At 35.9% G+C, this 101,455-nt stretch overlaps 6 protein-coding genes across 15 annotated transcripts; 2 read left to right on the top strand and 4 right to left on the bottom strand.

Moving 5' to 3' along the window:
- The first annotated feature begins 15,023 nt into the window (after positions 1 to 15,023).
- LOC122307191 (developmentally-regulated G-protein 3) lies at positions 15,024 to 69,367 on the top strand. 2 transcript variants are annotated; one of them, XM_043119881.1, is made up of 11 exons: positions 15,024 to 15,235; positions 17,366 to 17,419; positions 22,212 to 22,385; positions 25,044 to 25,115; positions 25,750 to 25,809; positions 35,319 to 35,428; positions 36,334 to 36,633; positions 37,117 to 37,308; positions 40,773 to 40,824; positions 68,449 to 68,561; positions 69,008 to 69,367. In XM_043119881.1, the coding sequence occupies exons 1-11, from the start codon at positions 15,194 to 15,196 to the stop codon at positions 69,048 to 69,050; spliced, it is 1,212 nt and encodes a 403-aa protein (XP_042975815.1). In that variant the 5' UTR covers positions 15,024 to 15,193; the 3' UTR covers positions 69,051 to 69,367. The 2 variants fall into 2 exon arrangements, with proteins under 2 accessions (XP_042975815.1, XP_042975816.1); XM_043119882.1 differs by lacking the exons at positions 68,449 to 68,561; positions 69,008 to 69,367 and adding an exon at positions 40,932 to 41,351 and having other exon boundaries at positions 15,027 to 15,235.
- On the top strand, positions 64,553 to 69,367 carry LOC122307189 (pentatricopeptide repeat-containing protein At4g39530). 2 transcript variants are annotated; one of them, XM_043119879.1, is made up of 3 exons: positions 64,553 to 67,812; positions 68,256 to 68,364; positions 68,449 to 69,367. In XM_043119879.1, exon 1 carries the CDS (start codon positions 64,813 to 64,815, stop codon positions 67,351 to 67,353), a length of 2,541 nt encoding a protein of 846 aa, XP_042975813.1. In that variant the 5' UTR covers positions 64,553 to 64,812; the 3' UTR covers positions 67,354 to 67,812; positions 68,256 to 68,364; positions 68,449 to 69,367. The 2 variants fall into 2 exon arrangements, with proteins under 2 accessions (XP_042975813.1, XP_042975814.1); XM_043119880.1 differs by lacking the exon at positions 68,256 to 68,364 and having other exon boundaries at positions 69,008 to 69,367.
- Positions 69,070 to 71,972, bottom strand: LOC122307193. Of its 2 annotated transcripts, none has more exons than XM_043119888.1 (3): positions 71,763 to 71,972; positions 70,120 to 70,359; positions 69,070 to 69,285 (listed from the first exon to the last, which is right to left on the bottom strand). In XM_043119888.1, the coding sequence occupies exons 1-3, from the start codon at positions 71,778 to 71,780 to the stop codon at positions 69,238 to 69,240; spliced, it is 306 nt and encodes a 101-aa protein (XP_042975822.1). In that variant the 5' UTR covers positions 71,781 to 71,972; the 3' UTR covers positions 69,070 to 69,237. The 2 variants fall into 2 exon arrangements, with proteins under 2 accessions (XP_042975822.1, XP_042975821.1); XM_043119887.1 differs by having other exon boundaries at positions 70,120 to 70,362; positions 71,763 to 71,970.
- Positions 71,973 to 74,167: 2,195 nt separating this feature from the next.
- On the bottom strand, positions 74,168 to 78,984 carry LOC122307192 (programmed cell death protein 2-like). 3 transcript variants are annotated; one of them, XM_043119886.1, is made up of 8 exons: positions 78,430 to 78,984; positions 77,546 to 77,647; positions 77,372 to 77,455; positions 77,189 to 77,286; positions 76,791 to 77,095; positions 75,678 to 75,912; positions 75,120 to 75,324; positions 74,168 to 74,471 (listed from the first exon to the last, which is right to left on the bottom strand). In XM_043119886.1, the coding sequence occupies exons 2-8, from the start codon at positions 77,636 to 77,638 to the stop codon at positions 74,346 to 74,348; spliced, it is 1,146 nt and encodes a 381-aa protein (XP_042975820.1). In that variant the 5' UTR covers positions 77,639 to 77,647; positions 78,430 to 78,984; the 3' UTR covers positions 74,168 to 74,345. The 3 variants fall into 3 exon arrangements, with proteins under 3 accessions (XP_042975820.1, XP_042975819.1, XP_042975817.1); XM_043119885.1 differs by having other exon boundaries at positions 78,485 to 78,984; XM_043119883.1 differs by having other exon boundaries at positions 78,563 to 78,983.
- A 1,824-nt stretch (positions 78,985 to 80,808) lies between these two features.
- On the bottom strand, positions 80,809 to 88,208 carry LOC122307336 (DNA-directed RNA polymerase II subunit 4). 4 transcript variants are annotated; one of them, XM_043120162.1, is made up of 8 exons: positions 88,049 to 88,180; positions 87,888 to 87,937; positions 87,643 to 87,740; positions 87,073 to 87,181; positions 83,074 to 83,151; positions 82,410 to 82,443; positions 82,242 to 82,310; positions 80,809 to 81,138 (listed from the first exon to the last, which is right to left on the bottom strand). In XM_043120162.1, the coding sequence occupies exons 3-8, from the start codon at positions 87,689 to 87,691 to the stop codon at positions 81,061 to 81,063; spliced, it is 417 nt and encodes a 138-aa protein (XP_042976096.1). In that variant the 5' UTR covers positions 87,692 to 87,740; positions 87,888 to 87,937; positions 88,049 to 88,180; the 3' UTR covers positions 80,809 to 81,060. The 4 variants fall into 4 exon arrangements, with proteins under 4 accessions (XP_042976096.1, XP_042976094.1, XP_042976095.1 ...); XM_043120160.1 differs by lacking the exon at positions 87,888 to 87,937 and having other exon boundaries at positions 88,049 to 88,208; XM_043120161.1 differs by lacking the exon at positions 87,888 to 87,937 and having other exon boundaries at positions 87,643 to 87,700; positions 88,049 to 88,205.
- A 5,963-nt stretch (positions 88,209 to 94,171) lies between these two features.
- Positions 94,172 to 95,735, bottom strand: LOC122306607 (uncharacterized protein At5g64816). 2 transcript variants are annotated; one of them, XM_043119036.1, is made up of 2 exons: positions 95,497 to 95,635; positions 94,172 to 94,888 (listed from the first exon to the last, which is right to left on the bottom strand). In XM_043119036.1, exon 2 carries the CDS (start codon positions 94,845 to 94,847, stop codon positions 94,467 to 94,469), a length of 381 nt encoding a protein of 126 aa, XP_042974970.1. In that variant the 5' UTR covers positions 94,848 to 94,888; positions 95,497 to 95,635; the 3' UTR covers positions 94,172 to 94,466. The 2 variants fall into 2 exon arrangements, with proteins under 2 accessions (XP_042974970.1, XP_042974969.1); XM_043119035.1 differs by having other exon boundaries at positions 94,241 to 94,888; positions 95,614 to 95,735.
- Between the last annotated feature and the right edge of the window lie 5,720 nt (positions 95,736 to 101,455).

Raw genomic sequence — 101,455 nt, 5'->3', positions numbered from 1 at the left:
AAGTGAGAGAATGTAAGAGTTTTATTTTAACTCTTTGTCCCACACACCTATCTTAATAGAGTTTATAATAGTTCAAAATTTATCAGTTAATGAATGAGTTATAATTGGATAAGAGAAACTCTTAAGAGATAAAATTAAAATTCTATATGTCTAATTATAGTTAGATACAAAGTCTTGGATTTCTTGATGGTCAGAAATCTATAAATAAGACTGAGGGGTTCAAGGGTTCACACCTACAACATCAGAGTGCCTTTAGCCATCGTGAGACATTTAAGAGGCAAAACTATTAGAGTGATCCTTCCCTCATAACCAGATCTAATTCTTCATCGAACTGATGAAGAAATGTACGTGTTCATTTATTATGGTTTTAGTATTGTGGATCATAGAAAATCAAAAATTCAATTATTAAAGTTCATGTTAAAATATTTAACAGTTTCCTATCAAGCTACAGTACAGAGACAACGAGGGATAAAAATTCTTATTTGTGTTGTGTATAATAATGATCGTTTGGTAATATCTTATCTGAGAATGAAACTGGAATAAAAATGTTGTGTTTTATCTTTGGTGCCAAACCCAACCTTAGATATCTTTGGTACTAAAATATCTTGCATTTGTTGGACTTCTTGCATAAATTCTTAGATAACAGACTTAATTTTCTTATTATCCAGTTTGGTTTATTCGACTGGATAATGTAGAAAAATTTGTATCTAAAACTTTTGATAATTATTACATGTCAGTTGGGATTAATGTTGAATGTCATGCTGCCCATACACATACTCAGAATAGTTTAGCTAATCACTTATTAAATGTTTGCAATTAAATTCTCGACCATTACTTTCAAAATTAAAACTAAATGTCCATACTTAGGAACATTCAGCTTGCATGCTGCATTATTAGATCGAATAATACTACCAATTGTCTACAATAAATATATTCTCATTGCAACTTACATTTGGCCAAGTATCTAAAACTTTTGATAATTATTACATGTCAGTTGGGATTAATGTTGAATGTCATGCTGCCCACACACATACTCAGAATAGTTTAGCTAATCACTTATTAAATGTTTGCAATTAAATTCTCGACCATTACTTTCGAAATTAAAACTAAATGTCCATACTTAGGAACATTCAGCTTGCATGCTACATTATTAAATCGAATAATACCAATTGTCTATAATAAATATATTCTCATTGCAACTTACATTTGGCCAAGTATCAAATTTTTTTTTTATCTTCGTACTTTTTGTTGTATTGTTTATGTTCCAATTGTACCTCCATAACACACTAAGATGAATCCTCAGGGTTCACTTGGAGTTTATGTTGAGATTGATTCTTGCTCCATCATTAAATACCTTAACTTTTAACTGGGGATATTTTTAAGGCATGTTTTGAAGATAGTCATTTTGATGAAACAATCTTCCCACCATTAGGGGTAGAAAAGTTTTTTGGAAGTATAAATACTAATAGCATGAAATACTTTGAAGTTATCTTATATTGAGCCTTATACAATTTACTATGAACTAGAAGTTTAGAGGACCATTCATTTGCAAACTATTGCAACTTAATTATCGAATATCTTTATTGATAATAAGAAAATACTGAAGTCTCATATTTGGACTGTTAATACTTCAGCAAAAATCAATACACCTATTATACAATTGAATAATACTATAGCTAATGAATTTAATACACGCCTTAAGTGTAAAAGACCTATTGGTGTAGAGGATAAGAATTTCCAAAAGAGAAAAGTACAAATAAAATAAATTGGTGCTATGATGAGGCAATACCCACAAAACATGCAACAGTAGGACTTATCTCTTGAAGAGGAAATAATACTTGAAAATAATGAGATCTTGAAAGATTATGTAAGTACAAGATAATTATTTGATAGAAATAAAATTTTTGTTGATAAGATATTTTCATTTAAGGTTGCTCTAGCTATCACAATAAGTGATAAGGAAGATAAATATAAAGTTGTCGAAAAATGTCAATGTAGAAATAACTGACTAAAAGGAAAATAAGCAATTCTAGTAAAATTAATGTCACTAGCAAAATGTGAAGTATTTGAACTTATAATTCAAACACATGAATGTTTTATGCCTGTTGGATATAAGTTAATATTTATATATAAATGTCATGAAAAAAGTGAAATTGCGAGATATATGGCACGACTTATTGCATAAGGTTTCTTACAAAAGCCTGTGATTGATTGTAAAGAAACATATTCTTTTGTAATTGATGCAATTACATTCAGATTTTTAATTAAATTGATAGTAACATAAAGTTAAATTTGGATATGCGTTTAATAGATGTTGTTATAGCATATTTATATGCATCACTAGATACTGAAATATATATATATATATATATATATATGAAAATTCCTGAAAAATATAAAATGACTAAATATATAATCTAAAATCACAAAGTACTTATTCTATTAACTTACAAAAATCTTTATATGGGTTAAAGTAATACAGATGCATGTGGTATAATCATCTCACTAAATATATAATAAAACAAGAAAGATTTGAAAATAATCTAATTTGTTTATATGTTGTTATTAAAAAAATTAGATCCTGGATTCACTATTGTTACGGTATATGTAGATGACTTAAATCTTATTATGATTTCATGAGCTCTTCTGAAATTATAAAATAATAAAGAAGATGGTAAATAAATTTTTAGTTCTGAAATACCATATTTAAGTGCAATTGGTTCCTTAATGTATCTTACAAACTGCACACGATCAAATATTGCATTTTCAGTTAACTTACTAACAAGATATAATTATACACCAATTTGAAGGTATTGGAATGAGGTCAAACATATTCTAGACTACCTTCATAGAACAAATGACGTGAGATTATTTTATCCAAAAGGGGTTGAATCCTCAATTAATTGGTTATGCAAACTCGGACTACCTTTACAATCTACATAAAGGAAGATAACAAACAAAATACCTATTCACTTATGGCGGTATGCTATTTCATAAAGATCTGTCAAACAAATATTAGTTTTTACTTCTTCTAGTTGTTCAAAGATTATTACATTTCACGAAGTCAGTCGGGAATGCATTTTATTAAGATTAGTAATTCAATATATTCGAAAATTATGGTTTATTTTCAATCAAAGATAACCCAATAACATTATATAAAGATAATGCTACTTATATTACACAAATTAAGAGAGGTTATATCAAAAGTGATAAAATCAAGCATCTTTCACCAAAATACTTTTATGCACATGAGTAAAGCAAATACAATTATGTGATAATATGATTAATCTATTCATCAAAGTATTACCAACTGCAATATTTAAGAACTTGGTACACAACATTGAAATGCATCAACTCAAGAATATTTCATAATAAAAGATTAAATCTTTACATACTTTTGAGGGGAAGAAAATAATCATACGAAGTGTACTTTTTTCATTAGCTATGGTTTTTTTCTTTTTTTTTTCCACATGATTTTTCTTTACAAAGTTTTAACGAGACAATCCTACAACATTCTAAAGTACACAAGAATACTGGATTATTTTTTCTTTCGCCAATGATTTTTTTCCATTGGGCTCTTCTTTGACAATATTTTAGTGGGGCATGTTCTTTGTATATGGTAATCCAAGTTGGAATGTTAAAAGTGTATATATGAACTTGGAAGATGAACATTTAGATTCCATATCTTAGAATTCTAACTCATTCATGTATCAAGCCTTAAAATTTCTAAATTTATTTATGTATCTTATCACTTCATGTATCACCTTTTCATATTTCTCATCCTCTAAAGTATTTTAAAAGGTTCATTGAGAATCATTTGCACAATACAAGAAATTTGAAGTGAATGATATGGAACCCCAAGAGAGCTAAGATTATATTGCAATATTTTAATTTTCTTGCTACTTGGTTATAGTTTTAGAACACATTACTTATTTTAATGGTAACTACAAGTGTGTACCTATAATTTTATAAGTGTATGTTATTATTGATAAAAGTGTTTTGAAAGTAGAGGAATCATATATAGAGGAATATTGTTGGGTTAACATGAATTGTTCTAAGGGTGGTTGAGTTTGATTTGATGTTCAATTTTGTTTTAGTATTGTTGCATGTACGTTAATTATGCTTTAACGATAGATAAAAGAAAACTTGTGATTTATATATGGATGTTTGTAAATTATTTTATTGTTTCAGCGGAGATAATGAGACAATCTTCTTCTAACTGTGAGAAATTAAATAAATATCATTTGTGAAATGATGTGCATAAAGATTTTTTTTTTTGTTTTTTAAATTTGAACTATATGCGAACAAAATATATACATTGAGAAGGCATTGAACTTAAGGAAAGCTAGTAGTATAAACACCCATAAGCTTGTGTCCTTTGTAGCCAAACTCAATATCGTTCTCGAACATCAATGAAAAAGATATAGATAGAGAGAAAATAAGAGAGGCATGCGCTCAAGAATATTTCTATATTATTTGGTTTTTTGTCTATTGCATTAAAAAGGAATGGTTAGTCACAAAGAAAGCTGCAGACTATATAGGGTTATTTTGAGTAATTAAGAGGTCATAAGAGACATATATTTATGTTTTTTGACATAAAATAAAATAAAAATAAAATATAAGTAGGAAAAACTGAGTGAGGAAAGTTTGAGAGACATATTGAGTGAGGGGACGTTTGTGTGACGGGAGTGATTAGTGGACGACTTTATGGCAATAAAAATGACTTATTAACATGTCCAAAGGTTCCATTTAATTGTTAGACCATTGATTTTAAGGATAAAAATAGTGAGAAGAAATTTGATAGATAAATGTATAGAAACTCGCTTAGAGTTCAAGTAACATTGAGATGTGTGATAGTTTTAATTTAATGTGCAACAGTTTGTGATAAACATAAAGAAAAACATCACTCTAACCAGATTATTGCAAATTTTTTAATTATTATTATTAATTCCTGCCATGAAGATCATAAAAAATATTACCATTGCTTATTTTAGTAGTAACTACAAGCGTATACTTATAAGTACATACTATTTATTGATAAAATTAATTTGAGAGTTGAGGATAAATATTGAGAGGTGGTGTCTGAGAGGGTTGGAAAGGGAAGGTAGGAGAAAGCATGGTTGAGCAGGTTGATGAGGATATGTTGATATCAGCAGAGGCTGTTGCACAGCCCTGCCGACCCCAATGATTTTCCTCAGTTGGAACTCCCATGGGCTTGGGAACCAACGTGGAGTTCGAGCTCTCTCTGATCTAGTCAGGGAGGAAGGTCCCAAGGTCTTGTTTTTACAAGAGACCAGGTTACAAGTTAAGGAAATGGAGAAAATTAAATACAAGCTGGGGTATGATAATTGTTTGGCAGTAAGTAGTGAGGGCAGGAGTGGTGGCCTTGCTTTATTATAGAGGAATGATGTAAGTTTGGACATTAAGCATTACTCTAAGAATGATATCCATGCTAGCATTCAGGACTCTATAACTAACTATTCTCCTTGGTATTTTACTGGGTTTATGGCCAGCCTGAGGCTAGCAGGAGACATGAGACGTGGAATCTACTTAGATCCATCAAAATTCCCAGTGATCAAGGATGGATTTTGATGGGAGACTTCAATGAAGTGCTAAGTGTTAATGAAAAGGTTGGTGGTCGAGCAAGAACTGATAGACAGATACAGGAGTTTTGTGACTTGCTTGATGATTGTGGTTTAATGGATCTGGGGTATATTGGTAATCCATTTACATGATGCAATAAAAGGGAACCTCAACACAGTATAAGTGAAAGACTAGATCGAGGACTTGCTAATCTTACATGGAAGAATTTTTATCCTATGGCAAATGTCAGTCATGGAAGTGTGGCATACTCTGATCATGTGCCAATCAAGCTGCAGTTGCACAATGATAGAGCTCAGAGTAGAGGACAAAAGTTATTTCGCTTTGAGGCCATGTGGGTGGAGGATAAAGGCTGCAAACCACTTATTGAGAAGGCTTGGATTAATACTACTGGGGATAGAACTATGGTGGGAGTCCTAAAATAGATCCAGAAATGTGGTGAACATCTTGCAAAGTGGAACAAAGATAGCTTTGGTAATGTGCAGAAAAAGCTAAGACAGACAAAGGTAGATTTAAAAAGACTTGAGGCCTGTGATCCTAAGGGTCATAGAACAAATGATTTAAAGAAAGCTCGATTGGATGTTCATAATTGGTTGGAAAGGCAGGAAATTATATAGAGACAAAGGTCAAGGGCACTATGGTTGACTGAGGGTGATAAAAATACAAGTTTTTTCCACCATAAAGCCTCACAGAGAAAAACAAAGAATATGATAAAAGGTATGAAGGATGACATGGGTATTTGGAAAGTGGATGAAGATAGGGATGAAGTTATACTGAACTATTTCAAGAAGCTTTCTACATCCTCAACACAAAGAGGCAGTATGTAGTTTTTAGAGGCTCTAAAGGGTCGAGTTACAGAAGAAATGAAGTAACAACTGGAAATGGAGTTTGTGGCAGCTGAAGTTGAAGTAGCTTTGAAGGAAATGAATCCAACAAAAGCACCTGGTCCTGATGGTATGGCACCGATATTTTACCAAAAATATCGACCTATTGTGGGTAGGGATGTTACTCAAGTTGTTTTAGATGTGTTGAATACTGGCAGTTTTCCTTTACTGTTAAACCATACTTATGTGACACTGATTCCAATGAAGAAAAAGGCTGAGTTGGTCTCTGATTTTAGGCCAATCAACCTTTGTAATGTTATCTATAAGTTTGTGTCAAAGGTTCTTGCAAACAGGTTGAAGACAATCCTTCCTTAGTTGATTTCTGGTTCACAATGTGCTTTTGTTCCTGGAAGATTAATCTCAGATAATGTGTTAATTGCCTATGAGTTAGTGCATTTTCTTCGAAGGAAAAGGCAAGGAAGGAAAGGTTACATGTCTCTAAAGTTTGACATGAGTAAGGCCTATGATCGAATAGAATGGGATTTCTTGGAAACAGTTATGGAAACAACGGGTTTTGGTGCTAAATGGACTAATTTACTGATGCTTTGTGTAAAATCTGTTTCATTCTTTATTTTGGTGAATGGAGAACCTAAAGGCCCAATCTATCCTTCAAGAGCGTTAAGGCAAGGGGATCCCTTATCCCCTTACCTCTTCATTCTCTGCACTGAAGGTCTTATCTCCCTTCTTCAGAAAGTAGATGTCAAAGATGTAGTGGAAGGGATCTGTGTTTGCAGAGGTGCTCCAAAGATTAATCATCTCATGTTTGCAGATGACAGTGTTTTATTTTGCAGGGCCACAGCACAAACAAATAGAAACATTCTTCATTTATTGGAGGTTTATGAAAAGGCTTTGAGTCAAATGGTGAACAAAGACAAAACTTCTATGGTTTTTAACAAGAATGTATCATCTACTACTAAAGCTGAGATTATGCAGTTCTGGGGTGTTCAATAGCAGCAAAATTATAATAAGTATTTAGGGTTGCCTCCTATGGTGGATAGAGGAAAACATCAAGCTTTCTCTGGGCTACAAAATAAGGTGTGAACTAAATTACAAGGGTGAAAGGAAAAACTGTTATCTCAAGGGGTTAAAGAGGTACTCATAAAGACAGTAGCCATCTCAATTCCAACTTATACTATGAGTTGCTTTAAATTGCCTGCCTCTTTGTGTTCTAAGTTGGAAAGTTTGATAGCTAGATTTTGGTGGGGGCAAAGAAAAGAGGAAAACAAAATTAGCTGGGTTAGTTGGAGGAAGATGTGTAAGTCTAAGTTGCATGGAGGGATGTGTTTAAAGGATTTAAGGACCTTTAATTTGGCCCTTCTTGCAAAGCAGAGTTGGCGTATCCTTAAAGAAGAGAGTCTGCTGCTACATCAATTATATAAAGCTAGATATTTTCATTCAACAAGTTTCAAAGAGGCCAAGCTAGGAGCAAACCGTTATTTTGTGTGGAGGGGTATATGGGAAGCTAAGCATTATCTTCTGAAAGGATGTAAGTGGAGGGTTGGAGATGGTAAGGCCATTAATATATGGTCTGATTTTTGGTTACCAAACCATAAACTGGTGCCAGTCTCGAATTCTATTACTCAATCTCAATTAAATTGCAAAGTTTCTGAGTTGATAGATGACAGAACTAGAAGTTGGGATATGGAAAAGGTTAGAAGATGTTTACCTCCAAGGAAAGCTGAAGAAGTGTTGCATATGGTGTTAACCTCTAATAGTAGGCCTGATGAGTTGGTATGGGAACATGAGAAGAGTGGTAAGTTTAGTGTCAAGAGTGCTTATAGATTGTTCCTGACTGCTGCTGAAAGTAATCAAGAAGGTGAGGTATTATTTCGAGAAGACCAAACAACAATGTGGAGGAAAATATGGAAAATGCAGATTTCTACTCGAGTGAAAATATTTGTGTGGAGGATGTGTAAAGAGGGTTTACCTTCATTGAAGAATTTGCTATTTAAAAAGGTGGTGACAGATACTAGGTGTCCATGGTGCAAACAGGAAGAAGAAGATACAAATCATGCTTTGCTTAATTGTGTGACCTTTAAGGATGCATTGTTGAATCAGCTAAGTTTCCTGCAGAATGTTCAAGGTTTATTAGATTTTGTCTAGATTATGCTTCAGCTGGCATTAAGGAACAAGGAAAGGGAGATGGAAAAAATGGCTTTATGCACATGGGGGTTATGGCACAGAAGGAATAAACTACTATTTGAGCTGCAAAGATTGTCTCCTCAGCAAGTTATGGATCATGCCTTTTCACTTCAGCAAGAACAGTAATCAGCCATAGCATAGCAGAGAAAGGGATTAAAGCCTTTGTGCAATTGGACTCCTCCACAAGCAGGGGCCTTGAAACTTAACACTGATGGTGCTATTTTTCAGGACCAGTGTAGCTCGGGGGTAGGAATGGTTTTAAGAGATGAGGGTGGTCAGGTGATCTTCACAGCAAGAAAACCAGAACATGAAGTAACAGATCCGATGGAGATTGAATTTTTGGCTGTGTTAAGAGGCCTTCAAATTTGCTTGCCTTTGGGAATTGCTGAGCTCGAGGTGGAACTAGATTCACTTTTGGTGGTACAAGAACTTACTACAGATCAGGAATCTATGTCTATATGGGGGAATTTGGTCTTGGAGATTAGGAGGCTATTGCAAAAGTTTCCTAAAGTTTCTATTAAGCATAGGGGTCGGATGGCCAATGCTGTGGCTCATTGTTTGGCTAGACATTCATGGCATATAGATGATCTTGTGATTTGGTGGCATTCTTTTCCAGAGTTTGTTTCTCAAGTTATTAGGTATGATGCTTTGATGTAATTGATGTTTTTGATGAATAAAACTATGTTACTTTGGTGATCCAAAAAAAAAGATAGAATAAAGAAGATGCATGGCTTATATATAGATGTTTGTAAATTTTTTAATTATTTTGGTGGGGACAATGAGGCAAAGCCTTCTTCTGATTGCTAGAAAAAAAAAAATATCATTTTTGAAATGGTGTGGCTGAAGTTTTTGTTTTATTTCATTTGAGCATTATAATTTGATGATTTCAAGTTAAAGAGGGCTTGCATCTCAATGTGTGTTATCTAAGGGACATAAGCAACCCACATAATAAATATTCCGATAGCATTAAGCATGTCATCCAGCTTCTTATCTTCTATATACAACATGAAAAATACTTCCAAAAGATCCTATATTATACTCGGATAAGTGTTATGTAACTAATATTAAATGAATCAATTATAACCATATATGAAACATCATTATTTTCTAGAGAAATTAGAGCACTAGTAATGGGTTCAACAAAGTTAAATTTTAACAAAAAAATAACCAAAGTCTAAAATAAAGTGCTACAATAGGCTCAACAAATGTACAGAAAATTTAACCATAAACTATATGGCTGGCCAAATTTATTGAGTGGAAGAGTCTAGTCAAATATTATTTTTAGCTAAAAAATTCACTTCCCGCTACTGCTTCTCTCCCACGCAAGAAGAAAAACTGAAGAGGTTTCCCACAATGTTCTCTGCCTTTTCTCACCCTCACTGAAGAAAAAGTTGAAGAAAAACCCACGGAAGAAAAAGCTGAACAAAACCCACGCACCAAACTCCAACTCCATCGTCTCCCACCATCGCACCAAACAACAATGCTGTTGACTTCGGCCATCGCCACCGTAAGCCATCGACTCTCCTTTCTCTATATTTTCTCTACTATTTCAGTATTCTTTGAATATTTTCTCTTCTGTATTTTTTTCTCTCTCTCTCTACTTCTTCATCCTTTGAATTCTCTCTTTCCTCCTTGCAAATCAGAAGGGCAGCTTTGTTAGATATTCTTTGAGTATTTTTTGGCTTCTCTACAGAGAAAATTCTGTTATGCCCAAACTCTATTATTTATTAGCTGCAAGTGAATTACGAGATAGTTGGTGGAATGTTAATATGATATTCAGATCATTAAGCGACATTTTTTTTGGTAGCAAATTAAATGGTTGGTGGAATGTTACGGGAATTAAATGCTAACTTCATCTACCTCTATGCCCCGAGAAGACACAATATATCCTAAAACTATACCTTGTTGTACCATGAAGTGACATTTTTTTCAATTTAACAACAATTATTTTTCTTGACATCTTTTTAAGATAACTTGTAAATTAGACAAACATGCATCATATGTTTTCCTAAAGATTGAAAAATCATCTATAAAAACCTCTAAATGTTCTCATTTAAGTTGCTGAAAATGCTTAACATGCATACTTGAAAAGTGGCCAGGACATTGTATAGCCCAAATGGCATTCTCTTGAAGGTAAAAGTCCCAAAAGGACAAGTGAATGTAGTTTTCTCTTGGTCTTCAAGGGATATCTCTATTTGATAAGAGCCAGAGAAGCCATCTAAAAAACAATAATATTCATGCCTGTCGCATTTTCTAAAATTTGGTCAAGAAAAGGCAAGGAAAAATGGTCATTCCTAGAGTCGGCATTTAATTTCCTATAGTCTACGTACATCCTCCTGCCTGTGGTTTCTCTAGTAGGCACCAATTCTCCCTTGTTATTTGCCATTACAGTTATATCAGGTTTTTTTGGAATAATTTGGATTGGCTTAACCCGCTTGCTATCAGCAATGAGATAGATAATGCTTATGTCTAATAATTTCAAAACTTTATTTTTTACCACTTCTTTCAATGTGGGGTTCAGTCTCCTTTACATCTCTCTTGTGGGTTTTGAATCCTCTTCCATATATATCCTATGTGTGCAAATAAGAGGACTTATACATTTGATGCCAGCAATAGACCAGCCAATGGCTGATCTGTATTGTGCCAAAATTTCCATCAACTTACTCTCTTGTTTAGGGGTTAAGAGTCCAGAAATCACTACTAGAAATGATTTTTCTAGCCCAAGGTAGGCATATTTCAGCTCTAAGGGCAGTGGATTTAATTCAAGCACTGAGGTCTTTTTATTGGAGGGTTGTGTCGAGACTTGTAGTACTGGAAGTGGCTCAAATTTGAGCTTCTATTGCATCTCATTTGAATTTTCAGTAGAATAAAGAGAAGAGAAATGATTAGTGAACTTAATTAAATCAAGGGAGTCTTCTAAATCCACCAAATGTTTATCACAATTGTAATTTAAAAAAGAGTTTTCAGCAAGTAAGGATTCTAATGCATTGGCTTTTTCAACGTCTTCAAGTTTTTGAGGTTGCCTGAACAAATTAAAGATATTCAGTTCTAAAGTCATATTCCCAAAATTCAACTTTAAAACTCCACTCTTCTAATTAATTATGGCATTAGAAGTTGTTATGATTGGTCTTCCTAAAATCATAGGTGGTGAAGAATTTGAGTGGGATGACAACTTCATAGTCCAATACCACAAAATCTATAAGGTAATAAAATTTATCTATTTGGACCAAACCATCCTCAACAATACGCTTAGGAATTTTTATGGATCTATCGGCAAGCTGCAAAATGATCGAAGTGGCTTTTAATTCCCCTAGCCCCAATTGTTCATATACACTATAAGGTAACCAATTAACCCTCGAACCTAAGTCTAGCAAGGCTTGACCAATCTTATAATTTTCGATGACACGTGACATAGTAGGTGATCTAGGGTCCTATACTTAGGTGGTGTGTGATTTTGAATAATGGTACTAACTTGCTCAGTGAGAAAAGTCTTTTTTTGCACATGTAATTTGCGTTTCACAGTGCATAAATCTTTTAAAAATTTAACATAAGTAGGAATTTATTTAATAGTATCAAGAAGTGGAATGTTAATCTTAACTTGCTTAAAAATTTCTAAAATTTCAGCATTGTGTTTTTTTTTTTATACAAAGAAATCAAACGATGTGGAAGATGTGTAGGTATCGACATGCATCATTATTTGAATCTAAATTGTTTGACTCACCACTAATTAAAGGAGGGTTAGCATTTTTACTTGAATTTCCTGCACTATGGGTAGGGATATCCACAACCTTACATTTTCTCAAAGTTGTAATGGCTTTCAAGGATTTGATATTGGCCCCTTCACCATTATTCTGAGATGATTGCCCTTATCCTTATGGATTGAGTTGGGTTTGAGCTGGGAATACGTCATTCCCTTGCTTACTTAGAATAGTGGTTACTCTAATGATTGTTCCTTTGATGTTGTTGATGGCTTAGGAGTTTTGGTTGTTCATCGTGGTCTAACTTTGCATAAATTATTGTAGGCTAACAGTTAGCTGCTGGATGGAGTCTTCCACTCCCTTTTTCTACATTGGAGGGGGCTGATTTGCAAAATAAGAGGGTCCCGAGTGTTGGCTAGCTGCTACATAGGGGGTATTGACTTTGTCCTTGTACAGATGGCCCACATTGCTCATTTTTCTAGCTGAAATTTGGATGACTCCTCTAACCTATATTGTAAGTTTTAGAATAAGGTTCAGAAAATTTTTTAAAAATCATATGTACTGGGTTGAATTGATCAAGCAAAACTTCCTTAAAAGTAAGAATTGTTGGGCATGCATTAGTTACATACCCTGGATATGCACATATGCTGCATTTTTCAGAAATTGATGGTAAAACATGCATTTCACTGACTTTCTTAAGCTCTAGAGAATCTAACCTTTTCGACAATATTAATGCAAGTCTAGCATGTAAATCATCATTTTCTTTCAAATGATATTTACCACCCCTACTAACATATTTCTGATTTTCAGATTTATTATACAAGTCGAAAACATCTTAAGATTGTACATTTTCAGCTTAATAATCAAAATAATCAAAGGCTTCATTGGGCTCTTTGTTGAAAAATTCATCATTGCACATGATTTCTACAAATTGCCTCATTTTTTGTTCAATCCCTCATAGAAAAAACTAATGACCTCAAATTATCATATCCATGGTGAGGACATTCATTTAAAAGGTCTTTGAATAGTTTCCAATAATGATAATATGTTTTCACATCCTTTTGGCAAAAATTTATTATTTGTCTTTTCAAGCATTTGTTTTATGTATGGAAAAAAATTTCTTTAAAAATTCAGTTTGCATTTTTTGCCAAGTCCCAATAGATTTTGGTCTTAAAAAATTTAACAATGTCTTAGCCTTGTTTTTTAAGGAAAATTGAAACAATTTTAATCTTATTACCTCCTCAATGCATGTTCTATCTATAGATGTGAAACACACTTCTTCAAACTCTTTGATATGCAAATAAGGATTTTCAAATTCCATGCCATGAAAATGAGATAGCAATGGAATCATCCCAGGTTTAAAGTTAAAATTATTTGCCTTCAAAGGCTGAATAATGTAAGATGATAGGCTGGTCCTAACAGGCTGCAAGTATTTTCTAAAGGTTCTGTTTTAGTTTACCATCTCTCTATCATGATGTTAATTCTTAGTTATGTTGCTATGAGTGTCAAATGATAATTCAAACAAAATGGATTCACTCAATGATGAGGTTAATGATTTTGTCCTTATAAGTCTAAATATGTTATCTCTAGTCAAACTAGACATACAAACTCAGCAAAATAAAAGAAAACAAAACAGATTGCAAACAAATAATAATAATAATAATAATAATAATAATAATAATAAAAAAAGATAAAAGCAAACAAGTTAAATGAGAGGAAATAGGTATCACTCAGGTTATGAAGAGGTTCACAACTCTATAAATACCCTCTCAGCGTTTAGAAAAAATACTCTGATGATATCAATTGTTTCCGACAACGGCGTCAAAATATTTGTGAATGTTTATTGTAAAAATATGATAATCTAAAGTAACATTTTTAAGATTAATTTAGTTGCACTTTTGCGTAACATTTTTTTTTTTAAATTAATTGAATTCTCTGCCATTAATTACTTCTGTATTCTTGCTTATGGCTATCAAACTATAGCATCTTTCATTTTCTTAGAATTTTGAATTTTTTTAATTGAGGTTATTTGTGTAAATTGTTATCAAGGTTATCTTTTTTTGTATTATTGGAATAAATTATTAAAATTAAAATTTTGATGGCATTACAAATTACACAGCAGTTTGAGAAAAGTTTGGCTGCCTATAACATATAGTTGAAAAAATAACTAACACCAAATTTGTTTAAAACCAAAAGACAAAAAAGAGATTATTCTTAAATATTTAAGAAAATTGGAAACTAATAGTCTTAGAAATATATTATATTTAAATATAACGAAACAGATTTATTTATGCAATTTTTATATTTTATTTTTTTAGGAGCCAAAGGCAGAGTGTTTTTTTTTTTTTTTTTTTTAAATTCTATATATCATATTAACATCTAATTTTCATTTTATTATATAAAATATGACATATTTATTATTATTAAATAATATTTTATTATTTAATAATAATAAATATACTATATTTTATAAAATAAAATAAAAATAAGATGAGATTATAGAATAAAGTATTACTCAAAATCTCATTAACCAAATGACACAGTTGGAACATTTGAGCACAACCTCGTCCTAGATGCATAAGCTGACAGGCTAGAGGTTTGGACCTTGCGGCCCAAGATTTATTGGGTCTGGGCCTGACACGTAGTACACAAGGATCCAATCTCATTACGCAAAAGAAGCCCGAATTCATTATTCTAGTACCTTCTTCTTCTTCTTCTTCTCCTTCTCCTTCTCCTTCTCCTCCAGCATAGGGAACCATTTCACGACCGTCGCAGCTCTATCGCAGCCGTCGTACATCTTGATCCGGGACACACTCATATAGATTCTCTCTATCTTTCTCTCTCTATATAAGATTCTCTGCTTCAGAAATGTCGACGGTTATGCAGAAAATCAAGGACATCGAAGATGAGGTAATTGTTTTCTTCTGAGCTCTCAGTAAGCGAGAAAAGTTACAAGATTGGTTCTAGGGTTTTAAAAAAATGTAACATGTTCTACCTGTTCCGATTTCAAGTAAGCGTACAAGTGTTGAGTTAAAAATTTAACTCCGTGTTTAGAATCTATTTGGTTGCTAAAGAACCAGAGGACTGTGAGGGGAAGCAAAAGCATAATTTCCAGCGTTTTTGTGTCCTTCAGTTTCGGTTTTCGTATATTAAAGAATCATGCAATTAGGTAGCCTGATTTTTTTTTTTTTTTTTTTTTCCTTTTTAAGCTTTTCTGGTTTTCGTCCTCTGAAGTCCCAAATAACGACAATGTACAAAATGCTGTCCTAATTTTCCCTCTATCTTTCATCTTAATGAGAAAATGGAAAAGACAAAGAATAGGAATTAAGTTTCGTATCCTGTTACTTGTGTCACCGTGATGCGAACTTTCAATTGTCATTTCCATAATCTGAGTTGAATTGTGGTTTTGATATGACCCATATAACTAGCGATCTTGAGAATTAAAGTGTGTGTGTGTGTACGTATGAAGCTCATTTCTGATTCCTTTACGTACTTTTTCTGCAAATATAGAAGAAGAGTTATGGCTCGCCAGTTTGTTGTCATAAAATATGAATTTGTCTTGTAGAAGAGTATGTATGTAGTTATGTGAAGTATAAAGCAAAATAATGAACACACTAAACTCTTTTTTTTAAAAGAAATTAACACCTTAAACTTAAAACATGATGAATAAGACTTGAAAGAAATAAAACATGATTAACACCTTACTTATAAACAAAATGACGAATAAAACTTCTTGATTACCTATAAAAAAAGGAAAAAAGAAAAGAAAAGAAAAAACCCATGATGAGAATAAAAAAAGAGAAATAAAGATGTTAGGAAGCTCTTGTTTAATCTAAAAGTGAATTAAAGATCATCGACTTTAGCTTCTTTAAGAAAGCTCAACCTCCTCCAAACTTTGATAATGTCTCATTCACCAAATACACCAAAAGAAGCAAAGTGAATTAAATTACATTGTAAAATTCCTTGCAATTAGGGCTGTAATCGAGCCGAACCGAGCCGAGTTTTGGCTTGGCGAGCTCGGCTCGACTCAAAATACTCTAGCTCGAGCTTGAGCCCGAGCTCGAGATTTTTTTTTTTAATTTCTGGTTCGAACTCGACTCGATAAGCTAAAATCTTAACTTGAGTTTGAGCTCGAGCTCGTCCCACAAACGAGTTCGAGTCGAGCCGACCTCGAGTTCGAGCTCGATTTTTTTTTTGAATAAAATTTAATAATTAATAAAATAAATAAATAAATAAATAAATAAGAACTAATATTAAATTTATACAACTAACAAGTAGAATCTCTATTAAATTATAAAATTTTAAAAAATTTATAAATAATTAATATCTAACTAGTTGATATTTATTCAAAATAACAATATATTATATGCCCATATATTATTAATACATACACTTAATATAATAGAATATATCTATTTCATATATGGTTCCCACATATTAGTATATGAAATTATTAAATTTTATCAGTTAATTATTATACAAATTATAAAATATACCTATGAAGTATATTTACTATATAGACATAAGTAATTAGAATACATATTATATATTTAATTATAAAAGTGGTATGCTTATATTATTAGCTAATACATATATACATGCATAGGTGTGTGTATATATTTATCAATATATGAATGAGTTTTAATCGAGTTGAGCTAACGAGTCGACTCGATCGTAAACGAGCCTTAGTCGAGTCAAGTTGAGTTCTGTCGAGTATGTGTCATTTACAAATCGAGCGAGTATCTGCTTTAACGAACGAGGCTTTTTTTTTCACGAGTCGAGTTCGATTCGAGTTTAACCGAGCGAGTACCGAGCGAGCTATTGAACAGACTGGTTCATTTACAGCCCTACTTGCAATGAATCAACAAAGCAGTAACTGGTTGTTTTGCTGCTAAACAAGTTTGTAATCATATTTTTCATCTTAATAAGATTCTGGACCACATGTCAAACAGGTAGATGATCTTGTATACTGGTCAGGAGATAGATGTGAAACTTGTTTAATTAATTAAAATGTGAATATGGCTTTCTTGTTTTTTGCAGATGGCAAGGACTCAAAAGAACAAGGCTACTGCACATCACCTGGGTTTGCTTAAGGTAGATATTAATGCCCCTCTACATTTTCAATGGGAGGATGTTAAGAATATTTATATTCATTTATCACTTATTTCTTGTACCTTAGAGCCTGTTTGGATACTTACTTATATATAAAAAAAGAATATATCAGAATATCTATAATAGAAGTGAAATAGTTTGTGAATAAAAGTGAAATAGTAGTGAAAAAGTAGCGAATAGTTTGTGAATAGTAGTGAAATAATTTGAGAATATCTGAGAATGGTTGTGTTCCCAAACAAGCCCTTAATATATATATATATATATGTTCTTTTCTTTATGTGGAAAACTTTGTAGAGTGGCCTGTTTAGGAGCATTTAGAAATTTTGCACTTGATGAAGCTATCATTAGCGTCTTAGGAAAATATATGCTCATTAAAGTCACCTATCCAGGCTCGATGGAGGTGTTGGTACTTGGAAACCATTTCAGCAGAAATGACCAACTCACTAATCCTAACATTTTTGTATGTAAACCAGATCCGACTAGTTTGAATATCTCAGTCAGAGGCAGTCTCTAGTCCTGTTTGGTCATCATGTTTTGAATGTCGGTTTAAGATGGTATGATTGGGCTGCTTGTTAACCTATATTAGACTGTGTTTGTTTCGACATAAACTAAGGAAAATGAGAAAATGTACTCAAGTGAAAATGTTTTCTAGAAGAATTGTTGATTTTCTGAAGTTTGGTTGGCACCTTGAAAATGATGCATAAAAGAATTTCTGATGTTTGGTTGCATTGAAAATCATGATTGTAATTATTTGACTTCATAAATAATTTACCGATCAAAAAAAAAAAAAAATTATAAGACTTCATATGTTATAATTTGATTCGTACCTATAAGAAAATATTATAATTTGATTCATACATATTAATATATTTTAGATAACATAAAATCTAATAGTTTTTAAGATTATTTGCACTTGGAACATTTACTCAGTAAACAATTCGCTGTAACAACCCCTTGTGGTATGATTTTATTAGAAATCGCATCATCCGTTAATTTTTTTTCTATTACCGCGAACGTAAAACATGTACTCAATCACAGACCGCCATGTCTCAATTTAATTTTTCTGAAAATAATTTAATGGAATATATGTTTTTTTAAAAAGGAATATGTTTATAACAAAAAATTAAAATCGACATGTGGACCTATGATTGGGCCATGTGTTTTATTTGAGTGGAGAATGACTTCTATCTTTTAGGAAAATGACTTACAACATTGGAGAGGGATAAGTCATTTTCCACCTCAAACACATGATTTTCCTATTGACTCACTAGTAATTTTCCGTTGACCCCTCTTTTTTGCCCTTTCCAAACAAGCCAAGAGAATATTTTCAGTTGAAACAAAAAACCGCGTTAGTCTTTTTTGGTTAGGGAAAAAAAGCAGTTGAAAGAGATTGTGAAAATGAAAAATGTCCTGGAGGCTCCTGGTATTCATGACCATGTGGATTTCTTTGAATAGCTGCTTATAGAACGAGAGGGGTGGAGGCCAAAGCTTGATGGACTCGATTTTGACTCTATTGAGCCACATGCAGCGTCTTGGTTGGAGAGACTTTTTGAGGAAGCAAAGATCTACGATGTAGTAAGAAGAATGGTTAAAGACAAAGCACCAACTCCAAATGGCTTTTCAATAGGTTTTTTCCAAACATGCTGGAAGGTAGTGAAAGAGGAAATAATGAATGTGTTTCAGGAATTGTTCTCGGCTGCGAAGTTCGAGAAAAGCCTAAATGCTACTTTTATTGCGTTGATCTTGAAGAAGTTTGGAGTATCGGAGGTGAAGGATTATAGGCCCTTTAGCCTCGTTAATGGGGTGTACAAAATTATTTCCAAGGTGCTCGCAAACAGATGAGGGGAGGCCTTGGGTAAGATAATTATGAAGCCACAAAATGCATTTGTAAAATCCTGGATTCAGTGCTTATAGCCAATGAATGCCTGGATAGCAGATTAAAGTCTGGTATTGTAGGGATTATATGTAAGTTAGATGTGGAGAAGGCATATGATCATGTAAACTGGGAGTTCCTTTTATATTTGCTGGGGAGATGTAGTTTGGGGAGAGATTGTATGTGGATCATATGGTGCATCTCAACTGCAAGGTTCTCGGTTTTGATTAATGGCAGTCCAGTTGGTTTCTTCAGCAATTCTCATAGCCTAAGATAAGGAGATCCATTGTCCCTGCTTCTCTTTGTTATCATCATGGAGGCCCTTAGTAGGATGCTATCGGCCATGGTTATGAATAGTTTTGTGGCTGGATTTTTGCTTGGTAACCACAATTGGGGCCTTATGACTATATCTCATTTATCATTTGTAGATGACACACTAATATTCTGTGAGACAGATCAGAACCAGCTAAAGGCATTGAAGGCACTCTTAACTATACTTCGAAGCAGCATCAAGCTTGAAAGTGAACTTCGATAAATCAGAGTTAGTGCCAGTTGGGAATGTTAGCAACACTCAACAATTGGCTAGCACACTTGGGTGGAAGGAAGCCTCTCTTCCCATGAAATATTTGGGATTGCCATTGGGGATTGCCTCATGGGCTTTATCAATTTGGGATGCAGTTATCAAGAATATATAATGAAGATTGACAAGGTGGAAGAAATTGTACTTGTCAAAAGGTGGCCGGATGACTCTAATTAAGAGTACTCTTTCTAACTTACCAACATATTTTGAGTCTTTTTTTCCACTTCCAGCTAGTGGCATGAAACGGATTGAAAAACTCCACCGTGATTTCTTATGGAGTGGGGTGGGAGATGAATTCAAATTCCATCTAGTTAGTTGGGACAAGGCGTGCAAGCCAATCTCTTCAAGTGGGTTGGGTATAAAAAAATGAGAACTTTCAATTAGGCCCTACTTGGGAAATGGCTATGGAGATATAAGATGGAACCAGAAGCCTTATGGAAATTGGTGGTTGATTGCAAATATGGAAACTTTTGGGGTGGTTGGTGTACTAGAGAGGTGAATAGGGCCTATGGAGTGAAGGTTTGGAAGCACATTAGACGAGGGTGGGGGTGTTTGCTCGCCATACTAAATTAGTGGTGGGTGCGGGTTCTCAGAAGAAATTTTGGAGGGACATATGGTGCGGAGATGAGGCTCTAAAGGATTATTTTCCATCCGTTTTCTAGGTGGTGTGATCAAGAAGCTTTAGTGGTGAACCTCATGGTTTGATCGGGGGACCAAGTCCAGTGCAACATCACTTTTAGTACATCGGCTTAAGATTGGGAAGTAGACAATTTTGAGGCTTTCTTCAGCCTATTGTATTCCGTGAAGCCAAATGGACAACGAGCGATACGCTATGGTGGACATCTGCAGGTAAGGGTGCATTCTTGGTTCGATCCTTCTATAAGTCCCTCACACAATTACCGAATATTCATTTCCCATGGAGAAGAATTTGGAGAAATAAGGTGCCTCCAAAGCGGTCTTCTTCACTTGGACAGCTGCCTGGGGCAAGATTTTGACAACCGATAATTTGAGGAAGCACTGGGTCATTATTCTAGATTGGTGTTGTATGTGTAAGAAATCCGGCGAGACAGTGGATCATCTCTTGTTACATTGCAAGACAGCTACAGCCTTGTGTATTGAAGTGTTCAGCTGAGTAGAGTTAACTTGGTTAATGCCTGCCACAATGGTTGAGTTATTGGCCAGCTGGACACTTCCGAGAGGTGTTCCACAAATCAAAGCAGTGTGTAAGATGGTCCCTATCTTCACTATGTGGTGCATATGGCAAGAGTGTAACGATCAGACATTCGAAGATAAGGAGCAGACACTAGAGGAACTTAGATCTTTATTTTTCCATACTTTATTTCTATGGGCCATAGTTGTAGACTTTAATGGCCTAAATTTTCATGATTTTCTTCTTTCCCCTACTGCGGCCTAGATAGGTCTTATTCTTGTATACCATCTTGAGTACTTGGGTTATGCCTATCTTTATCAATAATATCGTTTACTTATAAAAAAATATCCTATCATTTATATTCATTTAATGCATCATGTGGCCATTTTATTGGACGGGGTTAACTTTAATGATTTTTTATGCTTCTGTTTCTAGCTCATAGGTTGTAATTCTCTTGTATATTGCATGTGTAATTGGGCTTTGCCTAATTATGAGGATCAATAAACTTTCTTACTTATAAGGGAAAAAAAAAAAATTTATGGGATATAACTGTCCAGAAGGGCACTGATAAAAGTGTAAGGTCCCTTGTATTGTTTGCCTTTGCCATTTACTGCATTATATGAGTATTTTTGTATAAAATCACATGGGTCCCTGGGTACTTGTAAGAGCGACTACTCTCACACATTTGTTTATGATGTAATTATGTAAAACAATCAAAGTTATATTGTGTTGAAATTCATGATATTTTCTGGATATTTTAATTTCCTTGCTCTAAGATGGTATTTGTTTAGCTGGAAATATGGTGTTTACTTGTCGATTATAAGTTATAGATGTGGGTTTATATGCTGATTCCATGGTGCTTTAATATCTTATCGTTAAGGCCCCGTTTGGTTATCCAAAATATCTCATCTCATTTTATCTCATCACATCATTACAACTTTTACAAATTTTCACACAAAATATAATAAAAAATTCAACTTTTTCAAATCCCAAAACAAAACTAACATTAAAAAATTATATTATAATAATATTTTATTTAACTTTTAAAAAAACATCTCATCTCATTTCATCTCATCAGTGTAACTAAATGGGGCCTAAGTTTCTCAATTTATTTTTTCATCCACTATTGTTTGGTAGAATTGATCTATATGTCAATGATCATCTGTTGCAGGCTAAACTTGCAAAGCTACGGAGGGAACTCTTGGAACCTTCCTCGAAAGGAGGTGGCGGTGCTGGTGAAGGATTTGATGTTACTAAAAGTGGAGATGCAAGAGTTGGTCTAGTGGGATTCCCTTCCGTTGGGAAATCTACACTGTTAAACAAGTTAACAGGGACATTTTCAGAGGTATGTGTGTTGTTTATCAACTCAGATTTTATGCTTTCATCATTGAGCTTTGTTAAGGCTAATATCACCAATTGGCTTTCTTGTTTGTATGGAACAGATTACTTAGTGTTATACTTTGTTGAGGTTTGCATTCTAATGGCTTGTGAATATTTATCATCTTACTTGAGGAATGAGATAGAAGTTGTTGGCTGCTCACCAATTCTTCAGATAACTTTGTGTAAGGATTCAGATAATGGGCACATGGTGGGAAAAATTGCTTTGGAAAATTTAGGCCGCTCTCAAATTTAGTTTATTGTGGTTTCCAATGACTGGTGCTGTTTTTCAGGTTTAGTTTGTAATTAGGTGTTTTCTATTATATGTTTCCCGTGTACTTGGGCTATGCCTAATTATGTGGTTTTTAATAAATTTCTTACGTATAAAAAAAATTTAGTTTATTGTGATAGTTGGTAGCAATAGCGTCATCATTACTAATAAAAAAAAATTTGGTGGCAATGTTATCATTATTACGATTATACAATTGATGAAAAATATTTTAATACACAGTTGGATTTCTTAGATGTTTTGAGTGTAGTTCCTGCAGTTGTTTTGTGAATTACTCTCTTTTTATAAGTAAAAATATTATATATTAACAATAGGAGTAACCAAGTACAACGGGTGTATACAAGAAAACACCTAGCCCATTACTAGAGAGCCCGTGAAAAACTACCCAAAATACACCAAGCCTGAATTGGAATGGAACACACATCTCCAACCCCAACCCTTTGTTTCCCATAAAACTACTATGCTACCCGAAACTTCCTCAACGGGAACCTCTTCACAATGCCCTCCCTTTAGTCTTCTCTCGACTTGAGCTGCCACCCTTAGCGTCGCAGTTGATTGCCCAAGAAAGGCGTTTTAATTCCATGCTTTTCTTGAAACTTGATTTTGTTTCAAACGCGTGGCTTGCCTCAATCGTAGTGAGTAGTGTTTTAAATTGGTCTTCACATCCTCCATGTGAAATCTCCACGATATGCTGAATTTTGTTAACTTTATCAAGAAGCCAATCCCCATGATATTCTGTGAATTACTTATCGAATTAATGAAAAGATTGTGTAACACCCCATTGAAGGCCCTAACCACATTTGCGCCTATACTCTAAAAGGATTAGTCAAGAGTTCCATTGGAAGTATTATGAAGAGCAAAAACTTCTCCCTTCCAAGCAATGTGGGATCTCATATACCACATATACTCATTAGTCAGTATGGGGTATTACAATCTCACCCCCATAAATTCCTGACATTCTCGTCGAGATAGTTATTTATCAGTGGCACGGCTCAAGTTTCACATTTATAGTTGGGATAGTCTTTGATACCATTTGTAACGTCTCATGGGAGCTCTTAGCCACATTGGGTCCATATTCTAAAAGGCCTAGTCAATGATACAAGTGGAGTCCCATGGTAACCATTACAAAGAGCAAGAAGTTCTTCCTCTTTGGCAATGTGGGATGCGATACACCATGTACACTCATTCGTTAGTATGGGGGGTATCATAGATTGTAGGTGCAGTGTATTTTAGATGTAACTTTATGCTTTTATCTAAAGTTTTGAATACTGTTTCGGTTACCATTTCAGTTAAGGCACTGAAATGAAATATTTCGGTGTACCGTTTTGGCATTAATTATATATTATATATAAATATTTATATGTATATATGAACTAACAATTAATAAAATAAATACATATATATGTAAGTGTGTATCATGTATATGTGTATATATATAGAAGAATTGAATATTTATAAAATGAATATATGTTGAAAAAAATCACAAACTTGAGTTAAGACAAAAATAAAGAAACAAAATAAAAGAATAGATAAATTATTAAAAATAATGATATTTAAAAAAAGTAGAGAATGATGGGACATAAAGTTATAAAAAAAATTAAAATTATATAAATATATTTATATTTTAGAATTAATTAAATACGGTTTGGATTTAAACTTTACAAAAATGCTATTAAATTATAAAAACTGTCCGAAATGGAATGGGTACCAAAACGTTCAATTCCGGCTGAAATGGCTGGAATTTGACCGGAATGGCCGAAACGTGACTGGAATTTGAAGCAAAACGGAATGGGTTGATAGATTGTACTGGACATTACACCGGAACAGCAAATTCTGGTCATTCCGGCTGGAACGAAATGGAATTCAAAACCTTGCTTCTATCTATTGCATAACACTATGGATTATATTCCTGCTTTGAGTTAAAAGAAAAAATCCAGAAAGTATATTAAGGTTAGGGGTTGACATTTTCAAGATTAGACGATTTGAATGGATAAAGAGATATTGGAAATTGGAAGTTTAATAAGCACCTCAAGCAACAGGTGAAATATCCTCGTTTGAAAATGTGCAAGTAGTAGTATCACTGTGTACAATATCTCATGCAAGCGAGCAGCTCATAGGCTCTAGAGTGTCTGTCTGTGTGGATATCTAGGCTTGTTTATTATGTACACATGCCTTTCTAATGTTGAACATGTTTATTCTTGTCATTGTTTCCTTTTGCTTCTGTTGGAATGAAGGAAAGGGGATAATGGTGAAACCTTTTTATCACAAAATCATCTTGTAGGTTATTTCCATGGTTCTTTTGAAGGCCATATTGTTTTTTACCCGTGTGGTTTGCAGGTTGCTTCCTATGAATTTACTACCTTAACTTGCATCCCAGGTGTGATCACGTATCGAGGAGCTAAAATTCAGGTAATATCATCCAAAACAGCTTGTTTCATGTGTGTATTATTTTCCGGAAGATTTGATCTGTTTTGAAAATCAGCTATCTGATATTACCAAGGGGAGACTGGGTTTTGATCCCCCCCTGCTTTTTTCCCCTTTGAATAGTTGTAAATTCTCAACTACAACTAATGAATCAGACTTCACTCAAAAGTAAGATTCAAATTTACACCTCTCATATTCTCATGGGATGATTTTGTAAGGTTTAGATGATTATACTATTTTTCCCTGCATTCCATGCTGTTGATCATCTGTTCTATTTTTTTAGTTTTTCCCAAGATAGTCTATTTTGGAACGTTAATGGACAGGGATTTAAAAAAAACTTCAAACTCATTTTCCCCAACTTTACACCTAATTTTTCAAGTATGATACCTTATTCCGTTTTAATGTCGCTAGCTTTAAATTTCCATGGTTATAGTGTCTACTCAGATTTGTCACAGATAGCATATGAGTTGTGCAATTGTATAAATGAAATCCCTTGATGAGTAAACTCTAACTAGGTTTTTCCCCTTCATGCTTGCATTTTGGATGCTTGCTTGTTGAGATAACTTCTCTCTCTCTCTCTCTCTCTCTCTCTCTCTCATATTTTAATTTTGATTGGTAGTTGTTGGATCTCCCTGGAATTATTGAGGGTGCTAAGGATGGAAAAGGTAGAGGAAGGCAGGTAAAACCTTTCCACCCAACTTGGATGTCCGTTATTATTTGTTGGATCTTTTTTTTAATTTTTAGCAAAATGGTGATTTTGTTTCAATAGGCTAGTCTTGAGGTTGCAATGTGTCAGTTTTGGTTAGGGGTGAAAACCAAAGGTATTGGTGTGGTTTTAGTTCAAAACCGAAACCGCACCGATATCTTGAAAATGTGTAAATCTTGACCGAAACTGGCAGATGTAAGGGGAGAAAATCTATCAACGTTGGTCTTGGCATAAATCTGATCGGTTCGACAGTGTCTTTGGTGGTGCGATGAGATAGAGAATGGAGAGAAGTGAACATCGTCATCAACGATTGTGCCACTGCTGCATCCACGTCGCAATGAGAGAGGAAGGTGTGATGAGTAGATGACGCCGCAATGAGAGTGAGAGAGAGAGAGAGAGGGGGGGCGGGGGGTGATGGAGTTTGAGAGGAATTGAGGAAGTCGAAGGAGAGAAGAAGAAGGAAGGGGGGTGTAAGCCCTAGGTAGAAACGAACAGCACTGTTTCATTTTTTTTTTAAACTAATGGTTGAAAACAACGCCGTTTGACTCACTTAGGTGAAACAGCGTTGTTTTATATGTGTATAGTTTTTTTTTTTGATAAGTAAAGGTAATTATATTATCAAAAAGGAGGCAAAAGCCTTATACAAAGATTAGTGACCAGTTCTATGTTTGATCCATGGCTATAAGGAATTCATGTAATCCCAAACCATTGAAATCAACCGCTATGGTCCATGTACAAAGAGTTCTAAAGAAAAAGACTATCAAATCCTCCATCGATCTCTCTTTGTCCTCGAAAGTCCTGTCATTGCGCTCTCGCCATAAACACCACATGATGCATATAGGGATCATCTTCCACACCTCTTTTATTTGTTGATTTCCTCTCAAATTATTCCAACTGGCCAGAACCCCGACCACCGTCTCCGGCATCACCCAAACTAAGTCCAATCTGCCAAAGACCTCATTCCATAACCTTCTTGCTACCTCACAGTGTATTAAGAGATGGTTCACCGATTCACCTCCCTTCTTACACATGCAGCACCAATCTGCGATGATCACCCTACGCTTCCTCAAGTTATCAGTTGTGAGAATTTTACCCAATGCTGCAGTCCACACAAAGAAAGCTGCTTTGGGTGGCGCCTTATGTCTCCATATCTTTCGCCATGGAAACTGACCAGGTGTCTCTTGAGAAAGAGACTTATAGAATGAGCGTACCGAAAAAGTACCTTTAGCTGTAGGTATCCACCAAAGACTGTCCTGTGAATTACCCGGTTTAATAGAATACAAAAGGCTGTAAAATGCTTCAATACTGCTCATCTCCCAATCTTGTGCCGCCCTACTGAAGTGGATGTTCCATTGAATTTGCTCCCCTGATCTTTCCAGTACATCAGCCACTGAAGCATCAATATCTCTTGCAATTCTGAATAAAGAAGGAAATGATTCCTTTAGAGCCACATGATCACACCAAGTGTCGTACCAAAACTTAATACGGGTTCCTCCTCCTAACCGGATTCGAGTATATCGATTGAAGACCTCCCACCCTTTTCTTATATGTATCCACAAGCCCACTCCATATGCTCCTCTCACTTCTTTTGTACACCAACCCCCCCATAGGTCCCCATATTTGCTCTCTATTACCGTCCTCCACAAGGTATCAGGATCCTTATGGTATCTCCACAGCCATTTACCTAGTAATGCCCGATTGAAGGTTCTCATATCTCTAATGCCCAAACCCCCATTCGAGATGGGGCTACATACCTTTTCCCACTTAACAAGGTGAAATTTTTGTTCCGCTCCCAGTCCCCCCCACAAGAAATCCCTTTGAAGTTTCTCCAGCCGAAGAGCAACACTTGCTGGAATAGGAAACAGAGACAAAAAATATGTGGGTAGATTAGACAAAGTACTCTTGATTAGAGTAATCCGTCCACCTTTAGACAAGTATAATCTCTTCCATCCGGCAAGCCGACGTTCCACTTTCTCAATTACTGACTCCCATAATGACACCGCTCTCGACGCCGCCCCTAGTGGAAGTCCCAGATAAGTCATGGGTAAAGATGCAGTCGTGCATCCCAATATGCTAGCCAACTGTCTAAAATGTGGAACACTTCCAATAGGCACCATCTCAGATTTTTCCAAATTGACTTTCAATCCGGAAGTTACTTCAAAGCACAGGAGAAGGGCCTTCAAAATTCGGAGCTGGTTAGGATCTGCTTCACAAAAGAAAATAGTATCATCTGCGAACAACAAGTGAGAGACATTAACAAGTCCCCTATTCGGGGAGCCGATCTTAAAACCAGTTAGAAAACCACTCGTAACCAAGGCTGATGACATCCTGCTCAGTGCCTCCATCACAATAACAAAGAGTAAAGGGGATAACGGATCTCTTTGTCTCAAGCCTCGTGTACTACGAAAGAACCCAGTTGGGCTTCCGTTTATCAAGACGGAGAATTTCGCCGTTGATATGCACCACCTAATCCAAGAACACCATCTCTCTCCAAACCCGCATTTCCCCAAAAGATCCAGAAGGAATTCCCAATTGACATGATCATATGCCTTCTCCAAATCCAGCTTGCATATAATCCCTGCCTCGCCTGTTTTCAACCGACTGTCTAGGCATTCATTCGCAATAAGAACTGCATCTAAGATTTGTCTATCCTTAACAAAAGCATTCTGAGGTTTCGAAATAAGCTTTCCCACTACCTCACTCAGACGATTCGCTAGTACCTTAGAGACAATCTTGTAGACCCCACTTACTAGGCTAATAGGTCGGAACTCCTTAATCTCTTCTGCCCCTACCTTCTTTGGAATAAGTGCAAGAAAAGTAGCATTAAGGCTTTTTTCAAACTTTCCGGCAGAGTAAAACTCGTGGAAAACCTTCATGAGGTCATCTTTTAATACAGCCCAGCAAGATTGGAAAAAACCCATCGAGAAACCGTCAGGGCCCGGCGCCTTATCTTTTACCATTTTCCTTACAACTTCAAAAACCTCCAACTCCTCAAAAGGCCTCTCCAATCGGTCTACCTCATTATGTTCGATGGAATCAAAAGCAAGCCCTTCTAATTTAGGTCGCCAACCCACCTGTTCAGAAAGTAAATGCTCAAAGAAGTCTACTACATGGTGATTTATCACTGACTCATCCCGGCACTCCACTCCATCAATTTTCAGCATTTCAATGTTGTTGTATCTTCTATGTGAGTTAGCTATTCGGTGAAAAAACTTGGTACTTCGGTCTCCTTTCTTCAACCATAACGCTCTTGACTTCTGACGCCATGATGTCTCTTCAAGAACTACTATTCTTTCCAGATCTGCTTCCAACCCCTTTTTTACAGCTATTTCTTCTTGTGTTAAGGGCCGATTTTCTTGTATTCTTTCCAAATCTTGGATCTCCAACTCCTTGCTTTTTTTACGCTCCCCTATATCTCCAAAAGACTGTTTGTTCCACTGCTTTAGGTCTTCTTTTAAAGCTTTCAATTTACCTGCAAAAATGAAACTAGGGGTTCCTTGTATCTGATAAGAAGACCACCATTGTCTGACCTTTTCCTCAAAACCCTCTGCCTTCAACCACATATTTTCGAATTTGAAGGACCTACGCCTCCTATGAACCCCTCCACAATCCAACAAAATAGGCCAATGATCCGAACTCAAACGCGACAATCTCTTTTGCCACACATCTGGAAAGTGGCATTCCCACTCTGGTGAGATAAGAAATCTGTCTAGTCTAGACCATGTATGATTATTGGACCAGGTACAAGCTCCCCCCACTAGTGTTAAATCCACTAGATTCAAATCAAAAATACACTCCGAAAAATCAGTCATAGCTGGCCTCATTCTTCGATTCCCAAAACACTCTGTTGGGAATCTAGTTACATTGAAATCTCCACCTATACACCAAGGAAGGTCCCACCAACTATGTACTCCAGCCAATTCTTCCCACAACAATCTTCTCTCATGGTCTAGGTTAGGACCATATACACCTGCAAAAGCCCACTTAAAGTCGTCTTCCACGCTTCTAAAAGAGCAAGCCACCGAGTAAACTCCCACAAACTCTTCTATTTTCTCCACCACTCTTCTATCCCACATCACTAAAATGCCACCCGATGCCCCTTTAGCTGCCAAGTATACCCAATCTACATATGTGCAGCTCCATATACTTCGCACCATATTTCTACTAATTAGTTTCAGCTTTGTCTCCTGTAAACACACTATATCCGCCTTCCACTCACGTAGTAAGTGTCTTATTTGTAGACGCTTACTAACCTCGTTTAAACCGCGGACGTTCCAAGATACAATTTTTGGTTTCACTTGGAATATGTCACCCCCTTCCCTTTGGTCCTTTCCTTACTAGCACTTCCTTCCGAATTCATGGACCAATTTAACCTCTTCAACTCTCTCTGTTTTTTTGACTCTGCTTTTCTATGTTGATGATGGCCTGATTCAATAACTGTAAGAAGAGCCATGAATTGTTCTTCGTACCCTTCACACCTCAATCCCACCAAATGCTGAATTTCCTTTACCGTATTAAAAACCCAATCTGAAATCCTAGGTTGTTCTGGACTCAAGGAGTTTAGGGGTATTGGCTCACTCTCTTCATCTTGTGTTGCCCCTGCTACCACAGCTATCTGTAAAGGAACCATACTGTTCAGAACTGCATCCATGTCTTGAACTCCCTGCCTATGGAAAGTGTCTTCAACCAACGAAGCTTCTTCCACCCCTATGATATTTAAACAGCCTTGAGAATGCCTTAAGAGCATTTCATCATCAGAACACCCCAACTCCTCACTGACAGAGCCCACCGAGAGACCATTTTCTGTTGCCGGCATCCCACCAGCCTCCAAACACAAGAAGGCGTCGTTATCCTGCACATCCACCGTCGGAAGGGTCACCAAGCCTCCCATCGGCGAGTTCTGTTCCATTTCCGGCGAAAGAAAAGAGGCCATCTGCCTCGGAAGGTGATTTGAGGATTCTGTCACGGTTTTCCGGCCACTCCACTCAGGCGTACCGTTGTCGGAGAGCTCCACCGTCAGCATCGGCAGATTCTGGCTCACCTTCGACGAGTTGCCCTGCACCGGCGACCGTCGCGCCTGCTCCGACGAAGGAGCACAAGGCTCGGTTCTCTCCTGAGCTGTGATCTCTGGGCTGAAGACCGGCACATGGGCCGTGACTTGGGTGCCCGGTATCTTTTCGGGTTGACCCTGGGCTGACTCAGGCTTATGAGTCGTGGCCTGGCCCAGGCTTTTGCCTTGATTCAGACCAACGGGCCACGGGCTGGGGCTAGGTTGTTGTGAGCCTGAGCCCTTTTCGGAAATGCCAATAGGCTGGGCCTTGGGCTGAGGCCCTATCTTCAGCCCAGGTTTTTGTCTCCACTTAAACCCATACTCCAAAATCTCCTTCCCCTTTCCCTTACCCGTGGGCCTCAGAACTTGGCCCGGCCCCTTCCATCCCCTCTCACTTATATCCCCTGCCTTATATTGCCCGACCACCTTTCTCATTTCAGTCACCTCCCACTGCAGTTGCCATACCTGTCTCTGCAGCTCCTCAATTTTCCTTCCCACGTCTCTGTCACCTACACTGTTTCCTTTTGAATAATGTACACCATGAGTGCCTCGAGGCCATCTCCTGTCAGAGTTTACCACGCCACCTCCCATACCATCATGGACCAATGCCTCCTTATACGACCTCATAGTTGTCTTCCATGGCTGAGCACCTCCATGCATGCCGGCAGCCCTTCCTTGTCCTTCCATCACAGCTTCCTCCAGCACATCTCTCATTCTCTTCCATCCACTTCCCCCTTCCTCTTCCGGAATGAAAATGGAACTTTTCTTTCCATCCTCCCTGTACACAGACACCACAATGAATCTTCCCCTACCATTGAGACATCTCTGAGCAAGCAAACGTCGATGCCCTTCCCTGATGGTGCTATAGACTTCCTTTTGCTCACCACTTAAGCATACTTCCAAGGTCTTACTCAGCCACTGAACAGAGTTTTCTTCTAACCAAAGCTCTTGTTCATTCTTCCATTTTCGCTCAATAATACGAAGATGTTTGCCTACCTTAGTAAGAATAAATAATTTTGACTCTATCACAAGTTCTCTCAACAAACCCATTACAACAGCACCTAAAAACCACCTTAACTCCTCATGGGAGTTGCTGTGTTGGTGTTTACGCTAAGAAAATTTCTCTCAGAATGTATGGAGAGAAAGTTGGATCTGTATAGTCTTATTATTAGAAGTATACAAGTTTTATATGTGTATAGTTAAAAAAATATATAATTATATGATCGGTCAGTTTAGCGGTCCGGCCTCAAATCGGCCGATGGTGGTTTTGACATAATTCCACCGCTGGCCGACCAGTTCTACACTGATTTTGGCCACTTCCGTGCTTCGGCGGCCAGTCTGAGGCGGTTACAATTGGTTTAGCCAGTTTTTGTACAGCCCTAGTTTTGGTACTTTGGGTGCAAAGTGTAAAACCCCTTGTAGTTTCATGGTGTCAGAGTAATTCTTCATGAATTAACTTATACTTGTGAGATATTTGTCTCAGGATGTTTTCATTATTCGTTGTGACCTCATTCTAATTTCATGTTTATTTAAAATAAGTAGTGCTTTAACACCAGGTCCTCAAAGAACAGTAGTGGGAAATGTTAAGCGTCTTAGATGTATTATTATGTGGTTGGATCCGAGCATTGGCAATGGTCTAGCCAAAGCCAAAGCCAAAATTTGCCTAAAGCCTTTGCCATTTGAGATATAATCTCACATTGGATTATCCATATATTAGCCAAAATAATAATATAATATTATTTTTTAATAATAATATTTTATTATTAATTTTTTTTTTCATATTTTGCAACTACACTAACCATATGTTAATTAGTAATTTAATTTTTACTTAAATTATTGTTTCCCAACTTTTTTTTTTCTCAACCTAATTATCCAACAAACACGGTTATTTGTACTACTTCTATTATTTAAGATTTCCCTTTTTATTGTTAAAATGGACATTGATTTATCTTATTTATAAGCTATTGAAAAACTTTCATTGTCTTCTAACAATCCTGTCCAATACATTCACAAAACTGTCCAATCCTGTCCAACAGATTTTCTGAACTAATTATTGTGTGGTCTGCAGTTTTTTGAAAAAATCTGAACGTTCCAAGCCATGCACATTTGGAGTTAATCTGTTACTGTAAAAGAAAAGGGCCAAAAATTGAACCAGAGATGCCTTTCAACATTAGAATGCCAAAAAGCAGAAGTCTGGTACATGCACAACTTGATCATACACAAGTTCAAGTTTGGAAATTAAATCCAAACCATACACAAACCAGCCCACAATCCAAATACAAACATCTTGGAAATTAAATCCAACCCACCAGACCTGCCCACAAAAGAGTAACATCCATTTCCACAATTCCAAAAATTAACAACCCCAGCTGCCAAAGTTGATCTAGTGCTACTCCTGCATGCATGCTGTAAAGACATGAACATGGTGGGGGTGGGGGAATAATATTACAATTTCTGTTTTTCACATGCAAACCACATTAATTTCTGTTGTGAGGAATTTTAGTGATAACTTTGCTTGTGCAATGACTATATCTGCTCTTACACATCGAACTAATTATCTTATTTACACTGGAGCATCCAAGAAGAACTTAGAATGTTTATTGTTTATACTGGAGTTGTCAAGTTATCTTGTTTACACAAATATCCACATGCTAATTCATGTCTAATTTTTGTATGACAAGATTGAAGCCTACACAGAAAGAAATTGAACCAAGCCTACACAGACCAGAAACTAAGTACCAGACTACAACGAATTTAACAATTACTTACCAGACTACAACAATTGTGCATGCTAAAAAACACAGCAATCAATACCCTTTTAGAAAACAGGTTAAAATTTGAGCATGGTGATTGTTAGAACCACTGTCCCAGCACAGACCAGCTGCCACAATGTTATGAACAACAGATCGGTAAAGCAGCAAAACCCAAAGCAAGAACACTTTAACAAAACCTAAAATAAAAAATCCATCCAATAAACGTACGGCACAATCACTGGTGAAAAGCAAGCGTTTTAACTAGTTCCGTGTAGGGAAACTTTCGAGGGTGTGGTGCATGGGACCGGGGTTTACTCTGCAAGGGTGGGTCCAAAGGGCCCTGCCTTGGAGAGGTTCCCTGACATCTACGGCACAATCACTGGACAACCATTAAAATCAGCAAAATCACAACCAACAAGAGCAAAGATCAGCAAAAAATGAAGTAAGATCAAAGAGAAATTCTAGAAATTGTTACCCTTGGATATATCAAAACCGAAATAGAGGCTCTAGGAGAGGTAGTCTAGTGCAAAATTCAAAGATCCTCACAAGGTGCCGTAGCACAGGCCGTTTGGTTCTAGCTGCCGATTGTCGGTGTAGATCGATTGTCCTAGTTGCTGTTTGGTTCTTCACCCAGGCCGAGATAGATCATATTGCACAATGGACAACGAAATGGAAAAGGGGACAGAAAAAGGGAGAGAAAGGAAGTGCCGAGCGAAGCTCTATGAGAGAAAGAGAGAGAGGGACTTTCAGGCTCGAGAGAAATGGAGAGAAACTGAGAGAAAGGGAGTGTTGGGCTCGAGAGGAAGGGAGAGAAAGGAGACTGCAGGAGTAGAAAGCGTGGGAAAATTGGCCCAGCCATTGGAGATTATTTTTCAATAGAATATGCTTTTGGTTGGTGAACAGTGACTTGCCAAGTATGACTTTTGCTTTTCATTTACTGTAGCTCATAGTCTCACTTGAAGGGCTTTAGCTAGTCCAATGCAGCTGATTTAATAAAAAGTGAGCCATATTTTTGGCTTCACTGGCATATGGCTAGTCCAATGCCAGTGCTCTAAGACTTGGGGCTTACATGGATCTGACAGATACACGCACCAACCTCCAGCACCATACATTTAAGGGGACTTCTCTCAGTAAACATGACTCATTTTTTCTTCTTACGCTTTGATTGCTGGTTCCTTTCAAGTACATATAGTATGGAGCCATACAACCAGACCTACATAGTGGAATGGATTCAGAATGTCCCAAAATGGTTATGAAAGGTTACATATGTTGTTTCTAGAAGGATACTGTATGTTGGCTATATTCAGCACACTATCAGAAATTTTGATCTTGGTGGTTCATGAGTCATTTATGACGATTTTGTCAAGATCAATTTCAATTAGAATTTTAGAGACAGCGAACATATCTTTCACATATTGCGTGCTTAATCATAGTAGTTTTTTTTACCCTATCTCTGTAAGACCATGGGGGCATCTAGGGTGTGAAATGGTTGTGTTATTGAAAAAATCATATTAGTTGAGGTTTAAGTCCGGTGGACAATCTATTTAGGGAAAATAAAATCTGATGGACAAATCTGTTTGGCACACAAAGTTTACATGGTACAGATGCCTATTCTGCAAGTGTATTCTTGATATGCCTGTCTATTTAGATTTTCTATTTAACTGTTATTGCAAATGCAGGTTATCAGCACTGCTAGGACATGCAATTGCATTTTAATTGTTCTTGATGCAATAAAGCCAATAACTCACAAACGCCTGATAGAGAAAGAGCTTGAGGGATTTGGCATAAGGTAATAAATGCATAGTCAAAGTTCTTTCTTTTTACGTGTACTTATGCATCATGTATACTAATATGGGTCTTCTTTTGGAAATGAGTTTTCATATATGGTTAAAGTATCCTATTTTTTTCGTCGTTCATTTTTCATGCTGCAATCTAGGGCTTGGCTTGGGCGAGTCGTAGTCTTTAAAAAATATGGGATACGAAGCAACCCTTGGTATTCTTCCCAAAAGCCACCTGAAGAGCACAAGCCGCTTTATAAGATGAGTGAAAGGCTAAATATCTTTGGTAAATTACCAGAAAAGATGTTAGTAACTTCTTTTAAAAGCTGGAGGGCCCCTGAAAAAGCGACCAAACAGGGCCTAAATTTGATTTCTCACCCATACGATTCATATAATACAACCCTCAGATCTCTATTTGCTCTTTCCATTATAAAAATTCTCAAAAGTTGGGCCTCAGGCAGTTTTTTAGAACTGTTAACAGCAGCAGCACATAGCTGTTTCCTCAGCTATGGTCATTTATTTTGCAACCCTACCAGACCTCTCTCATCACATCCTATACAGATGCTTATCCACAATATTTTTCTGAAACTCCAACTCTAGCATTCCCATTAACCATGGGTGATAGCCAGTCAGTAGCATTAGATTATGCTTCTGATTTTTTTAGGGTGGAAGGGATCCCTAGTGGCAATATATTGAATTAGCATGTAGATAGACCAATTTTGGTGGGTGGTTGGAGGTTTTCAGATTCATGTTCCAATAATCTGTGGACATGTGCAAATCTTGATCTCAACCACTTTCAAATTTGCTTCAATTTTGCTTTGCTCCTCTCTCTCTCTCTCTCTCCTTTTTTCTTCTTCTTTTTCAAATTTTTCTTTATTAACTATTTGAATTTTTTATTTTTATTTTCTGGGTACAGGTTGAACAAGGAACCACCTAATCTGACTTTCAGGAAGAAAGATAAGGGTGGAATTAATTTTACCTCAACGGTTACCAGCACACTTCTAGACCTTGAAACTGTCAAAGCAATATGTAGTGAATACAGAATTCACAATGCCGATATTACTCTTCGTTATGATGCAACTGCAGATGACCTCATAGATGTCATTGAGGGCAGTAGGATATATATGCCTTGCATCTATGCCGTGAACAAGATTGATCAAATTACCCTGGAGGAGCTGGAGATTTTGGATAAACTTCCTCACTACTGCCCCGTCAGGTATGTTTTTTTCCCTGTACTGAAACTGTCCGTATTTTGGACCTCCCTTCTTTTTTATAATGCCATTACGAGTAGTACATAAGATAATTGTTGCAATAAATTGGAAATCTTTTTAATAATTCCATCACGAGTAGTACATAAGACAATTGTTGCAATAAATTGGAAATGTCGGTCATTATTTGTAATGGGGACAGCTTTCATAATTTGCTTGTATCCATCATTTGTGCAAGTGGTAATTAGGTGAATTCTGTGTATACTTCCTGTGTATTTGGGCTATGCTTTTTTCTATTAATAAAATTTTACTTTTACTCATTAAAAAAAAAATTATGGAGATGTCCTTTTGATATGTAGATACAACTTTTAACTTATCCAAAAAAAAAAAAAAAATGTAGATACAACGTTTGCTTCCACACAGTCTCTTCCTCAATAATTTGGCATTCTTCCACACATTTCTTTTGGTTGATTTTTCATAATTGTCTGCAGTGCTCATCTGGAATGGAATCTGGATGGTCTGTTGGAGAAGATATGGGAGTATCTTAATTTGACTCGCATATACACAAAGCCTAAAGGGATGAATCCTGACTACGAAGATCCTGTAATCCTGTCATCAAGGAGGAGGACAGTTGAGGACTTCTGCAACCGAATCCACAAGGATATGCTTAAACAATTCAAATAGTAAGTTTTTCTCTCCAAACGTTCGTTCTGCCAACGGTTTTAACTTGCAAAATGTGGAGAATAAAATGTGAAGAACATGCTTAAACAATTCAAGTAGTAATCTCTAAACTTTTTATGCTATCAAAGGTTTTAACTTACAGATGTGGAGAATAGAATGCTCCCCTTGCTGTCGTTTACTTTCTTAGTTTTGTAAAGGTTAAGGAAGTTCACGACTGGGATAAGCATGAGTTCCTTCTTTCAATGGATCTTTTCCAACAGCACAGGAAAGAAATTTTAGGCACTTGTCCACACCCTTGATTAATTAGATACTTTGAAGCCTTTTGTTTTCCTAATAATTTTATTTAGCTTTATCAATTAAGGCTTCCATTTCACTATTTCTATTGAAACAAGTGATAGGTGGCTAGCTCACCTTCTGCAAAGTTACACCCAATATTTCCTATTTTTGTGGCTTCTTTTCTAAAATTCCGTTCCTTTTTGTAGTCATCTATTCTGCTTCAGGAACTTGAAAACTCAATTTCCCAAGTTATAGAACCATTTGATGTTATAGCTGATTTTGTCCAAATGCCGTCTTCTGCTTTTCTTCTATTTTTAAATTTGGATTTTCTTGGTATATTTATTTATTTTTATAAGTAAGAAACTTTATTGAAACGAATGAAACTAGGCGTAACCCATGTACACAGCAAGTATACAAAATGAGACACCTAATTACATTCTAGAAAGCTGAAAAGAAAACAAAAACTCATGAACATTCCCTTCCTTTTGTACAATAGCAGAAGACCACTGAAAGAGAGAAGACGCAAAGAAATTCCATATATCCCCCACTACTCTCTCCTTGTTGTTAAAGTACCTGTCATTCCTTTCCGCCCACAAACACCACATTAAGCACAAAGGTATCATCCTCCATGCCACGTCTAGTTGAGAGCTATTGTGATGCCTGTTCCAGCATGCTAAAAAATTCAGCACCCTCTTAGGCATAACCCACCTCAGCCCAGCACTATGTAGAATACCAACCCATAACTCCCTAGCCACCTCACAATGTAGAAGAAGATGATCAATCGATTCCCCATTCTTCTTACACATGAAGCACCACTCCATAACAATCATACCACGTTTCCTTAGATTATCAATCGTCAAAATCTTTCCAAGTGCAGCTGTCTATGATAAAAAAGCAACTTTAGACTGCACAAAAACCCTCCAAATGCTCTTCCATGGGAAAGAAGCATGCTGATGGACAGTCAACACCTTGCAAAGTGATTTAACAGAAAGCTTTTTACTCCCCGAGTGTTTTCACAGCATACTATCTCTCCCATTTCCTCCTAACTTTACTGAATACAAAAATCTGAAAAAGCCTGCAATCTCATGAAGTTCCCAATCCTGGGCATTTCTAGTGAAAATAACATTCCAATGTACTAACCCATTAGCATGACACAGCACCTCTGAAACAGCAACCTGCTGGTTTCCAACGAAGCTGAATACAACTGGAAAAACATAATTAAGAGAAAACCAGATTTTTTAACCATCTCCAACCTCAAACTTAAGATGTTTTTCAAAAATGTTCCACCCCTTTATAATATATTTCCAAAGGCATACACCATAAGACACCCTACCCTCCTTAGAACACCATCTTACCCACTCACATCCATACTTCCGATCAATCACCCCTCTCCACAATGAATCCCCTTCCTTTTGGTACCTCTACAACCATTTCCCTAATAATGTCTTAATAAAAATAGTCAAATCTTGAACTCCCAAACCACCATTCACAACCGGGCAAATCACCCTTTGCCAATTCACAAGATGAAATTTATTTCCCTCCCCCATACCGCCCCACAAAAAAGCTCTGAACAATTTTTCAGTCCGGTTAGCCACTACCACCGGTAATGGAAATAAAGAAAGAGAGTATGTGGGAAGATTGGAAAGAGTGCTTTTGATAAGGGTTAACCTCCCCCCTTTAGATAGATATAGCCGCTTCCAACCCGACAATCTTTTCTCTACCTTCTCTACAACACCGTCCCAAATACACTTTGCTTTAAAATACGCCCCCAAGGGGAGCCCAAGATATTTCATAGGAAGAGAAGCAACTTTGCATCCCAACAAACCCGTAAGGAATTTAATATTCCTCACATCTCCCATTGGTACTAATTCCAACTTTCCCAAATTCACCTTGAGGCCTGAGACAGCTTCAAAGCACAACAGAACAGCCCTTAAAGCTTGAATCTGACTACTTTCAGCATCACAAAAAATAAGAGTATCATCCGTAAAAAGTAATTGAGAAATTGAAATAACACCATTACTATTATTTCCCACCAAAAAACCAAAACACAACACAAAAACAGCAGCCTCCACCATACGACTCAAAGCCTCCATAACAATGACAAAAATAAAAGGGGATAACGGATCCCTTTGCCTCAAACCCCTTGAAGTCTGAAAAAATCCACAGAAGATACCATTAACTAAAACAGAAAACCGGGCGGTTGAAACACAATGTTTAACCCATCTACACCACTTATCCCCAAGGCCACATCTTCTAAGCATATAGAAAAGAAAATCCCAGCATACATGGTTGTATGCCTTTTCCATATCCAGCCTAATAAAGAACCTCCATAATACCTTCTCTCATCCGGCTGTCCAAACACTCATTCGCAATCACAACTGAATTCAGTATTTGCCAACCCTGAATGAAAGCATTTTGAGGTATAGAAATGATTTTATCCATCACCAAACTCATATGGTTAGCTCACACCTTTGAAATAATTTTATAGATCCCGTCTACTAAGCTAATAGGACGGAAATCTTTCAACTAATTGGCACCAGCTGTTTTCGGAATGAGGGCAATAAAAGTAGCATTTAGGGACTTCTCAAACTTAAATTCAGAATCAAAATTATAAAAAATCTGCATCACTTCTCCGTTCACTTCTCCGTTCACTATATCCCAACACTCTTGAAAAAAAGTATAGAAAAACCATCCGGGCTATAGGGGCTTTGTCTTTGCACATACCTCTCACCACCTGATGCACCTCTGCTTCGTCAAACGGCCTCTCCAACCAACTTGCTGCATTAGAATCCAGTTTTTGAGACCATCAAGTTTAGGATGCCATTCAGCAGTTTCAGCGAGTAGGTCTTCATAATACTTCACTATATGATCTTGAATCTCATTGGGGGTTTGAAACATATTACGACTGGATTGGAGAACTTCAATGGCATTATTGCGCCTATGTGAATTAGCCATCTTGTGAAAAAACTTAGTGCATTTGTCCCCCAATGGAAACAAATCATCTCATGCTTGACATCCTGTGAGAATTGGCAATGATGACCTAAGCTACTTGGCAGGTAGCCGTTTCTGTAATTAGTTTGCTTTTAAAAAACACTTGATCACAGGAAATGTGCCTATCAGAGATTTGGTTTAAGGTTTTTTCTTCCACGTTTATAATTTTCAATGATTGCTTATTCTGGCTGATGTACAGTGCTTTGGTCTGGGGTTCAAGCGCGAAACACAAGCCACAAAGGGTCGGCAAGGTTTATTCACTACTTCAATACCTTGTACTCATCATTTTTTAAATGTGATTTTTTTTTTTTGTGTGTGTGCTTGATTGAACACGTGTTTCATTCTTCTTACACGGCAGGAACATGTGCTTGAGGATGAGGATGTTGTTCAGATAATAAAAAAGGTGTGATTGTCGTTGCTAGAATCCTTTTAAAAGTCAATTTGGAAGCAACTGACAGGATTTTCCAGCAGTAAGGCTCTTGCTACGAGATTTATCTTCAGTTTCCCAAGCTTTGATAGACCAAAAACATACCCTGTCATCTGCTTTTTATTAGCTGATTAGGTAAGAGCAGCGGAGAGCTTTGATATGTAATTAAGCTTTTTGGTGATCAAGCTTCCTTTTAGTATTCTGTTGACTGCACGGTTGTATAACACCGCACATAAAATCTATTATGAAAGGGGTAGTAGGTGTGAATTACAACCAGAAATAAGTATGCTAGAACCTGTTGTCACATGCGCTTTCAATATTGATTCATTTTTAACTCGTTGTAGGATTTAATTTCCCAATCTTCTACCGAACTGATGTGTCATTTGAGAGCAAGGATTGAATTGCATGTAACTTGATTCTGTTTACTTGAACATCCCATTATCTAGTACTGTAAAGAATTTTGTTCCTCTTTTTAATCGATAAACAAAAATTTTATTGATCAAGAAATAGACAAAAGCCCAAGAATACGGGTCATATAAAAGAGATGTCCATGCGTGTAAGTTTAGCACAAGTCATGAAAAGACGTGGCATTAAAATTAACTGCAGTCTACCAATGAAGTAAAGTGGTGAAAAATAAGCTTCCATGTTCATCCAATACCGCTCTCAACTTTCAAAATTTCTTGCATCCCTCTAAATACAATATCATAGACATATCAGGACCATCTTTCACATTGTTCCAATCAAAGGATTGCCCCATATGCCTTGCCAAGAAGCTAAGAGATCGATTACGCTTTTTGGCATCACCCAAGTTAATCCATCTGAGCAAAGAAGTCATTCCTCGAGGTCGCAACAATTTCGCAATGAAGTAATAGGAGATCTATGGACTCTTCACTCTCTTTGCATGTACAATATCAATCCATGACTATGATGTGATGTTTTTATAGGTTGTCTATTGTGAGGATCTTCCCTAATGAAGTTGTCCATACAAAAAAAAATTGCATTGGCGGTACTTGTCTTCCAAATACTCTTCCATAGGATTAGATTTGTATTATGAGTGATTATGTCTTTTGGTGCCTTTTTTAGAAGGGAAAAAGGCACCAAAAGATCTTGTTCAACTCCCCTCATTATACGGACATAGTACATTAGGTCATAGAACTCCGCAAAAGTGTTAACTTCCTAATCTTGTACGTCTATTAAGAATGTAACATTCCATTAGGGCAGTACCATGAGATAGGATCAGCTGTGTTTGGTTGTTAAATCTAACTCAACTAATTTCAAACTAGTTATTGAAGGGACTTACTATTTTTTCAACTTCTTGTAAAAAAGTTAAACTCATCTTAACCTGTTTCATATATTTCAACATAAAAAGTTAAACTTATCTCAACCTAAAAAAGTTAAACACATCTCAATAGGACCTACAAAATATTACTATTTATAATTCAATTCAACTCATTTCAGCATCTAAATGTAGTCTAAAGTTTGATTCAACAACCAAACACAACCATAGAATTCTGAATAAGCTTCTTTTAGTGTCTTATCGCCACAACATACATCATGCCAAAATTTGATTTTAGACCCATCACCTACCTCAAAACGAATATTTTGTGAATGTGTCCCATCCTCTTTTTATGTTTCCATGGTCCTACCCCATATGGCCCACTTATCTTATTCGAACACTATTCTCCCATTGGTTTACCATACTTTGATTCTATAATATGTCTTCATAATGCTCCTCGTCTGTTGTGGTATCTCCATAGCCATTTGCCAAGCAAAAGCTTTATTAAAAAATTGTAAATTTTAAATACCCAATCCCCTTTTTGGCATAGAGGAGCATGTTGTGACCCATTTTACCAAGTGAGATTTAAACTCATCATTCATCCATCCCCACAAGAGATCCTATTGAAGCTTCTCCATCATATGAATCACCTTGGGGAGAAATAGAAAGAGTGATAGAAAGTAGGTTGGCAAGTTGGAAACGATAAGTTTGATTAAAGTAACCCTATCACCTATGGATAGATACATCTTCTTCCAATTAGCCAAATTCAGCTCCATTTTTTATAGTACATCATCCCAAATTGATATCAATTTGAATGGGGCACCCAAAGGAAGAGACAAGTGTTTCATTGCTAGTTGGGATATCTTGCATCCTAGAATATTAGCCATGTTCTCCACATTTGGAAAATTCTCTACTGAGACTACTTCTAATTTAGCCAAGTTCATCTTCAATCCTGAAGCAAGTTCAAAGCATAAAAGGAGTGCCCTCAAAGCTCGGATTTGGTTATGATTGGCACTATAAAAGATTAAGGTGTCATCAACAAATAATAGGTGAGATATGTGAAGTGGACCAAGAATTCAAATAAGAATCCACCCTCCACGACACTTGAAATCATCTTGTTAAAAGTTTTAATTACAAAAACATAAAATAGCGAGGATAGAGAGTCATCTTGTCTCAAGCTTTGTGAGTTTTTAAAAAAGCCCTTTAGTGTGCCATTCACCAAGATAAAAAGCAAATAGTAGAGATACACTATTTATCCAAGAATACTATTACGAACCAAAGCCACTTCTCTCTAGCACGTAAAGCAAAAATCTACAATTAACATGATCATAAGCCTTTTCTATATCAAGTTTACACAAGAGCCTCGACATTGCCGAATTCGACTATCCAAACATTCGTTAGTAGCATCGAATCTAGAATATGCCTACCTCGGACAAAGGCATTTTGAAACTTTGAGATTAACTTCTCAACCACCATGCTTAATCGATTCACCAAAACTTCTGAAAGGATCTTGTAGATCTCGCTCACCAAATTTATAGGACGGGTCTTTTTGTCTTTACAGTGCCATGCTTCAAGAATTTGAAAAGAGTCTCAATAAATGTTGTATGGAGACTCTTTTTGAACAAACCATTTTCATGAAACTCATAAAAGACTCCCATTATATCTTCTTTCATCACTTTCCAACAAGTTTAAAAGAAAGCCATAGAAAATTTATTTGGGCCTAGAGCTTTACCAACCGCCATACTTTTTAATGCTTTTCTAATTTTTGTTTCTTCCAACACCTCTCAAGCTATTTTGTTTCTTGCAATTCAAGGGTGTCAAAGTGAAGCCCATCAAGTCGCGGTCACCAAGAGAATTTGTTTTGAATGTTATCTCTTGTAGTAGTTGACAATGTGATCAAGAATTTTGTTCTTTATCCCAACCAGATGAAGAAATGGAATAACTTCTTATGGACTTGCATCAAATTCTAAAACAGAAAGTGCCAAGGAGCAAATATGTTTTAATTATCATCATAAAGCAAGGAACATCATTCCTATTTGGTAAAATGCTGATGGAAAGAGCTCCGAGAAACAATATTATATAGGCAAAAGAAAGTAGTCTCCCAATATAATATCATTAAGTCGAAATCATCTATTTACATTCCCTCAAATCTCAGGCTTTAACGCAACATGGCTCCTCCTTGTATGTAAAAGAAAGTCAAACAATTAGCGTTTGGATCTCATCAACTAGAAATTTTGAAATAAAAAACCTAAATCATTTTCCTAGTGTTTGGTGGTTATACCAGACAATCAGAGCACTCCCAACAAATTTTTAATGGTTTTTCAATCATTAAATATCTTGTCATGGGATGATGAACTGATGGACTCCTAAAACTAATCTCAACACATAAATTATAGATGTGACTTCATGACAGTGAGTGAGATACCATGAATTCTAAGACCCCTTTCACAATGCCCACAAGTAGACAATTAAATTAGTGAACTGTCTTCTCAAAAACAAGTTTAGAAATAGTACCTTCATTTCATTTTCACATATTGATAGTTCCAAAATTATATGTTCCTAATACCTCAATTGAAATCTAGTCGACGTTCTTCCCAACCCTACATATTATTAGGAGTTACTTTACTTAGTAGTCCTTCACCACACACCTGCTGAGTATAATAACTCTTCTATTTTGTTTTTTTTTTTCACTCAGTAGGTATGTGGTGTAAGACTGCTGAATAGAATCTATTATTAATACAGAAATTTGATCATGATAAGAGTTGAATTTGAAAACAAAAATAGGGAATTGTCAACGATTGAATTTTCAATTCTACCCTTATTTTTCAAAGGGCTCATTTTCCTTCTCACCCGCATGCCTAGCTCCCTTTCTCCTACTTTAGTTAGCTTCTCCTTCTCCTTTAGCTCTGGCAAGCAAACAACGAATAACCAGGCAGTGTTTTAAGATTTCTTAGGCCATCGAATACTAAGGTCATCCTCAACCTCTCCTCCAATTGTCTCACCAGCTAGATCCCCCTTTAGCTCACATTGTGCGCTTACCCCAACGTCATTGACCTCCATGACAACTTGGTCTCTAGCCCCATTCCCCGGAAATTGAGCCTTCTTGCACCTCTCCACCTTCGATGTTTTCGAAAATTGCCTCTCGGGTCCCATACCCCATCTCACTGGGCAATAGGAGCGCTAACTTTCTGAGATTCAATGCAAGCTCCTTCGAAGGGAACAAGGAGCTTTACCGATACCTTTTTCTCGCTATGAAGAATGTTAAGTGTGGCTTGATTCCCGTTGAAAACGCCATTTCAGAGACTTGGCTTGATTGTAGCTCAAGCGAACTTTAGCTCAAGATTTTGCTTGATAGGTTGCTCAAGTGAACCCTAGACAGATTGTTTGCTCTACATTTGCTCGACAGTCCACTCGAGCGAACCCCACGTACATTGTTTGCTCGACACTTGCTCAACAGTCAGCTCGAGCAAATGCTAGGCAGATTGTTTGCTCGACATGTCGCTAGAGTGAATATTCATAATTATAGTTTTTTGCACCGTATAGTATAAATACATGTTATTTTTCATTCTATTGAGACTTTGAGCAGCTAGAAAACAGAGAGAGAAAATAAGACCCTTTTGTGAGATTCTTGAGAGTTCATTAGGTGTATTGAGGCTTTGAGATTGAATATTTTTGTGATTGATCTCTTGTACTCCACCTTTGCTGATAGTGAATTCATCGAGACCGACCCCACCAGTGGACGTAAGCTCACACTGAGGTGAACCACTTAAATCTTGGTGTTCTGTATGTGATTGTTGATTTTTATTTTGTTTTGTTTCCACTATTTCACTTTAAATTAGCCACTAATAATAAATTAATCCCAATAAATTGGTATCAGAGGGCCAGGCTCTGTGGGAGATCTTGAGGGATGGCTATGATAAATTTTGAAGCAGAGAAATTCGACAGTTAGAATGGTTTTGGTTTATGACGAATCAAGATGAAGGCTTTTCTATGACAAGAAGACTTTTCAAAGGTATTGGATGAGAATGTGTCTGATGAATCTCTTGCACCATCAAGACAAGAAGAAGAGAAAACACATAGTACTATTCTACTGTCACTATCTAATGGAGTTTTGAGAGAGGTTATTGATGAGGAGACTGCTGCTAGTTTTTGGAATAAAATTGAGAGCCTGTATATGAAGCAATGGTTATATATGCTCAAAATGAAAGAATGTACTCCTATCTCTGAACATTTAGATGAATTTAATAAGATTATTATGGATATGAAGAATATTGACTTTGAGCTTGAAGAAGAAGATCAAGCCTTAATTATTTTGTGTTCGTTGCCTATATCGCTTGATAATTTTATGAATTCAATGTTGTATAGTAAAGATACTATTTCCTTGATAGATGTGAAATTTGCTTTAAATTCTATGGAATTGAGAACTAAATTGAATTTGAAGGGCACAGATAATCAAGCCAATGGCTTATTTGTTAAGGGTTACTCTAGTAAGGGTAGATCCAATTAGAAAGGTTCAAAGAAGAACATGGGTAAATCCAAGGCAGTTCACAGTCAAAGTTTAATAAGAAAAATGTTAAGCATCATTACTATCACAAATTTTATCATTATAAGAAATAGTGTCTTAAACGGAAAAATAGTGAGGAGGTTACTAGTTCCTCTAAAACCGTTACCATTGCTGATGATAAGTCTAACAGATCAAATATTGTCTTAGCAATTAGCAGCTGTAATAGTTGCTTTGGTCACAAATGGGTTTTGGACTCAAGTTGTACCTTTCATGTGTCCCAAGAGAGACTAGTTCACTTTCTATGAGCTAGTTAACACAACAGTGGTTCTGTTATGATGGGGAATGATATGGTATGTAAAATTGCTAGGATTGGTTTAATTAGGATTATGATATTTGATGGGATTGTCAAGACTTAGTCTAATGTCTGACATATCCCAAATTTGAAGAAGAATCTTATTTCTTTGGACACTCTAGATTCTTTGGCCTTTTGGTACACAGGTAAAGGTGAGGCTATTAGAGTCAATAAGGTCTCCATGGTTACATGTGTTTGAGTCATATGAGTGCAAAATGGATGTTTATCCTTAGTAAGCAGGGTCTGTTATGTGATCAGAAGATAGGAAAACTTGACCGTTGTGAACATTTTGTTTTGGAAAAACAATGTAGGGTTTAGTTTACTACAAGGGTTCACAAAACTAAAAATACTGTGGACTATATTCATTCCAATCTTTGGGGTCCATCTTCTATTCCATTGAAAGATGGAGCTCGATATTTACTCATATTTATTGATGATTACTCAAGAAAACTTTGGTTTATTTTCTAAAACAAAAGAGCAATGTATTTGCTAACTTTAAATAGCGGAAGGATTTAATTGAAAATCAGATAGGTAAAAAGGTAAAGCGACTTCAAACTAACAATGGTATGGGATTTTGTGGAGGCGAGTTTAATGAATTTTGCAAAGATAAAGGTATTGTCAGGCACCACATAGTTAGACACACTCCACAACAAAATGGAGTAGCAAAACGAATGAATAAGACTATGTTGGAGAGAGCCCGTAGTATGCTTTCGAATGCCGACTTGTCTAAAGATTTCTAGGCTGAAGTAGTTAACACAACTGGCTATTTGGTTAACCGCTCTCTAGTCACATCTATTGAATTGAAAACTCCAAATGAGGTATGGTCTAGTACTTTTGCTAATTATTCAAATTTGAAAATTTTTTGCTATCCTGCATATTTTCATGTTAATGAAGGAAACTTGAGCCAAGGGCAACGAACTACATATTCATTGGATATGCTAGTGGGGTAAAAGGATTCAAGTTATGGTGTATTGATCTTAAATCACCCAAGTTTGTTATTAGAATGGATGTTATATTTGATAAACAATCCATGCTTAATTTGAGAAAAGAGTTTATTGTATCTATAGGTGAAAAGTGGGGTAATGGTCAGAAGGTGGAGTTGCAGGTTGAAGCTTCACAATGGGTGTAGAGTAGCACTCAAGATCATGCTATTGCTTATGAGCACAATTCTGATTCTAATAGTGGCACACAGTGTGAGCAAGACTACAGTATAGCTATTGGTAGACAGAAGAGGCAGATTTGGCTACTTCAGAGATATGCTCATGCAGACATAGTGATATATGCACTTACTACGGCAAAGGACATTGATGGTCAAGAGTCAGTTTTTTAGAAGCTGTCAAGAGTAAGGAGTTTACATAGTGGTATGCAGTAATGAAGTAATGACTAAAGAGATTGAGTCTTTTCACAATAACCAAACCTGGGATTTGGTTAAGTTGCTGAAGAAGACGAAGACTGTTGGTTACAAATGGATCTTCCAAGAGAAAAGAAGGAATCTAGGGTGTTGCAGATGCAAGGTACAAGGCACACTTAGTTGCAAAGGTCTACAGTCAGAGAGAATGTGTGGACTTCAATGAATTTTTTTCCGATTCTGAAGCATTGTTCAATTCGAGTGTTGCTTGCATGGTAGCATTGTATGATCTAGAGCTACAACAACTTGATGTTAAAATAGTGTTCTTGCATGGTGGGTTTAAGGGAGACCATTTATATGCATAAGCCAGAGGGGTTCATTGTTGAAGGTAAAGAAGATCATGTGTGCAGATTGAAGAAATCATTATATGGTTTGAAGTAGTCTCCAAGGCAATGGTATAAGTGCTTTGATTCTTTTGTGATTAATCATGGTTATTTGAGAAGTAGCTATGACACTTGTGTTTAGTACAGGCAATTGTTTGATGGGTCTTTCATTTATTTATTATCTTATATTGATGATACGCTTATTGCTACCAAAAAGGCATATTTGATGTTAGCTTGTTGAAAACCCACTCAATAATGAGTTTGAAATGAAAGATTTATGTGTTGGAAAAAAGATTTTTGGGATGAAGATCCATAGAGATAGGAAAGTTAGAAAGTTGTACTTGTCTCAGGAAAACTACATTGAAAAAGATCTTAAGAGATTTTGACTATCCAAGTCTAAACCAACAAGTACACCACTTACTACACATTTTAAACTTTCAACATCTCTATCTTCTCAGACAAACGAGGAGGAAAGGTTTTATGGCTAGTGTTCCATATTCCAATGCAGTGTGTAGTCTATAGCAGCATAATATATGGTAGTAGCAGAAGCTGTGAAGGAAGCCATTTGGTTGAAGGTCTGATTAGTGATTTGGGACTACAACAAGATGGAATTTTTGTGTTTTGTGACAGCCTGAGCACAATACATTTGACCAAAAAGTAAATGTATCATGAGAGAATCAAGCACATTGATGTCAGATATCATTTTCTTTGAAAGGTTGTTACAAAGGGTGTGATAGTAATTTAGAAGATTGCTACCATTGAGATTCTAGTAGATATGATAACAAAGCCAGTTCCAGTGTACAAGTTTAAACTTTGTTTGGACTTGATTGGTGTTTGGAGTCTGTGATTCCCTTAGGGGATTTGGTAGAGGGGGTCAGCTCTGGTTTAATGAATTTTGTTTTCAAAAACTCTATCTATCCTCCGGTTTTCTTTTCCACACGCCACACTCCTGAAGTGGCCAATCGGTTTGGATTACACGTAATGATTTATTGAATAAAGTGTAAAATTGAAACCCAAGCTTGAGTCATTCTCCAGCTTCAATTTTCCTCTTCAGACCTCTCACTCTTCGAAGACCCTGTCGAACTCACTCGAAGAAGACCTCCCAAGGTTGTACCTTCATTGTCCCCCCTATACCTCTCATTACTTCAACTATGGTTATGGAGTCACTCGAAGCTTCTTTCTGAACCTGACGCCCCATTCTTTCTCACCCCGATGCCAACAACCCCCTTCAGTATCGAACCCTAAAAATCAACCCCTTCAGTCCCAACGCCCCATTCTTTCTCACCCCGATGCCAAAACCCCCTTTAGTCCTGAACCCTAGAAAGCCCCTTTAGTCTTGAAGCTCTTATCCCTCTCGAACTTGTTGACTCGAAGTCTAACCGATCCGCTGGACCGATTCATCCTCAAAGGTAGGGTGTTGTTTTATTTTATTTTATTTTTTTTTTATTTTTTTTTTAATTCTGTGTATCTTGGAGTTTCTACATTTGTTCTCTCTCTCTCTCTCTCTCTCTCTCTCTCTCTCTCTCAGTCCCAACCCGCTGCAAGATTCATCCTCAAAGGTACCTTTTTTTTAAGTGTACACCGAACAATATTCTTTAATTTTTCATTTCTACTTAGCAATTTTTTTTTCTTGGGTCGTTTATTCACCTTATTTTTTACAAATGTTCTGATATTTATTTGGGTTATTGTTTTAGTACAATATATTGAAAACTAAAATTGTTGTTGAAATTGTTTTGGAAATTCTGTGTTTGGTAAGAAGATTTTAGTTGCTTATCAATCCCAGCTTGGTTTATTGAGGTCGTCCCCTATGTAGTTATTTTGGGTTCATATCTTGTAGTAGTTTAAGTTCTAGATCTATCCCCTTAGTCCAGGCGATATAAAGAAATCCGAAATGTGAAATGAATGTAGCTGAACCACTCTCATTAAAAAGGTTATTTTAGCTATCATAGATAGATTATTCATTATTATTGTATAGTATTTTACTACCTTGATAAATATGTTGTTGATATCCCATTTATTACATTAAAGTAGCTTTTGGTTTACCCAAATAATGAAGTTGATGTCTATTATAGATCAAAAAGTTTTTGCCTTAGTGATATTCTGTGCTTTAGTCTTGCAATTGGGTCCTGATTTGAAGTTTGTTCTCCTACATGTGCTTGTTAGAAGTAATATTTCATACGGACATGGATATACAACATTATGCTTTATTACTTTATAGATACACCCATTACATTAAAGTAGCTTTTGGTTTACGCAAATAATGAGGTTGATACCTGTTATAGATCAAAAAGTTTCTGCCTTAGTGATATTCTATGCTTTGGTCTTGCAATTGGGTCCTGATTTAAAGTTTGTTCTCCTACATGTGCTTGTCAAAAGTAATATTTCATACGAACGTGGGTATACAACATTATGCTTTATTACTTTATAGATACACCCATTACATTAAAGTAGCTTTTGGTTTACCAAATAATGAGGTTGATACCTGTTATAGATCAAAAAGTTTATACCTTAGTGATATTCTGTGCTTTGGTCTTGCAATTGGGTCCTGATTTGAATTTTGTTCTCCTGCATGTGCTTGTCAGAAGTAATACCTCGTCTGGACATGGGAATACAACATTATGCTTTATTACTTTATAGATACACCCATGGAAGTTTCAAGGGAATGCTACTGGAACATTGGAATAATTATACTGTCTTTATTTTGTTAGCCCTTCATCACTACCTATCACATACAGTGTGCTCAGTAATAAATATTTTTCTATAGAGTCAAGATAGAGTAGTACCTATCACATGCTCTTACATATAATTTTATCCAATCATTATGTTATGTCTCCTGTTTTTCTATGGGGGGATTGCATTTTCTTTCCTTTAAAGTTTGATGGGGGATGGTATCATTGTATACATCATGTGTATATGGATTATTCTTTCATACTTTTTATTGAAACCTTTATTACTACTCACAAAAAATAATCCTTTGAATGTTGAATGGTGGCAATGGTGGGTATGCTGAATGTCTAACTATTCTTCTTGGGGATCTTTTGTTTTCATTTGGTTTCCATTACCACATAACAAGTGCTTGTTAAAATTTTCAAATCTCCAAGCAAAGAGAGAAGGTCTGTGAGCATGCAATGTTTCCTTTTCAAATTGACAATACTGGGAACTTGGCATTTGAAGAAATTAGACCCATTTCTTGTATGGTATAACTGTATTTTAATGGTGCTCTTGTTTATAATTCGTATATTTGTTTTTCAATTTCTGGTTTGTTGATGGATTGAACTTGAGATTAACCATGATTGATAAGTCATACAGGCCTATAGTTATTCCTCTATTATCTTAGTTTAGGTTTAATGATTTGAGAACTTGAGGGCCATGTTATCCCGACTTTTTAAATCTTTTTAGGCTTAAGGTAGCTTGATCATTTTTGATATGTACATACTGTTTTGTTTCCCAGCATGCATTTGAAGCTTGCAAACTCTAAGCTTCTTTATACAAAGCTTTCTCATGTTGACCTTTAGTAACTCGTATTCACTTCAATCGCTTGCTCATCATGGATGAGTTATTACACTAAAATCCTTGTAGATATCTCATGACTGTATGCTGTCACTGTTAGCTCATACTCACTCGAATTTACTAAAAGTATATCTTATATGTAATAATATATTACAATTTATTATAAATATAATAATAATAAAAACTTTGTGGAAAAAAATAAGAAGAAAAACTAATCTGTAATAATATATTACACATTCTCTTGAGTCTTAACCATTTCTCTGTAGATTTAACTTTCTATTTTCTCTATTGAAAATCCAATAGCCAAAGACTGGAATCTTTGTCTGAATATTGCCACCAGTTCTTCTTTAACAGAAAGACAAACATGCAAGGCACAATGCTATATTTTGTAAGAGGATTTAACCTAAACATGCTATAATGTGTTGGCTCATAAATCATGAAATAACAAACTTATAGAAATTTTATGTCTGATTTGAGGCATTTTTACACAATGAGTCTTCTTTTTACTGTGAAGTGTGGTTCTATTTAAACAATGTGGAACGTCAGCGTGAAATGAGAGACATTAAATAACTTAGTTTAACATAACCTGACCTTGCAGCCTATTGATAGTTCACTTCTTAGCGGTCTAAGCGTATGGATATGAAGACATGTAATGGTTTTGAGCATAATGAGGAAATGTTTCTATAGTCTTTCTCAGCTCTAGTTATGTTGTGGTTTTCACTAGTTTATAACCACTACTTTGAATCGGGATATGTCCTGTTCACTGTGCTTTCATAACTCTAGTTACTCTTTTGGAACTTCACATCATTGCATTTAACAACATCTGTGGATGTTAGACATGCTCAATTGTTTTAGTGCAATCTAACACTAATAGGTTTCCTATGCTGTAGCCTGTATACAATGATTGAACATATTCTTATGGACGTAAAGATTGTCAACTAAATTCTTTATTAGACAAGATAAAACTTTCCGGGGAATTTGACTGCAATCTAAGGTAGGCCAAGCATGTCATCTTGTCGTTTTTAGATTTATTGATTTATTTATGTATTTCTTGTTGTCATCTCAGGTGGATCAAAATTCATTTTCCAGTCAAAGAGCCTACCATGAACTTTTTGTCTGGCTTTGTTTTGGTTAATTTTGGTGGTTGGCTATTTATCTTTTTCTTTATGTCCTCTAAAACCATAAATTACTATTACTTAGCTCCAATCAACCTTCTATATTGCTTTATCTTTCTATTGCTAAAGCAGGAAACAAAGTTTGAACTAAACTTTGTTAATGCATTATATGCATGTTTAGTAAGGTTTTTTGAGAATTGACTCAAGTAGCATATTTATTAAAAAATTGAAAGACATAAACTTTGTTAATGCATTATATGGACTTCAGATAGTTTGCCATGTCATGCTTTTATTCTCAGAATGCAATACTATTAACTGCATTTGCAGGAACTTTAACTTCTTTTGCTTGTTAGCATTTTAACATGCATCTACAACTGCATTGAAATTTTGGCATTTGTCAATCATCATCATCTATAGTGAATGATGTTGAAATTGAATCACTGAGTTGTTGGTGTGGTTTAAAAGCGCCATTAAAGATCTCCCGCACCCACAAAAATCCAAATAGGAAATTTTATACTTGTCCAAATTATCAAACGGTAATTAACCTCCAACTTTTCTAGTCATCTTTTGAATTCATGTACAAATTGTTTTAGTAATGGATCTTGAATTGTACAAAGGGAGAAACAATATGTCAATTCTTCGTTTGGGAATATATACTTCAATCAGTAATACGTGAGAGTGCCAACAAGACAAGAGAGAATGAATTTCGGAAGAGGGAGGATGCTTTATTGTTGTGTGAATATGAAGCTCAAAAAGAAAGAAAATGACAAACTAATAGAGAGAGAATATGCTTAACAATCAAGAAGATGAACTTGGAAGAAGGATAGTAGAGAATAGGATTGTAAGTATTTTGTTGTGTCTTTTTTGGATTATATCTCTTGTAAGATTTTTGGGTTGGTTCTATATGTAGTGCTCTAGTCTCTATGCCACGATTAAACTTATATGGTTATTGTGGATATTAACTCATATTTTCAGCCTGTTATTGTGTATTGATTTTTGGAGTATTTTTTGGCATTGGCAAGATTTTTGTGGACATATTTTTTGCTTGGACAGGAATGGATACATGGATCCAAGTGCAAAAAAAAGTGATTGCTCATTTTATGGAAAATATCTACTTTCAGCCTGTTATTGTGTATTGATTTTTTGAGTATATTTTGGCATTGCCAAGATTTTTGTGGAGGGATTTTTGGCATGGACAAATATGGATATATTTTGAAAACTCACACCACCATTTGCAAATTTCTAGAAGTTTATATGCCCGATACAAAAAATGAGTCTACTAATCTAGGATGCCTAACATGAAAATACCAATATTACCATAAAAAGAGGTCTTGAAGATATGCCTTTCAAGTTGGTTCCCATTTTTGGCATGAATTCCTTAGACGCTCAAATTCTCTTGGACTTATTTGGTATGTTATGTTTGCCCGACTTAATATCCATATGAGAACACTCAATATGAGATTATTCAAGACTGGAAATGGATGAAGGAGGCATATGCACAAACACATACAATAAGCCCAATGAAGTTTGCACTCTACTTAACCTAGAAGGAAGGGCACATGCACAACCAAGAGGCAATTACCCACATCGGAATCTACACATTTATCAAAATGAATTCCACATATAATCAAGCCAAACTGATTGTAATAGTAGCTTTTGGAGTCAAGAAAAGCACAAATTTCCAGAAAATGCATGTATGCCATGATCTAAATCCATCCACTAGGCTAAAAATCCCAAATTGAAAATTTTGAACTAAGTATTTGTCTAGCTATTAAGCAGTCCATAGTGCATATAATATTTTATATAGAGAAACAAAATGGGCGGGTCGCATCATTTTGGTGCACCTGGTTGCTGCCTAACTTTATAAGAATAAAACCAAGGTTCTTCAAATATCTTACTACTCACCAAATATTAGATACAGGTGAATGCAGTTTAGGACATTGGGTGCAACAGAAATCCACATCTAATTACCCTTAATGATCATGAATGATCTGGTACCTGAAGACCCACCGAACATAGTATATGCTAAGGCAGACATATTCAAATAAAAAAAATAATGGGAACAGTACTGCTGAAAATTCAGCAGGTAACATACTTGTCTCAACCAAAACACACAACTAAAAAAAAAAAATGGTACCTTCAACCAAGAGGAAATGTATTTAATTAAAATCAGAGGCATTCCCTATCATTATATAAATTCGTCAAGTATTTTCCACTTCATATACAAGTCTATTTACGAACCTATTCTCCACTCCATATACAAATCTATTTACAAATTTCTCAAGATAACTTTCAAATGATAACTTCAAAATTCAGCAAGTGGTTATACAAATTCTGATACAAAAGTCATCTTCGCTTGAATGATTTGTGTCAAAATATCAATGTTTCACACCTTGACAAATTCTAGACAATTGATCCGGATAAAAAAGCACCCATTTCCAACTGTAAGATGACTAACAAGTCCAAATTAAATGCAAAGACAATATAATTTCAGGAACAATAACACATATATATGTAACTTTAACAAGTATTTAGACTTCCACAAATATAGAAAGCACAGTGGATGCCAACGCAAGCTTCTAAATTCACGATAAATATAAGATATAGTCTCATTAGTATGTTATGTTTCACTTCATTTGGGTCGGATGCCGAGATAATATTCACTACACTCCCCACAATTCAATGGTAGAAAACCAAGATGATGATGATCATTCTCCTCCCAAGGTACAAAACTGCATGTGCACAACCACAAAGCTGTTAAAGAGTAGAAATTCTGGTTAGCAACACCAAGGGAGTTCCTGGATGCGTCAGAGACAACTTGGATTATATCTATATATATATGCATAGAAAAAAGCATATAATGCATTGCGCCACATCTCATTTCCTTACCCACCCAATAAATGCATTCTTGCACAATAATGCATTCATAGAAATTTGTGTGATGTGTTATATCATCAGTAGGAAGTTTAAAACCATGGATTATTCTCCCAAGTTCTGCCGAAGAATGCTCAGACCTAAACGAAAACAATAAATGAAGTCGTCAGCCTGCTCCAAAAAGTGATGCTGAATAACATAAAGAAAACTCATTAGCAATCATATTTCTTATCTAAACTATGTGATACTGGTGTATTGAAGAAAATTAAAATAGTATGCTACTAGTAATGGAGTAGATGGCAGAAATAAATATATTCTCCTAACTTCCTCTTACTTTCTCCCGCTTGCCAACTTTGTAAAACTTACCTTTTGTAGCAACATGGATATTGCAAGCTAGGTGAAACTAGTAACCAAAACATTTGTCGGTATCTATGCTAACTTCCATAGGGCAAGCTTGGCGTATCCTGAAGATATGGACAATGATCAAAATTACTATTATATACATTAATCTTGGATAATGTATGGAAAATATATAAATGAATGCATACGTGAAAATAATCTCAAACTTGATCACTGGCTGAAGGCGTTACTTGTGTTAGATTACTACACTGGATTAGGATAACAACCTCATCAATAGTAGCACCAACTTCTCCTACTGGTTTAGGGTCAACATTTTGTTATTCATTGTCAAATATTCTCCTATAAGTCTAAATTGGAAAATAGAAAATAACACATATTAGAAAAAAATATGTATTGAATCAAATATCGACACATGGGAAGAGAGTTTCCCATAATGTAATACCTGTTTCTTCTTTCGCTTCCTTGCAGCCTTCTCGACCATTGGGACCTTTCTTCAAGTTGGCGGTCTCCCTTTCCCTCAAACAACGTGTTTACTTAATATTTTCTTACGCCTATAGGCGTCCACATTCTCTTTCAAGAACAGAACTCAGGCTATAATCCTACTATCTTTTGCTCAAACTCATCCAAAAGATGAAAGAATGCATTCACATGCTCATCATTCCATGGTACACGTGTCACAAATCTTAGACATCTTTTAACAACAACGTCATGCCACCGTGCATTCGTATTGACTCGACAATCATCATAGCTACTCTTAACCAGCTTGTAAGATTTCTTTATGTCTTTCCTCCATCGATCCAACACATATTTATCTAGCACGTCATGAATGTACTTCATCTGACAGACTTTAAATGCATGTCTATAGATAATCCTCCTAATCTCAAATAGAGTACAAGTGCATTTAATTTCGAATTCCTCTTCGTTCAAGTAAACTATGTACTTCACAATTTTGGATTGTCCATCGGGGATAGAAATTTCTTCGAGCATATCGAAAGTGGAAATGCTACCTTGTGTGCTGACAAGTGAAGGGTTACATAAAAGCATCCACCAAACCTCGGATTGGACCTCTTTAAATTTTGCATTTGTGTACAATGATTGAAACTGCCTCTCAATTTTGAATGACGAAACACATGGGATCGTTTGGTTACACGACTAGAAATCAGCTACCGTCTTCGTCTCCACCTTCTTCATCAAAGTATTGTCAAATTGATTGATAAATTCTTTTAATGTCATATCAGAATGCACAAATCTGTCGAAGAAGGTGTTCATGCTTTCAGACCGTTGGGTAGTGCACATACCAGCCCAGAATACACCTTTCAAGTAAACCGGTACCCAAAATGACCTCTCCGTGTACAACCCCTACAACCATGCATTCTCAGTACGTTCATACTTATGAATTAGCTGCCCCAACTTCTCCTCAAATTCTTTGCAACTCTATGTATCATAGACTGCATTCTGAATTACAACCTTCAACCCTGCGTCGTATTCCAAGTGGGATCCCAATTTTTTTGGCAATTTATGCATTATATGCCAGAGACAATATCTATATCTTGTTTGCAGGAATACAACGCCAATGGCATTTTTCATTGCACGGTCTTGGTCTGTTATGATGGCTTGGGGTGCTCGTCCATTCATGCATTCTAATCATACTTTAAACAACCAAACGAACGTACTTATATCCTTGCTTGAAATTAAGCTACCCCTAAGAGTATAGACTGTCCATGATGGTTGACGCCAATGAAGGGAGTGAACGGCATTTCCTACCTATTTGTTAGGTACATTGTATCGAACGTGATAACATCTCCAAAATACTCGTATGCCGCTGGACTCCGTGCATCAGCCCAAAACACATTCCTCACTCTAAACTCATCATCCACATCCATGACGGACATAAAGCCATCATTCATTTTCCTCATTCTCTTAAAGTAGTCATTCAGTGCTTCACCACCTCCTTTACCTATTCTTAAATGTCTGGCTTTGTCAATAAAATTCCTACAATCTTTCTCTTGGAAATCTAAATTCTCAAACCCCCCCGCTTCAGTCACAAATGCTTGGAAATTTTTATTCATTTGAATACCCACTCTGTCATTCAAGTCGAGCATCCTCTGACTGTATTCATCTAAAACTTTGTGAGATCTAAAAAATCTAGATTTTTGTGGGCTAACAGTACTATGATTGTGAAACAGATCAACACTGGTCAACACTCATTCCCCATTCATAAAACGAGCATTTACTTTTGCCTTACAATCCATTTTTGTCGTTGGTCATGGCTTTGATAAATTACTATGGTTAGGATGATGCCTTATGCCATGTGCACAGCCAATCGTCATATACTTGGCATTCCCATCTATATCTCTCTTCGTCTTTTTTATAATAACACCAAAACCCTCTTGTTTGGCATATCGATTGTAATAGAGTAAAACCTATTTATCAGTAGCAAATTTCATACCAGCTTTTGGAGGGTCAACTTTATCATCATCATCTGATACTTCATTCATCCCCTTCGCATCTGGAGATATATTTATGTCGGGTTCAGTTTCTAAAAAGGAAGATTGCATGGTTAGCTGAAAACATTTTTATTTTATATGGCATGGATGTTAACTCATATGACTAAACGTGTACCTCCAACATTCTTTTCACTTGCACAATGAGGGTAGGGGGTAGTTGGTCTGCATGGTGGCATTGCTGAATGTTTTATTTTCCTTATTGTGTTATTCATTAAGGAAAATATGGAGGTGCAATAAAAAATCAAGAAAAGAGACTGAAGTGAACTACCTGGGTTGTATTTTCACCTCGTCTCCACTCCTCCAAATTACTCGACGGAGGAGATGGCATGGTTGGTCCAAAGGGTGGCATTGTCACATACTACAGTTACCCACCCACTGTGTTAGAATAACTCAAACCCACACACGCACTAAAAAAAATTAAATAAAAAAAATAAAGAAGAGACTGAAGTGAACTACCTTGGTTGTATCTTCACCTTGTCTCAACTCCTCCGGATTACTCGACGGAGGGGATGGCATGGTTGGTCCAAAGGGTGGCATTGCCATATATTGTAGTTACTCACCCACTGTGTTAGAATAACTCAAACCCACGCACGCACTAAAAAAAAATTAATAAAAAAATAAAAATAAAGAAGAGACTGAAGTGAACTACCTTAGTTGTATCTTCACCTCAACTCCTCTGGATTACTCGATGAATGGATGGCATGGTTGGTCCAAAGGGTGGCATTGCCACATACTGTAGTTACACACCCACTATGTTAGAATAACTCAAACCCTCGCACTCACTAAATAAAAAAAATTAAATAAAAATAAAGAAGAGATTGAAGTGAACTACCTTGGTTGTATCTTCACTTCGTCTCAACTCCTCTAGATTACTCGATGGAGGGAATGGCATAGTTGGTCCAAAAGGTCGCATTGGCACATACTGCAATTACCCACTGTGTTAGAATAACTTAAACCCACGCATGCACTAAAAAAAATTCTTTCAATTAAAAAAAATAAATAAAGAAGATACTCAAGTGAACTACCTGGATTGTATCTTCACCTCGTTTTAACTCCTCCGGATTACTCGCCAAAAGGGATGGCATGGTTGATCCAAATGGTGGCATTGCCACATACTGCAGTTACCCACCCACTGTGTTAGAATAACTCAAACCCACGCAAGAAAACAAATATATAAATATATATATATATATATATATATATATATATATATATATATATATATATAAAGATACAAAAATAACTTTACCTGGCTACCCCAAGCATATGGATATGGAATTAGAAATATATTTGGAGGCATCATATATGGCGGGTTATATGGATTTACAGTACCATAATATCCCTATAATATACAAATAAATAATGGATTAACTAAATGCTACAATATATGACAACATAATAGACTCAAATAACCAGTGTGTATCATACATGGGTCATAGAAATCGACATAGAAGGCCTGGGTGGCCTTCCATCTTCTTCTTTGCCCATCACGATTGTTGAACTAAGTATTGAGAACAAGAATATCATATCAACATAAGAAATCTCTCAACCTGCACATAACACTTATCATGCAACTGCAATGTGCATTCACAAGGTATACTTTATATACTAAAAAAAAGTAGGAAATATGCTATATAAACCTCATAATTAATCCTCATAATTAATTAGGCATAACCCAAGTACAGAAAAGAAAGACACCTAATTAGATGTTCAAGAGCTAGAAAAAAAACTGCGTTAAAAGTAGTCACATTCAAGAGTAAAAAGGTCACTTGTAAACGCGAGAAGCAAGCAAATGGATCTCCAAGGCAAGATTTTTGGCAAGTAAAAAAGGTTCTATTTCAAAGGATGATGGTTATTATCGCAGCCCAAAGACTTTCGCATGAAACAATATATAAAATTTGTTGGAGCAACTCGCATTATATCCTTGTCTGAATGATTAAACTTACACAAATTTTTAATGGCTGATCTGCTGCTAATTTACAACCTCTATCTGGGTCAAATCCATCCATAGGTACACCTCCAACTGGCAGCTACCATTGTGGTTAACAACGTGTCAAGTAACATTAAAGGCTTAGACTTTCTTAATCTTACTGGTTTGAGAAAGAGATATTTGTGCCTAACTTACTTAGATTCAACAAACTGTAAAAATATTTAAACTTTTCATCACACACTCTCCAACTCTAATCCAAGAAGGTTAATGGAGTTATTCTTTCACTCTCCAAACTTTCTTCCAAACCAAACAAAGAAATAGAAACTAAATAGCAAATCGACAAGTTGTCCTAAGTCTCAATCTTGGCAGCATGCTGCCTGCTGTTATATTGGTTATGATAGATTTTATTACTGCATTCGTTTAATTGCTGTTTTTGAGTAACTATCCAATCTAAATTCCTTGCCCCTGTAACTCGTTAAAAGAAAAAAGGCCAACAAATTGGGTATTGCACCCATGAAATAGCCACACGGATATATAGTACCTAATGCAATGCCACCTTTGCCTAAGTTGTTTTCTGGTGCATGCTTATAATCTTGTTGATTTAAGGAAAACATACAAGAGGTTGGCTTTTTGTTTTACATTTGAGGACAACTAAACTTCAATGTTCTAAACAAATTGGGATTAGCGATCAAAGGAAAAAAGGAGATCAAAACATGACTCAACAAAAGTGGAGTACCTATTGTGAAGGAGGAAAGTCATGCAGTTGTTCTTGGGGATGCTTTATATGGTGACAAAATGGATGTTCAAGTTGAGAATGAGAGTCATCAAACTGCTACTGTTGAGAAAAGAAAACTTGATGGTAAGAATTGGATCCTGATGGTCTTTCTTAAAACATATTATAATTTTTTCTTTAATCAGTTATTGCATTTCTTTACTTCCAATTCTTTGTTTGGCTTTGAACCTTTATTTAGTCTTGTGATCAAGATGTATATTTAGTCTTGTGGAGAGTTTCCTTTTATTACACTCCTTTGTGCCTTTGCAGATGAAATGTTTCTCTGATGTATTTATTACACTAGAGTTACTTATAAAAATAAAAATAAAAATTCATTTACTCCAGAGATGTAAATAACATCACTCTCAACTAATTCAAGTTATATCAAAAGCACATAATGTTCTTTATGGGCGGTAACAACAAAGTCAACTAAGAAACATGATTAAGGTGGTTCAAAAGAACAACTTGAACTCCCCAATTAAGAAGATTTACATGAAACAAAATTGCTCGAATCAACTACACCTTAATAACGATAATCAACAACATATGATTACAGGTGAACAGGAAAGAATCGTATTCTATATTAAGTATAACCATAAAAAAGACATAAATGATTTATCATACGACAATTAAATTGGTCACACCTAACAATGTAAAGTCACTTTGTTTATATAATTAACATTTGTTTTTTATAGGTTTTATTGATGAAAAAGATATGTAGTCCTCGTTCAAGGACACAGGGAGTGTAAGGGATATCTAATTAACATTTAACATTTACCAATCTCAGGCATCAACGGTCACAAAAGTAGCATCATGATTATCACAATCAAATTCATTTGGTAAAAACCCAAATGATCCATACTGAGTCACTGACATTCACATCTCAGAAAAATAAAATCACAAACTACAAGTTAAACAAGACCTACAAAAGTATACAACTAAGTACATTAATCACCTAGAATCTCTAAACCAGTAAGGTTCAAATGAGCCCCAAGAATTCGAGTTAAAAGCCATGTCCAAAATAGATCACAACATTTATAGAAGGAAATATATCGAAATGGCAAACGTTGTTAACCAAAATATCATAATTAAAAGCTATGCAGCTAACTATGATTTACCTTCAAACTCTAAGGGAATCACCAAAACCCTATAAACATGAAGCAAACTCTAAAATAATTATAAGTAGAAACTCATATAATTTCGCATTCATCACTTAAACACCAAAACATCCAGCTCTCTGAGAGACCCAAATATTTAAATCCAACAAATATAAAATTCAAAAACATACCAAATGTAATAACAGAAGCTTGGCAATCCCAGAAAAATATTTCCTTGATATATTGAAGTAATCGATGGTCGAGGAGGGACTTACGGTCCTAGTCTAGGCGGAGCTTGGTGATTACCACCTTCGATGGATTGATGCCGACGTTGACAGTGGACTCGATTCACTTCTCGCGAGTGTTCCGCTCGATGTGTATGACCCACTTCCGGTGATAGACCTGGACCACCTTGCCACCACGACCCTTGTACTGCAATGGTGAACCTAGAGGACTTTCCTTACACGGTGCCAGAATGATGGAGCCACATGGTGCCGGAGGGCTGGAGCCACACGATTCCGGAGCATATTTCAACTACGGTGCGAGCAGAGGTTTGAGTTCAGGGCGGCGAAAGGAAACGACTGGGGGGGAGAGAACGCAGGGAAATGCATAAATGGAGAACGCAGTGGGGGAATTGAAATCTACCTTTTGAACAAAATGCACACGTTTTCACTATAAAATAATAATAATAAAATGCCACATAGGCAGAGTGAACAATAGGTATCTGTATAGAAGAACTCTTTTGTTTTAGGCTTGATGAAATTGATTGAATGTGGCTTAGTACCTATTGAAAACATCATTCCAAAGACTTGACTATGGCTTGATCTTAGCTTGAGCGAACCTCAGGCAGATTGTTCGCTCGACACTATCTCGACAGTTAGCTCGAGCGAATGATAAGCAGATTGTTCGCTCGACATGCCACTTCAGCGAACGCCTGACAGATTGTTCATACTTAGGGTTTTTCGTGTCGTACAGTATAAATACATGTTACTTTTTATTGTATTGTGACTTTGAGTAGCCATAATACAGAGAGAAAAATAGATCTTTTTGTGAGATTCATGAGAGTTTATTGGGTGTATTGGAGTTCTAGGATTGAAGATTTTTACGATTGATTTCTTGTACTCTACTTTTGTTGATAATAAGTTTATTGAGACCAATTTCGCCAATGAACATAAACCTAGGGCCGGTTTGGATAGTGAATTGAGTTGATATGAAAGTTTTAAATATTATTTTTTAATATTATTATTATTTTAAGATTTGAAAAAGTTGAATTAAAATTTAAAAAAATTGAATTATTTATTATATTTTATGTTAAAAGTTAAAAAAATTGTAATGATTATATAAAATGAATTGAGTTGAGTTTGGCAGGTAACCAAACACAGCCTTAAACCGTATTCATCCACTTAAATCTTAGTATAATTAGTTTTATACGTGTGACTGTTAATTTATTTATTTATTTGGCTTCCTGCTGTTTCACTTTAAATTAGCCGCTAGGCTGCTAATCCGAATAAAGAAAAAGGGGTTGTCGGTCATGGCCATTGTTGGGATCGGAAGGGGAAGTGGGTTCGCCAGCCTGGTGCACAGTTTCACTGGGTGTGTATATGGCTCAAAGTTACCGAGCGCAAGATGGCTCTCGAGGAAGGCAAAATTAGTCAACTTATACCTGATTATTGATCAAAGCTTGCAAATTTCTGGATATTTTCGAATACTACGGAGCTTAAAGAAAGTGAGTGTCAATGTTTTAAATATATATATTTAAAATTTAAGAAGGCATTCTTTGTAGGATGACAAACCATTCCAAGTTAACATACCGCCTAACACACTGTTACAAACTTGCTAAGCACCAAGGTTTCAACCTCTCCACTTTAGCAGCTTCTCTTCTACGTTCACAAGAACCATCCTTTCCACGCCGTCCGCTCCGCACCATAAAGCGCAAGTTCGCCTACCTCTTGCAAATACCCGTTTCAGACAACCCAATACTGTATTATAATACAATCCATGGCCAAATTGTTGTTTCGGGATTCGGAAATGATGTGTTTCTTGCCAACATCCTCTTGCGTTGGCACTCGAAATCTGGTCGTCTGCGTGACGCACGGATGTTGTTCGATAACATGCCAGAGAGGAACTTAATTACTTGGTCTTCAATGGTATCTATGTACAGCCAACATGATTGTAATGAAGAGGCCTTGATGGTGTTCTTGGGACTTCTGAGAAGTTCTGACGAGAATCCAAATGAGTATGTTTTAGCTAGTGCTATTCGCTCTTGTACGCAATTAGGTGCACTTGATCAAGGTGTCCAGGTGCATGGTTTTGTAATTAAGACAGGATATTTTCAAGATGTCTATGTGGGTACCACGCTGATTGATTTTTATGCAAAGAATTACCATATGGATGAAGCAACATTGGTTTTCGATGGTTTGACAGAGAAAACTGCGGTTACTTGGACTACAATCATAGTGGGGTATGTGAAAAGTGGAAGAAGTGAAGTTTCGTTGCAGTTGTTTAACCAAATGAGAGAAACTGATGTTGTTCCTGATAAATATGTGCTGTCTAGTGTTTTGAGTGCTTGTTCGGCGCTTGAGTTTCTTGAAGGAGGAAAACAAATTCATGCTTACGTGTTGAGGAGGGCAATGAAGATGGATGTTTCAGTGACCAATGTGCTTATAGATTTATATGCAAAATGTGGTAAAGTACATACGGCACGCAAAATATTTGATAAGGTGGTGGTCAAGAACATAATATCATGGACCACAATGATCGCAGGGTACATGCAAAATTCATTCAACTTGGAGGCTATGAAGTTATTTGCTGAAATGGCCCGACTGGGTTGGAAGCCTGATGGATTTGCTTGCACTAGTATTCTCACATCGTGTGGTTCACTCGAGGCTTTAGAAAATGGGAGACAAGTGCATGCTTACACTATCAAGGCAAACCTTGAGTATGATGATTTTGTAAAAAATGGTTTGATTGATATGTATGCAAAGTGCAGTTCATTAACAGATGCTAAAAGAGTTTTTGATGCTATGGCTGATCATAATGTGGTCTCTTACAATGCAATGATTGAAGGATACTCGAGAGAAGAGAAGCTGAATGAAGCATTGGATCTTTTCCATCAGATGAGGTGTAGATTATTCCCGCCTAGTCTCTTGACATTTGTTAGCCTTCTTGGTGTATCAACTACTTTATTTACCTTAGAATTGAGTAAGCAAATTCACAGCCTGATCATCAAATATGGGGCATCTCTGGATGTATTTGCTGGGAGTGCTTTGATAGATGTGTATTCCAAATGTTCGTGTATAAGGGATGCAAGGTTTGTCTTTGAGGAGATAACTGAAAGAGATATTGTTGTATGGAATGCAATGTTTTGTGGATATACTCAACAGTTGGAAAATGAAGAGGCTCTCAAGCTCTACTCGGAATTACAGTTATCAAGACAAAGACCTAATGAATTCACTTTTGCTGCCTTGATCACCGCAGCCAGTAACCTAGCAAGTCTCCAGCATGGTCAACAGTTCCATAACCAGGTCATAAAGGTAGGAGTAGACTCAGAGCCTTTTGTTACAAATTCCCTTGTGGATATGTATGCCAAATGTGGAAGCATGGAAGAGGCATGGAAAACTTTTAATTCCACAGTTTGGAGAGATGTTGTGTGCTGGAACTCCATGATCTCAGCTTATTCGCACCACGGGGAAGTAGATGAAGCTCTTCAGGTGTTTGAAAGGATGATAAAGGAGGGAATAAGACCCAACTATGTAACATTTGTGGGTGTGCTCTCGGCGTGTAGTCATGCTGGGCTTGTAGAAGATGGACTTCGTCATTTTGAATCAATGGTTGATTTTGGAATTGAACCCGGGACAGAACATTATGCTTGCATAGTTTCTCTTTTGGGCCGAGCAGGCAAACTCTTTGAAGCAAAGGAATTTATTGAGAAAATGCCAATAAAACCAGCAGCAGTAGTATGGAGGAGCTTGCTCAGTGCATGTAGAGTTGCTGGTAACGTTGATATGGGGAGATATGCAGCAGAGATGGCAATTTCAATTGATCCAACGGATAGTGGATCATATATTTTACTTTCCAATATTTTTGCATCTAAAGATATGTGGGTAGATGTCAAAAGGCTAAGGGAGAGAATGGACTTTAATGGGGTTGTAAAAGAACCTGGAAGCAGCTGGATAGAATTGAATAAGGATGTTTATACATTTATTGCAAAAGACACATCTCATGCTGAGGCCGATCTTATATACTCAGTTTTGGACAATATAATTCTGCAGATCAAAGGGATTGGTTATGTGCCTGACTCTACTATGCTTTTCATGAATGATTGATGAGAAACATGGTGGTAACAATACCACATAAACCTGAGCTTTGATCTGCTGACCATTCTGGAATGAGTTCTTCATCATGCAACTTATGTGGAAATTGAACCATCCTAGTGGAACTCAGATTTGTCACAGATAGCATACGGGTTGTGCATTTTTATTTTTTTTTTCCATATGAGGGCCACCACTATCATATGCTAGCATGGATGCCATTATCTGGTCTGGCTTCCTTGCTGTTGATGGTTTGTATCTGCAATTGTATAAACGAAATCCCTTGATGAGTAAACTCTAACTAGGTTTTTCCCCTTCATGCTTGCATTGTGGATGCTTGCTCATTGAGACAGCTTCTCTCTCTCTCTCTCTCTCTCTCTCTCTCTCTTATTTTAATTTTGATTGGCAGTTGTTGGATCTCCCTGCAATTATTGAGGGTGGCAAGGGTGGAAAAGGTAGAAGAAACGAAGGCAGGTAAAACCTTTCCATCCAACTCGGATGTCTGTTTTTTTTCTTTTTTCTTTTTTTTTTCCTGGTTTTGCAAACTGATGATTTTGTTCAATCGTCTGGGCTTGAGGGTGCAAGTGTAAAGAGGGCGTAGGAGTAATTTTTCATGAATTAACTTGTACTTGTGAGAAATTTGTCTCTGGATATTTTCATTATCCGTTCTGGCCTTATACTAATTTAATTTTTATTTTGAATAAGTATTCTTTAATAACAGGTTCATAAAGAAGAGTGGTAGGAAATGTTTGATGGCTTAGATGTATCATTATGTAGTTGGATCCTAAGATTTGGGGCTTACACAGATCTGACAGATGCACGCACCAAATTCCAGCACCATACATTTGAGGGGACTTCTCTTAGTAAAGATGACTGATTTTTTTCTTCTTTTTCTTTGATTGCTGGATCCTTTCAAGTACATGTACTATGGAGCCATGCTTCTAGACCCAGGTTGTGGAATGGATTCAGAATGTCACGAAATGGCTATGAAAGATTACATATATTGTTTCTAGAAGGATACTGTAGGTTGGTTATTCATATTCAGCACACTACCAGAAATTTTGATCTTGTTGGTTCATGAGTCATTTTATGACGATTTTTATATGGGAGGAACATGTGCTTGAGGATGAGGATGTTGTTCAGATAATAAAAAAAGGTGTAATTGCAGAAGCTAGGATCCTTTTAAAAGTCAATTTGGAAGCAACTGACAGGATTTTCCAGCAGTAAGGCTCTTGCTACGAGATTTATCTTCAGTTTCCCAAGCTTTGATAGACCTAAAACATTCCCTGTCATCTGCTTTTTCTTAGCTGATTAGGTAGAGCAGCGGAGAGCTTTGATATGTAATTAGGCTTTTTGGTGATCAAGGATTCAAGCTTCCTTTTAGTATTCTGTTGACTGCTCTGTTGTATAACACCGCACATAAAATCTATTATGAAAGGGGAAGGTGTGAATTACAACCAGAAATACGTATACTAGAACCTGTTGTCACATGCGCTTTCAATATTGATTCATTTCTAACTCTTGTTATAGGATTTAATTTCACAATCTTCTACCAAACTGAAATGTCATTTGAGAGCATGGATTGAATTGCATGAAGCTTGATTCTCTTTACTTGAACATCCCATTGTCTAAAACTGCCATACTTATCAAGAATTGTGTTTTTTTCCAGACCCGATGAAGAAATGGAATCACTTCTTATGGACTCGCATTGAATTCTAAAACAGAAGGCGCTAAGGAACAAACATGTTTTCGTTATCATCATGAAGCAAGGAACATCATTCCTATCCGATAAAACGGCGATGGAAAGAGCTCAGAGAAACCATTATACAGGCAAAAGAAACCAGTCTTCCAATGCAATATCATTACATTGAAATCATCTAAATAACATTCCCTCAAGTATCAGGCTTTAACGCAACAGTTGAAGTAGCTGAGAAAGCTCCTCCTTGTCTGTAAAAGAAAGTCAAACAATTAGCATTGGATTTCATCAACCATAAATTTTGAAATAAAAAACCTAAATCATTTTCCTACTGTTTAGTGGGTATACCAAACAGTCAGAACATTCCCAACAAGTTCTTAATAGTTTTCCAATCATTAAATACCACATTATGGGATGATGAAATGATAGATAAATAAAAGGATGAGTAGCATTGCTATTTTGCATTAAGCTTCTACCTTGAGCATGCATATCTACCATGCTCGTCATTGATGAATAACTAATGTGGGAATAAAATATCGTGGATGATTTATGCACTTGTTCTTTTGTCCCTTCACCAATGCAACAATTATCTATTCTATTGTTTCCAATCTACGAACTAGAACAATAATTTAATGCATGCTAGTGTGTCTGTGTTTTTCGAGTCTCTATTAGGAAGTTCCTACTCACAGACTAGCATTTTTGGCCCACCGTATTTAATACCACTTCGCACTTTTCCCACCGGCCTACCACATGTATGCCACCATCAATGGTTATGGTATATTATATTATTAGGGAAATACTTTAGAAGTAAAGGAATTATACAAAAATAATTCTACAAACTGATGTGGTTTAATGTGGTTCGTCAGATTGTAAATTTACTTTTATTGTAAAGCAAATCTAACCGATCAGATGAAGTCACATCAGCTTGTAAGATTGTTTTTGTGTGATTTTTGTGTAGATGTAGCAGTACTCATTATTATGTTCCTTTCCATTATAACCACCAACTACCACATATCTAGCTGTACAAGATGCATTATTAAACAATGTCACAAATAATGCACCACAAAGCTAGCCAAGAATCTTACAGTTGGAGAATGCTGGCTCTGATGGTAGTGGTGGTCATCATCAATGTGAGTTTTTTCGCTTGCGTTGGTGGTGGTATTTGAGGTAATGAACTCTTCTTCATTTCCAAGACTCGCTCTAGACACATCCTTCTTGTTTTGCTTTCTATTTTCCCTGATTTTTGAGAAATCCAGAGAGTAGTCTGGCACCTGTCCTTTCTGGTCCCAGTCTCCAAACTGGGGCACTGATAGCCAGGGAGCGACCTTCTGCAAATAACATCAAAATTTTCATATATATCAAGAGGTCTATCCCCCAGAATAGAAAAATTACAAATGATTAAAAAACCACCAATGCCTCTTTTCAGTGAACTTAGGTATCTAATCATGTAATCCTTTTTTTTTTATAACCTTGGGTGTCCGGGCCAGCTTACGCGCACTTTGACTAATCCTAAGAGGTCCTGAAGTTAACGACCAGGTAAATCCTCCAGTGGCCCTGAGGGGACTCGAGCTAGTGACTATTGGGGAGCAAATCCAAGGCTTGACCAATTGAGCTACCCCTCAGGGTATCTAATTATGTAATCCTTACATCCAAATAACCTAGTTTGAGATTATAAATAAATAAATATATATATTAAAAAAAAAAAAAAAAAGCCATGGAATGCAAACTTTACACTGCATCTTATACAAATTTCCATGGTACAAAAGTCATCACATGCAAAATTAACAGACCACGCGGTATTGATCCCATCCACTCTTAAAAATAATCTCAACACGTGAATTATAGACGTGACTTCATGACAACGAGTCACATGACATGCATTCTGAAGACCCCTTTGCACAATGCCCAAAAGTAGACAATTAAATTAGCGAACTGCCTTCTCAAACACAAGTTCAGAAATCGGAGTTCTACCTTCATTTCATTTCCACTTACTGATTGTCCCAAAATTATCAGTTTCGAATACCTCAAATGAAATCCGGTGTTGGAAATGTTCTTCCAAATACATATTATTAGAGCAGAAAGTTGATCATGACAGGAGTTGAATTTGCAAGCCAAAAGAGGGGAAAAATTATAAAGGAGCCGGCGCCTTTGACTGTCTCATCTTTGAAAGAAAAAAGAAAGTCAAGCGAAATGATTACGTGGTTGAATGTCCCGTTCAGTTGAACAAATAAAAAATTTAATTTCTTCAAAGAGTGAATTTTAGCTTTTTTAGAACTGATGAGAAACAAATAACAATTATGTATAGATCTAAATTTCTTTGTAATTTCAGGTACACTCATCTGTCGAAAGAAACATGACAATGAGATCTCAAAATGGACTTCGTAATCCGTTTGGTTGCCAAGAAAAAGAACGAAAATGAGAGAGAGAAAAATATATCTATAAATTTGGTTTTTTAGTTCCCGTGAATGGGGTAAACACTGAAATCTACTTATCCGGCTCCAAGTTGACCAACTGAACTAGAAACAACACCAAAAAGAAAGCCTTCAATTTTTTCTAAAAATCCTATATACTCCCCGTCAATTACTTTCTTCGTATTTTCATTGCCTTTTCTCGGCAAACAAACGAAATAACTTGAAACCACTACAAGAACATTTTAAAAAAAAAAAAAAAAAAATAGGAATCAGAGATACACACAAAAGCACAGAGAGAGAGAAAGAGAGAGAGAGACCTCCTTACGATCCTCCATGAGATTGGTACGAGTTCTTCAAAGAAACAAATACTGTATTGTATAGATGAATTTCACCAATAAGAGAAGGAAGAGGCTTTTGTTTTTGTATTTGGAACTTTGGAGGAGCTAGCTGTATGAAAAAGAGCAAAGCACAGCAGGATGACAGCACGACTCCGATTGGTCCGTATGACTCCAGTGACATACCCAGGCTTATGGAACTTTCGGCTATATATAGTCTCCAGCTTTACGAGAGTGGGCCTCTTGATCTTAATTAATTACGCAAATACCCCTCTGAACGGGCAATTTTTTTTTTTTTCTTTTTTTCCTTTTTTTTTTTTTAAAAAAATAGTTATGATATTTACGAGATGTCCGGAAATATATCACCATTGTCTTCAAAAATTGAATCTTTGTATTTACGAGTTGGTGGTTAGAATATTTACTTAAATAATTTTAATAGCATGGCATTATTTTCTTACAAAATATAAACTTTTTTAACTTAATTGTTAGGAATGATACTATGTGATATGATCCGTGAATTCGATACAAATATGATATAAATTTGTCAACTCTGCTAATGTATAAAAGGTGTATTCTTTAATTTATAAATATATATTTTTTTAATAATTTGATAGAAAAACCCAAAAAAATATCTCACAATCAAGTGAGGTGGCAGTGTTTAATAATGTCTTTCTTTGGAAGAGGACAGTGTTTAATAATTGTATATACGAGTGTGTGTAGTTTTTTAATCTAAGAAATACGAATCAACATAAGTTATGCCTTTTATTAATGTTATTTCATAGTATGGAGAAAGATTGGTGTACGCAAAGATGATCCGATTGGAAGAACGATAAATCCTAAATATTTTAGATTAAATGCCTTAAATTGAGTATAAAATAAGTCTTGAATGTACAGCTACGTAGAAAATTAAACAGAAAGCTGGAATGCATACAAGCCACGCGACAATCCCAACGCGGATTTGGTTTAGAATAGAGATAAAAGGTGTGACGTGTTTTAGCACTTTTTCCGTTGGCGCTATATATATATTCATGATGTTTCCTTTTCATTGAGGTGGGGTGCCACAAGCCAGCCATTGCCGCCCCCCTCAACTGGACCTTTTATCATGGCTACCTGTCCTTCTTCTGCTTCTAAAAGGCCAAACGAATGGTTCCCTGCCGTGAGAGGTAAGCAAGACTGCGTCTGCGCATCGTGATACGACTCGGTCTTGCTTTGTTTCCATTTACCTATGATTTGGCGTGGCCCGAATGTGTCAAGTGCGTGTCTGAGTTGTGGATTTGAATCTCCTAAATTTTTTTGGACAATAGTGCTTAGAGTGGAAGAGATAAATACATATGAAAAATGACACCTAGTCCCGTAAATTTGTCTCCTCAGACTTATCGTTCGGATATTTAAATTATTTTTTAATAGTTAAAAAAGTGAAAATGATTGAAATTGTGATTTCTCTTAATGGTAACTTTGAGGGGACAAATTCATAAGACTGAATAGTAGTACTCAAATACATAATGTCGAATATGCAACATTTATAATTATCTGAATAATTTTTTTGGACAATATTAAATACTCAATAAATATTATGCGGCCGATTTGGAATGTTTGTCTCTCTTATGTTTAAGTTGTTTTATGCCAATTACTCTGGAAAATAAAAGAAGTTTCTATTCACCTAAAGATGAAAATTTCAAGTTTAGAACTCTTCTACACGTTTTGGGCAAGGCTAATGTAGATTGTGTAAAGTCTTAACATTAATTCTTTTATGTTCTGTTTAGATCGAGGTCAAAGAATAATTTAGTTCATATTGAAGAAACGCCTAATATACATTGTTGCAGCTTCTACATCTTTCTTGCCAGGTGTCCCGATTGTTAAGATGACTGGATAGATAATATACAAATCTTTCATTGTCTTCCCATAACCTAAACAAAAAAATATCTTCTTATTTTTTTTTTTTTCCAAGGCAAGTAGGAGTACATAAAGAATCAAACCCAAAAAATGGCACCACATAGAATGATAGAAGGGATCTTTTTCCCATAAAGGGTGCTGCTACAAAGTATTTCGCAATTTCTATTTTCTTATATATGCAAAGAAGATTTTCCACGCATATGTCGCATCCCATATCGATCAGACTTGCAAAGATAGGGTCAGCCATTGCTATAGGTAAATGAAAGCTTGATTGTCCCTATCAAATATCAATCTAAAGCCAAGCCATAAGGACAAGCATCCTCTGTTTTTCACTTGAACTTAATAGTAATTCATTATGAAACCTGTGTTTATAAGAAGTATCAAAATGGATGTAATCCTATTCAAACGAGAAGATCGTACTCCACCATGTGAAACCAGAATCTCTCTTGTCCCCAAATTACCAAGTACCCCTGCAGGCAGTATTAACTCTTTCCTTAATCAATACATAAGAAGTTCCTTCATTTCTGTAATGAAACTACTATAGAATAACCCCATCAGCAGCAATGTTAAGATCTCCTCCATGATTCTGAATATATGAGCAGTTCACAGACAGTGTATAAGATTTACTACGAGAGGTAGGTTTTTGCTAATTCTGCAAACTGATATTACAGATCACGAGAAATAGCTAAGTCGAGCAGACTCATCCAAGGGTTTCTCACATTGTACCACAACAGCTTCTTCTGCCACAGTCCAGCCTCCAGAGTTGAATTTTTCTTGATCAAACGATTGAGAACAGTTCTAACAAATAAAGAACAGAATCAAAAGTTTTAGAAGACCAAATTTCATTAAAAATTGAGGGTATCAAAGTTTATATATACAAGCTTAAAAGGGTGGTGATAAATGCACGCATCTGCTTCACTAAGAAGAGTTGCTAATGTGAAAAGGAGCTAGGGTGCACTTGGAACAAAATAAATCAAAACTTCAGAAGCAACCAGATCCAAACCAATCCCCTCTCCTTCCTAACTCACTGGCTAGTGGCTGAGGTGATGTTTGGATGCAAAAATCTGGAGAAGTTTTTGATGAATACTGAAGAAATGAAGTTGAGATAAAGTTTTATGGTTTTTTGTGAAAGTTGTGGGTCCCATCTTAAAAATACGTTTGAAAAATAAATTTGTGAGATGAAGAGTGAAAAGTTTTTGAATGAGATGTTTTTAAGTTTTTATGTTTGGGAATGAAGTTGGAAAAAAAATTAGAAGTGGAGAGAAATTCACTCAACTTTTCTGTTGCCAAACATGAAAAGTCCCATTCACTAAGGATGCCTTTAATATAACACAAAAGTGACAAACTGATTTGTTTCGTAAGCCACTCCAATACTAGTGAAACTTGTAGATAGGAAGAGAGAAAGGTTTGTAATCTAGACTAAGTACAGAAGAGTTGAAAATTCACCTTGGAACAAGTGTATACAATGAGCGTCATCCAGTCCCAATTCTCCAACAAAACTCGTTGATGATCATCAACCGCTTCATGTAGAAAGTACAATAATGGTGGCATTAGCTGCATTTCAAAGAGCCTTGATTCACCACATAGCCTGCACCTCCCAGGGTCTCCTTCATCTGCTGTAGCCAGAAGTGGTTTCCCACCATATGAATATCTGAGTACACAGCAACGCGAGAAAACTATTAAAAAGAATAACTGGAAGGTTAAAGGATATAATTCTCTAATTCTACCATCGATATATGCATCACCTACATACGAAAATATATATAAAGTTACAGTTAAAATCCACTTTTCACCTCTAAACTATCACCCCTTTTGAAATGTAGTATTCAAACAACATTTTTTTTTATCAGTAAACAAAATTTTATTGATCATAAGAATAGGCTGTGGAATGGGTTTATACAAAAAAAATGGTAGAGAAGTGCTCTCTCAACTGACCGCCATAACAAGCTAACAGTTGAATCACACGTATGTTATTTGGGTCATAAAATCTCGTTAGATTTGTACCTGAAACATTGCTCTGGAAATGCATCCAGTTGACGCTTGAATTTAAGGTAAGTCCTATCAGCCGTCAATGCTTTATCATGTTCATAATGTTCCTCTGCCCAAGTTTCTCCTGGTACATGACCCTCAGCATCACTACCATTCTCCTTAATGGAAAGTGACGAGTAATTTGAGCAAATTGAAGTAAGATCCCTTGAGGATGGCTCTTTCTGAGAATAAATATAAAAGCAAGGCACCACTGCAATCAACAAACATGTAAATCAAGTACAACACTTCCAACACAATTTATATCTTAAAAAAGGATATAGAATTAATATTCTTGCATTTTTTTTTTTGGGGGGGGGGGGGGACAAAATCTTGTGACAATCTCTCACATAACTATGAGAAATCAAGTTTTGCAGATGCACTCTTGATTTCTCATAGTCGTACTGAGGCCCAGTAAATACAACAACAAAATTTGAGACTATTAAATCCATAAATAGTATAACAACATACTTCTTTGTATCACTTAAGTGGACCGACGATTTTCCTTTTTATTGACACCGGGTGTCCGGAAAAAAGTCTCGACTAATCCCAGGGGTGCACAGGCTCTGGGAAAGGAGTTTACCTCAAGTGCACCTCGGGTAGTTCAAGGGGAAATTCCCCCAATCCAATGGCCCCTAGAAGTTGTTTACATCCAAGCGTTTGAACTTTAGACTTGGATTAGCATATCACCAAAACCAAGACTCCTACCACTTGAGTCAACCCATGGTTTCAAGTAAAACAATAAATAAATCATCTTGATTCTACTAACTTAGTTCACTTCTTTTTAATGTAAAGGAAGTTGATTCAAATTCTTTCATCCACATCCTTATTTTTCTTTTCTTTTCTTTTCCACGTGATGTGATTTATTGTACATGGGTTGTTCTCAGTCAAATGAGTAATTGTATTTGAAAATTGAACACAGGAGAGGAGTTTAACCTTTCTCATGAAAAACAGTGCTGTACTTCAGCATTTTGGTACAAAATGGATGAGGGAGCGGATTGGGCATCACATACGCTATGATATGAAAAAATGGAAACACAACACAGAAGTGGATAAGTATGTTCTAAGTTGTCTCCCACGTCATAACCAGACCTGATGTGTTGGCATCTGTCAGTCTTGTTCTTGTGCTTGCAGATGCTGGTGTCATGAAAGTCTCAGAATGGTGATTTCTCTGTGGCTTCTTGGAATGAGAACATTGAGAAGCAAAGGTTGCAGCTTCGGAGAGTGCTTTACCCAATTCCTCCAGATCCATGTCATCACCAGTTTTATCATCAAAACCCTCCCACCAGCTGGTATTCGGTGATAACACAGAGGGTCCAGGTGAAGAGGCCACATCCACAGAGGCAGTTTGTGGTTTATCTACATTAGGTAACCTCTGAACACGAAGAGCTCGCCAACTGCAAGCCACCAGAATTAGCAGGAGAAAAAGAAAAACATGGATATCAATTGTTCTACTAACAGTAATATAGAAAAAGAATGTTGAAGAATACCTAAGGGGATTGCTCCCACATTTCGGTATCACACAACCAAAAACAAAAAGAACACGATCTTCGATCTCTAGACTCTTACATGAAATTGGGGCATAAACCTGGGAAGAAACAAAATAATTTTAGCTTTTGCACACATCAAATGATATTCTCTCTACAAAATTTATAAGATGTTGAATGTTAAACCTGTGCAATAAGACAGAGTTTACTACCACATGCACCACACTCAAGCAGGCTGGGTCTTATAGCCTCTTCTTGAAGAGGCCAGTCCTGTTAAGGAGAAAGGGGAAAAGGGAGTAGAGATTAAATTCAATAACACCAAATAAAAGTTGCGCAAGCAGATCAGCAGAAATAACTTACAGGCAGTCCTCCAATTTTTGATGTATAATGATCAGATGGTTCACAATGATCATCAGCCCATGGCCCTGGCATCCCTAGAATAACTTCACCCATTCAAGAATTCTGCTAGAATGGAAACAGGGGCAATTAATACATTCATGATTTATGTATCATCCATGGATCACAAAACTGAAAAGATAAACATTCATAATTCCACACCAAATGGATGGTGAAAAACAACTTTAGAATCCAAAAGTGGCACAAACGTGTAGAATTACGAATCTCAAAAAAGAAAAAAGGAATTAAGCCATAAATAATCTAGAAGCCTGAATTCAATCTTTCCCTCCATTTTAACATTTTTCATTATTTATAGTCACTTCCACTCAAATATGCCTGTTATAATTATTTGGATGAGATTTGTGATTGAGATTTTCTTCTTTCTTAAGAAGGAAAAATGACAGTATGCATTTACCTATTAAACAAAATGACATTATGCATTATTTCATCACATGAACTATATAAGCAACAATAATTTGCTGTTGAAAACCAAACGCTAACAACATGTTACGTGAACATCTCTTGATTCTCTTCTACCTTTTTGCTTCTTGGTCTACCCATCCCCACATGCTACGAAAGCATACCCCATAAATTTACTCCAAATTTTACGTTTTATTTCGCTTTCTACCTGCCAAGCTCCATTTATTTCAAATGTATTGTTTCTACTAAATTCACCTAAGCTCAACAAAACGGGTAATAAAGGACTTCTACATCTGTAATTTAACCGTTTCCAATTAAAATTTTCCATGTAAATAAACGGAACAGAGTGCAAAAAAATATATTACAAAAAAAAATATATATATATATATGAGAATAAGATTCGGAAAGCGGAAGAAAAGAATACGCACTAAATCTTACGCATGGCCTGGGAAAAACTAGTTTATTACAGAAGCTATAACGCACCTTCAAGGAAACACTTCGATTACTCAAAACAAGTTATATAAGCTATTCAGAAATTGCCACCTTCTTCGAATATCTTACAGTTTTCAAAGGCTTCAGATTTAGGTTTGGTGAAGTCGAAGGGAAAGCTTCCCGGGGAGTCTTTCTGTGCCCCCAGTGGCAGTGGCGGCGACGGCTATTTTTACTCGAAGGAAAGAAGACGAAACCACTCCGTTTTACGTTCATTCTTAAATTTATTTACAAGAATTAATCTGCTTTATCCTCTAACCAAATAGTGTTTTAATAATAATTAATAAGATAAGACTTATTATAAGAATACAAATTTATAAAATACATAAAATTAAAAAAACAAATTTATAAGAAACGCAATTATTTCTTTATTAAAAAAAGGATGCCCAACCACCGGGAAGGGATTCCGATGACCGCCGATTGGATTCCGACTTGGAGTCCACTAGATTCCGGTGGTCTTCAGTCAGTGGCTGTTAACTGCCATTGTAAGCAAGGATTGGATTCGAGAGACAGTCGAGGTGGTGGTTACGGGTTCTTTTGAAAAGTAATTAGAGTTAGGATTTTAGGGTTTGTTTTTTATATTTTAGTGTTTTAGCTTAGATCTAAAAAATCACGTTTGATGCATATTTAAAATAAAATAAAATAAATTAAATTGATTCACTATCCAATTATCTATTATCTAATATTATACATTTTACTTTTTATATATTCCAAACAAAACCTATCTCACATTGGATTATCCTTCTAAACTTTATATAATAATAAAATATTTTTAATTATTTTTCTTTGATTAATTTTTATCATATTTTACATTTCTACCAATCATATATTAATTTATAATTATATTCTAACCAAATTATTATTTTAACAATTATATTTTTAATAATATTTAAAATTATTTTATTGCACTCACTTAAAATTCTATATAAATATCTTAACTTACCAACCGAATATTTATATTTTCCATCTAATTATCTTCTTTTGTCAACCTTTCATCTTTTACCAACATTTCTTCTACCCAATAATTATATCCATAATTCTTGAAACGAACTATCTTCTTTAATTAACATTTTTTATTTTAGCTACAAAGTGATTGACCTTGCTATAGTAACTAGTCAAATATGACCCCAGACCCTGATTTACTGTAGCTTAAAACTTGTATTGTGTTAAATTGGATGTAATTTTATGTAATATTACATATCACTTTTGTAGCTCCACTGGGATTTGGCATATCACTTCCCTTGCCACTGCCAGTGCTCTGAAGTCACTTTTACGAGGCCTTTCTAGTAACAAAGGAGAATAAAGTCGTGAATTTTAATCCTTATAATTCGTTATATCTTTTTAGTAATAAATGAGATTGAGAAGTTTCAGATCTAACAGTAACAGTGTTAAGTTGAACTCTATATGAAGAAACACAATTCTCTCTTCAAATATTATTTTACTATTTTTTCTCTCTCATACACATTAAAATCAATTTTGTGAAATTTATATTAAGATGATTTTGATATATTAAATTTATATTAAGTTGATGATATAAAGTGTTTTTTTAGTATATATTAATATTTATTGATAAAAGTTATCATTTTGATATATAAATTGGTAATATTAATAAAAAATAATAATATTTTTTTATTATTTTATTCAAATATGCATAATCCAATGTGAGAGTTTTTCTTTATATGCAAAATCAATCTTCAAAAGATATAATTTTAAAGATGCATATAGATCAGAGCTTACTTCTCAGCGTGCAATAGGAATAAGATATAGCGATCTTGGCTCCAGTTGCTACAGCATTAACCCATGTCATTGACTTTCCTGTTTGAGGATACTAGTAATGAATGATGCATTTACCGTCGACATCTTGGATTTGGCTTTAACTTTAGGAGCTTTCTCCTCAAGCTCTGCCTCGCATTCTAGCCCTCTCATCCCTGCATCAATATATTTCTCTAGATAGTGACTATATAGCACACAGGTCAGTTAATCTCGCAATCAGGATAACTGCACTACATGCAAGACAAGATCCAGTGTCCAGACTCCTCTTCTCAGCCATGCGCATTGGATAGAAGAGTTTTTCAGTGACCAAAGGGCCTAAAACCAATGCGCATAGCTGTGGGGTACATGTAGGGTGGAAGCGTACACTAATTTTATGAAAACTGATTGGTACACATTAATTTGCAATGTCCAAACCCAACCCAGTAACAAGTTAATTGACACTTACCTGTAAGTCGGTATTAACATTGCAAATTCAGTTTGAATTAAGGTGTCAATTGCGAAATAGGATGTAATTAATTTAAAGTAAATTACAAATGACCTCAGGGTTTAGGTTTGGAATAAAATTACATTGATTTTTAATAGTATTAGATCTCATCCATACTTTTACCAAAACAATCTGAGAGAGTTTATGCAAAATGATGAGAACGGTTACCTACTCTGATCTGATCATTTGGGCATGTTGCCGTGTATATAGGATGATTATATTACAACACCACATCATTAGGAAACATTAAGAGGATCATGATACGGTAAATACAAATTGATAGACACTTCAAAACATCCAAGTGCACAAGTCTCTATTCAAATTTCTTGATGAGCGACAGATCATTCAACATTTTCTCAATTGCCTCATCGTCATGAGCCCGTCCTTTGGTCTGGCATTAAAAAGAAGATTTGATAAGCAGATATCATTCAGGATCAAATAAGATATAATATGACAGTTCTAAATGTATTCCTAGTTCAGATAATGCCTTGTAATATATTAACAAACAAAGAGGGCTGCTCTATTAAACTAACCACGAACCTACTAAACACAACATGGAGAAGCAGCCAATGAAATGCAGTCACATGCAAGGCCTTCTGACAAAGACCCATAATCTTCGTAACGTTGCTTTTCATTTAATTCCAAGCAGGTATTCATATGTGTTTGGAATTGGCTTGGTCGTGAATTTGGCCAAGATCTTCCATTTCCGTATAAAAAATGAGTACAGGTACTTCCATTCAATTTTATGCTCTAGCTTTGTTTGCTTTCTTTTTTCAAAATAATCATATGTTCTCTCTCATTTAGGCACTAATCCAAGATGTACTGCATGTATTGGCAGAAGAGAAGACATAAACAAAACAGCGGAAAATTTATCAGGACAAAATGTAGGCATGTGGATGTATCTGATGTGTCCCGGCTTCTAAAAATAAATATAACTACAAGTATTCTTTTCTTTTTCTTTTGATAGGACAGAGCTGCATGCTAACACACACACACAGAGATCTAAGTTAAAAGTTTGTCGCATTATGAAGTATGACATTTTAATTGTTTTATAAGCTAACCTCCAGTCACACAACCCCCACACCCACACGCGGTCAAGCACATGCCCACCCGCACAGACAAATAAGTTAAAAGTTTGTCACACTATGAAGTATGACGTTTTCATTGTTCTTCTAAGTGAATCTCCTGTCAAGTGCTTCATTATGGGAGACTAATAAAACAAATAAATAAAGCATGAATTACAATATATTATTGTCAACATCGTGACTCTATGTGGTTCATGGTGATGACAGATTAACTTGCTGTAAACCAGAGAAAGAGAAGGGGGAGTGGGTGTGGAGGAAGGTGTTATATCAACTCTTAATGCTCTATTTACATACTAGTGTATGTGTTAAATAATCATGCATGTCTCCCAACAAAATCGCATAGGGAGGTAGAATGGACAGTCAATTCACATGGAGAGAAGGATAAGGATTATGCCTACGAATAAAATACCTTAATAGATGGTACCATGGCAATAGCTTCCTCCACTGTTTCAGGGCAAAGGTTGCCAAGAACACAAAGCTGCACAACAAAGGCGATACAGCATGTATAGTTTTCTTCTCTTTTTAGGTGAGAACAAACTTTTTAGATATGAGTTCAATAAGTAAAGTGATACATTACCTCGAACTCAGCCAATTGATATCTACTGAGGATTCTAAATGTCAGTTAAGATTCACAAAGTCAATGCAAGGAAGAGATAGCCTGAAAAACAAGTTTGTGTTACTAACTAATAAACAAACACCATTTCCCCACCACGATCCCATGCTGCCCCAATCAAGCACTTTAAGGAGGTATGCGATACCTAATTCTTTGAGTAACACCAGTAGGATTAGTTGTAATGGCAACATATAAGAGATACTCAACTGCGAATCACTATTATAATAAAAGATAACAGAGCAAACTTAGTAAGAAAAAACAATAAAATGGCACCATGGGATTGCAGAATGAAATCCATCATAGGATAGATGAAGCATGTTATCCAACGGAATAGTCCTTGCTATTATGATAAGTTCAAAAAGATGTCCCAGCTCTATGGAATACGAACCATCTTGCTAAGGTTTGAAATGTGGGATTTGAAGAAATGAACTGAACCACTAGTTTTAAAGTCGATCATATATTATATTTTGAACCGTAAGATTTCAGTCATAAATTCTGTGCTATATTGTGTTTAAAATTAGTCAGAAATAAAAGGTGGAAATCATAGGTGTTTATTTAGGTGGTACTCATGCACACATACAGACAAGAAGGAAATGGAATTCCATCATTATGTAAGTTTGGAGGATACTCTCGCACTTGTCTAACAGCATCTGGATTTTTATACCGGCTAAAGCGCTTCACATACTGCTGTGACTTCTCAAATACTCTGAAAAAAAAATAATTAAAAAAATAAGAAAAATGTGGTTATTGATAATAGCATTTAGATCCACATCCAATTTAATGATCAAAAGAGTTCAAGAAGTCAGAATCAAGTAAATATGGCCCTGTCAAAGAAAGATTCAAGTCAGGCCCATCTAGCTTAACATGGTGTACTTGGAGCAAAAGGAACAAATTTAGTTTTGAATGCTTTAAGAAGACAGTGTGGATCTAAATGCTGTCTTTTTAAAATACTCTACCACTGGATTGCTACTATAAAATTTTCTTGTCCTAATGTTCAGGATTTTCTCAATCCTTTTACTCTAAAATGCTCTCTTTTGTTATTTTTTTTATTGGCTCCGGGTGTCTGGAACAGTGTCCCGACTAATCCCGAGGGTGCATAGGCTCTCGGCAAAGAGTTTTCCACAAGTGCACCTTGGGTAATTCAACTATTCAAGGGAAAAATCCCCCAGTCCGATGACTACTAGAGATTGTTTGCACCCAGTGGGACTCAAACCTTAGACATTGGAGGGAGCATACCACCAAGACCAAGGGCTTTACCACTTGAGCCAACCCAGGGGTTTCTTTTGTTGTTAATAAAATTCGACTGAGTTGCATTGTCCTTGGGTGAACCTATGACGTTGTTAGTGACTTACAGATCAGTAAATGATGCCACGTGTTTTGCAGTTTTTTCTCTACCTATCAAAAAATAAAAAATAATTTGACCGACTTGTTAAAAAAACACTTCATAAAACAGTGAGAATGACACTGCCGAAAACCATACTATCCCACCCATTGCCAGCAAGTCAATATATTGTGGAGATAAACTACAAATGATAATACATCTACAGATAACCTCAAGCAAAGATCAAAGGCAATTAACCAACGGTTCCACCAAGACAACAGAGTGAAATATATCAAACACAAGCTTAGCGGATTATCAGCATTCTTTTTAACAGTAGTTCTGAAATAGATCTCTCTTTTTCAGTCAGGGAAAAGAAAGAAACATCTTTCTTGTCTTCTTCCTTACTTTGACTTAGCTAAATGTATGAGCTTATGTCACCCACTCGAAGAATCTGTCAACTTGCACATGTAAATTTACCAAAATATTTCAGCAATATTTGTTAGGTTATTTCACAAGCAAAATTATTTAGGTCGAATAACCAAGATCCAATTGAATATATATATTATAAGTATTTTGAATATATATATACACACACACGTAAATATGTCCAAGGATAGTAACAAGCAACCAGAGGCGAAGAGTGCCTCAGAGGCTGGCCATAGGCCCAACTCCATGCACTGAAACACATGATGGTAGACAAGACATTCCAAATAAAAAATGCAGTAAAATAATGAAATATGTTGGGGAAAATCTCAGCAAAAACTTGAGTTTCAAACAAAAATCAGAGGAAACCCACTTACGAATTCAATAAATAGATATATTTTATTACATAATTTAGGGCAGTTCCCTGTATTGAAACATGAGGGGGAACATGTAAAACCTTGAGGCTGCCCCAAAATCACATCTTGGCCAGGTGAAATTGAGCCCTCGCACACATTACTGAAGCAAGAACCCATTGGAATGGCCTCAAATACAAATACTAGAGTAACAGTTAAAAGGGGATGTATACCTTTCCCTTCTAAGAAAGGGATGTTTGAAGTAAGGTCTACTTACCAAGCTCTGTTTTCCCCATGACAGTACGCCCATTTACCTGGAGGAATATATACATAGCATACTCCTTCAACGCTAGTACTTTTTGCCTAGACTGCAGCCTAGGAAAGATTCTTACCATGTAAAACCACAAAGGCAGCATATTATAACAATTTCTTTGTGTAGTATACATATAAAGAGTAGGGAGGACATTGGCCATATTTTACTTCATTGTGAGATAGCAAATTCCTTATAATGGACAATCTTCGGCACTTTAGGCTAGATTGGGTCATCCCAAGACGTGTGGTGGACTCTTTGTGAGTTGAAAAGAATGTTTGGTGGCCAGTAAGAGTGAATATCTGTGAAAAAATGATCACACCTTGCTTAATGTGGTCTCTTTGGAGCGAAAGAAACAAACGTAGTCTCAAATGTTGTGAGAAGACAGTGGTGGATCTAAAGGCTGGCTGTGTAATACTCTCCACCATTGGACGGCTGCCCTAAACTTTCCTTTTCTCTCATGCATAGGTCCTGTATACTTGAGCTAAGCCTTTTTTCTCATCAATAAAATTCCTCTTCACTGATAGAAAAGAACAAAAAAAAAAATACTTGTCCTACTTTTCAGAATTTTCTGAATCTTTCTACATTTTCTGTTTAGAAATTTCTTGTGCATAGGTGGTGTACATGAAAAATGCCCTCTTTGATTGTTAGTAAAATTTGACTGACCTATTAAAAAGATCATAAAACAGAAAGACTAACACTGCAGAAAATAAAATTGTCCTACCCATTGTCAGCAACTACATGTTTTTGTTATCTTCACTGATGCCATCAAAAATACTCTTCAGCAATCACAATATAATGGTCACAAGATCTTATGGCAGGTGAAATCAAGTTGATCTTAAAATAGGTCAAAGGGAGTTTATAGGTTGCACACCACTCGAAGTAATCATACGCAATATTGTAGATATAACTTCAAATAATAATACATCTACAGATAACGTGAAGCAAAGATCGAAGCAAGTAAAAAATGGCTCCACCAAGGTAAAGGAGAGAAATATATCAAAAGAGAGCTTAGGGGATTATCAGCATTCTTTTTTATGGTGAAGTAGATATTTCATTTTTCAGTTGGGACAAAAATAGAAATAATGCACTAGTGAAATGTTAAATAATGAAAGAAAAATTGTACATGCACAAATTAAATAAATAAATATATCTGATTACATGAGTTTAGGGCAGCTCCCTATATTAAAACATGATGGGGAACATGCACAACCTTGAGGCTGCCCCATAATCACATCTTGGCCAGGTGAAATTGAGCCCTCGCACATAAACATTTCTAACGCAAGAACCCATTGGATTGGCCTCAAACATATATACGAATTTAGGATAAAAATAGCAGTAGAACTTAGGAAGAGAAGAGAAGAGAAGAGAGAGCAAGAGAGGAAGAGAAGAGATTTAGGATTTCCATGGGCCCACAGTGGAACACCATGAAATTACGAGATTTAGGAATTCTAGTGCCATGCTGTATATATACTAGATAAGAAGGCTACAGCCACAAAGAAATCCCACAAAAGTAAATTCACAAATTTGCATGGCTTCATATGATACGTTAAATCTACTTTTTTTTATATAGGTAATACGTTAGATTTACTTTACAATAAAAGTAGTTTTACAATCTAACGTATCACATCATGGCTTTACTTTTGTAGAATCTCTTTGCGGCTAAAGTATTTCTCATACTACAATATCTAGTTCCATAACCTAAGATAAATGCTCTAAATGCAAAAATTTGGAAACATAATTTATTTCGTTTGTCGTTAAAATAAAAGAGAGATTTATACAGATTTTCTTCTTTCATTCCCTTCTTTATACCTAATTTTTTAACATGAGATTTACCTGCAAAGGGAAAAATTTTTAAAAATATTTTTAACATATTGGTACATAAAGTATGATAGCACACAAAAAACTCCTTTATCCAACTAGCACAGTGTAATTTAAGTGTAATAAGGAGAAGACATATGGAACTGAAACAGGACTGATATCCAAGCGACAGATTATCCATAACTCAATAAAAAATAACGATTGAGATATTATATTATAAGTTAAAAAATTTCCATACAAAATTCAGGATCCTCAGAGTAAAATAAAATAAAAAAGCAAAAATTTTTAAATAATAGATAAATGAACTAGAATCTGTAAGACCTGATCGTGTACTAAATAAATTGTATGTTAATTGAAAAGAGTGAGTTTATAAGGGAGCAAAAGTTGTCTGATACTCACTGAGAAACATGATTCCCTGCATCATCAGACATTTGTTGAAGCTGCTCATATTTGTGTTCGAGAATCAAAGCAACTTCACAATTCATTAAACACTTGGCCTTCAAAAACTCTGCAGAAAGAAGGAAAAAGGCACTAACTTCAGAAGTATTCTCTTTAAAAACATTACAGGGCATTCATGGAAAACCAAACTGCAACTGAATACCATACAAGTATCATCTACACAAAATGAACTTAAATTTCCAGCAACATACAATCTTCCAAAACGCCCAATGTCCTAGTCATATCTATGTCTAACATCATATTATTTTGGCGTATCATATCATCCTGGCTTATCAAAAATACACATCAGTAACACATTCAATTCATCTGAAAAGTTTTCGCACTCAAACGAAAAGAATAAAGTGGACATTCAAAATTGGTGTTATTCCGCTTAAGCGAGCGCTTCTAGTAGTTTTAAAATGCCTATATAATTCCATTCCTAAACACTAATTCCAGACTAAAAAAAACAACCCACAGAGAGAGAGAGAGAGAGAGAGAGAGAGAGAGAGAGAGAGAGAGAGAGAGAATTACCGTCCCCGATTTTCAGCTCTGCAGCATTTTCTTCCTCTTCCCCAGACATCTTGAGGAACTAAGGAAACTTTGATCTTATATATGGAAAATAACGAAAACTGACAACAGGGAGAGAAATTTAAAAAAAAAAAAAAATAGAAGAAAAAAAAGACAACCATACGCTACAATAAAATCTGTCCGGATTAAAAATCATGTGAACAATCATAAAATAGGAAAACCCTAATTATCAAGATTCTGAACTCAACTTGTTTTCCTCAAAAGAATCTAAGAGGGTTTATCTCTCACGGAGTAAAATCTGTTTAGCATTTCGTAACATAAGATATAAATAAAAAAGAATTAGGAAAACAACAAATACAAGGTTGAAGGAGAGCGAGAGCGATGAGGAGGAGGAAGAGGCTAAGAGCACCTGGAGGCTGGAGGCAGTGCCGAAGAAGGTGTCGTTCGGCCCTACGAGCTGGAACAAAGTCGATAAATAGGTTTTAGCCCTTATGCGACCGTAAACGGTTGCTTTGGGTCCAGGACTGAGTAATCAGTAACGATGTTATTTATAGATGGTTTCCGAATGGGCAAAGGCAATGCCTTTAACCTCCTAAATTACTGCTCGATAATCGCTTTTTGCACCTTTAAATATGTGAATGAATAAAAATGAGTTATCTATTTTTTTTACGCCTTTTCTTTTTCCTTTTTTATTTTAATTTTTGTTATCGTTTGATTAGATATTTTTTAATAAGAAAAGAAAAAGTAGATAACTCATTTTGAAAATTGAAAGGTAATTTAAGGAATAAAGTAACATTTTCCTTTTTAAAAAATGATGAATTTTCAACTCATTGCAGTTGAAAAAGAGTTTTCTAATTCTTAATAGTGTTTTTTTATAAATACAAATAAAATTTTGATCATTCCTCGATTGAACTAAATTCAATTTTATTTTTTGAGACTCGATAATTGATATGTAAACAAATTTATAGTTTCAATGTCATCCTCAACTAGCGATTAACTTTGTTTTAGACTTATCTCGTACTCTCTTACCAAAAAGATAAGAGAGGTGTAGTGAGAAACACCTTCAATACTTAGGTCAAAATAGAATGTATGAAATATTCAATTCTCAGATAATTCATAAGTTATTTCTAAATTTTGTTTTGACCTCTATTTATATAGGCAGAGCTTTCAATTGGTAAGACTTATCTTATCGCTTGATCATTTTAAATCCTTGTTGAATTCAGGACCATTAGGGCTTCAAACTTGCTTGTGTGGCATATACTGTGCTAAGAGGAATTAATATTTTGGGCGAATATCACATTGGAGATTTTTAATATTACTTCTTGCCCATTCCTTCATTAAATCATTATTAATGATAATTGGGTTTGAATTTCGTACTAGTGCGTTTTGGCAGTCATGGCCTTGGTTTATGCTTAGTAGGCTGTCATCTTTGGGTTTATTCACCTCTGTGACGTGGGGTTTGGCGCATTTCCCTTGAGGGAATATTTGGCCTAGCAGTTACTATGCAAATTTTTATCGCATGAGTGTGATGGAAATTTCTCATTCTTTTCCTCCCTTTTCTTTTGTCACTTCAGTGACCTTTGGGCGCTCAAAATCCATTTGCAATTAAACATCCTAAGTGGCATGAGTGCTTCATTTAGGCTTCTTGGCATGTTCCATCTTCACTTGTAATCAATTACCTTGGCGACACATATCCCGCATTTAGGATAGCTTGTGTTGGCTTACCTCCCACATACTTTTGTGCAATGCGAATCACAAGATTTGCCTATTTTACCTCCCTATCAGTGACACCTATCATTTTCTTGTTGGGCATTTTCTTGTTGGGGTTTGTCCAGCTATCACTATTCCTTTTTAAGTTCCTTTCTTTTTTACGCTCTCTGTTTCCTACCATTGCATTCTCCTACAAACCCTAGTCATTTCTTATTGTTGCTCTTCCTTTCAAAACCCTATCTTCCATCTCTCAACTTTTTCTTTTAGGTTTCTTGCTATCGCCAATGGCTCCCTGCAATGCTTCATGTTTTGGGTCCTATGGCTCACGTTCCTCATGCCCTCGAGTCACAACTTCAGAATGATTTCGAAGTACATTGTTAGTCTGCAACGAATTCACAAGCAAACCTGGATTTAGTGAGAAACTTGTACAAGGCCCCAGATTCCATAGTTTTGGAAGTTCTTGGGGCCCATCGTTGGGCTGTCGATTTGGAAGGATTTGCCGAATAGGTTGTGGTTGCCCTATATATAAGCATGTTTTTAATGGGGTTTCAACTCCCATTTTGTCACCCTATTCGCAACCCTATAGATATTTTGGGCTAAGCCCCATTCACAACCTTTTCCTAATGCCTCAAGGATTTTGTTATATTGTTGTGTTATGTGGCGTCAAGTTTTGGAACCTACCGATAAGAAATATCCCGAACTTACTGCTCATGAAGAGATTAGCTACAAGTTCAGTGCCACGATGGGAAGTAGCTCAATTTCTGCTCATAGACCAAATACAGGGCAGCACATTTGGAGTCTCGCTACTCTCACTCCAAGCAGTGGCATAGTAAATTACTTTAAATTACTTTTCATGTTTGGTATAAGCTGGGAGTTTCCCGTGGGTGAAGTCAATTGCCTAGAGTTTTTGGTTTGGGCACTATAGGGAATTATTCCTAAGGACCGTGAGTTTAGTGTAGTGCTTTGCTTTTCGATCGAAAGATGGCCTACCTACAATAAGTTTGTACTTGGATTGAACATAATCCTAAGGCGGTGCATAACAACATTCTTTTTACTCGGGTGAATATTCATCGATTTTTAGTTATGTCGAGCTGCTCCCATGTCCTTGGTCGCCACTTTTTAAAAGGGCCGTCTACTTCTCACAAATAGAAAAGGTTCCCCTTTTGTTCTGCTGGAGCAAAAAGGTAAGAAGCCTTGCTAGGATAGTGACTCATGGGTCAAGCTCTGATCATGAGGTTTCCATTCCTCCAGATGGTGTTGAACAATAAAGGTGGGTTTCATCGTCATAAGGAGGCAGTAGATTGGTTTGACCGGTTTCACCCACTCTTGACAGCTTGGAAGAGATTCTAAAGCAGGCAAAGGTTGACTTAGCATTGGTTTTAGACGTTGAGTCCCTTGAGCTAGGCGACTCACAGGTTCATCAGACCTAACCAACTCATAATAGCCTGGTTGGGACCCTTGACCAAGATTAGGCATATATCGATGTGGTATTGCATTTTACATTTCTAGGGTCCGCGCCCAAGGGTTCTATGGGTCCCCTTCGCAAGGTGCCCTTTGAGGATATCGAGGGAATGTCTTCGATTCTAGGATATTAGGTTGGTGCACATGGGATTGGCAAGAAGATTTACCTTAGCATGATTGTGATGCCTCTTCATTATTTATCCCCTCCACAATTGCTAGCAGGGAAACTCTCGATTTCCCATTTGATCATCAGGAATTATCTCGTGATGATCCTTCAAGTGCTGACCTTAGTAGGGGGGAGGGGGGGTGGATATCTATACCTTCCTTGCCCTTTAGTACTTCTCCTCTTGGTGGGGGAGTTTCCCTGCCCACCAACCTAGATGATACTTTGGCCCAGGTCCTTCCCTCAGGTCTTAGGTGATACCAAATAACTTAGGGAGGGCAGACTTGAAATTCCGTCTAGCACCACCTTCTCGCCACAATCACCTGAGGCTTTGGTGCCTCATCATTTTGGACAAGAGAGTGGTTCCAGGCCTTTGTTTGTTGGCAGGGAACTCAATTTTTTATGTACACCTAGCCCCTTTGGAAATTATTCATTGGGGCCTACCCTATGAGCCCATAGCTAAAGGAAGAGTCGGTTCGTTATACTGCACACAGACTAAGGAGTTTCTTTTTCTTTGGAAAGCCCTTATACTCTTAGTTGTTGTATTATCTTCCTTCCCATTACATAATCTTAATTGGCTTCATGCCCTAGAGGGTCGATCAACTTGCACCAATAAGGTAAGAAGGGCTTGGTGTGATGAGAGATACCTTCGATACCTAAGTCAAAATAAAGTGTGGATTATTTCAATTCTCAAATTGTCCAAAAGTTACCTCTGTCGTGTGTTTTGACCTTTATTTATATGGGCAGAGTGTTCAATTGGTAGGGCTTATCTCATGGCTTGACCCTCTCTAATCTTTGTTGGACTTAGACTGTTAGGGCTTTAAATATGCTTGTGTGGCGAATATCACGTTGAGAGAAATTAATATCTTGGGCGAATATCATGGAAGAGTATCACATTGGAGATTATTAATAATACTTTTTGCCTATTTTGTTATTAAATCACTATTAAAGATGGTTGGATTTGAATTTTGTATTGGTGCATTTTGGCAGTGTAGTCTTGGTTTCTACTGAACATACTTTTGTCTCTGGATTCATGGGCCATTATGCCATTGGGTTTGGCCCATTTCTCTTGAGGGAATATCTACCTAGTAGATTTGTTTGGATATTGTACAAAGTTAGATATTAATTTTCTTTTTATTTGAATAAAAAGAACTTTTAACTTACGAAATTAAGAGAAATCGACACCTAAGGAGGTTCATCGTCCAACGCTTTTAGAGAGAGATAGTCCTCATTCTCTCTAGAAAATCCAATTTCTGCATTGTGTATACACTTTCAAGATAGTGCTTTTTCCCTCCTTTCTCGAACGGTTTGGTTTTGGTCAGACATACTGCTCTTTGACCGCCATCTACCTACATGCGCCTTACCATCCCATCCTACAACCCCCGATCTATTGGGATAGAGTGGAGTTATGCCAAAATGTTCGGCTCGTTGACCTCACACACGGCTTGTTGCTGCATGTGGCCTTCACACTCTGACAGCTATACACGCAGTACCAATAGCTTCATCTCGCCGAGATCTTCTAGATTTAGGCCACCCCATCTCCTTCCCACCTGTGCGTGGCTACCTTGCTTTCCCTGACTACAGATGATCATTGACTGCGGATCAGTCCACTTGATGTCGTGTTTTCTACTATATTATTGCTTTCCCTAACCAGTGATCTTGAAGAAGGGAAGGCAGATCTCTTAAAAAATCATCTCAAGACAACAAATAACAGTATACCCGCCACTCTCACCGCTTTCAGTAAAGGTTCCACCGCCACCAGCGGTGGTTTCATTGTTCACAACTTTTTGCGAATAACTATTACCTCCTTTCAACAAATAACAGTGAATAATAATAAGATAGTTTGAGTTAGGTGAGATTTGAATAATGAGATAAAATGAAATGATTTTAAATAAAAGTTGAAAGTTAAAATAAAATATAATTAGAATATAATTTTTAATATTATTTTTATTTGTAGATTTGAAAAAGTTGAATTATTAGTTTTATTTTTAATTTTTTTTAAGTTTGAAAAAATTGTAATGATTAGTTTGAAAGTATTTATGTTTGAGTGATGTTTAGGAATGAGAAGAGACAGATGAGAATTTTGGAATAAAAACTTTTTTCAAGCAAGCCCTTAGAACAAGCAAAAGCGCAGCAGTGGAAAAATCTGCAGCTCTGCCAAATCGGCAGCAGAAGTGACCAAAGATGGAGAGAGTCTCTCATGAAGACGAAATATGATGCATATGATGCAGATATCCCATTGCACTGCTAACATGACAACAGTTAATTTGCAAGATAGGTTTACAAATTCTAAGTTTAAAGTTTTTCAAACTGATATGCTAGTGGAGTGGTGTAATATAGAATTTTTCTTATCAACATTCTTTCAAACTGCAGACATAAGATATTGAATGTGAGTCACACCATTACCAAGAAAAAAAAAACAAAATGGTTTCTCAAGTTGCCGAACCATCAACCACAAGAAGTTCGGCAAGGGTCGTCTTGCCACATCCAATCCTTGCAACGTCTGTAAAATAAATTCTCATCCATGGCAGTACATCTAGGGGAGTTTGGAGCAACTATTTTTTGCAACTGCAAGGTAATCCCTAACAAAAATACATACTGTAAAAGCATCAATTCAAAGAACTGTGAAACTGATTGAGGAAAAGAAGCTCACATGTCAGTATACTGGTAATTTTGTGTTGTCCCATGTAAGTGCACTAGTAATGTCATTCATTCCTTTTTGTGCATAAAAATTTAGCAAGGGCTCATTCCTGCTTTAGTCCTACCCTTGGCTTAACTTGGTACAAGATCCGCTTGTCAATATCACCACTAAAAAGGATGTGACTGAGGTAAAGGGCATTAAATAGGCAGAGATAGTCTTTCTTGAATCCAATCAACAGCAATGGAAACAACAGAATTTATACAGAATTAGATGCTGTAAGTTCAAGGTAAGGAGAATGAGTGCAGATAAGGTTTAATTTGGGTCTAACTAACAGAAACAGCATGAAATGCAGTAGTCTAGTTCAAGGGTTTGAAATGTGCAAGCAATTCTGAAGAAAAGAAAAGTCTGAAGATGACCTGTTCACTCACTTCTTCAAAAGCATGCACATAACCATGTGTCCATGCGCACACGCACAAAGGGAGAGATGGAGAAGTTATACTCTGATATGTATGTCAATAAGGCAAGGCACCCATTAAAAAAAAAAAAAAACTTGACAATGCACCTAAATGGTTCTGATCCAAGACACCATGTGATAGCACCTTGCATTTGATGGATTCAAGACATGCTGATCCAAACAAAAATAGCGAGTGTATTGGCAATGCAAAGAAGCAACAATTACCAGGTTCCCCCACAGAAAGCCTCAAGAAAATACTATTTTAGTTCATGGAACTTGAAATTGATCACAAATTAAATCACTTTGTGTCAAAATACAAAAAGTCAGAAAGTGTGATCAACAATCCCCATGATAACACTGCTTCATCTACAAACTTTACCATCTGAGGGGGAAATGCATTAAAAATAACCGGAATCAGAGAGTTTGAGACATTCACTCTGGCATCTCCTTAAGCAGACGTCATTCCAGTTTGGCACTTGATGTTGGTTTACACAAACAGTGCGAGCACAGGCATCAGCACATGCATCAAGCTCAGACACACCACAGACAGTAACACAAGTATCAGGAATTGGGTCCTTTGAGAAGGCACCGACCTTTTTTAACATTCTCTTTGATGTACACACCCTTTCACAGACAAATATGTCATCAGGGCTCTTTTCCCTACCCCTCGCACTCTTTAACCTCTGCTCTTCAGCATGCCTTTTCTTCATTCTAAAAGCGTGCCCAGCAATAACTGCTGGGATAGCAGCCCCCAATAGGGACCACCACACTTCCACCATCACCGATTCAGAGGTCAAGCTCCTCCTCTTCCTCTAATCTTCTGCATTCATTTGACAAACAAAGGGAAAAAAGTTGGCAACTTCAAGGTTCATCTACTCTTTGTTTTTAATCATCAGGGCACACTTATAGAATAAAGTCGGCAGCGCACACATTACACATTAATATAAGAAAATTCACCAGAGATTTTGGCATAGAATACAAATATAAAGACAAGCGGAAAAATCATATTTGCAAATTTAATAAACCAATGCAAACTTCAAGGTATTCATTAGTTCTCCAAACTTTAGACATCCATTGTTCCACCTTTTTTTATTAAGTTTGTTCAGGGTGATACAATTTCTGCGGCCAAACCTGACAAACTATTACAAGTTAAACCAAAATCCAAGTTATTGAATAATAAAACTCATCAAAGAGTGTAAATTTGTGGGGTTTAAATACAGTCCTGAAGAAAATTAAATGTGAAAACGAGTGAACGAATAAAAAACCCTAGAACAGAGAGAAGTTGACTTGTTCAATCGGCCCCCCATTTCATAGTCGGTGCCAGAGAAAAAACTGGAACTCAAATGAGGCATTGGGGTTTCGGGTTGTTAGAAATGGAAAAGATAAATATGCTTATAGAGAAAACGTAGAAGATCAAATTCACAAAACCTTAGGATCCAATAGGGCGAAAAATACAGGAGATTAATCTGTTACGTAGTTCAGTTTTTGAAGACCAAATCCACCAATGTTGAAGCACAGACAGAGAGAGAGAGAGAGTGGTCAGACCTGGAACTGAGGAGACTGCAAACGACTGAGCTTGGAAAGGTGGAAAAAGAGCGGCAAATAACTTTCCATCCCCAAAAGAAAGATAGCGGCAAGTAAGGTTTTAGTTGCGGATTGTCCGGTAAGAGAGTTAGAGTCGTGAAAATTAAAAGTTAAATAAATATTATTATTATTTTATAATTTAAAAATTTTGATTTATTTATTATATTTAATATAAAAATTTAAAAAATTTATAATGAGATGGGATTAAATATTTTTTATATTCAAATAAGATCTTAAATATATTTTTGGCCAATAAAGTTATAACAAAAAATCTCCTTAGGATTTATCTTGAGGATGTGTCCCGATACAAATTTATTTTTAATTTTTTTTATTTAGTGATTAAAAAATATTTTTTATAAATATTTTAAATTTTTAATTTAAAAAAAATATAAAAAAATGAATAAAAAAATATTTCGCTCTTATCGGGACCAACTCGTGCCAGCACTGCTCAAGTTATAAACTACTAAACAATGCTAAAAAAAATTTTGAAAATCTTATTTTTAAAAAATTTAAAACTTTATATACTACTCGTCATCCCACTAAAATGAGGTGTATGTCCATAATTGGATCAACCTTTGATTGTGCTTTAGTGATAATAAATACACAGACGTGTACCTATTAATTTTTTTTTTCTTTTCTAAGAGATGATTCAAGAACATTGAAAAGAATGATGTAGCATTATTTTTTTTTTCAAATAATATATTTTAAGTTTGTTATTATCAATCAAACAAATTAATTTATCGTACTTTTAAGTTAATTTTACGCATTAAGCTCCCGTTTAGAGTTTGGTTGTTAGATTAATTCAGTTTAGTCTAATTTTAAATTAAATCTAATATTCAAACACCCAACTCTCAAATTACTAAACTCATCTCAACTTAAAACCTCTTTATATATAGAAACTATAATATTTTTCAACTTAATATCTCTTTATATATGACACCTACAGTCTTTTTCAACTTTTCATAAATATATTTAAACTTATTTTAACATCCAAACACATCTAAACTCATCTTAGGTGGCCCCACAAAAGTGACTTCACCCTCTCAACTCACTACTATTTATAAAGAACCAAACTCATCTCAACTCAGCTCAACATTCAAACGAAATCTTAGATTCAACTAAAATCAACAAAGTTTAGTCTAATTTCAAGTTAAGTCTAACATCCAAACACTCAATTATCAAATTACTAAACTCATCTTAACTTAAAATCTCTTTACATGTGCAATTCACAACTTTTTTTAACTCAACACCTATTTATATGGGAGACTCACAACTTTTTTCAACTTTTTATAAATATATCTAAACTTATTTTAACATCCAAAAACATCTAAACTCATTTTAATTGGGTCTTACAAAACTTATTTTACCATATTAACTCAGTATTATTCATAAAAAAACTTAACACATTTCAACTCAGCTCAACATTCAAATGGGATATTGAGACTTCCAATTTGATACATAAGTTCTTTTATTCTATATTAAGTTACTTGGAATATTTTTTTTTTGTAACTGGCTCTCTAATTCTATCAATCTAACCATTTTTTCTTTTTTAACTTTATGAAAGTTGGACTTTGTTTCTGTGTGGAAGCCCTCGCTGTAACTTTGTTAACATGTCTGGAAATGTGTTGGTTCTTATTCGGACCGTTAGCCAAGGATGCTCGACTTGGATGGAAATGAAAAGATGGGAAAGGAAACGTTCAAACATCCTTGGTTTCAAAGCAATGTGAATGGATTCTCCACTATCTAGAGTATAAGATCGTCATTGCAAACTTGGTAACAGGCATGAGATGGCTAACAAAAATGGAGGGTCTTTGTCTGTCCTGGGGAGGGAAGCAGCTGTACAAGACTGTGGCTTTGCAAATGGGACCATAACACCCGTTACTTTCATAAAAAAGCCAATCACAAGAGAGAACAATATAATTGATAGATTGAAGGCCTTGGATGGCCCATAGGCTTACTATTCGGACTTGTGTAGACTTCTCTAACTTCGATTTGTCAAAATGGAGTCAGATTTGGCTTTAAGCTTTGAGCTTCTTTTTTTAGTTACATACTTAGTTGATTTAAAAAAGATTTTTGTAGACTTTAAAATTTCAATTTTTTCAAAAAATTAAAAACTAAAACTAAATTATTTACTACTAATTTAGTTCTATACTAATATCTAATTTATTTTTATACTAAACTTATACTATAGTATCTAATTACATGTTATCATATTATAATATTACACATTTTTTAGTGTCTAATTACATGTGACTATACTATAGTATTATATGCTATTATATTATTCTAGTGTCTAACTTATTAATAACTTATTTCTACACTAGATTTTTTTCTAGTATCTAATTACATATTATTATACTTAATTAAATTGGTATCATGTGTTATTAACTTATTATACTAGATTTATTAGCTATTTATATACTAGTGTCTAATTTATTTCTATACAAGACTTATACTATAGTGTCTAATTACATATTATTATACTTTAGTAAATTAATAATAATATTTATTAACTTATTATATTAGTTATTTAAATATTAGTGTCTAATTTATTTCTATACTTGACTATATGTGGTACTAATACTATAATGTTTAAATATACTAAATTATCATTAGTCTATTTATTTATAGTATAAGTATATTATTAAATAATAATTAGTTCATACTAATATATTATTGATCTTTTTTTTCATTTTTTTAAACAAGAGGCAAAAGCACCAATTTTATTCAAGGCCTCACTAAGGCAAAGGAAAGCCACAAATATAATTACTGGTGCCTAATATAGGGAAGACCCCATTTATTAGTATGTATATTATTGAATTTAACTATATAGGTTCTAGTTATATAGCTATATAATTATACTAGTATATATGATATATACTAATATATATGATAAATATATAGATAAATGCATATTTTTATAACAAATATACAACATTGAAGTCGGAGTCAAAGCATAAAGTTGAATTGGATCAGAGTCGAAGTAGGTCCAGCAACCCCTTCGACTGAAAAATTAAAAAAGAAATTTGACTTTGACTCTGAGTCAGAGCAGAGCCGAAATAGAGTCGGATTCAGAGTTAGATTTTCAATCAGCCCTATGCCAGACAAGGATCATTGCCATTTCAAATAAAATGGATAGTGTATATCTTGTTTTTTTTTTTTTTTGAAAGGGAAACATTCATTTCATTTCACATATTACACAATACAAAGTTTGTCCTCCAAAACTACATGAACAAGTTTAGGAGGCCTCTCATTGAGCCATATCCTCTCACCATCACATCTCATAGCCATCTTGGCTGCCACATGAGCAACCTTGTTGCTAGTTCTATGAATAAAAGACAAGTGCCATGAACAATGCATTTTCAAGTTTTGTTGAATGTCATTTGTTACTTGCCCCATCCATGAGTTATCCACTGAGTTTGACTTGATAGTATCAATGACTGCTTTCGTATCACCTTCAAACTCCACCATGCTTAATCCTAGATCGTGCATAGGTCCATTGCTCTTAGAAGAGCATTGCTTTTTGTTAGGAAAATTGAACTAACATTTTCCTTTGGAGCTATCAAACAAACTTGTAGGTCTCCTTTGCTATCTCTAATAACAATCCACAGCCCCATCATTTCCTTCTCCTTATCATAGGCTGCATCAAAATTGACTTTGAGATAAGCCCACCTAGATGGTTGCCACTTTTGGTCTCTTTCCCTTATTTGGTCCCCTGCTATGATACTAGTAACCTTCTGTTGTGACTTTTTGAAATCATTGAGATTAGTTGAGGACAGGTTTAAGATAATTAAGGGGTTCTTGAACTTGTTTTCAAAAATTACCCCATTTCTGTTGACCGTGAAAAACCACTAAGATGAGCTCCAAATGGCCCTTATCTAACCATGAGTATAAGTCATGCCAAAGTAGCTAAAAATCATCATAATTCCTCCGCCATTTCGACAAAGGGCTAGCTCTCCCACCCAAAACATTTGCTGCTGCTGAACATGTCCACAAAATATGCACCCACCACTGTTTCTTCCTCTCTTCTACAGATTGGGCAGAGGTTACTGTCAATGGCTTTCTTCTTGAAAAGGTTACCTTTTGTAGGTAAAATGTTGTTGAGAGCTTTCCATATCAGCTACTTTGTTTTACCTGGTACTTCCATCTGCCAGAGTTTCTTCCATTGGTCCTCAACCCTCCTGCCACTTGAAGCTTCACCTAGCTGTTGTCTTTTCTACATAAAATTCTCATAATAAGCACTTTTAACAATGAAGAGGCCCTTCACAGACCATGACTATATTAGTCTATCACATGATCCCTTGGTACTTATTGGGACAGCACATATTAATAGCTTCCTCCCTAGAGAAGACAGCTTCAACTACCTCACGTTTCTAGCACATGTTCCCTTCATCAATGAGTTCAGCAACTCGTGCTTCAGGTTCTAAGGTATTAATAGGGCTTTGAATTTGAAAAGTAGTTGGTCTAGGCAACTACTTATCCTCCCATATTCTTATACTCTCCCCATTCCCAACCCTCCAAACAAGTCCCCCCTCAACCAGGTCCAAACTTGACCAAAGACTCCTCCGAATAAAAGAGGGGCTTGACCCCAGTTAAGCCTCTAACAGTCCATAATTCCAAAAGTACTTTTCCTTAAAAATTATAGCAACCAGGGAGGAGGGATCCTTTAGGAGGCGCATCCTTGCTTAACTAGCAAGGCTCTATTAAAGCTATTTATGTCCTTAAAACCCAAGCCTCCATTCCCTTTGACCATTCCCAATTTCTCCCAGCTTTTCCAATGGATTCCTCTCTCAGAGTTGTTGTGTCTCCACCACAAAGGGGCTAGCAGGACTTCAATTTCTTTGTTAAGGTCCCAGGGAGTTTGAAAACACTCATAATGTATGCAGGTATGGCCTGCAGTACACTCTTGATAAGGACTTCTTTACCAGCTGTGGATAGGAAGTCGGTTTTCCAACTACTAATTCTCTTCCAAATATTTTCGTTCAAGTCTCTGAAAGAGTTTTATTTTGACCTTCCAACAACTAAGGGCAAACCTAGATACTTGTTGTAGTTGTTACACCTTATCGGTTCTGCCTGCTAAAGGATAAAGTTCCTAGTTTTGGGCTTGGTGTTTGAGCTAAACAAAATGCTAGTTTTCTTCTTGTTTAAAGTTTGGCCAGAGGCTTTTTCATATTGAGCCAAGATATTGTTGACTAAACACCACTCTACTTGCTTTGCTTATAGAAAATGACACAATCATTAGCAAAGAGTAAGTGACTAATTCTAGTGCCTCCCCTTGACACTGATACTCCCTTAATAGTCCCACTAGATTTAGCTTTTTGAAGTAAAGAGCTAAGACATTCAGCATAAATCAAAAAGAGGTAAGGTGACAAAAGGGTCACCTTGTCTCAAACCTCTTGAGGGGATAATGGTTTCACTTGGTATACCATTAATAAGCGTAGCATAGCTTGCTGACCTCACACACTGCATCACTAATCTTGTCCACTTCTGCATAAAGCCTAGCTTAATCAACATGGCTTCCAGGTAATCCCATTCTACCCTGTCATAAGCCTTAGACATGGCCACCTTAATGCCCATGCTACCCTTTCTTCCCTTCTGTCTTGAATGCATGATACGTAACAATTCATAAGCTACTATAATATTATCAGTGATGAGTCTACTAGGGCTAAAAGTACTTTGATTCCATGAGATGATCTTTTTTAAAACATGCTTCATTATGTTTGCCATGAATTTTGAGATAAGTTTGTAAAAAAAATTATGAGCTTATGGGGGCGATAGTCATGGATTGTGATTGGGGAATTTG

Source organism: Carya illinoinensis, chromosome 4, assembly GCF_018687715.1.
Source record: "Carya illinoinensis cultivar Pawnee chromosome 4, C.illinoinensisPawnee_v1, whole genome shotgun sequence".
Taxonomy (NCBI): Eukaryota; Viridiplantae; Streptophyta; class Magnoliopsida; order Fagales; family Juglandaceae; genus Carya; species Carya illinoinensis.
Note: the sequence above shows the minus strand (reverse complement) of the source record. Positions and strands in the feature narration are given on the sequence as shown.

What these genes read in the sequence shown, in the direction of transcription:
- LOC122307189 (XM_043119880.1), top strand. Translation starts at nt 64,813, where the DNA reads ATGACAAACCATTCCAAGTTAACATACCGCCTAACACACTGTTACAAA.
- LOC122307192 (XM_043119886.1), bottom strand. Translation starts at nt 77,638, where the DNA reads ATGGGTGAAGTTATTCTAGGGATGCCAGGGCCATGGGCTGATGATCAT. An exon ending in TGTGGGAGCAATCCCCTTAG is followed by an intron (nt 77,096 to 77,188) that starts GTATTCTTCAAC and finishes GGTGGCTTGCAG; the next exon opens with TTGGCGAGCTCTTCGTGTTC. An exon ending in TTGTATACACTTGTTCCAAG is followed by an intron (nt 74,472 to 75,119) that starts GTGAATTTTCAA and finishes TTTATTTGTTAG; the next exon opens with AACTGTTCTCAATCGTTTGA.
- LOC122307336 (XM_043120160.1), bottom strand. Translation starts at nt 87,691, where the DNA reads ATGTCTGGGGAAGAGGAAGAAAATGCTGCAGAGCTGAAAATCGGGGAC. An exon ending in GCAGGGAATCATGTTTCTCA is followed by an intron (nt 83,152 to 87,072) that starts GTGAGTATCAGA and finishes TTTTTTTTTCAG; the next exon opens with AGTATTTGAGAAGTCACAGC. An exon ending in ATCAATTGGCTGAGTTCGAG is followed by an intron (nt 82,311 to 82,409) that starts GTAATGTATCAC and finishes TTTGTTGTGCAG; the next exon opens with CTTTGTGTTCTTGGCAACCT.
- LOC122306607 (XM_043119035.1), bottom strand. Translation starts at nt 94,847, where the DNA reads ATGGTGGAAGTGTGGTGGTCCCTATTGGGGGCTGCTATCCCAGCAGTT.
- LOC122307191 (XM_043119881.1), top strand. Translation starts at nt 15,194, where the DNA reads ATGTCGACGGTTATGCAGAAAATCAAGGACATCGAAGATGAG. An exon ending in ATCACCTGGGTTTGCTTAAG is followed by an intron (nt 17,420 to 22,211) that starts GTAGATATTAAT and finishes CATCTGTTGCAG; the next exon opens with GCTAAACTTGCAAAGCTACG. An exon ending in TAACAGGGACATTTTCAGAG is followed by an intron (nt 22,386 to 25,043) that starts GTATGTGTGTTG and finishes TGTGGTTTGCAG; the next exon opens with GTTGCTTCCTATGAATTTAC.
- LOC122307193 (XM_043119887.1), bottom strand. An exon ending in AGAGCCAGCATTCTCCAACT is followed by an intron (nt 69,286 to 70,119) that starts GTAAGATTCTTG and finishes TTTCTTTTACAG; the next exon opens with ACAAGGAGGAGCTTTCTCAG.